Raw genomic sequence first — 137641 nt, forward strand, 5'->3', positions numbered from 1 at the left:
TGTTCCAATGGCACGTTGTGTTTGCTAATCCAAGTTTATCATTTTAAAAGGCTAATTGATCATTAGAAAACCCTTTTGCAATTATGTTAGCACAGCTGAAAACTGTTGTGCTGATTAAAGAAGCAATAAAACTGGCCTTCTTGAGACTAGTTGAGTATCTGGAGCATCAGCAATTGTGGGTTCGATTACAGGATCAAAATGTCCAGAAACAAATAACTTTCTTCTGAAACTCGTCTATTCTTGTTCTTCGAAATGAAGGCCATTCCATGTGAGAAATTGCCAAGAAACTGAATATCTTGTACAACGCTGTGTACTACTCCCTTCACAGAACAGCGCAAACTGGCTCTAACCAGAATAGAAAGAGGAGGAGGCCCGGTGCACAACAGAGCAAGAGGACAAATACATTACTGTGTCTAGTTTGAGAAGCAGATGCCTCACAGGTCCTCAACTGGCAGCTTCATTAAAAGTACCCGCAAAACACCAGTCTCAACGTCAACAGTGAAGAGGCGACTCGGGATGCTGACCTAGGCAGAGTTGCAAAGAAAAAGTCCAGTGTCTGTGTTCTTTTGCCCATCTTAATCCTTAATTTTTATTGGCCAGTCTGAGATATGGCTTTTTCTTTGCAACTCTGCAAAGGTCTCTTTCATGACGACATCAAAAAGTAATATCTGGTCAACCATATTACAACCTGATAAAGACATAGTTTTCTGGTTGTTACAAAGATGTTAACAAAACATAAAAGACATCACAATATAATAAAAGACGTCATTAAGACATAACTGCGAGCAATAGTTAAGTATTGACAGGGGGAGGAAAAATACTTCCAATGTTATGTCATAAAAAGGAGAACATACAAACTTGAGCAGGAAAGAGTTCTCCCTCAGTGCTCCGATGCAGCCGGCAAAGCCAAGGATGAACATAACTCCTCCCACCACCAGGAAGAGCCAGACGGGGTCAAAGCCTCCCAGGTCTGTGATGGACGAGATGTTGGAGAGCACACCCTGGAGTTGAGAGAGCGAGACAGAGACAGAGACAGAGACAGAGACAGAGACAGAGACAGAGACAGAGACAGAGACAGAGACAGAGAGATCACTAGATATAATAGACTCATGAATAGTCAATTAGTTATTTTTTTTTACTCATAGTCAATCATGTCAACTGTTTTATAGAGTTTGAAACATGGAGGTTGGAGACCTTATTGAACATGGAGACCTTATTGGACATACAAAAAACAATTCCACTCCAGGACTCTCATGACAAAGATACAAGCATACAGTATATTGTACAAGGGCTCACACATGCACGCACACATCCACACCGGATATGTACACGCACACACATATATGCATGCACACACACACCGCCTTCATGACAGCTTGGAAATATGAGCCAAACAAGGAGCAAACATACTGAAACTGTGAATATGTCCAATCCATTCAGGAACCATTGTGAAGTCATGCTTCCCACTGGAAAAGTCCAGTGTTTTCACCTTTTACAGAAAGGATCGCATGCAGGGCAGATGGGTGTGGAACACTATTTAACATGGGTCAGTCTCATCATAGACTTATAAACCTGTGATCTATTACCATGGCATATGACACTTCTTTATTGGTAGAACAGAAATAATACATAACATAGGATCTCTTCTGTAACACTTTACTTAAAGCCTGCAAGCTTAATGCTTTATAACTTGTTATAAGCATGTATGTGAACATTTATAATGTCTTATAAACAGGCTTATAAAGTCTTTATGTATGAACATTTCAACTGACTCCAAATTGGCTGGTATTTAGTCTGGAACTGCATCATAATGCACTATACCTGTAGACACTTGCAAAGTGTAACAAATTATTTGAGCAGTCAGCTAGCAGATCATTAGTTATCTAGAGGATACAGGACACCCAGGGATCTCAGCTGGACTCACCTTCTCGCTCCATGCCCAAAGCCCTATGCCAAGGAACGCCACTCCAAGTAACTGTGAAAAGAGAGACAGAGAGAGAGAGACAGAGAGAGAGAGAGAGAGAGAGAGAGAGAGAGAGAGAGAGAGAGAGAGAGAGAGAGACAGAGACAGAGACAGAGACAGAGACAGAGACAGAGACAGAGACAGAGACAGAGACAGAGACAGAGAGAGAGAGAGAGCAGTATTTTAGATATGAGTTATTAATATAAATCTAAAGACATCCTCTCTGGCTTATCGACTGAGGTGACCAGTTGTGGTTAAGGAAAATGATTCAACCATTAATCAATCATCAAGACATGAGAAATGTACGCAGATATGCTGTACTGAATGTTGTTGAGGTTAACATCTACCAATTATTGCTCATATGTAGGAGGATTCCTCAAATGTTCCGGCCAGGAATTTAGAACTGCCATAACTCTATGGAGGGGACTAATGTGCAACGCAAAATTGTGTAACCCTGAAATAATGTGAGCAAAAATACTACAGCACAATAACCTCCTGCATTTCCCTCAACGCATACTACCAATACTGCTAAAAGCTATTGATGAGGGAAAAACTGTGTAGGCATTTTATTAACTGGGTTATCATCTTGTGCTAAAGCACATGGACTGAACCACTGTTTATGTTATGGTATGGCTTTCTAGGGCCTCCTACACTAGGATCAATCTTTAAACAATTTGAAAGCATAATAAAGGAAGCACAAGTTTTCTGCAGAGATCCAGTTTGCTCTTTCAGTGCTTTGATTTAAGAACAGGTCATCTGTGTGCCATGTAGCTGAAATAATAACATTGTAAGTATGACATGGCCTTACACTAAAACACAGCTAGCTGGTACAAGAGCTAATACTGTTGAACTAATTCAACAGATCTTAACAAACAGAGCCCAATGGCCCTGTATCTCTTCCCTGCCCTCAAGATGGTAAAATTATAAAATAAATGGCTCTGCAATAAATTGATATAAGAAACTTTTTTGATATGACGATGACCACAAGAGTCGGTAAAACAGCACAAACAGATCTTAGACCAGGATAGATTAGGCCTTGACTAGTTCTGGACTAAAGAGCACTCTAAGGGCCAGTTTCCTTGATACAGATTAAGCAAAGTGAAGAGAGATTAAGCTCAAATTGAGATTGTCCATTGAAAATTATTATTAGTCCAAGAGGCTTATATTCAGGAAACTGGCCCAGAATCTCCAAATAGAAAGCGCTTTTTAGTCCAGGACTAGGCTTAATTTTGTCCGGGGAACCTGCCTATAGGTTTTATATCTATGGATCTACATCCTTACAACAGAAGTCATATATACGTTAATTAATATAGTACACATCCATCCGTAACAATTAGATTTGCCTCACTGTGTATTAGAGTGCTGTAGTGTACATTTACCCGGATGTTCACTCCATCTGTCAGGTTATGCTGTACAAGATGTGATGATCTATCGTACATGAAAATAAATAATTAGCCCAACATTTTTTTTTTTTTATAAGACAAGGATTCCATCAGTAGTCTACTGAATGTAGAATCTAACCTATCAATCAGCACGGGAACATCTTACAATGGTAACAAATGGTAGGCTATGGGAAGCACTGTGTCAACAGATATCACAGACTATACCAGGGTATACTGTACGACTCAAACAATCAATCCGATTGATAATGGTTCACTTCAGAAGACATAGTCGAAACACGTTACATGCACCATATCTGCATTTGTTTTCTGGTCTTTTTGGAGTGTATTGATGGTGAAAATTATATAACGTGTTACAACTTCAATACATTTTATGGTACAAGGATACCCTCTCTATTTTGGATATAGATGTAATTCATGCCCCGTTATCCTTTAGTGCCACTCGACCTATTGTCACTTCAGTGAGGGCAATTGGCAATCATGAATTTTGGGTTCCACTTTACATTGTCCCTTAGGATAGACTATAATAGAATATATACACTATTGTACATTTCATAAGAAACTGAAATGTGTATACTGTATATCTCAACCTGCCCCCATATACTGTATATACAAACACACACACGTTGAGAGGTGCAGTGTCAGCCACAGAGCAGCTCTCCTGGATGGAAAGCAGTTTAAGTGTAAATGCCTTGCTCAGATGCACAAATGCAGTTGATGGTACCTGCCAGTTCAGTTCCCACTTTTATTTTACGCCTGGCCCGAGGCTTGAACCAGCAACCTTCCAGCTACTGGTCCAACTAGGCAACCTGCCGCAATGGTAGGCAGGCACAATGCAATTACCGTAGAGATAAATATTAATATGATAATACAGTATTGTGACAGTAGACTACTTAGGCTACAACTTGAGTAAGTACATGTTTACATTTTAACATTACATTTGTAAACTCAGCTAAATCCTTGAAATTCTGCATGTCGCAAACATGTACGTTGAACAAGCAAACCTACCTAGACTGCAGTTACACTGTAGCTTACCTACACTCACCTGCCAGTTGATTAGGTACACCCATCTAGTACCGGGTCGGACCCCTTTGCCTCCAGATCAGCCTGAATTCTTCGGGGAATGGATTCTACAAGTCGGAAACGTTCCACAGGGGGTACACCACCGGCGGTACACCACTGCCATTAGCCTGTTCCGTTGACACTAGGCAGGATGGGTCCATGGACTCATGCTGTTTACGCCAAATCCTGACTCTGCCATCAGCATGACGCAACAGGAACCATGATTCATAGAACCAGGCAATGTTTTTCCACTCCTCAATTGTCCAGTGCTGGTGATTGCATGCCCGCTGGAGCTGCTTCTTCTTGTTTTTAGCTGATAGGAGTGGAACCCGGTGTGGTAATTTGCTGCAATAGCCCATCCGTGACAAGCATCGACGAGTTGTGCGTTCCGAGATGCTGTTCTGCACACCACTGTTGTACTGCGCCGTTATTTGTCTGTTTGTGGCACCCCTGTTAGCTTGCACGATTCTTGCAATTCTCCTTCGACCTCTCTCATCAACAAGCTGTTTTCACCCACAGGACTGCAGCTAACTGGATGTTTACTGTTTGTCGCACCATTCTCTGTAAACCCTAGACACTGTCTTGCTCGAAACGCCCAGGAGGGCGGCCGTTTCTGAGATACTGGATCCGGCACGCCTGGCATTGAAATACCGTTATTTGTCTATTTGTGGCACCCCTGTTAGCTTGCACGATTCTTGCAATTCTCCTTCGACCTCTCTCATCAACAAGCTGTTTTCACCCACAGGACTGCAGCTGACTGGATGTTTTCTGTTTGTCGCACCATTCTCTGTAAACCCTAGACACTGTCTTGAGCGAAAAGCCCAGGAGGGCGGCCGTTTCTGAGATACTGGATCCGGCACGCCTGGCAATGACATACCACACTCAAAGCTGCTTGTTTTGCCCATTCTATCATTCAATCCAACAGTAACTGAATGCCTTGATGCCTGTCTGCCTGCCTTATATAGCAAGCCACAGCCACTTGACTCACTGTCTGTAGGAGCAATCAATTGTCATGAACGGGTGTACCTAATAAACTGGTCAGTGAGTGTATATCTACTATAGGCCATAATTACATATAGGCCCCTATGCAGTATGGCTATAGGGTTCAGTGGAGAATGCCATTCATTTTCACAGATTTGGAGGCAAGGCCTCAGTTCATGCATTCTACAGCCTACTGGCAATTGATTTGATGTAAGGCCAGAAGGAAACATTGTATTAGATAAAAGTTATTTTTCTCAATAGCCTGCATGTTGACATAATTGTCATGCACAATGATGCCAAGATGTTACAAAATAGAAACAATAGATAATATTATCGGATGTAAACTGCTATAGCTTGCATTTAATTTAAGGAGTGCCATGAGCAGTAGGCCTACAGATTTAATGACAGAAAAATAAATGACAGTATGACGTAATCACAGATGGATACTTATAATGACAACGAGCAGGAAGGGGAAAGCTGCTTATCTAGGTCCGGACCGCGCTTTTATCAAAATAAACCATAATTCTACTATTTCAGTTCAACATTGCCGCACTTACCACCGATTCGGCTATTATTGGAGTCGCGTACGTTGGTCTCCTGATAAAGCACCTATTCAATATGTTAATAATGGTCGACCAATAACCTAATGTGCACTGCATTCAGATTTCAATTCGTTCAATGATCTTATTTATTGCATCCCTTGATGTAAGACATAAAAAAAACATTAATGACACAAATTCCTTGCCCATTTTCCCCCATATGTGAAACGCAGGCCAAGGTTGAAAACCATTTCAATATGATGTAGGCTAGTCTATAAAACCATGATAGACACCGAAAACGTCATATAGCAGACTTACTTACCCAAAATATTATATTGAATCCAAATATGAAGTATTTGATACAGCAACTGACTTCATGAGCCTTGAAATGCTTTCCGGACATCATTTGGCTCGTATTTACAAATGTCGCCCACCAGAATAGGGCTAAATCACATCCAATCTGGTTTGGGTTCGGCAGATCGTTTCGGAAAAACCCGCAGTTAACGGTTCAACCAGTAGAAATGTTCCAAAAATTGTTCAGCGTGTAATAACGTTCAACATCTTGCTTCCTCTTTGACATGCGTAGGGTCACAAACTATCTGCTTTAAAACAAATATCGAATGTCGTATCCTATTTTTATTTTATTTTTCACCCTACAGTATATGAGCCAGACCAATTAAAACCTTTCGTCTATCTGGTCCATGATCTTGACATGGCTTTATTTGATGGACGTGTCTGCCTACCAATGAGAGCTTTTCCTGTCATGACTAGAAAGGAATTCCTGCAATACTATATATGCCACGTTCAAAACAACCGGGAACTCGGAACATGGAACTCGGAAATCTACGACTTCCGACTTCAGTGCGTTCATAACAACTGGGAAAAATGGATTTGAACGGTGATCCAACTCGGAATTCCTTTTTCTAGAGATCCGACTTTCCGACCTGAAGTTCACTGACGTCATGATTTGACCTCCTATTTTTCCGAGTTCCCAGTTGTTTTTAACGAGGCAATAGACCTATACCGAAGATGTTTATAACTAACCCGAGCTAGCGAGATCCTATTGGAGCGTTCTAGTATTTGCATATTTCCGTGGGAGGGTATGTCTACTCAATTCGCCCTTGCACTCCCGTCTAAACAACGCATTTATTTAATTTTTTGGCAAAGGGTAAAGTCTACAAAACTTAGTCCACTCTGTTCTTAACAGATTCAAATTTTGGGAACAGAAAACTGTGTTGAGATCAAATGTTTAATCGATGAGAACATTTGCAGAATGTTGGCCAAAATCCATCTCGTTCTATCTTCTCCCACTGCCGGCCACTGGGCTTCCTCTCACCACCATATTTGATAGTGAGTGGCAACGCCAAGCGGATGCTTCACATTTATACATCTGGTGAAATATCTGCCTCATTGTTCTCTCTGTGCCTATACCCTGGTTTTAATGTCTATGCCTATAACAAAGCGCAGCAGTGCTTTTGTTGTGACTTTTAAGCAGCCCGGCCGAGTTGCATATTCAAGAAAAGCGGAACACTCCTTGTGATGATAAATTGACAAAATTAGTTTAATTGTTTAGGAAATATGTAATCGGGACAATTGTCAAATTGTTGTTTGGGGACGTGTGTGTTTATGTGTGTGTTCGTGAATGGGGGGAACTGCAATTTGACATGTTATTGATAAGTACCGTCAGCAGCTATTGATAAGTACCGTCAGCAGCCATATCACCTGGCATTCTTCGGCTGTCTAGGGTTTCACCAGGTTGGGCTTTGGAAGACGTTTCTACTGTGATGAGGATACTGTTCTCAAAGGGTGCCATCCTTGCTAAAACTGTAAACTGATGCCCAGACTGAGGACAAGTATCCCAGGGCAGGGCTGTGCATAGACATTTCAGGGTGCAGGTGCTGCAATAATATCTCGAAATTCATAACATAACCGCCTCTGTAGAGAATTGTTATTTTAGAATATGCCTATATATTTCTGCAACAACATACTCACTCATCACAAATGGTAAGCAAGCTAGTTGCCTCCTAAAGACATGATTGAGATCGGTAAAAGAGGGTGGGCTATCAACTGATCATTGATGTTGATGAATGATGTAAATCTGCTAGTTAGCTAGCTCAATCATTTTTTTTACTGATTGTGATTTATCTTCAATTCTCCTAAATAATGACTTCATAGTATAATATTCTCTCATGATATATGTCTGGCTGGCTAGTGGCCTGTGTGGATATTTTATTATGTTGTGGTTAGCTAGAATCAACTACCTCTATTGCTGATGACACATGTGCAACTCCCGACTGAGGAAAGGATGGAGTTAGGTCAGAGGGTCGTTGATGCAGCGCGCCTTTCCTCTCTTGCTCACTGCTGCACGTATCAGCCAACCAGACCGAATATTGATGATGATGTAAATTAAATGTTATAAAGTGTTAATCATGTTCAGGGACGGCCTGTTCAATAGGGCGATATGGGCGACGCACTGCCAAACGGGAAAAGGAAGGGATTTTTTTTCTAATCAATTATATCACGGCAACAGTAGTTATCAGTGTTGTAATCTGATCTGACTGCCACTAAATGTCAAATCAGGCTAAAGTCGTGCTTCAAATGGCCCCGCCCGTTTTTGGGGCGATTTCAGTCAGGTTGAAAATCGCCCAGAAGTCTCTCATAGCCTGTCATGTAAAATCTATTTTTTTCAAATTTCAAAGCTTTCAATACATTCTCTATGGGTGTCTGTGGGCTTGCACTTACGCGCTTTCGTCATACCTGACGTAACCATGAACGTAACTAAGAAAATAGCGGCTAGCAGCGTCTCTGTTGCGACCTGCAGTGTGGCGTTATCTTATGTTTTTAATTTGTACACTTAGTGGCGTTATTTTATGTTTTTAATTTGTACACTTAGTTTACAAACATTCTGCCAACCATGGATTTCCAGTGGTGGGTTTTGGACTGATCTTGTTGATCGTGTACATACCCGCTACGAACGGACTAAATAATGAAAACGTTGCTGGCAGCGGAATCCAATACAGCTGGGAGACTTGGCTGGATGACAGAGTCCCGGACAGAGAAGTGGAGCCGGCCGGCTTCACCCTGGTCAGAGCGGACCGCGATCTGACAGTCACAGGGAAAATCGATCCTGGTAAGAGAGCGACTCTGTACCCCCGAGCCCCGACATTGAACTGCTTTCTGTGTCACTGCGACCTTACTATCTGCCCCGTGAGTTCCCCCAATTGTTTGTTACCGTTGTGTACTGTTGATAATCACAAGTTTACTGGAGAACTGAGACCAAGTAGAGACTTTGGACAGGGTGGATATGGTATAATAAAGGCAGTTTATTCAGAGGTAAAGATATCTGGAATCGCGTGCACGGACTCGTTCGTCAAACTCTTAGGGAGCTATCTGAAGAGAGCCCCGAAAACATTGTGTGCAGACATTTTATACAATAAATGATGTAGGTTGAATCTAGTAGTTCTGATCTTCTGATTGGTCCTGATGAGTTGGGCGAGGTCCCCTCCACTGTTGCATTGGCTCTGAGTCGGGTTCTCTGTCTTCAAATGTTCAGCCTAAAGAGAGGGGATTTTTGTGTGTGTGTGTGTGTGTGTTTAACAGTGATGAGTGTGTGTGTGTGTGTGTGTTATCAGTGATGATGTGTGTGTGTGTGTGTGTGTGTGTGTGTCCTCAGAGCAAGAACTCGTGAGTTGGAAGAACTGAGAGACCTATGGCGTGGGTGTTGTCCTTGGCCACCTGCTGACAAGGCTGACAAGATAGGACTCTTTTGTCCATTGTTATAGGATAGGAACAGCATTGATTGAAAACAAACGCCCAACACAAAATGGGTCATGCACAAGATTTTAGTCAGACCAAGCTATAACATTATATATTTACTACGACAGTACATTCAACCAAAAGCTAATATAACAAAGGCATCAGAGATTATTTATAATCTGTCACAGAAACTGGAATCCATCTCCCCAGATCAGTCAATAAATGCTTCTGGTATTGACTTATATGCTGCCCCTGTCTTCATGTTGTTGCTGGACATATCTTTTTTAAAATGTGTGTAGGTCACCTAAATCATCAGAAAAATTGCCCCTCCTGAGAATTTTTTCAGGAGCCGCCACTGATCACGTTACACTGCTGTGGCAGTACCGTTCATATTTAAAATAGGTAGCTTGCTACACACACACACACTCACGCATCGCAAGACATGCATGTTTGGATACCGGGCGCGCGCAATCTCCGTGGACACCGGGAAACAGGCGCAACCGATCGTGCGCGAGATCCAGGGCAGACCAAAAGGCGCAACCAATGAACGGGGTGGGTGGTGGCGAACTTGACGACGTGACGACGACCATACAACGACCCAAAGGGGCACTTGGTGAGTGGGAGGGCAAAGAGTGAGGTGCTCAGGCACAGTTAGGCCTCTATCTGTGCACGTGCCTGTCCCAGGGCACTTATGGTGCAAGAGCTGAAGGGCTTTATCCCAAATGTCCAAACTAAAGTCCTACTCCGGACCCTCATACTGTCATGGCCATCTAACTAAATTGGCACCCCAGTCTATAGTCACACAGCTCAGTAACACTCACAGTGCAATTATTACTGTGTAATTATTCCTGTAAGGAAAATGTAGCATTGCAATTACTCATTGTTATTATGAAGGTTTAGGGTTACTGCTGTAAGTACAGTGTAAAAATGACTAATAACAATACTTGTTAGACTGTACTCACAAGAATAATTAGCCCATGCAGTAATCAGATTAAATAGTGTCACCAAATCAGATAGGAACTTTACCCACAGCAAATGACATGGCAAAATAAACAGCTGTTGGTCTCATTTTGTCACTTACTGGCTTCATTGCTTCAATTTTCTTGCCCACTGAACCAGCCTGTCGATTATTCAAAAACGAACATCCTATTACTGAATAGACATACTGTCATGCCCTGACATAGAGTTCGCTAGTTGGTTTGGTCAGGGTGTGAATATCTATTTATGTGAAGATCTATGTTGTGTATTTCTATGTTGGCCGGGTGTGGTTCCCAATCAGAGGCAGCTGTCGATCGTTGTCTCTGATTGGGGATCATACTTAGGTAGCCATTTTGCCTACCTATGTTGTGGGATCTTGACTCTTGTTTGGCTTGTTTGTGTGTAGCCATTGTGAGCTTCACGTTACGTTGCTTTTGTGGTTTTGTCGTGTGTTAACTTCGTTAATAAACATGTATACATTCCACGCTGCACCTTGGTCCAATCCTGTATTCAACGAACGTGACAGAAGATCCCAACACCAATGGACCAAGCAGCGTGCCCAGGAAAAGCAAAAAGCCTGGACATGGGAGGAGATACTGGAAGGAAAAGGATCATGGACGTGGGAAGAGATCCAGGATGGTATGGATCGCCTTCCTTGGGAGCAAACAGTGGCAGTGAGGGAGAATCGACGGCGACTCCAAAATGTGAAACGACGAAGGAGACCCGAGAGGCAACCCCAAGAAAAAACATTTGGGGGGCACACAGGGTGGTCGACGAAGCAGCATGAGGCCGTGAAAGGGCTGACTGTGGAGGAGGAGGCCACTATTGTAGAGGTCCTCCAAGACCTGCGGATCAGCAGTTTGAGAGAGGAGACCACCATATTACGGGGGCTGTTAGAGAAGAGGGAGCAGGGGCTCTCACTTCAGAAGGAGGCGCTGCAGGAGGCCCAAAGGGAGAAGGAATTAGTGGATGCACGGAGAGAGGAGCTGGCCAGGCAACAGAAGAAGCGTGTGTTCATTGAGGAACCAAGTTATGCGGAGATACGCACTGTGTCACCAGTGCGCCTTCACAGCCCAGTGCGTCTTGTGCCAGCGCCCCGCACGTGCCGTGCGAAAGTGGGCATCCAGCCAGGACGGGTTGTGCCAGCTTTACACTCCAGACCTCCAGTGGGCCTCCACGGTCTAGTATATCCTGCTCCGGTTCTACGCACTGGGTTACCAGTGCGCCTCCCCAGACCGGTACGCCGCGTACCTGCTCCCCGCACCAAACCAGTGGTGCGTGTATCCAGTCCGGTACGACCCGTACCTGCTCCCCGCACCAAACCAATGGTGCGTGTCGCCAGCCCGGTACGCCCCGTACCTGCTCCCCGCACCAAACCAGTGGTGCATGTATCCAGTCCAGTACAGCCCGTACCTGCTCCCCGCACCAAACCAGTGGTGCGTGTCGCCAGCCCGGTACACCCCATACCTGCTCCCCGCACCAAACCAGTGGTGCGTGTATCCAGTCCGGTACGGCCCGTGCCTGCTCCTCGCACCAGACCAGTGGTGCGTGTTCCCAGTCCGGCACAGCCCGTGCCTGCTCCTCGCACCAAACCAGTAGTGCGCGTCTCAAGTCCGGCACGGCCCGTGCCTGCTCCTCGCACCAGACCAGTGGTGCGTGTTCCCAGCCCGGTGCGGCCCATGCCTGTTCCTCGCACCAGACCAGTGGTGCGTGTCCCCAGCCCGGTACGGCTGGTGCCAGAGCAGTCCGCTCCACCGGTGCCTAGTCCAGCTCTGGTCAGCTGCTCCAGTCCAGAGCCAGAGTAGTCCGCTCCACCGGGGTCCAGTTCAGCTCCGGTCAGCGGCTCCACTCCAGAACCAGACGTCAGCCCCTCTCCAGGGTCGGGGCCTCCCACACCAGGGTCCAGACAGGGCTTGGTGCATCACGGGAGGATTGCCGGTCCAGGCCCAGACGTCAGCCCCTCTCCAGGGTCGGGGCCTCCCACACCAGGGTCCAGACAGGGCTTGGTGCATCGTGGTAGGACTGAGAGGGGAAGCATTGCGCTGAGGTCCAGACCGGACCAGGGATTCAACGGGGAGGCAGTAAGGGAGAGGACGTCACGCCCGGAGCCGGAGCCGCCACCGAAGCTGAATGCCCACCCGGACCCTCCCTTAATGAGTCAGGTTGGTGCGGCCGGAGTACGCACCTTTGGGGGGTACTGACATAGAGTTCGCTAGTTGATTTGGTCAGGGTGTGAATATCTATGTATGTGAAGATCTATGTTGTGTATTTCTATGTTGGCCGGGTGTGGTTCCCAATCAGAGGCAGCTGTCGATCGTTGTCTCTGATTGGGGATCATACTTAGGTAGCCATTTTGCCTACCTATGTTGTGGGATCTTGACTCTTGTTTGGCTTGTTTGTGTGTAGCCATTGTGAGCTTCACATTACGTTGCTTTTGTGGTTTTGTCGTGTGTTAACTTCGTTAATAAACATGTATGCATTCCACGCTGCACCTTGGTCCAATCCTGTATTCAACGAACGTGACACATACAGTATTCTACTAAATTATTTTTTCTAATTTCTTATGTTCCATCAGACAAGATCTGAAAGACTAAATGTAACACTCTTGTTTTTATGTTTGTTGTTATTGTCATTGCATTTGATGTGTATTATGAAAATACAGTTAGTTGTTTGCAATGGGACTCACATGATTATATATAAAAATGAAAAGGCAAAATTGTTTAAACACATATATAGCTAACAGGTGTAACAATCGAAGTGAAAATAGCAGTATGATTCAAGCACAGGAGGCAACAAATGTACAAATGCACTAAGGACATTTTTCACAGTTGTGAATGGATCCATTATCATCCCTCTCATATGGTCCAATAGCCAGTTGTGTATCATTAGAGCCCTCTATTAAGGTCTGAAACAGTCTCTCAATATGAGGCTTCTTGTATTTTGTTAGTAAAACTTTGCATAATACTAATAATAATAATTCATAATAACAACAATAGGCTCATATTTGTTTTGGCCTAATACATACTTCCCTTCAAGTATACATTTCTTTACTGAAAGGTGTGGCATTTGTAGCATAGCTTAAAAAAATACTGTATAATAACCTTATATGCAACATATTGAGTAAATAGATTCATAGGCTATTTGCTCGGACAAATACAAAACAATGAATAAAATAACAAAAAATCATTCAGGAAAATTATCGTTATAATACCATTATTACATGTAAAGCATATGCCATTTGTAATTGCATCCCTAAACGATGTGTAATTGTAATAATAATAATAATAATAATAATAAGCCATTTAGCAGACGCTTTTATCCAAAGCGACTTACAGTCATGTGTGCATACATTTTTACGTATGTATTGTAATGTCTATTCCGTTAATACACACAGACAGACTAACAATACGATTTTACTTCTGAAGTGAGAAGACATCAAAAGACAACATGTCAACAGGAACTTGAGGAGGCAGTTTGCTGACAATTTTACCACGTGCTTTTTAGTAGCCTACTAAATACCTCAAGGTTCTCTGTTAAGTTCGGTCAAGGGGGGGGGCACTTCATTTGGCCGGTCATAAAAAAAAACGGTGACATCCATTTCCTCCGCGTTTGGCCTGTGCTTTTTCATCCAGGAGCATTGCTTGCAGGCTGCCAAAGGTTGTGATCAGTTGTAACTTGTAAGTAGAGACGATGCATATATTTTTCTCAACTTTCATATCCATTTGCGTTCTGCAAACATAAGTATGTGGATATACATTTCAGACGCGTTTTGGAAGACCATTTGGAGAACTAGGGAGGAGCGGGTGGTTTAGGCCAATGCGACAGGGTGAAGTCTCCAATAATGAGCATGAGAATCTGAAAAAGGAAATGGAAGAGATGCATAATGGTACGCGTAATGATGCCACGTATAATGGACATTTGCCATTGGTTAGCCAACTCACCGCGGTTGCTTCCATCTTCAAACAGACATCCCTTCCAGGCCAGATCAATGACTCTCGTCAAAAGAATGCCAAAGCGTTCTGGAAGAGCTTTTTGCTACGAAGAAGATCTGAGTTATTGTCTATAATACCTATAAGACACAATGAGATCAACCAGCAGATGTGTCGCGCGTTACCAACGTCACAGGTAAGAATACAACCAAATACCCCAACAGGTATTATAATTTATTTGTACTGGGATGAGTCAATTATCATTTGTTTCTTTTTTAGAGGGTTCATCATGACGACTGCGAGACCCTGGTGCTGGAAGACAACATTTGCTTTGGGAAATGTAGTTGTCCAGAGCGCAATACCAACAGCGAAGACGGAGACCACGCTTCTTGCGTTCACTGCTCACCAGTCAAATTGACCAAGTCTGTGCAGTTGAAATGCAAGAACAACACTCAGGTAACTAAAGTGGTGACGGTGTTGGAGGACTGTCAGTGCAAATTGAAGAAAGGACTGTGCTCCCACAGCCGCCAAGGACCCTCTCTTTTTGATCCAATCTTAATTTGAAACATACCATGAAGGAAATTCAGTATGGATGTGTAACCTGGTCTCAGAGCATTTCATATTATTCTGTACAAAAATCAGAGACACTCCATTTATAGGTTACGTTTTGCATGGTAGCTCAATTGGTAGAGCATGGCGCTTGTAACGCCAGGGTAGTGGGTTCGATCCCGGGACCACCCATACGTAAAAATGTATGTGCACATGACTGTTAGTCGCTTTGGATAAAAGTGTCTGCTAAATGGCATATTATTATTATTTATTATTATTATTAATTTGTGGATGTCCATCATCCATTTCGTATGATATGCTACGAATATGCTAAAAATACACTGTTACGAATTTGCTAAAATGTATGATATGTTACAAATTCCAATTTGTTGTTGCTAACGTTAGCTAGCTTGGTTAGGGGTTAGGGTTAAGTAAAAGGGTTAAGGTTAGGGGAAGGGTTAGCTAACATGCTAAGTAGTTGCAAAGTAGCTAAAAAGTAGTTGCAAAGTTTCTTATTAGCTAAAATGCTAAAGTTGTCCATGATGAGATTCGAACACGCAACATTTTGGTTGCTAGACGTTCACGTTATACACCCACCCATCCATCCATCCAGCCACCCTGACCAACCACCCTTCTTTTGTTTTTGCCTTAAGTAACTTTGTCTTACATAATCATACCAAACCTAACATATCATACTCATTTGAGTGTCCCTGATTTACATTTACTATGTTAAATCCAGCGGTGAAAAAAGTAGTCAATTGTCATAGTTGAGTAAAAGTAAATATACCTTCATAGAAAATGACTCAAGTAAAAGTGAAAATCACCCAGTAAAATACTACTTGAGTAAAAGTCTAAAAGTATTTGGTTTTAAATATACTTAAGTATCAAAAGTAAATGTAATTGCTAAAATATAGTTAAGTATCAGAAGTCAAAGTCAAATTCAAATTCAAAATTTCAAATGTACATTCAAAATGTAACGAGTACTTTTGGGTGTCAGGGAAAATGTATGTAATAAAAATTTCATAATTTTCTTTAGGAATGTAGTGAAGTAAAAGTTGTCAAAAATATATATAGTAAAGTACAGATACCCCCCAAAAATACTTAAGTAGTACTTTCAAGTATTTTTACGCCACTGGTTACATCTAGTCTATGAGACCAGGCTGGGGTGTGAGGAGTCTGACGCTGAAGTGTAGCCTATCAACTCTATTCTGTACCAATTGTACAGCAGTGGAATGTTGCATGTACTGTACATAAAGTACAAACAATGATAAGAAAGTAACTTAACTATTATACAGTAGAGAAGGAATAACTTGAGAAACATGCCCGATAGGCATACAAATTTGGCACTATATCTCTGATCTACAAACAAGATGAGGTGGGCATGGATAGTCTGCTCTCATTTCTAACACATGGACATTTTGAATTCTATGAAATGTTATTCTTTAGTGGTTATTGTTTGTGTTGAAGTTGCCAATTCCACAAAGCAGCGCTGCTCTTCTGTCATTGTTTAAATAGTTCAAGTTCAGCATTCTAAATCAGGTAAACGTTTGCAAATCAATCTCACATGAAGTTTGGAATGTAGCTACATGTAAAAATAAAACATAAAAATAAAGAATAACTTCACAAATTGATCCCATACAGACAGCTTTCAGACAAATTCACAACCCACTGTGTATGAAGGTTTTCCAATGACATGGAGGTGACAGAGTTCTGTTGCTGACACCTCAGTCAAAAGATACAAGGTAATGAACCTTCCTTCATCTGTGCTTCAGTGGTCGGTTAGTTTTTGTTGTAACACACTCCCCCCTGGTGGCATAAACACTGATCAACAGGTAGTCTTAGTTGAGATCAGACAGCCCATTGTCCTTGGCCCAATATACAGCTGCTAATTGCTTAACATATCAACTTCACTGTACAATGAAAATAGGCTACAATTCCAGCCAACATGTTTTAAAGCGAGCCATAGTTGTATGATGGTGATCAAACATAAACTCATATTTTGGCAGGATTTTGACAGACTCGCTATTATGTTCCATTATGTGTTCGATGTTCTAATATGTGTTTGATGTCCAAATCTAACCAACTGAATCAATTCCTCAAAACGAATAATGCCAGGACAGTGCATTTTTTTGTAGTATTTTATATTTTATTGCATAAAATAAAAATAATGTTATAAATGCTTCAATCACATTCAAAATATTTGTCTACAAAACAGGATAAAATATTAAAATAAATATTACTGTGCAAGTTGTATGTATTGTCATTGCAGGTAGAGAGACGGATCAAGAATACTATTTTTATAGATTAAACTTCACCTGAACTGAGTTACAATTATGTAGGCTTTAGGTTGGCTAGCTCAAGGCCGTTTGAATAGAAAATGCATCATTCTTTGCGCCCTAACCTTGAGGCCATCACTGACATGCATGTGATTGGATAAGTAAAAGTAAAGTTTAAACCCCACTGCTTTTACCAATTCAACCCTCTCACATCTGTGATTACTTTGAAAAGGGAAATAAGATTGCATTGTTTAAGTTAAAGCATTCAAACAGGTCCTACGTTTTTTCACACTACTGAGCCAAGCCGAACTCAGTTGACCCAGTTACACATCTACTAGTTGCTGGAACCTTGCTTAATAGGACAATGTGAAGTCAGCAAAAAAATTGTTTGGGTCTGCACAATAGTGTGAAAGGGGTATTGGTTAGCCTATGTAAAGATCTGTAGTAGGCTGTCATAGGAATCAAGACACATATTTTGACAAGTAAAAAAGCTTTGCGCTTTGTCAAATCACTCATACTTGGAAAGTAACAGTTACATGACAGAATGGTGATTCTTGATTCTACACAGTCATATTCTAAAAACAGTTACCATGCTGCATGTCTGCAGGTTTTTAAAGAAAACCAAGTAGGGAGTATCAAGGTTTGTAGACACTAGCACAATTATTTTTTTTGCCATTGTCATAACAGTGCGCTGCATGTTACGGTATTCCATTCCCATACAATACCTTAAAAGTCATTGAGACATCTACTCACTACAATGGTTGACAATACAAAATAATAATACTTCAGGAGTTTTTTTTTTGTCATGCATCCTTTTAAACAACATGTCTTGAATTTGGTTGTGCTCTACATTTAGGAAAATATATACTTTTTGGCTAAACAAAATACTTCAGATACTGTACTAACAAAACATACCACTGGATAGAGTTGTTTCCTGCACTTGTTTGTAAAATGTTGCTCCTATACTTTGACACCACACAACACAACAAATTGTATACAAAATAAATTGACTGTAAAGAAATAATAGTATAGCTTAGTATTAAACAGAACAGTTCTAAACGGAATCCACGAAAAGGTAATTGATATGAGATTAAATGGCTTGTGGTAAAACTCTATTATTGACGTCTCAATAGTGTTTTGCTATGCCTCCTCCAACCAACAACCTTCCCTTTCAAATGGTAGTGTACAAAAGTTGAGCACTTTTATTCAATTACTACATTTCAATTCACTTACACTACCGGTCAAAAGTTTTAGAACACCTACTCATTCAAGGGTTTTTCTTTATTTTTACTATTTTCTACATTGTAGAACAATAGTGAAGACATCAAAACTATGAAATAACACATATGGAATCATGTAGTAACCAAAAAAGTGTTAAACAAATCAAAATATATTTTATATTTGGGATTCTTCAAATAGCCACCCTTTGCCTTGATGACAGCTTTGCACACTCTTGGCATTCTCTCAACCAGCTTGATGAGGTAGTCACCTGGAATGCATTTCAATTAACAGGTGTGCCTTCTTAAAAAGTAAATTTGTGGAATTTATTTTCTTAATGCGTTTGAGCCAATCAGTTGTGTTATGACAAGTTAGGGGGGTATACAGAAGACAGCCCTATTTGGTAAAAGACCAAGTCCATATTATGGCAGGAACAGCTCAAATAAGCAAAGAGAAACAACAGTCCATCATTACTTTAAGACATGAAGGTCAGTCAACACAGAATATTTCAAGAACTTTTAAAACGTTTGTTCAAGTGCAGTCGCAAAAACCATCAAGCACTATGATGAAACTGGCTCTCATGAGGACCGCCACAGGAATGGAAGACCCAGAGTTACCTCTGCTGCCGAGGATAAGTTCATTGGAGTTACCAGCCTCAGAAATTGCAGAGTTCAAGTAACAGACACATCTCAATATCAACTGTTCAGAGGAGACTGTGTGAATCAGGCCTTCATGGTCGAATTGCTGCAAAGAAACCACTACTAAAGGACACCAATAAGAAGAAGAGACTTGCTTACTTGGGCCAAGAAACACCAGCAATGGACATTAGACCGGTGGAAATTTGTCCTTTGGTCTGGAGTCCAAATTGGAGATTTTTGTTTGCAACCGCCGTGTCTTTGTGAGACGCGGTGTAGGTGAACGGATGATCTCCGCATGTGTATTTCCCGACGTAAAGCATGGAGGAGGAGGTGTTATGGTGTGAGGGTGCTTTGCTGGTGACACTGCCTGTGACTTATTTAGAATTCAAGGCACACTTAACCAGCATGGCTACCACAGCATTCTGCAGCGATACGCCATCCCATCTGGTTTGGGCTTAGTGGGACTATCATTTGTTTTTCAACAGGACAATAACCCAACACACCTTCAGGCTGTGTAATGGCTATTTTATCAAGAAGGAGAGTGATGGAGTGCTGCATTTGGGATGAGTCGGACGGCAGAGTGAAGGAAAAGCAGCCAACAAGTGCTCAGCATATGTGGGAACGCCTTCAAGGCGGTTGGAAAAGCATTCCAGGTGAAGCTGGTTGAGAGAATGCCAAGAGTGTGCAAAGCTGTCAAAGGCAAAGGGTGGCTAACTGATAGGCCAGATCATGGCATACTGAAAAAGCAAACCAGGTTCACTCAAGGCTTGCCACTATACACACACACAGTGCCTCTTAATTGGATAGGCTTTGAATGCCTTAATATTGCTGTCAAGGCGTCATAAAGACATTTACATTTACGTCATTTAGCAGACGCTCTTATCCAGAGCGACTTACAAATTGGTGCATTCACCTTATAGCCAGTGGGATAACCACTTTACAATGAATTTTTTATTTTATTTTTTTGGGGGTTGGGGTAAGGGAGGGGTAGAAGGATTACTTTATCCTATCCCAGGTATTCCTTAAAGAGGTGGGGTTACATGAACAGCAAACAATAACTATGGTAACAGACCTATCCCTTTTATGCCTATGCGAGTATATATTGTTGCAATTCACTATCATGAACAGTTAAGACAGCATTTTACATTTCAGTTCTGTTACTCTCATTTTCATGACAACTGACAATCTGAGACTTGACTTACATTTCCCTTCTAATACTCCACATTCAGTAAAGACTAGGGTTGGGGGGGTTGAGTGTTTAAAATAAGACTCAGCTAAACACCTTACTTCAAAAAGGTACCCGTGTGTTCCAGAGGCTTCAACAGGGAGAACATTTGTTTGCTTTCACTTTTCCTTTACATTTTAAAATATATATATAATACAAATGCTTTTAAATATAGTTGTAGATAATGCAATAACTGAGATAATACTGTATATACAGGAAGTCTGTTAACCCTTTACATTCGTACCCGTATACGGGTGGAAAATGGCAGATTTGTATACTGCTAAGAGCCTAAATTCGAACGCAGTGGCTGTACAGTAACATGCTATACATGACGTCAGAGTTCAGGATCTCCGCTTCACAACTCTGTATGGGCTTTGACTGACAGCCGTTCTGAACTTGAGCACCACGCGTGACAAGGAGTTGCCTCCATCCCTCCTGCTAATTGGGCAACTTTTGCAAATGTTTTGTTGTCTGAGTGAGGGAAATGCTGTAAATTATGAGGACTCAATGTATTTTGAAAGATGAGACATTGAGGATAATAATAAATACCACTCTGATGTCATACAAGCAAGCCAAACACCTGTGAGTCCAAATGTGCACTTCACATTTCCATATCAACTCACGTAATATACAGTGTCAACGTGTATATTACATGTTTGATGTACAGATGAAAATGGTGTTATACCCTGGGTTGTCCTGAACAGAATGAGCCTATGTTTGTTGTATTGTGATGAAAATTTGCAGCGGACCACGCATCTGAATGCACTCATGACTCCATTCTATGCGCACCAAAAATTATTATCTGCTTCTCTGAATTGCCTTGTAAAGGCCTAACACTGTAAGATCATATTTTATAATTTAGCTAGTCATGTTGACAATAGAACAATCTTTCAAATGATGACCCAGATTGCGATTTATAATGGACTGTTTTTGGATTGCGTAAACAACAGTAATTGTGTAAAGACGGGGATGCAGGGCTGTGTTCCAAACAAAAAAACTACAATTGTGCTTGCTCTAGTTCCTCAACGGCGCAGCTAGGAGAAGAAAAAAAAGCTGCTTATAGTTGAAGATTTTTCTTTGAGTCATAAAAGTGTATTGAAATTACTTAGGAACTGTGCACACTTTGGAGACGTGTGTGGCCACTTGGAAACACAATATATATCTCTCACTTGCCATTTTCTTGTCTTATGTTGCACCTACCCCACATTTTCCAAGAATATTCTTATCAGATTCCTGAATGTATCCAGAGTATTTTTTGTTTTCGTTATCAACAAATGCGGTGAAAAGTACATTGAAAGTCAAATGCACATCAAATCAACAATGTAATGTTTGGATTCAGTCTTGTGTCAGGAGAACTGTTGTGGCCTCAGCTTTAGTCTGAAAATTTTCCAATAATCTCCTAACTGTTCCCTTTTAATTACTACCATGGTTATGCCTATGCTTTCCATATTTCTTCTGTAAGAAACATTTCAATTTAGCCCTATCCACATAGGTCAATTCCCATGAGTGTAAGGGGTTAATTAATACACATCTATAACAGTATAAACAATCAGTCAGCCACGCTGTAAATTTAAATACGGCACAACATACACCATTGGCAAGGTCCTCCCCCATTTGTGCTAAGTTGCCTGAAAATACAAGGACAGTGAGCATTTTGAATAGTAGATCCAGAGCTGAAAAATATCATTTCAAAACATATATTTCTGTGAGAAACACCGCAATATACCTATAAATATTACTGGTTCACTCGAAATTGAAATATTCCCAATCACCTCAACAAAGCCTGAGAATTACATTCAGGGTTGATTAATGAACACAACTTGGCAAGTTTCTTAGCATAGAGGTTAGCATAGAGGTTACGTCACTTATGTCACTGTAATAGACGATTGTGCTTTGACACTAAGTTGCATAAACATTATTGCATATGTAACAAGGGAGAGAGTGAGTGAGGGGATTACATTTTGAGGCGATAACGGACAAATTATGTCGCCTTTATGTCACCCATGTCAGAGAAGTACTTTAGAGGTACTTCCTTTTATTACATTCTACATGCATTGTTCCAAATGTCTGACATTAGGGCATATTTTGTGTTCGTGTTTGGGAACACCTCATAGTGAGGGGATTTTCCAAGCACAGTGGGCCCTGAGGAGGTTATGACACCTTATGTCACCTTGACAGAGTCAGATTTCTTGGTTTCACAGAGTAGGGTGACATAGGGCACTCGATGAAGGCCCATTTCTCATTGGGCCAGAACATGATGACCGGGCCTCGTTCAGGGGCCTCTGTTGCCACGTCGAAGTAGGCGAAGCACACACAGCCCAGGTAGGAGGCCAGGCAGATAAGGATGTGCCTGTGGTAACAAGAGAGTCATGGGGTCAGGACCTCAAACATTTAGGGCCAGTTTCTCTAAAAACTAGCTGAGAAACTGGCCCTAATGGTGTATCTCAACAGACTTGAGTGGCTTCCTTTCCTCGTCTCCTTTCTTTCATCTGCACTGATGTGAAAGATCTGGCCCAGTGGGCAAAAAATGGTTGAAAGGATGTTCATAATGACATAATTTAAACCATTTTCTGGTTATAACAACATCATTTCAACTAGTTTTGCCTGCTGGGTGTCAGGAAGAAGGACATTTCTTAATACAGAAAGTGTGAAGACAATGTACAGTGGGGAGAACAAGTATTTGATACACTGCTGATTTTGCAGGTTTTCCTACTTACAAAGCATGTAGAGGTCTGTAATCTTTATCATAGGTACACTTCAACTGTGAGAGACAGAATCTAAAACAAAAATTGTATGATTTTTAAGTAATTAATTTGCATTTTATTGCATGACATAAGTATTTGATCACCTACCAACCAGTAAGAATTCCGGCTCTCACAGACCTGTTAGTTTTTTTTTTAAGAAGCCCTCCTGTTCTCCACTCATTACCTGTATTAACTGCACCTGTTTGAACTTGTTACCTGTATAAAAGACACCTGTCCACACACTCAATCAAACAGACTCCAACCTCTCCACAATGGCCAAGACCAGAGAGCTGTGTAAGGACATCAGGGATAAAATTGTAGACCTGCACAAGGATGGGATGGGCTACAGGACAATATGCAAGCAGGTTGGTGAGAAGGCAACAACTGTTGGCGCAATTATTAGAAAATGGAAGAAGTTCAAGATGATCAATCAGTCAATCACCTCTGTCTGGGGCTCCATGCAAGATCTCACCTCGTGGGGCATCAATGATCATGAGGAAGGTGAGGGATCAGCCCAGAACTACATGGCAGGACCTGGTCAATGACCTGAAGAGAGCTGGGACCACAGTCTCAAAGAAAACTATTAGTAATGGATAAAAATCCTGCAGCGCACGCAAGGTCCCCCTGCTCAAGCCAGCGCATGTCCAGGCCCGTCTGAAGTTTGCCAATGACCATCTGGATGATCCAGAGGAGGAATGGGAGAAGGTCATGTGGTCTGATGAGACAAAAATAGAGCTTTTTGGTCTAAACTCCACTCGCCGTGTTTGGAGGAAGAAGAAGGATGAGTACAACCCCAAGAACACCATCCCAACCGTGAAGCATGGAGGTGGAAACATCATTCTTTGGGGATGCTTTTCTGCAAAGGGGACAGGACGACTGCACCGTATTGAGGGGAGGATGGATGGGGCCATGTATCGCGAGATCTTGGCCAACAACCTCCTTCCCTCAGTAAGAGCATTGAAGATGGGTCGTGGCTGTGTCTTCCAGCATGACAACGACCTGAAACACACAGCAAGGGCAACTAAGGAGTGGCTCCGTAAGAAGCATCTCAAGGTCCTGGAGTGGCCTAGCCAGTCTCCAGACCTGAACCCAATAGAACATCTTTGGAGGGAGCTGAAAGTCTGTATTGCCCAGCGACAGCCCTGAAACCTGAAGGATCTGGAGAAGGTCTGTATGGAGGAGTGGGCCAAAATCCCTGCTGCAGTGTGTGCAAACCTGGTCAAGACCTACAGGAAACGTATGATCTCTGTAATTGCAAACAAAGGTTTCTGTACCAAATATTAAGTTCTGCTTTTCTGATGTATCAAATACTTATGTCATGCAATAAAATGCAAATTAATTACTTAAAAATCATACAATGTGATTTTCTGGCCTCTACATGCTTTGTAAGTAGGAAAACCTGCAAAATCGGCAGTGTATCAAATACTTGTTCTCCCCACTGTATGTATTAATTCCCTCTTAAAAACAACAGGTGCAATTTCATCCAATTGGCTTGAGTCATCTGGTGACACAGATCAGTATCAGTCCCTGATTAGAAGGAGAGAATTCAAAACAGAGGCGTTGCAGGTTTCATCCCCCTAGGCTTAGAATGGAATATCCCTACATTAGAGAGTGATTAATAAAATATTTCAAGCCTCTTAAAAATACCACAAGGGAAAGTAATTCTGAAAGCCAGTGTCATAAGAATATTTGTGATCATCATGCGTTCACCATGTGTGATGGAACATATCAAGGTGACCCCATTTAAAAGGATGACATTAAATGGTAGCTACCCATCTTTCCCACTCATTTGAGATTGAGGCATATAAAGTAGCTGGATCAACACATCAGACAGCGTGGTGCATGGACTCATCTCACCATTAGACCACTTTTGAGGTCTGGAAACATTAAAATGTTTCATTTCTTTTATTTATCCTAGTTGAATTCACTGACTGTAAGTCACTCTGGATAACAGTGTCTGCTAAATGACCAAAATGTAAATGCAAATTCTCTCAATGACTTCTCATGCAGTTTCAAGCTCACCAAGCACAGTGTAGGTAGGGAAAGTTGACAGAGGACCACATCTCACAGAAGATCTTGTCACTGATCCAGCAGAGGAGAGCCAGAGCCCACCAGATCCCCGAGATCAGCCCCAGCTTGAGTACACGTGGGTTCTCACACCTGCAAACACAACACAATAACATATTGGCAATGCATAAGTCCCCACACAAAGACATATACAATCACACACACACACCTTGCATTCCCCAGTGACTTCACGGCTTGCTGTTGTTAATGTAAGTTCTATATTGACAAGAACTACAGCAAACACAAAACCACAAGCAAATGCCAGTACAACTTCCAGTAAATGCCCATACATGTTACTTTTCATTGCATTTCAAATAAGAGCTTAAAACGATAGGAAGCCATGCATGTAAAAAAGCAATGGGCAATGAAATATCACATTTAGCAAACGCTCTTATCCAGAGTGACTTACAGGAGCAATTAGGGTTAAGTGCCTTGCTCAAGGCCACAGAGATTTTTCACCTAGTCTGTTCGGGGATTCGAACCAGCAGCTTTTCGGTTACTGGCCTACTGCTCTTAACTACTAGGCTACCTGCCGCCATAGTCAACTAAAATCCCCATACAGATTTTGAATCTGGTATAAAAATAATAACAAGCAGGTTGTCACGATCGTTTACGGATGAGACGGACCAAGGCGCAGCGTGATAAGCGTACATATTTATTCACGTACTGAACACGACAAAACAACAAACAAACGATACGTGAAGTCTAAAGGTTACACAACACAAACCTATACAGAACAAGATCCCACACAGACTGGTGCCAAACGGCTGCCTAAGTATGGTCCCCAATCAGAGACAACGAGCTACAGCTGCCTCTGATTGGGAACCACCCTGGCCAACATAGATCTACACGATCTAGAAACTCAACATAGAAAACTAAACATAGAAACTACACACCCTGGCTCAACATTTAAGAGTCCCCAGAGCCAGGGCGTGACACAGGTAGACTCCCCTCAGGTAAATGCTTCCAGTTCAGTCAGTCAGACACGTGTGCACTGACAGTAGTTTATATTTGTAAATAGCATGAGCAGTATTTAACTGAGCCTCAGTCCGGTGTCACATTGACGGGCGACTCGCCCTGACAGGGGAAATTAAGTGTGGCGATGGGCTGTGTTGTGACAAGCGGTCTGTACTGGGACAATATACCATTAATCATCGACACCGACCATACCGATCACTTATCGCAGGCATTTTGCTGATATTGTTCATTACAATAAGCAGCCTACACTAGAGAAATGTGAAGTTTTAAATGAAATAAGGTTGCTAATATGGGTGATTGTTAATGGGACAATTGATGGCTACAACCAAACTATTAGTAGTAGTAGTTTAAAGGATAATTTTAAAAAACTGTGGTGCACATTGTTATACATTTTTTGTTCTACTTATTGTTATCGCATCAATTCAGGCAATGTATCGCGATATGGATTTCGTTTTTTTATATCGCAGAGCTCTAGTCTGTACAACTGGCTAATTAAGCACCGAGAAGGAGAAACGCATGCACGAGAGAACAAGCAGTAAAGAGGAAGTGCAAAAATAAAGAGACGGGGGAAAAAGACAGTGTCAGGAAATAGAATGTCAGAAGAACTGTGGTAGAACTATTAACTCATATTAGCGCATTTCCATGCAACTTTGAGCTTGAAGGAGACACACACATGTTAAAAAACCACAGGGACTATGGGTAGTGAAATGACAATGGCGTCGTTCCACGAAATGAGTGTAACTTGTTGAAAAAAACACTTGATTTTAACATTGTCATGAAAAGCACATGTTCAACGTCATAAAAAAAACTTGATGTCCCGTCTCAACATGTTAAAATTGGCCTATAGTAAGTGGCTATTTAGTGCCAAATAAAGTTACAGCATTGACTGTAACAGGGTTGACGATTTCAGCTTACATCAGCCATAAATCCCCCTTGTGACAGGGGGAATGGAAGCTTATTGCGTGCAACAGGGAGGGCCAATTGAATGCAAGCTTCATTATTATTATTTTTTATCAGAGCCTGTCTATCTATGGGTAACAGGGTTGATGTGTTATGCTCGACCCACTACGTTTTCCACCACAAAACAGAAAATTGCAAAAAAACTGTAGAACCAGCTCACCTGATTTGACACTATGATTTGACTATTAGATGTTCAATGTTTGTTTAGATGTACAGTTGAAGTCGGAAGTTAACATACACCTTAGCCAAATACATTTAATCTCAGTTTTTCACAATTCCTGACATTTGATCTGAGTAAAAATTCCCTGTCATAGGTCAGTTAGGATCACCACTTTATTTTAAGAATGTGAAATGCCAGAATAATAGTAGAGAGAATTATTTATTTAAGCTTTTATTTCTTTCATCACATTCCCAGTGGGTCAAAAGTTTACATACACTCAAATAGTATTTGGTAGAATTGCCTTTAAATTGTTTAACTTAGGTCAAACGTTTTGTGTAGCCTTCCACAAGCTTCCCACAATAAGTTGGGTGAATTTTGGCCCATTCCTCCTGACAGAGCTGGTGTAACTGAGTCAGGTTTGTAGGCCTCCTTGCTTGCACATGCTTTTTCAGTTGCTTGCACATGCTTTGTCCCCATGTGCAGTTGCAAACCGTAGTCTGGGTTTTTTATGGCGGTTTTGGAGCTTCTTCCTTGCTGAGCGGCCTTTCAGGTTATGTCGATATAGGACTCGTTTTACTGTGGATATAGATACTTTTGTACCTGTTTCCTCCAGCATCTTCACAAGGTCCTTTGCTGTTGTTCTGGGATTGATTTGCACTTTTCGCACCAAAGTACATTCATCTCTAGGAGACAGAACGCGTCTCCTTCCTGAGCGGTATGACGGCTGTGTGGTCCCATGGTGTTTATACTTGCGTACTATTGTTTGTACAGATGAACGTGGTACCTTCAGGCATTTGGAAATTGCTCCCAATGATGAACCAGACTTGTGGAGGTCTACAATTGTTTTTCTGAGGTCTTGGCTGATTTCTTTTGATTTTCCCATGATGTCAAGCAAAGAGGCACTGAGTTTGAAGGTAGGCCTTGAAATACATCCACAGGTGCACCTCCAATTGACTCAAATTATGTCAATTAGCCTTTCAGAAGCTTCTAAAGTCTTGACATCATTTTCTGGAATTTTCCAAGCTGTTTAAAGGCACAGTCAACTTAGTGTATGTAAACTTCTGACCCACTGGAATTGTGATACAGTGAATTATAAGTGAAGTTATCTGTCTTTAAACAATTGTTGGAAAAATTACTTGTGTCATGCACAAAGTAGATGTCCTAACCGACTTGCCAAAACTATAGTTTGTTAACCAGAAATTTGTGGAGTGGTTGAAAAACGAGTTTTAATGACTCCAACCTAAGCGTATGTACACTTCCTACTTCAACTGTATTTATTTTTTGTAATAGTTTCACCATATTAAAATGAGAGTTCAGTTCATAGAACAGGGTTGATCTTAAAATGAGGGACAGGTTTTTTTTTAACAAAAGAATGTATCACTAAATCACATGAAATAAATAATAATCTTCATAAATGACTGTCAAAGCAACAAAATAACTACGGCATTCCAATGATGGTGAAAACATGGAGAAATGTTGGTGGTAAGTGGGTTAAAATCTTCTTAGAAGTCACAGCGAGTGCACAAGGGACATGTCAAAATGCTGAATTTTTGCACTTTAGCAAGTCTTTGTCCCCCATGATGAAATCGGGGAGGGGACTGTGGATCGTTCTCCATCCTTCCATCTGTCCTTACGTTAGTCACACGCGATATATCAGACAGCACTGGCCCGATATTGACGAAAATTGGGTGAATGATGCGTCTTGCCATAGAGCTCCGGCATTTACAAAATTACACTGATTGGCTCAAGGCATTAGCTATAGTAATTAACTGAAATGTGTGAGTCACACCAGACAGGAAGAGGCGAAGCGAGAGGGATAACTGGGACCAAAATCTGTTTTCTCCAACAGGTGGCATTTTTTTGGGGCATTTGACATCAGGTACAGGGAGTGGATTAGCTGAAGAGACTGGTACCCAGGCTAACTGCCTTCCATTTTTTAAGAAAAGTATTTTAATTGTTAGACCGGCCACTTGAGTATCTGGTCAATACTCAAAAATCTGACTTATAGAATTTTTCATGTGGTCTATATTAAAGGGCACTTCATTTAATTTAACAGGCTTTTTAAATGAAATATTGGTGCACAATCTCTACTTAAAAAATCAAAGGGACTCATTTCGTGGAACGACCCACCTGCTAGCTACACGGGTACCAATCTAAGCCAATTAATTCACAGACAAAAGACTAATCTCCAATGCGATGTGAACTCTAATGTACAGGTAACTGCCAAAATAAAGGAAATACCAACATAGTGTCTTAATAGGGAGTTGGAACAGCTTCAATGTGCCTTGGAATAGATTCTACAAGTCTCTGGAACTCTATTGGAGGGATGCGATACCATCCTTCCACAAGGAATTCCATTATTTGGTGTTATGTTGATGTTGGTGGAAAACGCTGGCCTCAGGCGCCACTCCAGAATCTCCCATAAGTGTTCAATTTGGTTGAGATCTGGTGACTGAGACGGCCATGGCATATTGTGAAACATCAGCAAGTTGAGCGGTCTTCGTCACTGAAGCTCCTGCCAAACATGCCCCTACAATCACTCCTCTTTCAAAGTCACTGAGATCTCTTCTTCTAGTGATTGTAGCCAAAATAATGGGCAACTGGGTCTGCCCAGCATTTTATACATCACTCTAAGCATGATGGGATTGTAATTCCACACCTGTGTGCAAGCACCTGCTTTCAATACAGTGCATTCGGAAAGTATTCAGACCCCTTGACTTTTTCCACATTTTGTTACAGCCTTATTCTAAAATAGATATTTTTTTTTTTAGATATTCTCATCAATCTACACAAAATAACCCATAATGACAAAGCAAAAACAGGTTTTTCAAAATCTTTGAAAAAAATTAATAATAATAATAATGAAATATTAGATTTACTTAAGTATTCAGACCATTTATTCAGTACTTTGTTGAAGCACCTTTGGCAGCCATTACAGCCTCGATTCTCCTTGGGTATGACGCTACAAGCTTGGCTTACCTGTATTTGGGAAGTTTCTCCCATTCTTCTCTGCAGATCCTCTCAAGCTCTGTCAGGTTGGATGGGGAGCTTCGCTGCACAGCTATTTTCAGGTCTCTCCAGAGATGTTCGATCGGGTTCAAGTCTGGGCTCGGCTGTGCCACTCAAGGACATTCAGAGACTTGTCCCAAAGCCACTCCTGCGTTGTCTTGGCTGTGTGCCTAGGGTCGTTGTCCTGTTGGAAGGTGAACCTTCACCCCAGTCTGAGGTCCTGAGCACTCTGGAGCAGGTTTTCATCAAGGATCTCTCTGTACTCCGTTCATCTTTACCTCGATCCTGATTAGTCTCCCAGTACCTGCCACTGAAAAACATCCCCACAGCATGATGCTGCCACCACAATGCTTCACCGTAGGGAGGGTGCCAGATTTCCTCCAGACGTGACGCTTGGCATTCAGGCCAAAGAGTTCAATATTGGTTTCATCAGACCATAGAATCTTGTTTCTTATGGTCTGAGTCCTTTAGGTACATTTTGGTGAACTGTCATGTGCCTTTTACTGAGGAGTGGCTTCCGTCTGGCCACTCTACCATAATGGCCTGATTGGTGGAGTGCTGCAGAGATGTTTGTCCTTCTGGAAGGTTCTCTAATCTCCACAGAGGAACAGCGGAGCTCTGTCAGAGTGACAATCGGGTTCTTGGTCACCTCCTGACCAAGGCCCTTCTTCCACGATTGCTCAGTTTGGCTCTAGGAAGAGTCTTGGTGGTTCCACATTTCTTCCATTTAAGAATGATGGAGGCCACTGTGTTCTTGGAGACCTTCAATGCTGCAGAAATGTTTTGGTACACTTCCCATATTTGTGCCTCGACACAATCCTGTCTCAGAGTTCTACGGACAATTCCTTCAACCTCATGGCTTGGTTTTTGCTCTGACATGCACTGTCAACTGTGGGACCTTATATAGATAGGTGTGTGCCTTTCCAAATCATGTCCAATCAATTGAATTTACCACAGGTGGACTCCAATGAAGTTCTAGAAACATCTCAAGGATGATCAATGGAAACAGGATGCACCTGAGCTCAATTTCGAGTCTCATAGCAAAAAGTCTGAATACTAATGTAAATAAGGTATTTCTGGTTTTTATGTTTAATACATTTTCTAAAAACCTGTTTTGGCTTTGTCATTATGGGGTATTGTGTGTAAATTGATGAGGGAAAAATATAATTTAATCCATTTTAGAATAAGACTGTAAAAAGTGACAAAAATGTGGAAAAGGGGAAGGGGTTTGAATACATTCCGAATGCAGTGTTTACTTTGTATCCCTCATGTACTGTCTGTCTGATGAAGCTACTCTCACCCCAAGGGATAAAAGGGAAGACATACCCAAAGATAATAGAAGCAAAGTAAGATGCAGCACATAGATTAAATGGTTCCCTTTTCAAGTGCTTCCCTGAAGTTACAACCAGGAATAGTCAGAGATCCTATATGTTCCTTTAGTTCAGGATGCGGCCATTCTAAACTGGGCTCTATGAGAGAACATAAACCAGGCATTTAAAATGTAAAATTTACCCACTTAGCGAGATAATGAAAAAGCCCCATAATTGGTTTGAAATGTATTGTGTACATAACAGATGAGTCCTTCATTCTGAACAATAGGAAGGACTTCAAATTGTAAATAACAAATGCACTTAGCATTTGACATGAGCGCTAACTGTTTTAGTTCAATGAGAGTGGGTAATATGCTAAACTATTGACTCAGTTGCAAAACTAGAGGGAAATGTCAATGGAGTTGCAAAATCAATTGTGATGTACTAGAAGGCAGCAGGCCATGTTTCAATGGGTCTACTGCAGGAACTCTCACCCACTTATCAGAACTACGAAAACAAAACAACAATATCAATGACTGGCCGTGTGAGCTATATCAAGAATTAGAAACAGGTAGAAAAATGGATGAATCAAGGCTAAATGCTTTAAGAAGTGAGTCAGTCTTATAGGAAAAAAATGAAAAAACAGCATGCACCCTGCTTCCACACACTTGCATATAGACAAACCAGCACACGACAGGAATGGCCCTTTGTGCTGTTATTTGGAAGAATGTTAGTTCCTTCAACATTGACAGCAACAAACTATTGAATGGCACAAAATATCTCAATTCAAATAGGTGACACATAACCATAGTAAAATATGTGGACTCTCCAAAATGTGACTCACTTGCTTTCTGTGTCTAAATGGTTTTCTTTGTGTTAACTGCTACTACACTCATGCCTGCCTCTCTGACCTTGGAGGAAAAAAAAACTTTTCTAAATGCACTTTTAACTCTTTCAGTCTTGCCCTTTACTGGTTGAAAATTACTACACTAAGTATAACATTATAGTGTTGTCACGACACCAGTATTATGAAACAGGAAGCAGACTAAACTCCATGGTCCTTTAACAACCTGCTTTAGGTCACATATTGTGTGCTTAGCTAGGAAATAAAATGTGCCTCTGGGTGACAAAATAAGGCTGTTTATTTCCAACATTAAGACTTCATTAAGTCCACTTCATGTGTTGTTTACTTGCCATGAAACTTGTGACATTACTATAACATTACACTCGTCACTTTTGTAAATCATATTCATTGAGATAAGGTTTTGATATAGAATCCTCAAAGTGAGGTGAATCGCTATTTTCAATGCGAGTGAGAGGACACACACACACACACACAGGTCCACCGTCGCATGTGCACACACACCCAAACACACCTTGTGGCTGCCTCATTAGATACAACTGTCAAAACATTCAGATGCATTTCTCATTCACTCAGCAACAGGCCACAAAGTCTTTCATAAAAATAATTATCCTTACATTTGAGGGTGTATTCTTTCATTCAGGTTCATTACATTCCAATTCAGGAGATGAATTGACATTCAAATCGAGAAGATATTTTTCTCCAATTCATTCATTACATTTCAACGCTCTTCCTGAAATGGGCTTGACCCCAACCCTGGTTTCTACATAGGCCTACAGTAGCCCCTCAGAGAGAACTAACGACCCAATGTCAATGTGCCATCTGTTATTTAATGGATTCATAATGATCTCAATGATTTAATCTGTGGTGGCTTCTCAAGCATAATTTAGCTGGACAGCAAACTCAACTAGCTGTAGGCCCCATACAATAGGACAGAGTTGTGGACTCAAGTCACATGACTTGGACTCGAGACCGATTCGAGTCACAAATTTGATGACTTGAGACTCGACTTGATAGAAAATAAAATAACTGGAGACTTGACTTGGTGGACTTGCTGCCTCAAGACTCGGGGCTCGACTTTGATTTGAGACTGATGATTTGAAATTATCTGGCCATGTTTTGTAACATTTTGTCACTCATTTTGTGGCAGAGTATCCGTGGATTACTCTCCACGCAGTCAGAGACAGTAGCCACAGAATCGCACGTGCAACAGATTGGCTAGTGAAACACACACTCAGCCTCTGATTGGACCAGTAAACTGTCAATCAACACAGGTTGGGTGAGCTAGCAAACAGATTGCTGATTTGCTGTACAGCTATAGGATTGTGTGCAGCACAAACGTCAAATTGTAGGGAGAGAGGATTGCCATAAATAAATATGCAGCTCTAAAAATTGGTGATTAAGAAGATTAACTGTTTAGCCTACTTTGCAAGCTCACAAGCAATGGGACATCAAGCAACAATTACTAGCATATGCCTATCAGTCTTTTGATATGTCAAAATTGCTTGAAATGGTTAATTTACAGTTGAAGTCTGAAGTTTACATACACTTAGGTTGGAGTCATTAAAACTTGATTTTCAACCACTCCACAAATGTCTTGTTAACAAACTATAGTTTTGGCAAGTCGGTTAGGACATCTACTTTGTGCATGACACAAACAATAGTACGCAAGTATAAACACCATGGGACCATGCAGCCGTCATACCGCTCAGGAATGAGACGCGTTCTGTCTCCTACAGATGAACGTACTTTGATGCGAAAAGTGCAAATCAATCCCAGAACAACAGCAAAGGACCTTGTGAAGATGCTGGAGGAAACAGGTACAAAAGTATCTATATCCACAGTAAAACGAGTCCTATATCGACATAAACTGAAAGGCCGCTCAGCAAGGAAGAAGCCACTGCTCCAAAACCGCCATAAAAAAGCCAGACTACGGTTTGCAACTGCACATGGGGACAAAGATCTTACTTTTTGGCGAAATGTCCTCTGGTCTGATGAAACAAAAATATAACTGTTTGGCCATAATGACCATCGTTATGTTTGGAGGAAAAAGGGGTACGCTTGCAAGCCGAAGAACACCATCCCAACCGTGAAGCACGGGGGTGGCAGCATCATGCTGTGGGGGTGCTTTGCTGCAGGAGGGACTGGTGCACTTCAGAAAATAGATTGCATCATGAGGAAGGAAAATTATGTGGATATATTGAAGCAACATCTCAAGACATCATTCAGGAAGTTAAAGCTTGGTCGCAAATGGGTCTTCCAGATGGACAATGACCCCAAACATACTTCCAAAGATGTGGCAAAATGGCTTAAGGACAACAAAGTAAAGGTATTGGAGTGGCCATCACAAAGCCCTGACCTCAATCCTATAGAAAATGTGTGGGCAGAACTGAAAAAGCATGTGCGAGCAAGGAGGCCTACAAACCTGACTCAGTTACACCAGCTCTGTCAGGGGGAATGGGCCAAACTTCACCCAACTTATTGTCGGAAGCTTGTGGAAGGCTACCCGAAACGTTTGACCCAAGTTAAACAATTTAAAGGCAATGCTACCAAATACTAATTGAGTGTATGTAAACTTCTGACCCACTGGGAATGTGATGAAAGAAATAAAAGCTGAAATAAATAATTCTCTCTACTATTATTCAGACATTTCACATTCTTAAAATAAAGTGGTGATCCTAACTGACCTAAGACAGGGAATTTTTACTAGGATTAAATGTCAGGAATTGTGAAAAACAGAGTTTAAATGTATTTGGCTAAGGTGTATGTAAACTTCCGACTTCAACTGTACTTATGAAGCTTGCATTTGGACTTTGTTGTTAAAATTAATAATAACTGTGGTGAAGACACACCACACTCCCGCCAGTGGAGAGCGCTTTGTTCTCTTGTTGAAATGTTTGATGTTGCTTTCACGCGTTTAAATGCCTATGTGGTAAATCTACATTTGATCTAACCCTACAAGAATTGCTAGCGTTTCATCACTCCATCCCTGTACCGTTTATTGCAACAGTTAGACATTTGTTTTATGTTTGATAGATACATTTTAATTTACCATTTCTTACCCTTTGAGTGGGTGCGATGTTTATTGTGCACATGAACGTTCGCAAGACTCATGTAGAAGTTCTGTTTATTTAATTAAATGTATGGTTTCCTTAATAATTTCCGGGTTGTTGTTGTTGTTCCGTATGTGTCATATGTCTCTGTAATTCTGGTTGTGCGTAATAGGAGAGCGTGCACCTATGAATAGGCTTATTGACTTGCGTGCTACGATTTGGAGTCAGTACGTTGAATAGAGAAAATTATTGTTCCATGTATGAATGGTGAGGAAATATCGATTTGGTTTCTCAACTGCCCTCTACCTGTGTCTGTTCAGATAGCACAGGTTAAGCCTGATACATAGGCTATTTCTTTTGGGCTATTGCCCATCTATATTTGGTAAATCTACTTCTATATTTTGTATGATATGGCACTTTCACCATTGGATCACCAAGACCTGTGAATAAATGTGTGACTAGTTTCAGGAAACTAGGCGTATGTCGCAAGTCACGACTTCACAGGAGAGGCATTTGGACGTTTATTTTATTTTTGATCAAAATGTGTTTTTTGGCAGAAATGCCTTCTGAAACATTTGAACTTTCATGTGCCTTAATAACAAAGTTGTACGTCATCTGTAAATACGAATAAAATGGTTAAATTACGAGCCTAGTTTGTTTAGCCACAGAAAAAGACAGGAACCTTCCCGCTAGCCATGATTGGCTGAGATAATGAATGGGCTGGATATGCCGAGAGATGAGTTTCGGATTGGTCTGCTGTGTAGCATCTTCTGTCTATAAAATGAGCTGCTCGTTATGTGTAATCCTTTCTACTGCAGTTTTTTTAGAAAGATATAACGTTAGCCATGGAGAACTGCAAATGTGCCCTCAATAACATTGCTGCCCTGAATTTATCAGGCGCTATCGACAAAGGTCAGTGGGAAAAAGTTGTGATGGACTACTTTCAAGAGGATGATTCTTATGGCATTGCACACGGTCAGTGTGATCCAGAGTGACTTGACAACGGGCCAAGCAAGCTGTACAAACAATGAAAGGGGTTGCAGTTTGCCATGAAGCATTCATCCATGTATACGGGTAAGAGTCTAGCTACAGATTTAGATATTATAAGTTTCTAACTTTGTCTGAAAGTTGTTTTCATTGCAAGTTAAAGCTTGCTGTTAGCTAGCTAGCTAACGTTAGATGGCTGGCTCTCTAGCTAACATTACGTGTATGATCTGTGTAGTAATATTATCTCAGAAATCCATTTGCATTGTTAGTTATAGCCTAATGTTAGCTAGCTAACCAGCTAACATTGAACCTATTTGGTTAACTTTAGCTAGCTATGACAATTGGTTTGTATTGCTAGTACTCTATGGATTGGGATTATGGTTAATTCTGTAGCTATCTAGCTAGCTACATGTCTAAACAAAAGACCCCAAGTTAAAGCGTACTGTTAGCTAGCTAGCTGATGTTAGGTGGCTGGCTCGCTAGCTAACATAACGTGTATGATCTTTGTAGTAATATTATCTCAGAAAGCCATTTGCAATGCCAGTTATAGCCTAATGTTAGCTAGCTAACATTGAACCTATTTGGTTAACTTTAGTTAGCTATGACAATCGGTTTGTATTGCTAGTACTCTATGGATTGGGATTATGGTTCATTGTTTAGTGCATGTCTAAACAAAAGACTCCAATTGGCCAGATGATTACATGACCCATCAAGTTAGCCAGGTGTGTCTGACTGTGATTACGGCCATCTATTGTTTAATAATGCTAAAATATTTGTATCTGGAATTTATCTTTCAGCATCAGTAGAACACGCCTGACTCTCCTCCACCAGTCATACAAGGAGAATGGTCTAATGCCTCCCATCAAAAAGAGAGCTGGCCCAAGCAAGCACAGGTTACACCTGAAGCATGACTTGCAGCGAGTTGTGAACTTCAACAACAACGCAGAGGATAATGCAATAGTATTACCAGGACGCCACCCAGGACACAAACACTTTGGTGGAAAGTTGCTCCCATCTCATGTGACAAAAGCAGTGGTGTGAATTGATGACAACACTTGGTATGTAAAGCATAAACAACATGTTTTGATTATTTAATTTACCTCCAACATGATTGGCACTACTTTTATTGATCTCTCATTATTTGTGTATTTTCCAGAGGCACGTGTAGTCGGGCTGTCTTCCTTCAGGAATCTGTGGAGAAAATTGCTGCCCCACATCTCAAGCACTTAGATTGCTGGTGTTGTGAAGGACAGCACTGTGACAGTGGTCAACATCCCACAGCTAGTTGGACCGGAGGATGGTACGGTGCTGGTGGAAAGCTATGGCTGGCAGCAACACCTGACTCCATACTTCAGGCCGCTGCCACAGATCAAGCAGTACCAGCACTTCAGGTGAATATCATTTTCATTGCATTGTTTAAGGTTATTCTTCTTATCTAAACTTGGGAGGTGAATTGATGTTATGCAAGGTTGTAATGTCTTCTCAATGTGTTTTGTTATTTCCTGTTTTACAGCTTCGATGCTCTGGAGCCTGGCGTTGTTGTCGCTGACTTAGTCGGGACCAGATTTCAGCTGCTGCGCAACGCTGACATCCTCCCTCCCATAGATGGTCTGCCTGTAGAAGGACCACCTGGACTGGACACAGCTTGACAAACTTTTATTTTTGAGAAGATCAGGGAGTTTTGCGACGAAGAGTCTATGGACATCACATGCCCTGCACCAAAGTCAAGGGCAGGACAGAAACAGGTTCTCCGAATATAGATTCACTTGTTCACGCGTGGTTTGGACGGACCAGTTCATCACTGGGGGCGAATTCCCAGTCATCAGCACTACCTGCAGTGCCTCTATTCACATGACTCTCTCCTAACACACACGCCATACGTTGCCGCTACTATTTTGTTTTTTTTATCCTGCTGCTCAGCCACTTTACCCCTGATTTGTATGCATATAACTACCTCATCTATCACCAGTATCACTGATATCGTTATTGTTCTTGTACATACTGTATATTATTTTGTTCTTTCTCTACTGGCTTTGACACTTGTTATTTTTTTCTTTATATTGACACTATCTATTTTTGATATTGCTACTATGCAAGTAACCATTTCGCTGTACCATTTACACCTTCTGTAGAGACCCATCCACTTAGCAAGATGTGGCTGGGGGTTATAGCATTTCTTTCACATGACCCATGAATTTAGACAAGTGTGTCTGGGTAAGCTTCATCTAATATTTATAAAATATTTTTATCTGGACACTTTCTGTTTACCTGGAATATTTCCTTATTGTAGGCTACCACTTTTAGTCTTAATCTTTACTACACTACTCACTGTTTAGCACATGACCTCACATGTGAATCCTTAAAGAGATGGGTGGGGCTGGCTTAAGAGGGTGTGAACAATGCTGAATGGGTGTAGACAAAGAAGAGCTCTCCAGTGTACCAAAACATTCAAGTGCCATTTTCTCAAAAGTGGGGTTACAAGTTTATCAACTTTCAAAGCAGAATTACTTTCATGCAGTGTATGATATACCATTTTGTCGCTCTGTGTCTCTGATTTTATCCAATGTAAAAAACACAATTTCAAATTTTGCTACATAAGACCGAATCAAGGCAGTCGGTCACATATACACTCTGAGCACGTCAACCTGTCTTGCCTTCTGCTGATTTCATGCCCTTACGACTGCTACAAGGTCCCTACTTTACAATTACATAATCAAATTAGTTTGTTGTAGACAAACTAATGAAAAGGACTGTCTGGTAGCCTCAATAAATAGACAAAGATTTGTAGTTGAACAAGTCATTGCATGTATAGATTTTCTCTTTACTTCACTTGAGACACGAATTTAAAAAACTTAACTAGACTCGAATTGACTTGCTCTTAGAATGCCCGACTTGGACCTTTATTTAACTAGGCAAGTCAGTTAAAAACTCATTATTATTTACAATGACGGCCTACCAAGAAGCAAAAAGCCTCCTGCGGGGACGGGGGCAGGCACTCAACTCGAGACTCAACCTGTTCTACTTGGGACTCGACTTGAGACTTGGACCTCGTGACTTAAGACTTGCTTGTGACTAATAATAGTGACTTGGTCCCACCTCTGCCAGAGGATGTACCAGCTAGTCTATTGCATGTGATATTTGTTGGTGTTTGTTCTCAATAACCCGCCTGTTGAAGTAAACAGTGAATCATTCTCACCTTCTGAGCTCAGTAATGAGCAGAACAGTGCAGGGGATACCCAGAGTCATCAGAGACACCGAGTTGACGACGGGCTTAACGAAGGCCAAACCAGTGGTGATCCCGGACAAGATGCCAATGACCACTTTGAACCTTGACCTGGAAGGCAAAGATACCTATATCACCACAGAGCAAAACAAACTGGCAAAGCTGCATCCACTTTATTTAGAATGTGATGAGCACTGGGAAGAATGCAACATGGGAGTATAGTGCACAAACAAACAGACAAACAGTATAAAATAACCAAAAACAGCTGTATATTGACGATTCAAAGAGATGCAATTTACCTGAGGATTTGAAAAATCCTTTATTTTGATGTCCGAAAGTTTAGCCTGGATACCAGTCCAAAAACAGCAACACAGGAAACGCATCACATCAATCCAAATGCACTGGATCAAAATGCAGTGTACAATGGCAGGTCAAAAAAGTTCAGTAACGTGCAAGCACAGGCTGGAGTTCAGACACGTGATTGGTTTGGTTACAAAGAAGGACATACAGTGCCTTCAGAAAGTATTCACACTCCTTGACTTTTTCCACATTTTGTTGTGTTACAGCCTGAATTTAAAATTGATTAAATTCAGATTGTCACTGGCCTACACACAACACCCCATAATGTCAAAGTGGAAATATGTTTTTAGAAATGTTTACAAATTAATTAAAACTGAAAAGCTGAAATGTCTTGAGTCAAGTATTCAACCTCAGTGAATTTCAAACACAGATTCAACTGTTTTCCAACGCCAATGGGAATTTAGCCAGGGCACTGAGGTTAACACCCCTACTCATACGATAAGTGCCATGGGATCTTAAGTGACCACAGAGAGAGAGTCAGGACACACGTTTTAACGGCCCATCCGAAAGATGGCGCCCTACACAGGGAAATGTCCCCAATCACTGCCCTAGTGCATTGGGATATTTTCTCATTTGCAGTAGAGCCCCGTTACTCCACAATACTAACCTAATTGACAGAAAATGTATTTCTGAAAACATGTTTTAACTGTCATTATGGGGAACTGTGTGTAGATGGGTAAGAAATCACTTTTGAATTGAGGCTGTAACACAACTAGGGCTGTGGCGGTCATGAAATTTCATCACCCTGGTGATTGTCAAGCAAATAACTGCCGGTCTCACGGTAATTGACCGCTAATTAACATAAACACACTTAGCATATCCTGCTTTCCACGCATAGCCTACAAGCCACTGATTCAGATGTTGTCTATTTCAGAAGAACAGAATAGCATACTCTGAGTTGTCCTTATGTTAGGCCCTGATCTGGCTATGCCATACGGGGCTACACTAGTTAATTTAGCAGTCAAGACTTGCTTAGAATTCCGTGGCATTATTTTATAGTATTTGTATTTATTTATTAAGGATCCCCAATCCTGGGGTCCAGCAAAATTAAGGCAGTTACATAAAATTTTAAATATTACATGACATTACATTTCATATCACTTTTCACAACACATTAAGTGTGTTCCCTCAGGCCACTACTCTACTATCACATATCTACAATTCAAAATTTGTGTTTGTAGAGTGCGTGTCTTATCATGTGTGTGTGTGTCTCTATAAAGTCCCGGCTGTTCCATAAGATGTATTTTTATCTTTAAAAAAAATAAAAAATGTAGCACTGTGCGCCTCCCATAGTCTGTTCTTGACTTGGGGATTGTGAAGAGACCTTTGGTGGCATGTCTTGTGGGGTATGCATGGGTGTCTGAGCTGTGTGCTAGTAGTTTAAAAACAGACACCTCGGGGCATTCAGCATGGCAACACTTAGTAGTGATGAAGTCAATCTCTACTCCACTTTGAGCCATGAGAGATTTACATGGCTCTCTGTGTACCTTTAAGGGCCAGCCGTGCTGCTGAGCTAATTGTAATTTGTGGTACCTGACCACACGACTGAACAGTAGTCCAGTTGCGACAAAACTAGGGCCTGTAGGACCTGCCTTGTTGATAGTGTTGTTAAAAAGGCAGAGCAGCGCCTTAATATGGACAGACTTCTCCCCATCTTTGCTATTGCTGTATCAACATGTTTTGACCATGACAATTTACTATCCAGGGTTACTCCAAGCAGTTTAGTCACCTCAGCTTGCTCAATTTCCACATTATTTATTACAAGATTTAGTTGATGTTTAGGGTTTAATGAATGATTTGTCCCAAATACAATGCTTTAAGTTTTTGAAATATTTAGGACTAACTTAATCCTTGCCACCAATTCTGAAACTAACTGCAGCTTCCCTCCAGGCCTGAAGGCACACACACTTTACTGTAGGCTTAGATTGAAGATATGATAAATAGGAGTGGCAATATCGTCCGCTATTATCCTCAGTAATTTTCCATCCAAGTTGTCAGACCCTGGTGGCTTGTCATTGTTAATAGACAACAATAATTTGTTCACCTCTTCCACACTCACTTTACGGAATTCAATATTACAATGCTTGTCTTTCATAATTTGATCAGTTATACTTGGATGTGTAGTGTCAGCGTTTGTTGCTGGCATGTGATGCTTAAGGTTCCTAATCCTGCCAATGAAAAAAGTATTAAAATAATTGGCAATATCAGCGGGTTTGTGATGAATGAGCAATCTGATTCAATGAATAATGGAGCTAAGTTAGCCTTTTTGCCCAAAATGTCCTTTAAAGGTGCTCCAAAGCTTTTTTACTATCATTCTTTATATCTTTTATCTTTGTTTCATAGTACAGCTTCTTCTTCTTTTTATTCAGTTTAGTCACATGATTTCTCAATTTGCAGTAAGTTTGCCAATCGGTTGTGCAGCCAGTTATTTGCCATTCCTTTTGCCTCATCCCTCTCAACCATACAATGGTTCAGTTCCTCATCAATACACAGGGATTTAAAGGTTTTCCAGTCATTTTCATAAATGTGTCAAGTACAGCGTCTGGTTGCTCCTCATTACACACCATACACTAACAAATATTATTTTCATCAACAGCATATGAATCACTACAAAAGTTATTGTATGACCTCTTATACACTATATTAGGTTCTTGGAACTTTGGTTTTCCTAGATTTGGCTACTATATTGTGATCACTACATCTGATGGATTTGGATACTGCTTTAAAGGAAATTTCTGCAGCATTAGTAAAGATGTGATCAATACATTTTGATGATTTCATTCCTGCGCTGTTTGTAACTACCGTGGTAGGTTGACTGATAACCTGAACCAGGTTGCAGGCACTGGTTGCAGTTTGAAGCTTTTTCTTTAGTGGGCAGCTTACTTCATGGCCATATTACTTCAACAGTATTTAACATGAGATCCTCTAAGCTTCACAGGAATGTGGTTCTGAATATAAACAGCAACACCTCCACCACTGGCATTTCTGTATTTTCTGTAGATGTTATAACCATGTATTGCTCCCACTGTATCAAAGATATTATCTAAGTGAGTTTCAGAGATTGTCAGAATATGAATGTCATCTGTTACTAACAAATTATTGATTTCACGAACCTTGTTTCTTATGTTACATATGTTAACGTGGGCTATTTTTATCACTTTTCTGGGATGCTTGATTGTTTTCATTGCTTTACTGGGAAGCTTACCAGGAGTAGACATGCTCATGTTATTTATGTTAGTGCAGGGTGAGCTGCACAGTGGACTTGCTACTAGGGCACACCGCCTCAGTGCTAATAGTATAACTCTTGTTCACAGGCACATGATTACTGCATACAATAGCTGTAGGATCAGCAGAGGCATTCAGTGCAGTTAGAGGGGCATACAGTGCATTTGGAAATTATTCAGACCCCTTGACTTTTTCCACATTTTGTGACATTACAGCCTTATTCTAAAATTGATTATTTTGGGTTTTTTCCCCCGCAATCTACACACAATACCCCATAATGACAGAGCCAAAACAGGTTTTTAGAAAATTTAGAAAATGTATTAAAAAAATAAAAAACTGAAATACCTTACATAAGTATTCAGACAACTTCCTATGAGACTCGAAATTGAGCTCAGGTGCATCCTGTTTCCATTGATCATCCTTGAGATGTTTCTACAACTTGATTTGAGTCCACCTGTGTTAAATTCAATTGATTGGACATGATTTGGAAAGGCACACATCTGTCTATATAAGGTCCCACAATTGACAGTGCATGTCAGAGAAAAAACCAAGCCAAGAATTGTCCGTAGAGCTCCGAGACAGGATTGTGTCGAGGCACAGATCTGGGGAAGGGTACCAAAAAATGTCTGCAGCATTGAAGGTCCCCAAGAACACAGTGGCCTCCATCATTCTTAAAATGGAAGAATTTGGAACCACCAAGACTCTTCCTAGAGCTGGCCACCCGGTCAAATTGAGCAATCGGGGTAGAAGGTTCTTGGTCAGGGAGATGACCAAGAACCCAATGGTCACTCTGACAGAGCTCTAGAGTTCCTCTGTGGAGATGGGAGAACCTTCCAGAAGGACAACCATCTCTGCAGTACTACACCAATCAGGCCTCAGTAAAAGGCACATGACAGCCCGCTTGGAGTTTGCCAAAAGGCACCTAAAGGACTCTCAGACCATGAGAAACAAGATTCTCTGGTCTGATGAAACCAAGATTTAACTCTTTGGCCTGAATACCAAGCGTCACGTCTGGAGGAAACCTGGCACCATCCTTACGGTGAAGCATGGTGGTGGCAGCATCATGCTGTGGGGTTGTTTTTCAGCGGCAGGGACTGGGATACTAGCCAGGATCGAGGGAAAGATTAACGGAGCAAAGTACAGAGAGATCCTTGATGGAATCCAGCTCCAGAGTGCGCAGGACCTCAGACTGTGGTTCAAGGTTCACCTTCCAACAGGACAACATCCCTTCTCTGAACGTCCTTGAATGGCCCAGCTAGAGCCCAGACTTGAACCCAATCGAACATCTCTGGAGAGACCTGAAAATATCTGTGCAGAGAAGAATGGGAGAAACTACCCAAATACAGGTGTGCCAAGCTTGCAGCGTCATACCCAAGAAGACTCGAGGCTGTAATCACTGCCAAAGGTGCTTCAACAAAGTACTGAGTAAAGGGTCTGAATACTTATGTAAAACCAGTTTTTGCTTTGTCATTATGGGTTATTGTGTGTAGATTGATGAGGGGAAAAAACGATTTAATCAATTTTAGAATAAGGCTGTAGCGTGACAAAATGTGGAAAAAGTCAAGGGGTCTGAATACTTTCCGTTGTCTATCAACGCCCATGGGATAATGTACATTTGCTGAAGCATTATGACAACTCAGCGACACAATGGTAGGGATTAACTGAGGTGGGCTTGGGTCATTGATAAGTAATTGTCTCAGCGCAGCCTTATAATGCTGTGAAAGGATCCAGGAACCCAAATGATTTGGGTGGATCCCAGACCTCCCACAAAAGGCAGAGCCCCGTCAGATCCAGAGAGAGGGAAAGGAGCTGAACTCGACGATGAAGCCGCTGTTGGAGTCAGCATAGTTGGAGTCAGCACAGCTGTCGCAGACAAAGGCAGTCCCAGCGATGAAGGCGCAGGCAGATCAGGCACCAGGGTGGCGAAGCTATTCTTCATGTCAATCGGCTCCGGACCTCTCACAGACACTCTAGTCCGTTTAGCAGCATGCCGCTGCCTTTGGTTTCCACGACTTGTGACAAGTGACCAGCGCTAATTGAAACAATCTTCTTGCTGTTCTCTGTCTACTCCAATACAAGATGGAGGAGGAGAAGCAGATGGAGATTACTTCCTTGGCAGGCAAGTTCCCGGTAGCTGAGGCCATTCGGATAGGGACAGATGACAAGACGGGGATAGATCCATCAAACCTGCGCGGCGTCCAGCCACAGGAGTTGAGAAGGAGAAAGTTCCAATTTGCGTTTTCCCCATAAGTTTGCGCAGATTTCAAATTTGCTTGCTAAGGATAGCCACCTCATTCCTGTAATACTCCGCAAGCAAACAATTGACGCATTGGAACGCCGGATTGTCCATATTGTCCTAGACAAGAGCATAATAAACACAGCTTCTACAGCGCTGTAAACTTATAAAATGGAAAGGATATTTTCTCCAAACAATTTGAGGAGTGCGCACATGCGGCTATTCTGTGTTGAGCGGTTAAACAAAGAAACAGGTACTCTTATATGCTTAATTTAGAGTTATTTATGTAACTTTAGTTATGATACAAAACGGGCTATATGTTTTGAATTTTAATACATTCTAAGGCTGCATGATGCGACTAATGATGATTTGAAAAAAGTCACATGAAAAGGCATGAGCTCTGCTTTATCTTTTTTGCAATAATGCTTATTATAACTTGTGTTAAGAAATTGTGCAGCAAAACCGTTGACACTATTCTCACCATTACATTACTGACACCTGAAGGAGAGGCTCCAGAACCCTATTTACTTTATTTATTTCCTATGCCTGATTACATGATAATCCATAACACCAAGGTAAAAACATTGAGTTAATGGTGAAGCATGTCCATAGGCCATGCCCATGACGTGGGTCATGTAAATGTTGCTCCCATGGCAATGTGGACAGTATCAACGAAGCAATTGCCTTGTGTGTGGTGATGAAGCGTGTACGATGTGAAGGTCTGAAACTCAATGACAACGGAGGTCATTTACAATTGTGTAAGAAAGTCTTTACTTTTCCCTCTTTCCCCTCATGTTAATGACTGTTGCCTTATGCAGCCAGTGGCTGTTGTGCCCTTGGGCTGAATATAATAATTATAATTACCTTCTCCCTGCTGCGTGCTTAGAAGCACCTCTCACTCACATGGCTCTCCGTCATGTGATCGGGTCTTTCTTACAGGCTACAAGTGAAGACAGACACATCGGGTACGCAACTGCATGCATTCTTATCCAATTCCGAGGCGCATATTGAAGATATTGGAACAACTGTCCACATTTACTTTGTCAGCCAACAAGATGAGTAGGCCTAACAAACAGCAAAAGCACTAGCCTATGTCAATCTACTATTCTATTCTGTGTGAACATAGTCTGGGAGAGTTGTGGGATTCGCGCGATAGATCCCAAATTAATACATATATGTGTGAAATTTGTTTTGATTTAGAATGGACCATTATCATGCACCTGTCTCGAAACAGGGGCGGGGAAAAAAATACGTAATCTATACACTTAAATAGCAAATGTAGTCATGGCTCTATGTAGTACTGTGCGCCTCCCATAGTCCGTTCTGGACTTGAGGACTGTGAAGAGAGCCAATCATCAGTCATTTGTGTAAGTGCTGTGCTTGTTGAATGTCCTTTTCTATAAGCATGCTGAAAGTTTGTTGTCAATTTGTTTACAGTAAAATAGCATTGTATCTGGTCAAACAATTTTTTCCAATAGTTTACTAAGGGTTGGTAACAGGCTAATTGGTCGGCTGTTTGAGCCAGTAATGGGGGCTTTACTATTCTAGTAGCGGAATTACCTTTGCTTTCCTCCAAGCCTGGGGGCACACACATTCTAGTAGGTTTAAATTGAAAATATGGCAAATAGGACTGGCAATATCGTCCGCAATTATCCTCAGCAATTTTCCATCCAAGTTGTCAGACCCCGGTGAATTGTTATTGTTAATGGACAACAATAATTTGTTCACCTCTTCCACACTCACTTTACGGAATTCAAAATTACAATGCTTGTCTTTCATAATTTGGTCAGATATACTTGGATGTGTAGTGTCAGCAATTGTTGCTGGCATGTCATGCCTAAGTTTGCTAATCTTGCTAATGAAAAAAAGTATTAAAGACGTTGGCAATATCAGTTGGTTTTGTGATGAATGAGCCATCTGATTCAATGAATGACATTTTTCCCAAAATTTAATTTAAGGTGCTCCAAAGCTTTTGACTATAATTCTTTATGTCATTTATCACATGATTTCTCAATTTGCAATACGTTTGCCAAATCGGTTATGCAACCAGACTTATTTGCCATTCCTTTTGCCTCATCCCTCTCAACCATACATTTCCAGCATACAGTGTTCAGCAGCGCACTCTGATGACGTACTGTAGTTGGACAGAATACAGTACTGTACCATATTTATGGAGCGCCAAAAACCTTTTGACCACTAGTGGGTGCATGGTATTGTGTCCACATCACTAAGGAATTAACATGGTCCACACACACCCACACAGTCGTGAAGAGGGCATCAGGAGGCTGAAAAAATTTGGCATGGGCCCTCAGATCCTCAAAAAGTTGCACCATTGAGAGCATCTTGACTGGCTGCATCACCGCTTGGTCCGGCAACTGTAAGGCACCCAACCGCAAGGCGCTACAGAATACAGCTTCGAAGTGAATTGCCATGAAGAAAAGAAAAAACAACAGAACAGTCTTAACAGCCAATTATTGCAGGATATCCAAGGACCTCTATACCAGGAGGTGTCCGAGGAAGGCCCAAAAAACTGTCACCCTCCAACCGCCTAAGCCATAGACTGTTTTATCTGCTACCGCACAGTAAGCAGTACCAGTGCACCAAGTCTGGAACCAACAGGACCCTGAACAGATTCTGCCCCCAAGCCATGAGACTGCTAAACAAGACCGCTAAATAGCTCATCAAATGGCTACCCGGACTACCTGCATTGACCCTTTTTTGGACTTACTCTTGCACTGACTCTATGCACAAACACTGGACTCTACCCACACACTCACACCCTACATACGCCCACACACACACATAACATGCGCATACTGACGCCACGCATACACTTTCACACTCACCACATAGCCTACAGCTATTGTGTATTACATATGCCATTGCCTAGTCTCTTTACCCCTACCTATATGTACAGTGCATTCGGAAAGTATTCAGACTGCTTAACTTTTTCCACATTTTGTTACGTTACAACCTTATTCTAAAATGGATTAAATAAAAAAAGTATTAATCTACACACAATACCACATAATGACAGAGTGAAAACTGGTTTGTAGAAATGTTTGCAAATTGTAATTAATAAAACAGAAATACCTTATTTACATAAGTATTCAGACCCTTTGCTATGAGACTCGAAATTGAGCTCAGGTGCATCCTGTTTCCATTGATCATCCTTGAGATGTTTCTACAACTTGAATGGAGTCCACCTATGGTAAATTCAATTGATTGGACATGATTTGGAAAGGCACACACCTGTCTATATAAGGTCCCATAGTTGACAGTGCATGTCAGAGCAAAAGCCAAGCCATGAGGTCGAAGGAATTGTCCGTAGAGCTCAAAGACAGGATTGTGTCAAGGCACAGATCTGGGTAGGGTACCAAAAAAATTCTGTAGCATTGAAGGTCCCCAAGAACACAGTGGCCTCCATCATTCTTAAATGGAAGAAGTTTGGAATCACCAAGACTCTTCCTAGAGCTGGCCGCCCGGCCAAACTGAGCAATCGGGGGAGAAGGGCCTTGATCAGGGAGGTGACCAAGAACCCGATGGTAACTCTGACAGAGCTCCAAAGCTCCTCTGTGGAGATGGGAGAACCTTCCAGAAGGACAACCATCTCTGCAGCACTACACCAAATCAGGCCTTTATGGTAGAGTGGCCAGATGGAAGCCACTCCTCAGTAAAAGGCACATGACAACCCGCTTGGAGTTTGCCAAAAGGCACCTAAAGGACTCTCAGACCAAGATTTAACTATTTGGCCTGAATGGCAAGCGTCATGTCTGGAGGAAACCTGGTCCCATCCCTACAGTGAAGCACGGTGGCAGCATCATACTGTGAGGATGTTTTTCAGCGGCAGGGACTGGGAGACTAGTCAGGATCAAAGAAAATATTAATAGTAAAGGGTCTGAATACTTATGTAAATGTGATTTCAGTTTAGTATTTTTATAACATTTGCAAAGATTTCTAAAACCTTTTCTTCATCGTTATGGGGTATTGTGTGTAGATTGATGAGGGGAAAAAAGTCCAGTTTAATCAATTTTAGAATAAGGTTGTAACGTAACAAAAAGTGGAAAAGGTCAAGGGGTCTGAATACTTTCCGAATACAGTACCAGTCAAAAGTTTGGACACACCTACTCATTCAAGGGTTTTCTTTATTTTTACTATTTTCTACATTGCAGAATAATAGTGAAGACATCAAAACTATGAAATAATACATATGGAATAATGTAGTATCCAAAAAAGTGTTAAATCAAAATCTATTTTAGATTTTAAAATTCTTCAAAGTAGCCACCCTTTGCCTTGATGACAGCTTTGCATACTCTTTGCATTCACTCAACCAGCTTCATGAGGTAGTCACCTGGAATGCATTACAATTAACAGGTGTGCCTTGTTAAAAGTTAATTTGTGGAATTTCTTTTCTTAATGCATTTGAGCCAATCAGTTGTGTTGTGACAAGGTAGGGGTGGTATACAGAAGATAGCCCTATTTGGTAAAAGACCAAGACCATATTATGGCAAAAACAGCTCAAATAAGCAAAGAGAAACGACAGTCCATCATTACTTTAAGACATGAAGGTTACCTCTGCTGCAGTGGATAAGTTCCTTAGAGTTAACTGCACCTCAGATTGCAGCCCAAATAAATGCTTCACAGAGTTCAAGTAACAGACATCTCAATATCAACTGTTCAGAGGAGACCGCGTGAATCAGGCCTTCATGGTTGAATTGCTGCAAATAAACCACTACCAAAGGACATTAAGAAGAAGAAGAAACATGAGCAATGGACATTAGACCGGTGGACATCTGTCCTTTGGTCTGATGAGTCCAAATTTGAGATTTTTGGTTACAACTGCAGAGTAGGTGAACGGATGATCTCCGCATATGTGGTTCCCACCGTGAAGCATGGAGGAGGAGGTGTGATGGTGTGGGGGTGCTTCGCTGGTGACACTGTCTGTGATTTATTTAGAATTCAAGGCACATTTAACCAGCATGGCTACCACAGCATTCTGCGGGACAATGACCCAACACACCTTCAGGCTGTGTAAGGGCTATTTGACCAAGAAGGAGAGTGATGGAGTGCTGCATCAGATGACCTGGCCTCCACAACCACCCGACCTCAACCCAATTGAGATGGTTTGGGATGAGTTGGACCACAGAGCAAAGGAAAAGCAGCCAACAAGTGCTCAACATATGTGGGAACTCCTTCAACACTGTTGGAAAAGCATTCCAGGTGAAGCTGGTTGAGAGAATGCCAAGAGTGTGCAAAGCCGTCATCAAGGCAAGGGGTGGCTACTTTGAACAATCGCAAATATAAAATATTTTGATTTGTTTAACACTTTTTGGGTTACTACATGTGTTATTTCATAGTTTTGATGTCTTCGCTATTATTCTACAACGTAGAAAATAGTTTTAAAAAACAACAACACTTGAATGAGTAGGTGTGTCCAAACTTTTGACTGGTACTGTAGCTACCTCAATTACCATCGTACCCCTGCACATCGACTCGGTACTGGTACTCCCTGTATATACCCATGTTATTTTTACTCATATTCGTTATTCACTGTGTATTCATTCCTTGTGTCACTATTTATTTATTTTAATTTTGTATCTTTAACTCTGGAAAAGGACCCATAAGTAAGCATATCACTGTTTACGAAGCATGTGACAAATAACATTTTAATTTTATAACATGTAGTTTAATGGAACTGAAACCAACCAGGCCCCCAAAAGGGAGGTCTGCAGACCCTTCATATCTGCAAACATCGACGCTTAAGGGCCAAGGGGAAGGGAGTGAATTGAGGATTGAGACCAGGCAAACTGTTGACTCACCTGTCCTTCCTGAACATCTTGGGCAGGTATCTCTTGGGGAACCACATGCCGATGGCACACATGAGCACCCACAGGATGGACAACTCATCCAGCATCTGACCCAGGAAACTGAGGGTGGCATGAAAGTATGTGGAGCCAATACCTGAGGCAAGGGAGAGACACCACAAAGTTACATGCTATACAAAACAAGGGCATACAAAATCAACACTGTGCCTTTTAATAGGCACAACAGCTGCTCATATGTGGAGCTGTTGAGAACAGGTGTTACTGGTATACTACAGGTGGTCCTCTGTAGCTCAGCTGGTAGAGCACGGCGCTTGTAACGCCAAGGTAGTGGGTTCGATCCCCGGGACCACCCATACACACACAAAAAAAATAATGTATGCACGCATGACTAAGTCGCTTTGGATAAAAGCGTCTGCTAAATGTCATATTATTATGAATGAAATTGCTGTAACTCCGGTCAAAAGCAGTGACTAGGGAATAGGGTGCCATTTCAGACGCACAGGATTTACAGACGCCCAGAGCTCCTCAACTCCCTCAGACTAATTTTATTAACTTTTATCTTACTTTGTGATCAGTTTCCAAAAATGTTCCCTAATCAAATTATGGTCTTGGTTCTTTCAAAACAAGGAAACATCGCCCTCTTGCAGAAATCAAACTTATCTGATTAGTGGCAGGATGTTTTGAAACACAATTTCACCCGGAGGTCAATTGAAAACAGTGGGAGAGTTCACCTGAAACCCAGTTCTTTCCCTACAGCCGTTAAGCTATCCACAGCAATTCAGTCTGACCACAAGAAATACTACTGTCTCTCAATGGAACATAAGAAAGAGAACACTGTTAATAACAATATGTTGAGCCAAAGCACAGACAAGTCAAGCACAAAGACTTAGATTTTAATGTTAAGCCACTGTTCATGTAGCCTGGTCCCAGATCTGTTTGTGCTGTATAGCCAATTTACAGTATATGCCATAACAATGACAAAAGGAGTTGGCTATACAGCACAAACAGATCTGGGACCAGGCTAAGTGGATCTCAGCTAAGGCTTGTTATAATTTCCATAGGAGCATAAGAATATTGACAAAAATGACAACAGGCCATTCAGTTCAACTGGTCTCTATATTTACAGGGTGAAGGTAGACACCTTGTCTGATCTAGATTTACATGATTAATTGAGCATGGCTTGAGATGGTGTGACAGACTGCTTGGTGCTGAAGGTCAATAAAATAAGTCAGGAATTTCTCCTAGGCCTTATCATAATAATAATAATCATAATAATAATAATAATAATAATAATAATAATAATAATAATAAGCCATTTAGCAGACGCTTTTATCCAAAGCGACTTACAGTCATGTGTGCATACATTTTTACGTATGGGTGGTCCCGGGGATTGAACCCACTACCCTGGCGTTACAAGCACCATGCTCTACCAATTGAGCTACAGAGGACCACATCATAACTCATTATGTGACGGAGTTTTACACTTACATATTTTAAGTGTAGTGTTTTGAAGTTTTAGTGTGAACAGACTGGTCGGTAGCCCATGGCCTCTTGTTATCAGGGTCCAACAGACACTCTATTGTATTTATCAGTGCTTGTCCAAGAGGCACCACCCGAACCTGGCAACCCTTTAAGGAATTTCCCAGCAATCAGGACTTCTCCTTATAAATGCCCAACATGGCAACCTGTCAATCCACTCTGGGATCATCGGTAGCCATATAGCCCCTTGACATCGACCCCTAGCCCTTCCCCCACCTAAACTATAACCTCCCCAGATCTGAAGGAACCAGGTGTGAACAATGTGGCAAATCTCCCTTTTGCCTATGGGAAGGTAAGGTAGTGCCATCTCAGATTTACCCTGTGCACTGCCTGAGGATGCCTGCGTCATAAACGTGCCCTTAGGCTACATTGGAATACATTAATCATTGAAGATTATTTATGGTGTGCTGTCCAAGCTCTTTCACCAAGGTGGAGCCATTGCCACACTGCTTGACCTATCCAGTCCCTTCAGAACCACATAGAGTGAACACAGAGGAAGTGTTTCCCATTTCTGGTCCTGGGGAACCAAAAGTGTGCACATTTTTGTTTTTGCCCTTCGGGTCAAAAGGACCAGAATTGGGAAAAAAATCCTCTCAGTGTTCACTGCATGCAGACACACTGGATAGGGCCTATCTAGACAGAGGAAGGAGCCAGGACACCAGGCACACAGCTCTAAATTAGATTCCAGCTCTGTGTTCCAACTCAGGTCAGAGGTGAACTCAGCTCCAGAGACTGTGTAAGGAGAGGCAGGGGTTATGCGAATTGTGGCCACTGTGCAGCTACTGTCCACTAGGCGTGTAATGCAGTATGCTATTAACTCTCTTAAACCTATTTTAATGTCTTTATAGTCATCCATTTTAGACTGCAGACTTATAGATCAGGATACATAGTTTAATATGTTGTTTGGGATTGTGGGTGATGCTGTAGATTTAGGTAACCCCACAGCCTGGACAAGAATCTGCAGTGTAGGCTTCGCAGAGACATAGCGAAATAGAAATGGCAGCTGTACATATAACTCATCCAGACCCCTTTGACTTCTCAAACATGGCAGAATGGCCCAGATGGATCAGAAGATTTGAGAGGTTTTGTCTGGCATCAGGACTGAATGCAAAACCAGAGGAATATCAGTTGAACTCTCTTATACAGTGCCTTGAGAAACTATTCACACCCCTTCACTTTTTCCACATTTTGTTGTGTTACAGCCTGAATATAAAATTGATTAAATTGAGATTTAGTTTCACTGGCCTACACACAATTCCCCATAATGTCAAAGTGGAATTATGTTTTTAGAAATGTTTACAAATTCATAAAAAATGAGAAGCTGAAATGTCTTGAGTCAATAAGTATTCAACCCCTTTGTTATGGCAAGCCTAAATAAGTTCAGGAGTAAAAATGTGCTTAATAAGTTGCATGGACTTATGGACTGTGTGCAATAATTGTGTTTGACATGATTTTTGAATGACTACCTCATCTCTGTACCCCACACATTCAATTATCTATAAGGTCTCTCAGTTGAGCAGTGAATTTCAAACACAGATTCAACAAAGGCCAGGGAGGTTTTCCAATGCCTCCCTGGCCAATATATATATATACAGTGAGGGAAACAAGTATTTGATCCCCTGCTGATTTTGTACGTTTGCCCACTGACAAAGAAATGATCAGTCTATAATATTAATGGTAGGTTTATTTGAACAGTGAGAGACAGAATAACAACAAAAAAATCCAGAAAAATGCATGTCAAAAATGTTATAAATTGATTTGCATTTTAAAGAGGGAAATAAGTATTTGACCCCCTCTCAATCAGAAAGATTTCTGGCTCCCAGGATTTCTGGCACCTGTCCACAGAAGCAATCAATCAATCAGATTCCAAACTCTCCACCATGGTCAAGACCAAAGAGCTCTCCAAGGATGTCAGGGACAAGATTGTAGACCTACACAAGGCTGGAATGGGCTACAAGATCATCGCCAAGCAGCTTGGTGAGAAGGTGACAACAGTTGGTGCGATTATTCGCAAATGGAAGAAACAAAAGAACTGTCAATCTCCCTCGGCCTGGAGCTCCATGCAATATTTCACCTCGTGGAGTTGCAATGATCATGAGAACGGTGAGGAATCAACCCAGAAATACACGGGAGGATCTTGTCAATGATCTCAAGGCAGCTGGGACCATAGTCACCAAGAAAACAATTGGTAACACACTACGCCGTGAAGGACTGAAATCCTGCAGCGCCCGCAAGGTCCCCCTGCTCAAGAAAGCACATATACATGCCCGTCTGAAGTTTGCCAATGAACATCTGAATGATTCAGAGGAGAACTGGGTGAAAGTGTTGTGGTCAGATGAGACCAAAATGGAGCTCTTTAGCATCATCAACTCAACTCGCCGTGTTCGGAGAAGGAGGAATGCTGCCTATGACCCCAAGAACACCATCCCCATCGTCAAACATGGAGGTGGAAACATTATGCTTTGGGGGTGTTTTTCTGCTAAGGGGACAGGACAACTTCACCGCATCAATGGGACGATGGACGGGGCCATATACCGTCAAATCTTGGGTGAGAACCTCCTTCCCTCAGCCAGGGCATTGAAAATGGGTCGTGGATGGGTATTCCAGCATGACAATTACCCAAAACACATGGCCAAGGCAACAAAGGAGTGGCTCAAGAAGAAGCTCATTAAGGTCCTGGAGTGGCCTAGCCAGTCTCCAACCCTTAATCCCATAGAAAATCTGTGGAGGAAGCTGAAGGTTCGAGTTGCCAAACGTCAGCCTCGAAACCTTAATGACTTGGAGAAGATCTGCAAAGAGGAGTGGGACAAAATCCCTCCTGAGATGTGTGCAAACCTGGTGGCCAACTACAAGAAACGTCTGACCTCTGATTGCCAACAAGGGTTTTGCTACCAAGTACTAAGTCATGTTTTGCAGAGGGGTCAAATACTTATTTCCCTCATTAAAATACAAATCAATTTATAACATTTTTGACATGCGTTTTTCTGGATTTTGTTGTTGTTATTCTGTCTCTCACTGTTCAAATAAACCTACCATTAAAATTATAGACTGATCATTTCTTTGTCAGTGGGCAAACGTACAAAATCAGCAGGGGATCAAATACTTTTTTCCCCTCACTGTATATATACACACTACCGTTCAAAAGTTTGGGTTCACTTAGAAATGTCCTTGTTTTCGAAAGAAAAGCAATATTTTTGTCCATTAAAATGACATCAAATTGATCAGAAATAGTGTTTAGACATTGTTAATGTTGTAAATGGCTATTGTAGCTGGAAACGGCTGATTTTTAATGGAATATCTACATAAGCGTACAGAGGCCCATTATCAGCAACCATCAGTCCTGTGTTCCAATGGCACGTTGTGTTTGCTAATCCAAGTTTATCATTTTAAAAGGCTAAATGATCATTAGAAAACCCTTTGCAATTATGTTAGCACAGCTGGAAACTATTTTGCTGATTAAAGAAGCAATAAAACTGGCCTTCTTGAGACTAGTTGAGTATCTGGAGCGTCAGCAATTGTGGGTTCGATTACAGGCTCAAAATGGCCAGAAATAAATAACTTTCTTCTGAAACTCATCACTCTATTCTTGTTCTGAGAAATGAAGGCTATTTCATGCAAGAAATTGCCAAGAAACTGAAGATCTCGTACAACGCAGTGTACTACTCCCTTCACAGAACAGCGCAAACTGGCTCTAACCAGAATAGAAAAGAGGAGTGGGAGGCCCCAGTGCACAACAGAGCAAGAGGACAAATACATTACAGTGTCTAGTTTGAGCAGATGCCTCACAGGTCCTCAACTGGCAGCTTCATTAAATAGTACCCGCAAAACACCAGTCTCAACGTCAACAGTGAAGAGGCGACTCCGGGATGCTGACCTTCTAGGCAGAGTTGCAAAGAAAAAGCTATATCTCAGACTGCCCATCTTAATCCTTTTTATTGGCCAGTCTGAGATATGGCTTTTTCTTTGCAACTCTGCCTAGAAGGTCAGCATCCCGGAAATCCTGGTTCAGTGCTTTCAAACAGACACTGGGAGACAAATTCACCTTTCAGCAGGACAATAACCTAAAACACAAGGCCAATATACACTGGAGTTGCTTACAAGACGACATTGAATGTTCCTGAGTGGCCTAGTTACAGTTGACATTTATATCGGCTTGTAAATCTATGGCAAAACTTGAAAATGGCTGTCTAGCAATGATCAACAAACAAATTGACAGAGCTTAAAGAATTTAAAAAAGCAAATATTGTACAATCCAGGTGTGCAAAGCTCTTAGAGACTTACCCAGAAAGACTCACTGCTATAATCACTACCAAAGGTGATTCTAACATGTATTGACTTACGGGTGTAAATACTTATGTAAATTAGATATTTCTGTATTTCATTTTCAATAAATGTGCCTTTTCATTATGGGGATTGTGTGTAGATGGGTGACAAAAAAAAAAATATTTAATCAATTTTGAATTCAGGCTGTAACACAAAATGTGGAATAAGTCAAAGGGTATGAATACTTTCTGAATTACTGTATATTCTATGGGGGATGCCGCCGATTATATTCTGGGAGCATTGCTATTGACTGATGCAGATAAAAAGTATGATGCTGTAAAAGGAGCATTTGAGAAGCACTGTGTAGGAAAACAATATTATTTTTGAGAGCGCTCAATTCAACATGAGATGTCAAGATAAAGGAGAGAGAGCAGAGGCATTCATCACAGTTGTACACATCTGGCTGAGCATTGTAACTTTGGAATGCACAAGGAAGAACTGATAAGAGAGAATTGTTGGAATAAAAGACAGGAGGCTGTCAGACTCAGAACAGCTTCAGTTAGACTCAGACGTGACACTTGCAAAAGCTATTCAAAGAGTCAGACAAAGTGAAACTGTAAAGAAACAGCAAACATTACTGCACAGTAATGCAGTAGTAGGAGAAACCACAACAAATATGGACACCACCAAAGCACAATTTAATAATAGGAACAAATTCCAACAAAGTCCACAGAAACCATACAAAAGGCAAAACAAAATGAAATCCAACTGAAAAGGAGTGCAAAAGATGTGGAGGACGAGAGCATGGATGGAAGGACTGTGAGTGCAGAAAGTGGAGGCTGAGTGCAGAAAGTGTCGCAAAACGGGACATTATGCAGCAGTCTGTCGTTCTGTCAAGTTGTACACAAAGTCACAGCCCAGCACCGAATCACAAGACTTTGCTTTCCTAGGTTTATTGTCCTCACAAGGTACACAGCTGTGGATGGAGAAAATGTATCTGAATGGGGAAATCATCAGCTTCAAACTCAACACAGGAGCAGCTGTGACAGCCATACCAGAGAAATACTTCAAACAACAACAAGATGGCAGTCTGGTGAGACCAACCAAGATGCTATACGGGCCGGGGCTAAATCTGCTTGACGTGAAAGGCTGCTGTAAGAGCAAGCTGATAATAAAAAGGGTACAGCACAGAACAAGAGGTGTACATCGTAGCAGGACTGACACAACCACTCATAGGCATACCAGCCATAGAGGCCCTACAGTTACTGCACAGAATCCATCTTTCCAGGACTGGGGAAACTCCCAAGATTCATACAAGATAGAGCTTAAAGATGGAGCCACACCCTGTGCTCTTTCAGCACCACGACGTGTTCCGCTCAAGAGAAAAAGTTTATGAAGAACTGGGCAGGATGGAGAACATGGATGTCATAACAAAGTGACAGAGCCCACAGAATGGTGCTCCGGAATGGTGGTCGCCCCAAAAGCGAATGGAGACATAAGAGTGTGTTTTGACCTCACACCTCATGATATCATGAGCAGAAAACCCAATTAATCTCCATCGTTTATTGAAGTTGATGGGTCATTTATGACCAAACCTTTTGATATAGCCAATCATTTCAATTACTATTTCTCCAGTAAAGTGGACAAACTGAGAAGTGAAATGACAACATTGAACAGTGAACCATCATATCTGTATATTGAAGATCTAATAATGAAAGAGAAGGATTTCCGTTTTGAATTTGGCAAGTTTTTGTGGAAGAGGTGGAAAAACGGTTGTTATCCATCAATAATGATAAGCCACCAGGTACAGACAACCTAGAAGGGAAACTATTGAGAATGGTAGCAGACTGTATTGCCACCCATATTTGCCATGTCTTTTACCAAAGCCTAAAGGATTGTCTGTCCACAGGCGTGGAAGGAAGCTAAAGTAATTCCACTACCAAACAATAGTAAAACATCCTTTGCTGGCTCTAATAGCCGCCCAATCAGTTTGCTGCCTGTTCTTAGTAAACTGATGATGACTGATGATTGGCTAAATGAAATTGATAATAAGATTATAGTTGTATTGTTAGATTTCAGTGCAGCCTTTGATGTTATTGATCAAAATGTGTTATTAAAAAACTAACTTGTTATGGATTTACATCACCTGCCATCACATGGTTGGAGAGTTACTCTTCAATGGAAGCTACTCTAACATGAGATATGTACAGTGTGGTATCCCTCAGGGCAGTTGTCTTGGGATATTACTCTTCTCTATTTTTACAAAGTAATGCCAAATGTCTTACAAAAGCAGCTAAAATGACTATGTATGCTGATGATTGCACACTCTACACTTAAGCACCTACAGCCGGAGTATCCAGAAGATAGCCATATTTGGTAAAATACCAAGTCCATATTATGGCAAGAACAGCTCAAATAAGCAAAGAGAAACGAAAGTCATTACTTTAAGACATGAAGGTCAGTCAATACGGGAAGTTTCTTCAAGTGCAGTAGCAAAAACCATCAAGCGCTATGATGAAACTGGTTCTCATGAGGACCGCCACAGAAATGGAAGACCCAGAGTCTTGGTCAGGGAGGTTTTCAAGAACCCGATGGTCACTCTGACAGAGGGAAAGATGAACAGAGAGATCCTTGATGAAAACCTGCTCCAGAGCGCTCAGGACCTCAGACTGGGGCGAAGGTTCACCTTCCAACAGGAGAACAACCCTAAGCACACAGACAAGACAACGCAAGAGTGGCTTCAGGACAAGTCTCTGAAGGTCCTTGAGTGGCCCAGCCAGAGCACGGACTTGAACCCGATCGAAAATAGCTGTGCAGTGATCCAACCTGACAGAGCTTAAGAGGATCTGCAGAGAAGAATGGGAGAAACTCCCCAAATACAGGTGTGCCAAGCTTGTAGCGTCATACCCAAGAAGACTAATCACTGCCAAAGGTGCTTCAACAAAGTACTGAGTAAAAGGTCTGAATACTTATGTAAATGTGATATTTCTGTGCTCATAATATTTAGAGCACCTTTTTTCAGACGTAAACCTATAAGTATGAGTGCTCTTAAAATAAGATTAGGTTCAGGCCACACACAAATCAAAGCAGAGGCGAGTAACTGAAGGAATCATCATGCTTTGTCAAAACAACTCACCAATCACAACCAGTAGAATCCAAATGAGATATATTCCACTGTTGAAATGTGTTGCGTACTGGCGGAACAAGCACATTAATATTGGCGGTAAAACAAAAAACAAGATGTTGCTGATCTGAAATGAAGAAAAAAAAATGAAGGGAATGAAAATGTGAGCAGAATTGTAGGCCAAGCAAGTGATATGTTTGTTACAAATACAATACACACATCCATTAATTTCACTCTGTATTTCAACAGATTTTTGGGATCTTTAGGAACACATAGCCATAGTATGGATATGAATACAAGGAGGTAGGCCTAGGCCTATTGAACAATATGAAAATGTTTAATCTAAATCCCAATATGTTTTCTTGATAGGCAACAAAAAGAACTCTGCACTGATAGTAGCTGACAGCTGTTGAACCAGATATGAGGTGCCAATGCGCCTGTGTGTTCTTTACCCCTTTCTATGTCCTAAAAATCAAACTGTTCAACAGTGAGGATGTGTCGACTACCAATCTGGGGTAGTAACATTCAAACGAAATCCCAATAGACTAAATAAAGGGAAGCAGTGCCATGCAGAAAAGCAAGGGCATTCCATTACCAAATATTGAAACAAAGGCACTAAGCAATGGCTGTCACAAAACATATTACAATATTGTCTTAAAGATAAATGACTAACCGTGTTATAAAACTCTGCAATACTAGGGTAAATAAGGTAATTGCCTTCACACCAGTCCACCTCGGAGCTACCAGCTTGCAGTTGGTCCCAAAACATAGGATTAGTCATGTCTCGACTAGTTCTAGTAATGGACAGGACTCCGCAGTCACTATTGAGATAAAGCAGTCGACGATCTAATCAGCTGTGGACCGCTAGATGATCAATTACTAGAATTTGAGACACGTAGTTGTATACAAAGTGCATCCAAATTCAATCGCATTTTATATCACCGATATATCCCAATGCAAGATTGTCGTGCAACCCTGCTCTCAACAAAGTGGCAGAGTCTGTCTTCCTTTTCTTCTTCTTCTTCGATGAGGTTTAACGGCAGTTGGCATCCAATATGTTGCATTACCGCCACCTACTAGACTGGAGTACAACTCCCTTTTATTTTGCTTGAAAAATAAAATAAAGAAATACCCTACCATCTAACACCACACTCACAAATTCAAAAACAATTTAATCAACAAAAAACAATAAAGAAATGAACACCACCCTACTCCCCTATTATTATTTTTGTATTCCTACCTCATGCCCTCAACCTGAAAGGATGGGACATCACCACTTAACACACCCTGTAACTCTTCTGATGTCAAGTCTCGCACACCCAAATACCTCTCTGCAGCTGCCACCACAACCTCAATTTTCTTTGACTTACGTTCCATCCCTGCAGTACAATTAATAACCATTGCTATAAATGCTACAAATCCAATCTTACTGAAACATATATCACTTGTTGGCCTATCCCTCTGTACTGGTACATATCTACTACTCTCACCACTCCTCCCCCTTGACCCATCTTCCTCTACTTTCTTCACTGCCTCAGCATATGACAACTTCTTCACTACTCTTACCCTGGAAACCTCAACCTGCCTCTCTCGCACGTGACATTTCTGATCCCCAGCCCCATGGGCACCCCTACAATTAGCACATACCACTACTTTCCCCAATGCTGCACATTCCTTTGTCTCATGCCCTTCTGCACACTTCTCACACCTTGGAACCTCCCTCCTACACACTGCTGCCACATGCCCATAAGTTTGACACCTGTAACATCGTAATGTATTCGGCACATAAGCTCGTACAGGATAACTTATATATCCTAACTTCACATTGTCGGGCAACCTACCACCTCCAATACTTCACCCTCATTCACTTCCATTTCTCCTCCTGTCTTCAACTCACTCCGCTTACATTTTCTACCATTCTACCTTTAACAAACCTTCTCCCTTTTTCCCGCAATTTTATCTTAGACCTCCTCTGCCTCTCTTTTTCCCTCCATTCCTCCTCCGTAATCCAAGTATACGTCTCCTTACGATAATACTGTACTTCACCTAACATACATCTTGTTCTTGCTTTCTAAAGGGACGGCATTTACTAGGCTCTCCAACCAAACATTTGTCTAACGTTACTTCCACCATACTCCTGGTTTGCACCAGGGGACTCTGGCATCCCTACAACGTTTCTCGAGATGTTTTCCCTTTTTGCAGTCCCAAAAACGTATTTCCATTGTTTATTTTCTCGACCACCCAATTAATCACTCAGGACAAACATCAACACAGGCACCTGGGTAAAGTCAGTGCCAGAGTGCTGTAATTCTGCTTCTTCTTCTTCTTCTTCTTTGGGATTTGGTTGGCGGATCGCATCCAACTTCTAGGTGCATACACCGCCACCTACTGTACTGGAGTGTGATGCCATTCACGGCCTACATACATCACATTCTTGGCCACAATAATGCAAAATTGGGGAAAAGGAAAATTACTCGACCACCTATTAGCCCTCTCAAAAAAAAAAAAAACACCCATTCCACTATTTAACCCTACCTAGTCCTACTCCAGACCAATGGTCTGAGAGGACATATCACTACCACTCAACACCCCCTGCAGCTGTTCTGTAGTAAATCCTCGCAATCCCAAGTACTTCTCTGCCGCTGACACTACAACCTCTATTTTCTGTGACTTTTGATTAATTTCTGCAGTACAATTAACAACCATGGCTGTATGTACCAGTGTTGCTTCCGTCCCTCTCCTCGCCCCTACCTGGGCTTGAACCAGAGACCCTCTGCACACATCGACAACAGTCACCCTCGAAGCACCATTACCCGTCGCTCCACAAAAGCCACGGCCCTTGCAGAGCAAGGGAAACAACTACTTCAAGGTCTCAGAGCGAGTGACGTCACCGATTGAAACGCTACTAGCGCGCACCGCTAATTAGCTAGCCATTTCACACCGGTTACAAATACATTCTAAAAAGCCCACCTTACTGAAGCACATATTCTTCCCATCACTCTCTCTTGACCTCTGCCTACTCACAGGAATCCTCTCAGGATCCCTCACCCTGTACCCATCCTTCTCTACCACTCTATTCACTGCTTCGGTATACTACACTTTCTGTGCAACACTCAATCTGCCTTTCTTTCACCGGACACCTCCGATCTCCAGCCCCATGATCACCCCCACAACAAACACACACAACTTTCTACACCGATACTTACCACACATTCCTTCGTCTCATGCCCTCCTGCACACTTATCACATATCACATCTAGGCATCTGCTGCAATATGCCCATAACCTTGACACCAAAAACACTGTAATATTTTCAGAACATGAACTCTCACTGGATAACTGACACTTCCTACCTTGACCTTATCTGGTAACGACTGCATCAAAACTCAGCATGACAGATAATGTCTTCTCTATTTCCCCAACGGATCTACGTTTCATCAAGCGGCGGGCATCACAGACACCAGGAATCTTCCATTTCAACTGCTCCTCCTCAATACTTAATGCCACCCCTGTTATCACTCCTTTCAACAGCACCCTGCTCTGGAGAGCAAAGCACGTCAAAATTCTTCTCCCTAATCTCGTAATCCGGAGCGCCCTCTCCCTCTGGGATGAGGAAACACAATAAATCATCACGAGTCCACTCCGAGTTACCTTCACCAACTCAACAGTCCCCAACTTCTCCTCCACCCAACCTGACACCACATATAGATCAACCAAACAGCAAGGATCCATTCTCTCTACAAATCTCACTCCCACTGGACCAATATCATCCTTGGGACGAGGCCCGAACTCGGTGATCCTCACTGCAGGTAGTTTCATCTCTGAACTACTGGAGCACGTATCCCCATTTTTGCATTTGACGCCCACCTTCCTCACCTCACTACTTCCCTCTACACTCAACTTCTTCTCAGCAGTCATCACTGCACCTGCCACTACTTTTAATTCATCCTCACTCTCGTCCTGTCCCATTTCCTCCTCAAGCAATTCCAAAAGTTCTGTGCGATTCCATATTAACTCAATAAATATTCCATGTCTCTCCTTTTTTTCTTCTCCATCATCTTCTCGTTCACCAGATCTTTCAGAAGGCCTATGCAATCCCCCACTCCATGTTTATTCATAATATGTTCCACTTTCTTCCTTATTTCCTTTTCCGCCAACCTCCCCACCGTGGCTTTCGCCCAACTACTCTCTCTGGTCTGATCTCATTATTACTGAAACAGGATACAAGTGGAAAATATAAAGATCCAGTCCATTTACAAAATTGGAGGCCCCTTACACTTCAGTGTTGTGATGCAAAAATCCTAGCAAAATGTATAGCGCATATAATTAAAAAGGTATTGTCGGATATTATTCATTCATTCATTCTAATCAGACAGGTTTTTTACATGGAAGATACATTGGAGATAATATAAGGCAAGTATTGGAAACAATAGAACACTATGGAAAATATGGGAAACCAGGCCTGCTATTCATAGCAGACTTCGAAAAGGCATTTAATAAAGTTCGACTGGGGTTTATATATAAATGCCTGGAGCATTTCAATTTTGGAGAATCTCTTATAAAATGGGTCAAAATCATGTATAGTAACCCTAGGTGTAAAATAGTAAATAATGGCTATTTCTCAGAAAGTTTTAAACTGTCAAGAGGAGTGAAACAAGGTTGTCCACTATCGGCATATCTATTTATTGTGGCCATCGAGATGTTAGCTATTAAAATCAGATCCAATAATAATATCAGAGGACTAGAAATACAGGGCTTAAAAACAAAGGTGTCATTGTACGCAGATGATTCATGTTTTCTTTTAGATCCACAACTAGAATCCCTCCACAGCCTCATAGAGGATCTAGATACATTTTCTAACCTCTCTGGATTAAAACCAAATTATGACAAATGTACTATATTACGTATTGGATCACTAAAAAATACAATTTTTACATTACCATGTAGTTTACCAATAGAATGGTCTGATGGTGATGTAGAGCGGCAGGTAGCTTAGTGGGTAAGAGCGTTGTGCCAGTAACCGAAAGGTCGCTGGTTCTAATCCCCGAGCCGACTATGTGAAAAATCTGTCGATGTGCCCTTAAGCAAGGCACTTAACCCTAATTGCTCCTGTAAGTCGCTCTGGATAAGAGCGTCTGCTAAATGACTAAAATGTAAATGTAGATATACTCGGAATACATATCCCAAAGGAAATAAATGATCTCACTTCAATAAATTTTAATAGAAAGTTAGCAAAAATAGATAAGATCTTACTACCATGGAAAGGAAAATACCTGTCAATTTGTGGAAAAATAACCCTGATTAACTCTTTAGTATTATCCCAGTTTACCTATTTGCTTATGGTCTTGCCTACGCCTAGCAAACAGTTTTTTAAATTATATGAGAAAAAAATATTCAATTTTATTTGGAACGGCAAGCCAGACAAAATTAAAAGAGCATATTTATATAATGAATATGAATTCGGAGGACAGAAATTATTAAATATTAAAGCATTAGACCTATCACTAAAATCTTCAGTCATCCAAAAGTTATACTTAAATCCGAACTGGTTCTCAAGCAAATTAGTAAGATTGTCTCACCCACTGTTCAAGAAAGGCCTTTTTCCCTTTATTCAGATTACAACCTCTCACTTTCAGTTATTTGAAAAGGAAATAATCTCCCAAATGTCACTATTTCTAAAACAAGCCATAGAAAGTTGGTTGCAATTTCAATTTAATCCTCCAGAAACGACAGAACAAATAATGCAACAAATATTGTGGTCAAATTCAAATATACTAATTGACAAAAAACCTTTATTTTTTGACAGAATGTTTAAAAAAGGTATAATCTTCGTAAATGATATCATCGGTAGGACTGGTGGAGTTATGTCGCACATGCAGCTAACAAAAACATATGGAAATGTCTGCTCTACCCAAAATTACAACCAAATAATTGCAGCCTTACCGCAAAAGTGGAAGAGGAAAGTTGAAGGGGGAGAAAGTAAGGAACTTGTCTGTCGGCCTTGCATTAAAGAACATAATTGGTTAAGGAAAACTGTGATAAATAAAAAAGTATATCAGTTTCACTTAAGGACCAAAGGATTGACAGCCGTCCCATATAGATTGCAAAATAGTTGGGAAGAGATCTTTGACGTACCGATCCCATGGCATAGTGTTTATGAACTGACACGCAAAAACGACACCGGATTCAAAAATTAGAATCTTTCAATTTAAATTATTATATAAAATTCTTGCTACCAATAGAATGTTATTTATATGGGGGATACAATCTTCCCAGCTCTGCAGATTTTGCTGTGAAGAGATATAATCATTAGATCATTTGTTTTGGTTCTGTCCATTTGTAGCTTGTTTTTGGACACAGGTCCAGGAATGGCTAAAGGATTGCAATATTTACCTGGAACTAACGTTGCAGATAGCATTACTGGGTGATCTGAAAAGTCATAGTCAATCAATCAATAATATAATAATACTTTTAGCAAAAATGTTTATTTTTAATTCACAATCTGTAGAAGCAATGAGAATAGAAAGGTTCAGAACTTTTGTAAAACATCACAGTACGGTTGAAATATATATGGCAAATAGAAATCCTATATGGATGGTGTTAAGAGATAGATGGGAGGTATTGAATAGAGTTGAAGGATGGGACTAATAACAAATAACAACAAATAATAACAAAGATAGCTAATAATGTAAGCATACTGTGTCCATAATAAGTATATAGGTTGTATGTTGGGAGCTTTTGGGAAAGAGCACAGTTAGAAAGATATGGCATTTAGAAGCAAACCGGATGGACATCATGAAAATGATCGGAGAGGTTGAGAGTAGAAGAAGTTCAGGAGCAAAAAAATAAATAAAAATATATATATATATATATATATATATATATATATATATATATATATATATATAGATATAGAATTATTGTAAAAGTAACTCTGTCCATAAGGTGTAGATAGTAAGTATAGACCGGAAGTAGAGGCCTGGGCGTTGTTGTTCACTAATTTACTCCAAGTAGGGAAAGGATGGTGGGGTTGAAAAGTAATAAAGGGGAATATATATATAAAAAATAAAAATAAACATGGGGGATTGGAAGTGATGCAGACAATTACATTGATAGAAGATGCAATCTATCTGCAATATTAAGCTGATCCATCCCCCCCCCCAAAAAAAATAAAAAAAAGATGTAATTTTTTTTTTTTTAAATACTCTCTTCACCGCTGTAATTCTTATTCTTCTATGATATAATGGCGGTCCGCAAACCAATGTTAAAGGTGCATGCCGCAACCTACTGTGCTGGAGTGTGTGGTCAATCACGGTTTACAAAATTTCTAATTCCCCATACCTAACTCAGTACTTCTGAGAAAATAAAAAAGAGCCCTACTAACTTCTAATAGACCCTCCCCCATCCCCAAAATCCCTTCCAAACCCCCCCAACCCCAATGACCCTACACTTCGATCTTTCCCTCTCTTCAACATACTTGCAACAATATAACAACACATGCTCCACCGTTTCATGGACCATACAGTCCAGACACAAACCATTCACATGCTTGCCAACCAGATGTAATGACGAGTTCAATGTACAATGTCCTAAGCACCTTTCTTTGGAGGGCATATAAATGGGCTCAGAGTCCCATCTCTTCTGCCACACATCTATCAAAATGGCTCTGATCTTACATTTGGCCTCACCTCTACCCAGTGGAACATTAATATAAACGATATATTTTGGCTAACTGGTCCACAATTTCATTCGCTGTAATTCTTCTTCTACTTCTTCTTCTTCTTCTTCTTCTTCTTCTTCTTCTGTGGATTTTCTTTTTAAGATTTCCTTAGCATTTCACTTAATCTTGGCTCTTCCACCCCATTACTCCATAAATCCACCTTTCCGTCCCATGTTTCTGGCACTGAAGTGTGCTGTAATCTCTGGTTGGCCTACCCTTGAATACAGCAACAAATTGTAACACATGCGTGATGATGCACAAGTATACTTTTCCAGACAGACTAAAATTATGAAATCATGAATGTAGAATTACAGTATATTGAAAGGCATATAGCTGACAATAAAGAAAGATTAATACCTTGTTTGTACAGTCATTGGAGGGGAATATGGGGATATTAGAGACCAGGTTCAGTGACATTAAAAAAAATATTTAAACAGAATCAAATCACATTTTATTTGCCACATGCGCCGAATACAACAGGTGTAGACATTACAGTGAAATGCGTACTTACAAGCCCTTAACCAACAATGCAAATAGTCTGCGTAGCCATGATTATCTGTTCAGGAGTCTTATGGCTTGGGGGTAGAAGCTGTTAAGAAGCCTTTTGGACCTAGACTTGGCGCTCCGATACCGCTTGCAGTGTGGTAGCAGAGAGAACAGTCTATGACTAAGGTGGCTGGAGTCTTTGATCATTTTTAGGGCCTTCCTCTGACACCGCCCGGTATAAAGGTCCTGGATGGTAGGAAGCTTGGCCCCAGTGATGTACTGGGCCGTACGCACTACCCTCTGAAGTGACTTGCGGTCGGAGGCCGAGCAGTTGCCATGCCAGGCGGTGATGCAACCAGTCAGGATGCTCTCAATGGTGCAGCTGTAGAACTTTTTGAGGATCTGAGGAACCATGCCAAATCTTTTCAGTCTCCTGAGGGGGAATAAGCTTTGTCGTGCCCTCTTCATGACTATCTTGGTGTGTTTGGACCATGATAGTTTGTTGGTGATGTTGGTGAAGCTCTCAATCTGTTCCACTACAGCCCCGTCGATGAGAATGGGGGTGTGCTCAGTCCTCTTTTTTTCCCTGTAGTCCACAATCATCTCCTTTCTCTTGATCACGTTGGGGGAGAGGTTGTTATCCTGCTGGCACCACACGGCCAGGTCTCATCGTTGTCGGTGATCAGGCCTACCACTGTTGTGTCGTCTGCAAACTTAATGATGGTGTTGGAGTTGTGCCTGCCATGCAGTCATGGGTGAACAGGGAGTACAGGAGGGACCTGAGTACGCACCCCTGAGGGGCCCCCGTGTTGAGGATCAGCATGGCAGATGTGTTGTTGCCTACCCTTACCACCTGGGGGCGGCCCGTCAGGAAGTCCAGGATCCAGTTGCAGAGGGAGGTGGTTAGTCCCTTGGTCCTTAGCTTAGTGATGAGCTTTGAGGGCACTATGGTGTTGAACGCTGAGCTGTAGTTAATGAATAGCATTCTCACGTAGGTGTTCCTCTTGTCCAGGTTGGAAAGGGCAGTGTGGAGTGCAAAAGAGATTGCATCACCTGTGGATCTGTCGGGGCGGTATGCAAATTGGAGTGGGTCTAGGGTTTCTGGGATGATGGTGTTGATGTGAGCCATGACCAGCCTTTCAAAGCACTTCATGGCTACAGATGTGAGTGCTACGGGTCGGTAGTCATTGAGGCAGGTTATGTTAGTGTTCTTGGGCAAACATTTACACGTTTCATTTAGGAGTATTCAACTGAATGTTGCCATTACATTTATGCATGCAGTTTTAAATGCTGATGAATGATTCATATGAGAAAAACGCAACGTTGTAACTTCATCACGTGTTATCGCGATAGCTCATGACGCCTATGTGAGACAGCGAGGCGAACATCCGGTCTCTTTTTGGTGGCGGAGTGTTGTCGAGTCAGTTTTACAACATGAAGGTAAGAGAAGTAAATTCAACTAATATTTAAAATAACTAATCTCTCCCTGTTAATGTCCAGGCCGAATTGAAGTAGTCCATTCCAATATTATAAAACCGTATCTCGGTTTGTCTGATATTGCATTGTCTTTTAGGATGCATGTTGATTTTGTTGGTAACTAGCTAGCTAGCTAGCTAGCTATGGCTGACAACGTTAGTAAGTGAACCTGAAAATATGTCCGCCTCCTGAGAGAAATGTGCATGTCTTGCTTGGCGTCTTTCATAGAACCGCAACAAAGTATCCTCTGCTGTTTTTTAAGGGGGTGGGGGGATACGAACATTATCCCTGATGTGGGTTTGTTCACACATCCATATTTCGCCAATGAGTTACAAGTTTGTTAGTTACAACGTAGTCATTATCAAGGCCGCTTCCAGCCAGCTAGCTTCCAACATCGGTAAACTAGCTACTTAACTACTGGTTCCTGTGGTCTTAACTGCGTGTCATTGGATCGTTCCAAATAGTGTAGCTGCCGGATTCACGTGCATCCCGTGTTCTGTATAACTAATCTTGTTTCTAGGAAACTAACGAGTTAAACCAATTGCATCAACTAGTTAACATACTAGTAGTATCTGCCAATTGCTAGCATCCCGTGTATAGCTGCATCATGTTGCACTCAATTCAGCTGTCTCACCATACTGACTTGTTTTGGTTAGGCTACTGTATTAGTTAATTATTCAACTCATCTAAAGTTTGTTATGGATGGGTAGCTTAGGTGCAAGGTGATAGTCTAGCAAGCAATCTGCCTGATGTACATTGTTAAGTCATTCTCAACTAGGGTAGTTTGCTACATCTGGTCAATCTACAACACACTGATCTGTATATCTGTCTCTATCAGCTGAATATCTCGTTTCCTGCCACTGGCTGTCAGAAGCTGATTGAAGTTGATGATGAGCGCAAGCTGCGAACATTCTACGAGAAGCGTATGGCCACAGAAGTGGCTGCTGATCCCCTGGGAGATGAGTGGAAGGTAAGCTTCGGTCACTAAGAAAGCAGCTCAGTTTTCAGACATTAACATCATTTAGCAGACGGTCTTATCCAGAGCGACTTACAAATTGGTGCATTCACCTTATAGCCAGTGGGATAACCACTTTACAATGTTTTTTTTTTTTTTGGGGGGGTAGAAGGATTACTTTATCCTATCCCAGGTATTCCTTAAAGAGGTGGGGTTTCAAATGTCTCCGGAAGGTGGTGAGTGACTCCGCTGTCCTAGCGTCCTGAGGGAGCTATACTTAACCAGACCCTGCTGGTTAAGTTTTTTTTTTTTTTATAGTTCAATTAGTTTGTCCCAAACTCAAGTGATTGTGGTCTTCACTATTTACGCCAAGCTCATTGACTATAGCTTTGGGTAATTTTGGAATTGTCAATTTAATGCCAGTGTGTCTTGAAACAGAACGTTGATACTGCTCGTGTTCGTTTCAACATGATCTCACACACCTTAGTAAATGTCTGTTGTGATCAATAGGTCCTTGTACAGAGCAAGTTTTTTTTACTTAATCTTAGCTCATCTCTCCCAGGGCTACATGGTGCGCATCAGCGGAGGCAACGACAAGCAGGGCTTCCCCATGAAGCAGGGTGTGCTGACCCATGGCCGTGTGCGCTTGCTACTTGCTAAGGGCCATTCCTGTTACCGCCCCCGCAGGACAGGAGAGCGCAAACGCAAGTCTGTCCGTGGCTGCATCGTTGATGCCAACCTCAGTGTGCTGAACTTGGTTATCATCAAGAAAGGTATGGAGTTGTAATGATGGTAATGATTTTCTCTGGCACACCTTAGTAGACCCTTTCTGGCTGATCTGTAGCCTCAAAGGGGGGACAGTGTTGTGCTACAGAAACTGTAGAGCTGCTTTACCAGATGCAACCTGACCCTCTGACCATGGCTGGTTGAACTGCAATGCTCTCCCAATCCTTTCCCTGTTTAACATTGGGTTATTTTGAAAGGTGATACATTTTTTTATTAAACCTTTATTTTGACAGAAAGTCCTACTGAGACTAGGGTCTTTTTAATTTATTTATACAGATGAGTCCTGCATAAATACATCAAAGTCATACAGTATACAAGATTACAAAACATATTAAGGAAAACAAGACGTGCCTGGTTTCACAACTGTGTACCATTGAAACCAACTTGAACATCCTCAGTACTGTTCTGCTCCCGCTGCCAGCGCTTGGATGTGGTTAACCATTTTGGTGGTGATTCTGTATAGACTGTTTTGAGTCTAGTGTCTTGACACTTTTTCCTGCATCCCAGGCGAGAAGGACATCCCCGGCCTGACCGACAGCACCGTGCCCCGCCGCTTGGGACCCAAGAGGGCCAGCAAGATCCGCAAGCTCTTCAACCTGGCCAAGGAGGACGATGTCAGGCAGTACGTTGTGAGGAGACCCCTGACTAAAGAAGGTGAGGCCAACACTGCTTCTAAATGGTCCTGTTAATGAATGGATCGGTAAAGAGCTTAGCACATTGGCGCTTGTAAACTCTTGACAGCGTGATTTTATTTTGAAAACTAATATTTCTGCTTGCCAAATTGTTCGAGAGTTATTGTCTGGCACACCAGTAGACCCTTTCTGGCTGGTCTGTAGCCTTTAAGGGGGGACAGTGTTGTGCCACAGAAACTGCAGAGCTGCTTTACCAGATGCAACCCGACCCTCTGACCATGGCTGGTTGAACTGCAATGCTCTCCCAATAAGTTGCCATTCAATAAGTATATTGGCTAAAATCAGATTTGAGGCAAGTTATACATTTGTATGGGACATCTTTCTTTCATGTGAACATTGGCAGTCCAAATTAGTCGATACGCACAAAACAGTCAAACTATAAAACATTCGGAATACTGGCTAGAATGAATAACGGCTACAACTATCACTAAGCTGGACATACATTCCATAAACATTGAAACCCTTAACTATTTTCCCCATGTGCACAGACTTTGTAGTAAATGCCACTGGTAACACCTCTCCTCCCCTGCCTTTTCCAGGTAAGAAGCCCAGGACCAAGGCTCCCAGGATCCAGAGGCTGGTGACACCCCGTGTGCTGCAGCACAAGCGTCGCCGCATTGCCCTGAAGAAACAGCGCACCCAGAAAAACAAGGAGGAGGCTTCTGAGTACGCCAAGCTGCTGGCCAAGAGGATGAAGGTACGGAAAGGGAGACCACTAAGGCATTTGGCTGTAATATTAGTCATTATCTGTTATGTCTAATGAATTGCCCTGAATGTTGAATACCAATTATTTCATTCCTACGATTGCAAGCGAATTGATGGTGTTGCAAGTTCTCATAAAATGGTTAATCAAATATTACAAATAATTGAAATGTCCATAGGTACAAAATCCTGCATGAAGTGTACAATATTGCCATTGAGTAACTTGTAGTCCGTAGGAAGACTAACAAATCTCATCCTTGTTTGCAGGAGGCTAAGGAGAAGCGCCAGGAACAGATCGCCAAAAGACGCCGTCTCTCATCCCTTAGGGCCTCCACATCCAAGTCTGAGTCCAGCCAGAAGTGAAATGTGGAATTGAATAAAAAAATGTTTTGCTGTTTCTGGTGTTTGTATTCAGTGTTTCATGCATCAAAAACAATGTCCATGCCTGAAACAAACATCCTGGTTGTATTTCTATTGATCCTTGTCGCATACCTAAGAGGCTCCATGGCTCCCAAAACTATTACATAATTGGTGAACACTAAAATCTGTCAAAGGTGTGTAGAGAACAAGACAGATTTGTTTTAATGACTGCCACAGACCAAACGGCAATTGTAAATGTAACTGCTATTTAAGGCAGTCTTTGATCTGGAGGGGATTCTCATTAAACAGAGACCATCCTTTGGATGACAGGGTAATGAACAAAGACAACTGTTGACACTACCATGCTGATGTGCCTGAAGCAGGGACCAGACAAACTAGGAAAAACATTAACTTATAAAACTAAATAGCAGATTCTCTTTTCCGTTAAATAAAGTTGTCCACTTAATGCATCAATATTAGTCCTGCACTTCCACCGTCTGCTAAAACGGAGGCTCTGAAAACTGCGATGATTGTGGACTCATTTTATTTGTCACGTGCCGAATACAACCGGTGTAGACCTTACAATTAAATGCTTACTTACAAGCCCTTAACCAACAATGCAGTTAAGAAAAATAAGTAAACATTTAAAGCAGTAAAACAACAGCAACGCTATATACAGGGTGTACCGGTTAGTTGAGGTAATATGTAGGTGTAGTTAGTGACTATGCCTAGACTTGGCACTCCGGTACCGCTGGCCGTGCGGTAGCAGAGAGAACAGTCTATTACTAGGATGGCTGGAGTCTTTGACAATTTGTAGGGTCTTCCTCTGACACGGCCTTGTACAGTGGGGGGAAAAAAGTATTTAGTCAGCCACCAATTGTGCAAGTTCTCCCACTTAAAAAGATGAGAGGCCTGTAATTTTCATATGTACACGTCAACTATGACAGACAAAATGAGGAAAAAAATCCAGAAAATCACATTGTAGGATTTTTAATGAATTTATTTGCAAATTATGGTGGAAAATAAGTATTTGGTCAATAACAAAAAGTTTCTCAATACTTTGTTATATACCCTTTGTTAGCAATGACACAGGTCAAACGTTTTCTGTAAGTCTTCACAAGGTTTTCACACACTGTTGCTAGTATTTTGGCCCATTCCTCCATGCAGATCTCCTCTAGAGCAGTGATGTTTTGGGGCTGTCGCTGGGCAACACTTACTTTCAACTCCCTCCAAAGATTTTCTATGGGGTTGAGATCTGGAGACTGGCTAGGCCACTCCAGGACCTTGAAATGCTTCTTACGAAGCCACTCCTTCGTTGCCCGGGCGGTGTGTTTGGGATCATTGTCATGCTGAAAGACCCAGCCACGTTTCATCTTCAATGCCCTTGCTGATGGAAGGAGGTTTTCACTCAAAATCTCACGATACATGGCCCCATTCATTCTGTCCTTTACACGGATCAGTCATCCTGGTCCCTTTGCAGAAAAACAGCCCCAAAGCATGATGTTTCCACCCCCATGCTTCACAGTAGGTATGGTGTTCTTTGGATGCAACTCAGCATTCTTTGTCCTCCAAACACGACGAGTTGAGTTTTTACAAAAAAGTTTTATTTTGGTTTCATCTGACCATATGACATTCTCACAATCCACTTCTGGATCATCCAAATGCACTCTAGCAAACTTCAGACGGGCCTGGACATGTACTGGCTTAAGCAGGGGGAAATGTCTGGCACTGCAGGATTTGAGTCCCTGGCGGCGTAGTGTGTTACTGATGGTAGGCTTTGTTACTTTGGTCCCAGCTCTCTGCATGTCATTCACTAGGTCCCCCTGTGTGGTTCTGGGATTTTTGCTCACCGTTCTTGTGATCATTTTGACCCCACGGGTGAGATCTTGCGTGGAGCCCCAGATCGAGGGAGATTATCAGTGGTCTTGTATGTCGTCCATTTCCTAATAATTGCTCCCGCAGTTGATTTCTTCAAACCAAGCTGCTTACCTATTGCAGATTCAGTCTTCTCAGCCTGGTGCAGGTCTACGATTTTGTTTCTGGTGTCCTTTGACAGCTCTTTGGTCTTGGCCATAGTGGAGTTTGGAGTGTGACTGTTTGAGGTTGTGGACAGGTGTCTTTTATACTGATAACAAGTTCAAACAGGTGCCATTAATACAGGTAACGGGTGGAGGACAGAGGAGCCTCTTAAAGAAGAAGTTACAGGTCTGTGAGAGCCAGAAATCTTGCTTGTTTGTAGGTGACCAAATACTTATTTTCCACCATAATTTGCAAATAAATTCTTTAAATATCCTACAATGTGATTTTCTGGATTTTTTTTCTCAATTTGTCTGTCATAGTTGACGTGTACCTATGATGAAAATTACAGGCCTCTCTCATCTTTTTAAGTGGGAGAACTTGCACAATTGGTGGCTGACTAAATACTTTTTTCCCCCACTGTATAGAGGTCCTGGATGGCAGGAAGCTTGGCCCTAGTGATGTACTGGGCCGTACGCACTACCCTCTGTAGTGCCTTGCGGTCAGAGGCCGAGCAGTTACCATTCCTGGCAGTGATGCAACCGGTGTCAGGATGCTCTCGATGGTGCAGCTGTAGAACTTTGAGGATCTGAGAAGGAATAGGCTTTGTCGTGCCCTCTTCACGACTGTCTTGGTTTGTTTGGACCATGATAGTTTGTTGGTGATGTGGACACCAAGGAACTTGAAGCTCTCAACCTGCTCCACCACAGCCCCGTCGATTAAAATCTGTCGATGTGCAAGCAAGGCACTTAACCCTAATTGCTCCTGTAAGTCGCTCTGGATAAGAGCGTCTGCTAAATGACTAAAATGTAAAATGTCTAAAAATGTTGATCATGTTGCGGGAGAGGTTGTTATCCTGGCACCACACGGCCAGGCCTCTAACGACCTCCCTATAGGCTGTCTTCATTGTCGGTGATCAGGCCTACCACTGTTGTGTCATCGGCAAACTTAATAATGGTGTTGGAGTCGTGCCTGGCCATGCAGTCATGGGTGAACAGGGAGTACAGGAGGGGACTAAGCACGCGCCCCCGTGTTGAGGATCAGCATGGCAGATGTGTTGTTACCTACCTGTACCACCTGGGGGCGGCCCGTCAGGAAGTACAGGATCCAGTTGCAGAGGGAGGTGTTTAGTCCTAGGGTCCTTAGCTTAGTGATGAGCTTTGAGGGCACTATGGTGTTAAACGCTGAGCTGTAGTTAATGGATAGCATTCTCACGTAGGTGTTCCTTTTGTCCAGGTGAGAAAGGGCAGTGTGGAGTGCAACAGAGATTGCATCAGCTGTGGATATGTTGGGGCAGTATGCAAATTGGAGTGGGTCTAGGGTTTCTTTGGATAATGTTGTTGATGTGAGCAATGACCAGCCTTTCAAACCACTTCATGGCTACAGACGTGAGTGCTACGGGTCGGTAGTCATTTAGGCAGGTTATCTTAGTGTTCTTGGGCACAGGGACTATGGTGGTCTGCTTGAAACATGTTGGTATTACAGATTCAGTCAGGGACAGGTTGAAAATGTCAGTGAAGACACTTGCCAGTTGCTCGGAGTACACCGTCTGGCCCTGCGGCCTTGTGAATGTTGACCTGTTTAAAAGTCTTACTCACGTCGGCTACGGAGAGCGTGATCACACAGTCGTCCGGAACAGCTGATGCTCTCATGCATGCTTCAGTGTTGCTTGCCTCGAAGCGAGCATAGAAGTGATTTAGCTGGTCTGGTAGGCTCGTGTCACTGGGCAGCTCTCGGCTGTGCTTCCCTTTGTAGTCTGTAATAGTTTGCAAGCCCTGCCACATCCGACGAGCGTCGGAACCGGTGTAGTACGATTAAATCTTAGTCCTGTATTGACGCTTTCCCAGTTTGATGGTTTGTCGGAGGGCATAGCGGGATTTCTTATAAGCGTCCAGGTTAGAGTCCCCCTCCTTAAAAGCGGAAGCTCTACCCTTGAGCTCAGTGCGGATGTTGGCTGTAATCAATGGCTTCTGGTTGGGGTATGTACGTACAGTCACTGTGGGGATGGCGTCATTTATGCACTTATTGATGAAGCCAGTGAGTGATGTGGTGTACTCCTCAATGCCATTGGAAGAATCCCAGAACATATTCCAGTCTGTGCTAGCAAAACAGTCCTGTAGCTTAGCATCTGCGCCATCTGACCACTTCTTTATTGACCGAGTCACTGGTGCTTCTTGCTTTAGTTTTTGCTTGTAAGCAGGAATCAGGAGGATATAATTATGGTCAGATTTGCCAAATGGAGGGCGTGGGAGTGCTTTGTTATGCGTCTCTGTGTGTGGAGTAAAGGTGGTCTAGAGTATTTTTTCCTCTGGTTGCACATTTAACATGCTGGTAGAAATTAGGTCAAACAGATTTAAGTTTCTCTGCATCAAAGTCCCAGACCACTAGGAGCGCCACCTCTGGATGAGCGTTTTCCTGTTTGCTTATGGCCTTATACAGCTCATTGAGTGCGGTCTTAGTGCCAGCATCGGTTTGTGGTGGTAAATAGACAGCTATGAAAAATATAGATGAAAACTCTCTTGGTAAATAGTGTGGTCTACAGCTTATCATGAGATACTCTACCTTAGGCAAGCAAAACCTTGAGACTTCCTTAATATTAGATTTCTTACACCAGCTGTTTACAAATATACACAGACCGCCACACCTTGTCTTACTGGAGGCCGTTGTTATATCTTGCCAATGCAGCATAAACCCCGCCAGCTGTATGTTATCCAAGTCGTCGTTCAGCCACGACTCGGTGAAACACAAGATATTACAGTTTTTAATGTCCCGTTGGTAAGATATTTGTGATCGTAGCTCGTCAATTTTGTTATCCAATGATTGTATGTTGGCTAATAGGACTGATGGAAGAGGCAGATTACCCACTCACTGTTGGATCCTTACAAGGCACCCCGACCTACGTCCCCGATATCTCTGTCTCTTTCTCCTGCGAATGACGGGGATTTGGGCCTTGTTGGGTGTCTGAAGTAAATCCTTCGTGTCCGACTCGTTGAAGAAAAAATATTCGTCCAGTACGAGGTGAGTAATCGCTGTCCTGATATCCAGAAGCTCTTTGCGGTCATAAGAGACGGTGGCAGAAACATTATGTACAAAATAAGTTACAAATAACACGAAAAACCCCACAAAATAGCACAATTGGTTAGAAGCCCGTAAAACGGCAGCCATCTCCTCCGGCGCCATTACATTGACTGATGCACATCTAAAATGGCAGCCATCTCCTCCGGCTCCATTAGATTGACTCTGATGCACATCTTCACAGGAGAGACTAAGGCTGCGTTAAGACAGGCAGCCCCATTCTGATCTTTTTCTCAGTTGGTCTTTTGACCAATCCGAGCTTGGGCTGCCTGTGTAAAAGCAGCCATAAGGTGACCCAGATATACTGACTCACAAGGGAGAAACTACATGGCTGTTTTATCTCAATCTCGTGGACAGACGCACGTAACATAACTGGTGTTGTAGCATCTGTCAACAGACTGGGATGCGTCTATTAACGTGGAGTTTTGTTCCAGTGCGCAGATTTTTCGGCATTGATCGTTTGGCCTGGCTTGGTTAACAGGCTAGACATTTGGCTTAACCTGGGTACCAGTCTGTTTCTGCCATCATTCCACTCCAAAAACAGTTTTGCATGACAGTAGTGTGTGTGTGTTTGCACTGTCGGATCCAGTGCTTGTCACATCGTTCATACACCTCGGGTGATAAGTGCATACTCAGAGAGAGCTGTGGCTGTTCAGCTGAACTCCAGGCCTGCAGTAGCTACAGATTGTTACATCAGATAATGTGATTTAACCAAAGCTTTTTGGTATCCATTACTGGGAGTTACAGGTTAGGTACTGTTTGGTGTAGCACAGCAAATTTTCGACCAACATTAACTTGGCAATACTATCTTCATTCCCGATTCGGCCAAAAAGTTTCTTCTAAAATGTGTCCAGTTGCAGGTGGTGCATTTGAATTTAGAAAATGCTCCATTAGTTAAGAAAATAAGTAATCCAACAATGTGTTCGCTGCCATTTTGTCTATTTCAAATCTTCTCTCATTGATTGAGACGGGTGGGTCCACCCCAAAGTGCTGCATGTCATGATGAATGTCTTTATCAATGAGAGAAGATTTGAAATAGACGAGATGGCTGCGTACACCAGGTTTGAATATTTTACAAATGTCCCATCCCGAGAATAAATCACTTTTCTCCCGGGTAACCTGGTATGTCATTCAAAAGCATTATAACGCATATAAATATGTCTGGATTTGATTAGAGCTTTGATCAGCATGAAAATGCTAACCTGATGCTACCTGAGCCTGATGAGCCATATATGAAATACATTTTATGAGCGCTACATTAATGACATGTAATGAGCCAAAGCCCCAAAAAAGCCTAAATGATTTTGCAGTTATCAAATACATACAGTGCATTCGGGAAAGTATTCAGACCCCTTGACTTTTTCCACATTTTGTTCCGTTACAACCTTATTCTAAAATAGATTAAATAAAAAATATCCTCAATCTACACACAATACACCATAATGACAAAGCAAAAACAGGTTTTTAGAAAGTTTTGCAAATGTATTAAAAATAAAAACAGAAATACCTTATTTACATAAGTATTCAGACCCTTTGCTATGATACTCGAAATTGAGCTCAGGTGCATCCTGTTTCCATTGATCATCCTTGAGATGCATCTACAATTTGATTGGAGTCCACCTGTGGTAAATTCAATTGATTGGACATGATTTGGAAAGGCACACACCTGTCTATATAATGTCCCACAGTTGACAGTGCATGTCAGAGCAAAAAACAAGCCATGAGGTCGAATAGAGCTCCGAGACAGGATTGTGTCTAGGCACAGATCTGGGCAAGTGTACCAAACAATTTCTGCAGCATTGAAGGTCCCCAAGAACACAGTGGCCTCTATCATTCTTAAATGGAATAAGTTTGGAACCACCAAGTCTCTTCCTAGAGCTGGCCGCCTGGCCAAACTGAGCAATCGGGGGAGAAGGGCCTTGGTTAGGGAGGTGACCAAGAACCCGATTGGAGCTCTGTCAGAGCTCCAGTTCCTCTGTGAAGATGTGAGAACCTTCCAGAAGGACAACCATCTCTGCAGCTCTCCACCAATCAGGCCTTTATGGTAGAGTGTCCAGACGGAAGCCACTCCTCAGTAAAAGGCACATGACAGCCCACTTGGAGTTTGCCAGAAGGCACCTAAAGACTCTCAGACCATGAGAAACAAGTTTCTCAGGTCTGATGAAACCAAGATTGAACTCTTTGGCCTGAATGCCAATCGTCACGTCTGGAGGAAACCTGGCACCATGAAGCATGATGGTGGCAGCAGCATGCTGTGGGGATATTTTTCAGTGGCAGGGACTGGGAGACTAGTCAGGATCAAAGGAAAGGTGAACAGAGCAAAGTACAGCGAGATCCTTGATGAAAACCTGCTCCAGACCGCTCAAGACCTCAGACTGGTGCGAAGGTTCACCTTCCAACAGGACAACGACCCTAAGCACACAGCCAAGACAATGCAGGAGTGTCTCTGAAGGTCCTTGAGTGGCCCAGCCAGAGCCCGGACTTGAACCCGATCAAATATAGCTGTGCAGTGATGCTCCCCATCCAACCTGACAGAGCTTGAGAGGATCTGCAGAGAAGAAGGGGAGAAACTCCCCAAATACAGGTGTGCCAAGCTTGTAGTGTCATACCCAAGAAGACTCAAGGCTGTAATCACTGCCAAAGGTGCTTCAACAAATTACTGAGTAAAGGGTCTGAATACTTATGTAAATGTGATATTTTCGTTTTTTATTTTTAATACAATTTCTAAAAACCTGTTTTGCTTTGTCATTATGGGGTATTGTGTGTAGATTGATGAGGGGGGGGACAATTTAATCAATTTTAGAATAAGGCTGTAAAGTAACAAAATGTAGAAGTCGTCAACGGATCTGAATACTTTCCAAATGCACTGCACATTATGCATGACAGAAAAAAAGAAAAGCCCATAGATGTTGCAAGCTGTATGCTCCCTTAGGTAAATACACTGAACAAAAATATGAACTCAGCATGTAAAGTGTTGGTCCCATGTTTTATGAGCAGAAATAAAAAATCCTTGAAATGTTCCATATGCACAAAAAACGTATTTCTCTCAAATTTTATGCACACATTTCTTTACATCCCTGTTAGTGAGCATTTCTCCTTTGCCAAAATAATCCATCCATCAGACAGGTGTGGTATATCAAGAAACAGATTAAACAGTGTCATGACTATCCTGTGAGGATCCAAATAGGTCAGATCAGCTTTGCAATGAATAACTTCCACCAGACCCCCTCTCACCCGCAGAGGGGGGGAGGAGGGAACTGGTGGGGGGTTGACACCTCACGTCCCTGTTGTAAATCAAAGGAGAGAAGATCCAGGGTCTCCCTCTCCAAATTCACAAAGGAATGTGCTTTGTCTCCAGATACTTTTTACCGCTGAAACTTTAACACATTCAAAAGCAAATACTGGAACAATATTCCTAACAGAGAACGTGGGGAATGGTCAGAGGCGATCTATAGAAAACGTATGTCATATTGTTGGTTATTTTGTGATGTCATTAAAAATGTTATAAAGGAAATACTGTAACTTGAAAAGTATACACACTGTGAAGTGTGAAGTGTCCATCCGATTCGTTGTGCGTGAAATATGAAAAATGATGAAAGGGTTTTTGTGAAGAGAGGGACATGATTTTAGGAGCTTGACATAACTTTGTACAAGTGACAAGTCACGCCCGAGTGAGGTCACGGAGCATGTCAGCCTGACGGAACTGCCCCTTTCGACCAGAGTGCATAAAGGATCGGTAAAGAAATTAACATTCAGACCAGAAAGATGTTAAGCTGCAGCTGCACGTCTAAAGTGGTTTGAACTCTGAATTGCAAAACGAGGTGGAGAAGAAAACCCCCTCCCGGATAATCACTTGTATGGCTGATTAGCTGTCCTAAATACAGTATATTGGAAAGTGAAGTTAAGTGGGACCATTCTACCCTCCTGTAGGTTTTCGCTCCAACCCCAGTTGTAACAAACCTGATTCAGCTTATCAACAGCTAATTATTAGAATCAGGTGCACTATATTAAGGTTAGAGCAAAAAACCTACAGGACGGTAGCTCCCCAGGAATAGGGTTGGAGAGCCCTGTACTACTCTATTCAAGCCATCCTACTAAGCTACTCTCATCACCCCACTGGGAAACCATCGACACGGCTGGCTAGCCTATCTTCAAAGAACCAATCTTCCAGAACGAGTGGAAGGAAAATCCATTCTGTAGTTCTGTTTAGGACTACATGACAAGTCACCAGAGACCTACAGAGGACCACAACAGTAGAAGACTTGTTGTAACGGTTGGACAGTCAGAGCCTTACGAGCGAGCCACGAGAAGGCCCAACCAACTCCCTTTCCAAGGCGTCCCGATTCTGAGAGAGAGAGAGCTACAGGGCGGCACCTCACGTAAATACATTCATAATTTCTTACTCCAAGCGGGCGGCGGTTCGTGTGCAAAGTATTGGAGAAATATAAGTGAGAGTCGTTTCTAAATGTACCAACGTTAAGTGTCTCTGTCCCTGTCTCTACCTCTCCTATGTATTAAGTGTGCATGTTATCTTGTGTTACCATTTAGTTAGCTAGTAAATAAATAATTCAACCAGTTTGTGTAGAACTGAATCATAAGTAAGGCTGGGCTTTTTTCATATGCAAGGAGGTTACGGTGTTCAGAATTATGATATGATAAGAGGTTATGATGAATAAGTTGACTTTTTATCGATGTGATAGGTATAGACCAGGGCTGCCCAACCCTCTTCCTGGAGATCTACTGTCCAGTAGGTTTTCAGTCCAACCCTAATTTAGCATATCTGATTCAGCTAGTTAAGGTCTTGTTGAGCAGCTAATAAGTAGAATCAGGTGTGTTAAATTAGGGTTGGACTGAAAACCCACAGTATGGTAGATCTCCAGGAAGAGGGTTGGGCAGCCCTGGTATAGACCTTCTAGAGTTTAATTAGGGAGATGGAAACTCTTTAAACAACCACTCTCATGGTTCCCCAAATCCTAATAAGTTAATTGTTACATGATGAATTTGATCGGGTAACAATTAAAAATAATTAGTTAATTAGAGAAATAACAGTCATCCGATTGTTAAAAGTCATGTCATGACATATTGGTGCCCCTGTGCGAGGAATCTAAGACAAAATTAGGCCTTACTGTTGAATTCAGCCTACAGGAATTTTGTAACTAATTATAGACCAAAAAACATTAGGAGGGATTGTCATTGAGTGGTGTGTGTGATTCCTTTTGACCAAGATACTGGAGAGATTGACTCCGGTGTTGTATACCTGACAAAGGGTCAGAGTGTGTAGGGTGAATTACTACATTTCTAAGATATAAGGGCCAGCCGATTAAGGAAATTTGAGAATATATATTTGTTTGGCCGAAGCGAAGTATTATCTCTGTTTCTCACGCTTCAACAGCGTGAGTAGCTGTGGCCAGTATTAATTTCTAGAGATAGAACATAAGGGCAAGCAGATTAAGGAAATTTGAGAAGATATATTCGTTGGGCTGAAGCGAAGTATTATCGCTCTCTCTCGCGCTTCAGTAGCGTGAATAGACGCGGCAAGTATTTCTTTATGTTACCGCGTGTTCCGGTAACATTGCTAGCAAGAAACGTCGATTGGGTTGAACGTGAGATGTTGTTAGTAAACCCCGTTCCCGAATTGAAGGGAACCCTTTTTGTGCTTGAAGTAAACATTTGGATGCAAGAACGGCTAGCTTTGCATTAGAGGCTAAGCTAACAAAGACAGAGAAGCCATTTTCCTTTGTTTACATTGAAGTCCCGCTTTTGCAGGAATCCCGTGGGATTTCAGCTTTCAGGGGTAAGTGACCCCTTGTGGTGAAGAATCGCCAACAACTTTTTTTGTGCTGGAAGTGAACATTCTTGTACAAGAACAGCTAGCTTTGCCTTAGAAGCTAAGATAACAAACAGAGAAGCCTTTCTCCTTTGTTACAGCGAAATTCCAAGCTTTGGGCGACGGAAGTCCCACCTTTGCTGGAATCCCATGGGATTTCAGATTTCAGGGGTAAGTGACCCCTTGTGGTGAAGAATCCAGTAATGTTTTGAAGAAAAATGTGAGGGCAAACGTCTTCTCACATCTGTAACAACTGGTTACACTGTATGATATCCAACCAATCTCAACTGATTGGATATCGTTGTTTCATTCGATTTAACAAGGAAGTTAACTTGTCAAACAAATCTTTTTACCAGGTTGATCATTTGGATAAGGACCAAATTAATTTGTTCCAACCAATGAGACATTTTATACTTGTCAAGCTTAACCTAGATACAGCGACGCTTTCAGGTTAATGAAAGTTTAATTCCCAGATAGCCTATACGAGTCAAAACCCAAACTTTACAAAACTAAATAAAAATAAAAATAAATGAGCAAGCTATCAGAGGGGGTGCCCCCCATTCCCCCGCTAATAAGTGAACCCTCACCCACTGAAAGATTGATCGCTGACCTCAGCAGCGATATAAACCCAAACTATGCCGAAGGGCTAAGAATGTTAGATCACAAAGCCATAAGCGAAAAAACTGCAGGAATTGCGACAGACGCCCTCCAAAATAGACCATCAGGCACAGGCCTTGTAAAGGTTCTCTCTAGTTTAGCCCTGAACTATGCTCACCAGCAGAGATTGACATGGGTCCAATACCGCAGTGCCCAGCAGAAGCACGAGCAAGAAACTGTTGAGATGAAGGGACAGGTGGCGAGAACCAGGAAACTAATGACAAAAGCCGGCAAAGACAAGAGACTGCGTTTGAGGAGGAACTGCGTTTGAGAACGGAATAATTAAAAGACCTGGCAAACACTTATAACGACGAACGAGCACAAACTCTTGAACAAATTCTACAGGAACAACTCGATTTAGCCAAAAATAAATACTACGAAGTCCACGCAAAACTAGAGAAATCTGACGAGCTAGCTAAAAACAAGGGCGAGCAACTTGATATCCTGCAAGCAGTTTTGAATGACACCACTCAAAGCAATAATGTTCTATTCCAAAAGCTGCAGACCAAAGACGATCAGTTAATGAACACAATTACCAAGTTGGATGACAAAAAAGACAAGGCTGAACGGAGCAAGTGTGACACTCACGTGTCTAAAATAAGTACTCTAAGCGCCCAAGTGGACTCTGCTATGCAGCAGAATACCACCCTTAGGTACCACCTGGAGGAACTCCAGAACAGTCATGCGCTACAGTGTGACTACCCAACCAAGCAACCAAGCTCGTAACCAGAGCTCAGTACACAAAGGAGGGAAGACGACAGAAGGTTTCAGACTTTACCTCTCTCAGGGGTCCCTCAGACTTTTCCTCTTGGCCATACGGCACAGAGTAATATGGCACCTCCTTGCCAACAAAGCCAAAGCTTGGCTTCTCCTCTTGGCCTTTTGGCCCATAATTCACCACAGGATGAAGCAAACCCTCCCCGCACACTTGGCGTGGAACGCCTTGACAAAATTATAAAAAACTTCTGCACCTTTGACCCCGTTCCAGGGAAGCCAAACGACACTGAGATGTTCTTAGCAGACAGAGGACGCCTTACATGGCTACCCGAACGCTACGGATACTGACAGGCTTTACCTGTTGAAGCGAACATCGAATAGACACGACAAGTTTCATCTGTCTACAACAGCAACACGTGCTTGACAACTACGCTAAACTTGCCAAGGCTTTGAAAATATAATTCAGTGGTTCTGCAACTCGCAAACACCACAGCTTGCTGGCTAACACAGTCAAACAAGCTCGGAATGAACACCCACAAGCATACTATCATAGGATTCGTTCAGCTTACTTTGGCCTACTCACTGAAACAGGGATGGAAGAGCTATTACAATTCAAACCAATTTTTCTGTCAAACATGTATCCCAACTTCATTAACTACGTTGGTTTGCCAATCTCAGAACTCCGAGAGCTTGCGGGCACAGCTTTTGAAGCATCAAAAGTGAGCATGGCTAAAAGCCCTGACAACTCGGTTTTCAATATTGACCAGGAACAAACACTCCAGTTAGAGGGTGTGGCGTCAGAGATAGGAGCGGTGAGAGTTGACGCACAAGAAGGGTGGCTACCACGAAACCACAACACCAATAACCACTGTGGTAAAGATAACTAAACAGGTACCGCAACGATCGACCTGGCCACTACGTTCCTGCACCCAACCCACACAAAGGGTCAGGGTAGACCGATACTCTCTAGAAGTTCTGCTAAAAGCAGTACAGAAGCAAAAAAAGATAAGTCACCATGACTAGGCGTGGAATTGCCGGAGAACGGGTCCGCCAAAATGAACACCATTTGCGAGGATGTAAACGATCAAATGACCCCCGCTCTCACTCAAAAAACCCTATCCAGGGCCTGCTCAATCAAGAAACAAGCCCACAGGTTTTGACTATAGACTCTGATACCAATGTTGCGACGCACAAGGTAAGCAACATCGAAATAGCAGATTCCACTCAAATTTCGATAGAGGACCCACTTGGTCACGAAGTACGGCAGTCTGTCTTGACAATTGACACAGATAACACACCACACCGTTCTTCCAACCCCCTCCACTTTGTCGGTGATATGATGAGAAAACACAACTCAAACAGGCCATACCTCAAAACAGTCTTAGAGGACTGCTTGACCTGTGATGCGCTGATCGATTCGGGTTCGACAATTTCCCTCATATCTCAGACTTTGCTGGACGAACTCAAAAGGGCAGTGGACCCAGCAAAACGTTGGTTAAAAATGGAACGATGCGACACTAAACTTAGAGGTTTCACTCAGGCTACCTCACCTCTCATCAGGCGTCTCCTACTAAAACTGAACTTACAAAGTGTGTCACTTATCCACCCTGTGTACGTGACTAGAATTGACACAGAGCAGATGCTGATTGGGGTAGATTTAATAGACCATTTGGTATCACTAATGGATTGGGAAGCAACCAAGTAATGTCACAAATAACTATGCCACCTCCACTGACACTACCGCCTTCATCGCAGGCAACCTGCAATAACTTACGCAACGACAAAGGAACGGCGACATCAACAGACAAACCTGTGGTGAACTTGGTCACGAGTCCGCCATTAGTGGCAGATGACAGAATGACAAGTTCAACTCGGAAGTTGACCGAACATGAGGATTTCCTGTGTGGCTTGGGTGAATCACCAGCCGACACATACCGCCCTCCACTGATAGGCGGTGTATGCCTAAACGGCACAATGGTTGAGGATGCCATACTGGCAACCCGGTCTGAAACATCAGCAATCAATTTGGAAATCAACATCATTTCAAAAGCGGCTAACTTGACAACCCCTTCTTCCAAAAACGTTCCGATTCCCACTGAGAATGACTCCCCAGACGACACTCACTGCTTTAGGGGTGTGTGCGCTATCACTCCGCATTGGCTCCAAGGAGGTATATCACTACCTAATGGTTGTCGCGAAACTCCCACATACAGTCTATGTGGGAGCGGACATTTTGGTGAGATTGGGTGTTAAACTTGATACCATACACCAAGTGCTGTGGTCTTTGGCGCAGCCAGCTCAACACACCTCTTCTTTCGACCCTGTGCAGCTGGTGTCCGGGCAGACTATTCTATATAAGCTTGCAAAGTGGTAACTGAGTCCGCCATGTTGATACCGGCAAGAACCACAGGGGTCTTTGTAAGACTGAACCTGGCTCCCGGCTACCGAATGGAAGGCACTGCCGCGTTCTTCCAACCCTCTCCGCGACTATTCGACTTGGGGCTAACTATCAACGGTAACCCGCTGTTGGACCTAAACGCTAGATATACTTACCTCTTGGTGCAGATTCTGACTCAAGCGGATGTTTCCATTTCTCGGCACACTCAGCTAGGAACACTGATTGATTACTCCTTCCATGATTTCGAGCTTGTTGTTCCCGTAATTCACCCACTTCCTTCCTCCGTAGACCCATGTGGTGAGGGAGGGACGATTTTTACTTGTCCATCAAAGGCAATTGCAATAACTCCCGTATTGCCAGTTGACGACACATCCACGTTCAGACTGGACGTCGACTCAGACCACGACCTGTTGAAGATAACGCATCTTCTTCTGCATTTGAAGTACACACTGATGAGGTAACAGCAAATTTTCCCTCACCACTGACAAACTGTCACCAACTGATGAAGACCTGTACGACATCACTGAACCATATCCTGGTTTCCATTCACAGGTACTGCAGCTAATGACGGAGGCAGACACACTTGTCAATGACACTGAACGGGACTTGTTCTCTCACCACTGACAAACCGTCACCAACTGATGAAGACCTGTACGACATCACTGAACCATATCCTGGTTTCCATTCACAGGTACTGCAGCTAATGACGGAGGCAGACACACTTGTCAATGACACTGAACGGGACTTGTTCTCTCACCACTGACAAACCGTCACCAACTGATGAAGACCTGTACGACATCGCTGAACCATATCCTGGTTTCCATTCACAGGTACTGCAGCTAATGACGGAGGCAGACGCACTTGTCAATGACACTGAACGGGACTTGTTTAACACAGGGATATCTGGTCGACAGACTCGCTGGATTGCGGGGTTACGGGTGTTCATGTGGTGCGTATTCTTACGCCACCCGGAGAAGCTCCATGTTTGTGAGACAATAAAAAATTCCACTTGCAACGTACTCGGCGGTACGGGAGATTATCGACTCCCTATTAGCTAAACAGATAATCAGGGAATGTAACAGTACATACAGCGCTCCCGTGTGGCCTGTTTTGAAACCAATGGGTAAATGGCATCATACTATTGACTATAGGCAACTCAACAAGCTGGTTCAGTTGTCTCGTTGGCCAATGACACAGCTCGACCAAGAGTTGCCAAAGGTGACAAATGCAAAGTACTTCTCCACCGTAGATGTGGCAAATGGTTTCTGGACCATGAAAGATGACCATTGTGACCAACACAAGTTTGCTTTCTCTTTCTCGAACAAGCTCTTCACATTCACTTGCTGCCCGTTCGGGTATGCAAACTCCCCTGCAGAATTCAACATCTTCTTGCACAAGGCAATGCCGGATGCAGACACCAGGGGGACGATAATCTATGTTGACGATGTTCTCATGAGGAGTGAGACTTGGTCACACCACCTCAACGAGATGGACCACGTTCTTACCCAACTAAGGGCAGCAGGGGTTAAATTGGCTATCATGAAAGGACAATGGTGCAGGACCAAGGTAAACTACGTTGGACTTCCGGTGGGTGCTGAGGGTATCCTCCCACAATCTATCAGAATCCAAGCAGTCCCTAACATCAAAACACCTACAAACCTTCATGAGGTGCGCAGCTTCTTGGAAGTATGTAATTACTCCCGTCAGTTCATCGAACATTATGCCGATTTATCAAAGCCTTTGACCCATCTTCTTCAGAAAGATACCCCGTTCATTTTGGATACCACTCACAACGAAGCTGTGACTTCCTTGAAAAACCTGCTTTGTGAGGCACCCTGCCTGGTATACCTCAACAAAGACAAGACGTTATTTTTGGAAGTAGGCTTCTCAGAGCACTGCCTTAGTGCTGGGTTGTACCAAAAATACAACCGTGGTTGCTTACACGAGCAAAACACTCAACCCTGCTGAACACAAATACTCAGACTGCAAACAAGTGCTGCTGTCGACAGTCTGGGCGGTCAAGCACTTCACCAGTTATGTAAGCGGACAAAAAGTGATCATAGAAACATGTCACCAGCCGGTGACTTTCCTGATGAGCCAACGATTCCGGGAGGGAGCTGTACACAACAGCAGGATAGTGGCTTGGCTAATGAAACTGCAGAGCCATGATGTGGTAGTAAACTACGCAAATGCGGAAAAACCTGCCTTTGGATGAGGCTTTGGCGGTATGTCAACGCTGTGGTGAGGATGACACCGACTTCAAACCGCCCCCTTGTGACATACAGTGGGGAGAACAAGTATTTGATACACTGCCAATTTTGCAGGTTTTCCTACTTACAAAGCATGTAGAGGTCTGTAATCTTTATCATAGGTACTGTGAGAGACGGAATCTAAAACAAAAATCCAGAAAATCACATTGCATGATTTTTAAGTAATTAATTTGCATTTTATTGCATGACATATGTATTTGATACATCAGAAAAGCAGAACTTAATATTTGGTACAGAAACCTTAGTTTGCAATTACAGAGTTTCCTGTAGGTCTTGACCAGGTTTGCACACACTGCAGCCGGAATTTTGGCCCACTCCTCCATACAGACCTTCCAGGACCTTGAGATGCTTCTTACGGAGCCACTCCTTAGTTGCTCTGGCTGTGTGTTTCGGTTCGTTGTCATGCTGGAAGACCCAGCCACGACCCCATCTTCAATGCTCTTACTGAGGGAAGGAGGTTGTTGGCCAAGATGTTGCGATACATGGCCCCATCCATCCTCCCCTCAATACGGTGCAGTCGTCCTGTCCCCTTTGCAGAAAAGCATCCCCAAAGAATGATGTTTCCACCTCCATGCTTCACGGTTGGGATGGTGTTCTTGGGGTTGTACTCATCCTTCTTCTTCCTCCAAACACGGCGAGTGGAGTTTAGACCAAAAAGCTATATTTTTGTCTCATCAGACCACATGACCTTCTCCCATTCCTCCTCTGGATCATCCAGATGGTCATTGGCAAACTTCAGACGGGCCTGGACATGCGCTGGCTTGAGCAGGGGGACCTTGCGTGCGCTGCAGGATTTTAATCCATGACGGCGTAGTGTGTTACTAATGGTTTTCTTTAAAACTGTGGTCCCAGCTCTCTTCAGGTCATTGACCAGGTCCTGCCGTGTAGTTCTGGGCTGATCCCTCACCTTCCTCATGATCATTGATGCCCCACGAGGTGAGATCTTGCATGGAGCCCCAGACAGAGGTGATTGACCGTCATCTTGAACTTCTTCCATTTTCTAATAATTGCGCCAACAGTTGTTGCCTTCTCACCAAGCTGCTTGGCTATTGTCCTGTAGCCCATCCCAGCCCTGTGCAGGTCTACAATTTTATCCCTGATGTCCTTACACAGCTCTCTGGTCTTGGCCATTGTGGAGAGGTTGGAGTCCGTTTGATTGAGTATGTGGACAGGTGTCTTTTATACAGGTAACGAGTTCAAACAGGTGCAGTTAATACAGGTAATGAGTGGAGAACAGGAGGGCTTCTTAAAGAAAAACTAACAGGTTTGTGAGAGCCGGAATTCTTAACTGTTTGGTAGGTGATCAAATACTTACTTAAATTACTTAAAAATCATACAATGTGATTTTCTGGATTTTTGTTTTAGATTCCGTCTCTCACAGTTGAAGTGTACCTATGATAAAAATTACAGACCTCTACATGCTTTGTAAGTAGGAAAACCTGCAAAATCGGCAGTGTATCAAATACTTGTTCTCCACACTGTAGTTCCGAAGTTGCCTTCGAACCATCACTACTTCGAAGAGAACTTACACAGTTTTAGAACACCAACTCATTCAAGGGTTTTTCTTAATTTTTTACTATTTTCTACATTGTAGAATGATAGTGAAGACATCAAAACTATGAAATAACCCATATTGAATCATGTAGTAACCAACAAGTGTAAAAAGAATTAAAACATATTTTATATTTGAGATTCTTCAAATAGCCACCCTTTGCACACACTTGGCATTCTGTCAACCAGCTTAACCTGGAATGGTTTTCCAACAGTCTTGAAGGAGTTCCCACATATGCTGAGCACTTGTTGGCTGCATTTCCTTCACTCTGAGGTCCGAGTCATCCCAAAGCATCTCAATTGGGTTGAGGTCGGGGGATTGTGGAGGCCAGGTCATCTGGTGCAGCACTCCATCACTCTCCTTTTTGGTAAAATACTCCTTACACAGCCTGGAGGTGTGTTGGGTCATTGTCCTGTTGAAAAATAAATGATAGTCCCACTAAGCCCAAACCAGATGGGATGGCGTATCGCTGCAGAATGTTGTGGTAGCCATGCTGGTTAAGTGTGCCTTGAATTCTAAATAAATCACAGAGAGTGTCACCAGCAAAACACCCCCAAACACGACATACAGGTGTATTGGAAGAAAGTCAAGGAACACTCCAAATCACCTGGTCGTGACAAACTTGGCAACGACCATGCCGACAGCATGGCAAAATCTCGTGCATTCACGGCACTCCTTGGGTGTTCGATGCTCGGGACACACTGATCACTAGTGCCCCCATGGTGTCTGTGGTAACGTGTAGCCATGTAGCACCGCAGGAAACCTCTTCTCACGAACATAATGTATTGCTAACTCATTCATTCCAGAATGGTGACCTGGTAGCAATGCAACACCAAGAGTCCTTCGCCACTTTGATGGCTTTCTCGTCTGATCCTGTCAATCACCCAGTGACCGAGCTGGCTTTGGCAGGCTCACACGACTTGCGTTCGCTGTATGCCACTAAACAGCACCTCACACTTGTAGATGACCTACTGGTGCATGTTTTGGAAACCGGCGCCACATAAAGGTGGGTGGTTCCCAAAACACAGAGGGGGATAATGATAGCTCATGTCCACGACGAGCCATGCAGAGGCCATAGGGGGTCATTGCGACAGTTGGCCCACTGGCCTCACATGGAACAAGACGTGGTACAATACGTGAGGGGGTGTCTAGTTTACTGCCAGTTTCAACCCTCCAAGCCACTTCACAGAGCACAATTGTAGCGCAAGAGTGTGTCTTATCCTTGGAGCGCGATCCAGATCGACTGGGCCGGCTCAGTTGCCAGGTCAGCAAGAGGCAACAAGTATCTCCTCACAGTGACTTGCACATTCACAAAGTGGGTGGAGTGCCTGCCAGCAACCAATGACACAGGAAAAACCACGGCCATTCTCTTGCTGAACCACGTTTTCAGTCGATTCGGCCTGCCAGGAGAAATCGTGGACAGCGACCGAGGAACGCATTTTTCGGCTTCTGTAATGACTGAACTGTGGCAGCTTCTGGGAGTCAAAGCCAAACTCCATATCGCGTACCACCCTAGGAGCTCCGGCAGTGTAGAAAGGGGCGATCAGACACTCATCAGAATCCTGAGGAAATATGTGGCAGCCAAACACAAAGATTGGAACCTCAAACTCCCACTGGTACTGATGGTGATCAGAGCCACATGCAACAGGTCTACGGAAATAACACCATTTGAGATGATGACGGGCCGGCAAATGACGCTTCCACTGCATCTCTTGTACCAACCGGGAGATGTCGTCGCAGCCACCGCATACACGGCTCATCAATACGTGACGGACTTGCGAACCTACCTCCAGACTACCTTGCATACGCTCAAGGAAAGTTGGAAAGAAGTGTAGAAGGTGACAAGACCCATTACGACAAAAAGGCCTCACACCAGGAGTTTGACGGTCGGGGATAAGGTGTGGTACTACATGTACACCAAACTCGTGGGTGTCGCGAAAACGTTCCTGCCCCACTGGTTAGGGCCACATGTGTTATAGCTGTCACTTATCAAATCAGAATCAGCAAAGTTCAACAAAACACCACGTTCAAGTGGGTCCACATATTTTATTCTCTTCCCAGCTACAAGATATACAGTCGAAGTCGGATGTTTACATACACTTAGGTTGGAGTCATTAAAACTCGTTTTTCAACCACGCCACACATTTCTTGTTAACAAACTATAGTTTTGGCAAGTTGGTTAGGACATCTACTTTGTGCATGACACAAATAATTTTTGCAACAATTGTTTACAGACAGATTATTTCACGTATAATTCACTGTATCACAATTCCAGTGGGTCAGAAGTTTACATATACTAAGTTGACTGTGACTTTAAACAGCTTGGAAAATTCCAGAAAATGATGGCATGGCTTTAGCTTCTGATAGGCTAATTGACATAATTTGAGTCAATTGGAGGTATACCTGTGGATGTATTTCAAGGCCTACCTTCAAACTCAGTGCATCTTTGCTTGACATCATGGGAAAATCAAAAGAAATCAGCCAAGACCTCAGAACAAAAATTGTAGACCTCCACAAGTCTGGTTCATCCTTGGGAGCAATTTCCAAACGCCTGAAAGTACCACGTTCATCTGTACAAACAATAGTACGCAAGTATAAACACCATGGGACCACGCAGCCGTCATACCGCTCAGGAAGGAGACGCGTTCTGTCTCCTAGAGATGAACGTACTTTCGTGCGAAAAGAGCAAATCAATCCCAGAACATCAGCAAAGGACCTTGTGAAGATGCTGGAGGAAACAGGTACAAAAGTATCTATATCCACAGTAAACGAGTCCTATATCGACATAACCTGAAAGGCCGCTCAGCAAGAAAGAAGCCACTGCTCCAAAACCGCCATAAAAAAAGCCAGACTACGGTTTGCAACTGCACATGGGGACAAAGATCGTACTTTTTGGAGAAATGTCCTCTGGTCTGATGAAACAAAAATATAACTGTTTGGCCATAATGACCATTGTTATGTTTGGAGGAAAAAGGGGGACGCTTGCAAGCCGAAGAACACCATCCCAACCGTGAATCACGTGGGGTGGCAGCATCATGCTGTGGGGGTGCTTTGCTGCAGGAGGGACTGGTGCACTTCACAAAATAGATGGCATCATGAGGAAGGAAAATTATGTGGATATATTCAAGCAACATCTCAAGACATCAGTCAGGAAGTTAAAGCTTGGTTGCAAATGGGTCTTCCACATGGACAATGACCCCAAGCATACTTCCAAAGTTGTGGCAAAATGGCTTAAGGACAACAAAGTCAAGGTATTGGAGTGGCCATCACAAAGCCCTGACCTCAATCCTATATAACATTTGTGGGCAGAACTGAGAAAGTGTGTGCGAGCAAGGAGGCCTACAAATCTGACTCAGTTACACCAGCTCTGTCAGGAGGAATGGCCCAAAATTCATCCAATTTATTGTGGGAAGCTTGTGGAAGTCTACCCGAAACATTTGACCCAAGCTAAACAATTTAAAGGCAATGCTACCAAATACTAATTAAGTGTATGTACACTTCTGACCCACTGGGAATGTGATGAAAGAAATAAAAGCTGAAATAAATGATTCTCTCTACTATTATTCTGACATTTCACATTCTTAAAATAAAGTGGTGATCCTAACTTACAGGGAATTTTTACTAGGATTATACAGTGAGGGAAAAAGGTATTTGATCCCCTGCTGATTTTGTTCGTTTTCCCACTGACAAAGAAATGATCAATATATAATTTTAATGGTAGGTTTATTTGAACAGTGAGAGACAGAATAACAACAAAAAAATCCAGAAAAACGCATGTCAAAAATGTTATAAATTGATTTGCATTTTAATGAGGGAAATAAGTATTTGACCCCTCTCAATCAGAAAGATTTCTGGCTCGCAGGTGTCTTTTATACAGGTAACGAGCTGAGATTAGGAGCACACTCTTAAAGGGAGTGCTCCTAATCTCAGTTTGTTACCTGTATAAAAGACACCTGTCCACAGAAGCAATCAATCAATCAGATTCCAAACTCTCCACCATGGCCAAGACCAAAGAGCAATCCAAGGATATCAGGGACAAGATTGTAGACCTACACAAGGCTGGAATGGGCTACAAGACCATCGCCAAGCAGCTTGGTGAGAAGGTGACAACAGTTGGTGAGATTATTCGCAAGTGGAAGAAACACAAAATAACTGTCAATCTCCCTCGGTCTGGGGCTCCATGCAAGATATCACCTCGTGGAGTTGCAATGATCATGAGAACGGTGAGGAATCAGCCCAGAACTACACGGGAGGATCTTGTCAATGATCTCAAGGCAGCTGGGACCATAGTCACCAAGAAAACAATTGGTAACACACTACGCCGTGAAGGACTAAAATCCAGCAGCGCCACCAAGTACTAAGTCATGTTTTGCAGAGGGGTCAAATACTTATTTCCCTCATTAAAATGCAAATCAATTTATAACATTTTTGACGTGCGTTTTTCTGGATTTTTTTGTCGTTATTCTGTCTCTCACTGTCCAAATAATCCTACCATTAAAATTATAGACTGATCGTTTCTTTGTCAGTGGGCAAACATACAAAATCAGCAGGGGATCAAATACTTTTTTCCCTCACTGTATGTCAGGAATTGTGAAAAACTGAGTTTAAATGTATTTGGCTAAGGTGTATGTAAACTTCCGACTTCAACTGTACGTTTCATTGTAATTGTTGATATTGTCCTGCGTTGTGCTGTTTGAAATAGGAAAATCAGCTAAATTTGTTGTGTCAAAAACGTTTTTCTTTCACAAAAAAACAACTGAAATAAACAAATAATATCTCTAATTATGCGTTTTTGTAGGATGGAGTTCCTTTGGTTGATCCTGACACTCTGCGCCCTGGTCAAAACCAAACCAGCAGATGTACTCACGAGTGGACTCCCTACGGGAATCGTTCTCCGTGATGATCCAGGACTCCTTATAACAAACTGCAGAGTATACACGCAGAGGGTGTACGTCCGCCTAGATGCAGAGAACGTGTACCGCCAACACATTCCACCTGCGGCACATTTGAGTTGGGCCGGGGCTGATTTGACCACCCAGGCAGTTAAGCACGTCCAGCTTGAGACTGCCCACATGTTGGCCCAACTCCAAAAGTTCACAGTCACCCAGTCAGAACTAGCAGAGCCAGGCGAGAAAAACGATTCATCTGGGCGCTACTCTCAATAGGTGCAACCGTAGGGTCACTATTTGCTCTAGGTACCACTGCCGTCAACGCAGCCAGTCTAGCCAGATTACTGAAGAGATGCCACTTATCCAACAACAGATGCAATCACAGGCACTCAGGTTGCAGCATGTGGGAAGGTCTCTCCAGGACACTATTCTGGTGAATAAACACACACGCTTCTCTCTTGAACAAAACACTCCTGTCGGTAGGAAAGTTAGTAGAGGTCATGAACCATGACTATGCCCATGTCCAATTGGTTCGATTGTTGTTGGAAGATTTTCTCCGTGAAGTTAGCTCTTCTATGGACCACTTGGCTATGAATAGAATCCCCTCATATCTAGTGTCCCTCTCAATGGTGCACAACATATTGACCTCAGCTACCACAACCACGATAAAGCCATTACAGTCACACCTGGCCTATAGTCTGGGGTCTGCAATTCCAATACATGTTGATGTTAATCGTAACTAAGTGGGATTTTTACTGACGCTGCCGGTTGTTGAACTGGAGAATATCTATAGGTTGAAAACGGTTCTAAAGCGTAGGATTTTGGTGCGACAACACCCATGTGAAAATCACCACATCCCCAGTCATAGCTTATCAGGAACACAATCCAGATTTCTATCTCACCCCTAACCTGTTAATGTGTACTCTAACCAAAGACGTCCACTACCTTTGTACTAGCAAACCCTTCGTCAAGGATAACACTGAGCGTCTTTGTGGACTTAAGCCTATCACCAGCGAAGAACGCTGTAGAGCCAAACTAACAGCAAGAGATGGGATCACCACCACACAAGTGGAGGTGGTAGGGAATCAACTTGCAGAATCCTTCCAATATTGAACTCACCAGAGGGGGACTGTCATGACTGTCCTGTGACGATCCAAATGGATCAGCTTTGCAATGAATAATTTCCACCAGACCCCCTCTCACCCGCAGAGGGGGAGGAGGGAACTGGTGTGGGGTTGACACTTCACGCCCCTGTTGTAAATCAAAGGAGAGAAGATCCAGGGTCTACCTCTCCAAATTCACAAAGGAATGTGCTTTGTCTCCAGATACTTTTTACAGCTGAAACTTTAACACGTTCAAAAGCGAATACTGGAACAATATTCCTAACAGAGAATGGGGGGAATGGTCAGAGGCGATCTATAGAAAACGAATGTCATATTGTTGGTTATTTTGTGATGTCATTAAAAATGTTATAAAGGAAATACTTTAACTTTATAAGTATACAAACTATATGTGTGAAGTGTCCATCTGATGCGTTGTGCATGAAACATGAAAAATTATGAAAGTGTTTTTGTTAAGAGAGGGACATGATTTTAGGAGCTTGACATAACTTTGTACAAGTGACAAGTCACGCCCCGAGTGAGGTCAGAGAGCGTGTGAGCCTGACGGAACCGCCCCTTTCGACCAGAGTGCATAAAGGATCGGTAAAGAAATTAACATTCAGACCAGAAAGACGTAAAGCTGCAGCTGCACGTCTAAAGTGGTTTGAACTCTGAATTGCAAAACGAGGTGGAGAAGAAAACTCCCTCCCGGATAATCACTGGTATGGCTGATTAGCTGTCTTAAATACAGTATATTGGAAAGTGAAGTTAAGTGGGACCATTCTACTACTCTATTCAAGCCATCCTACATCATCCCACTGAGGAACCATCAACACAGATGGCTAGCCTATCTTCAAAGAAGCAATCTTCCAGAACGAGTGGAAGGAAAATCCATTCTGTAGTTCTGTTTAGGACTTCATAACAAGTCACCGGACAACTACAGAGGACCACAACAGTAGAAGACTTGTTGTAACGGTTGGACAATCAGAGCCTTACGAGCGAGCTGCGAGAATGCCCAACCAACTCCCTTTCCAGGGCGGCCCGGTTCCGAGAGAGAGAGCTACACGGCGGCACCTCATGTAAATACATTCATGATTTCTTACTCCAAGCAGGCGGCGGTTCGTGTGCAAAGTATAGGAGAAATATAAGTGAGAGTAGTTTCTAAATGTACCAACGTTGTGTCTCTGTCCTTGTCTCTCTAACTCTCCCTCTTTTGTAACAAGCAGTCATGTTGTTGTCAGTCCACTAGGGACCTGTTGTTAATGTATTGAGTGTGTATGTTATCCTGCGTTACCATTTAGTTAGCTAGTAAATAAATAATTAAACCAATTTGTGTAGTACTGAATCATAAGTAAGGCTGGGTTTTTTGCAGGTGCAAGGAGGTTACAACGTTCAGAATGATGATATGATAAGTGGTTATGATTAATAAGTTGACTGTATATCGATGTGATAGGTATAAACCTTCTAGAGTTTAATTCGGGAGATGGTAACTCTTTAAACAAGAGTTACCTCTCAAGGTGCCCCAAATCCTAATGAGTTAATTATTAACACGTGATTTCTATTGGCGACTGTATTTAACATTCAGCAAAAAAGAGCTTGCATCCCTCTTCGAATATATTAAATTGGTATAAGAAATGCAAAAAAAATGTCCAGCAAGCTATTCTAGTCTAGCTTTTCCTGCATGGGACTCTAAGAGCTAAGGAGCGTTTTTTAAGGAGAGGCCAGCGGAGCACAGGTGCTTGCATATTGCACAAGAGAGTTAGAAGCTTATTATGCATAACCCATCATTAATTAGATAAATATAAGGCTAATACTGCATTGAATTTATTAACTGAAAGAGGTAGGCTAGGACATCTATATATTGGGCTATAATGTATATCAATCTAGAACAGGATTATCTATTTTGGATGCAATTTGAATGGAGTTGATGGAGAGAGAGAAAGGAAAATGAGGCTGTAACTTAACAAAATGTGGAAAAAGTCAAGTGGTTTTGTTCAGTGGTCAGTAGTGCAGTGGTTGTTTGTTCAGTTGAGGTTCAGTTGTCAGTAGCGGGGTGGCTGTAGGTTCAGTTATTAGTAGTTGCAGGTTCAGTTGTCAGTAGTGCAGTCGTTGCAGGTTCAGTTGTCAGTAGTGGTTCAGTTGTTGGGGTCATTGTTGTTGTTATTGCTGAAAAAAATGCTAAATCCATTCTGTGAATTCCGTCAGAGAAAAGAGGACAACACACTTCTGAAGCACCAAATCAACTGACCACCAGCCACGTTTCCATCCACAGTTTTTATGCGAGTAAAGTCATATCGTATAAAAAAATAATCAGAACAGGTGCGATAGAAACATTCCAACAGATCATTTGTCCAGTCGACATGGTGGGATGTTTTTGTCTCTGTAAAATTATACTGAACAAAAATATAGAACGCAACATGTAAAGTGCTGGTCCCATGTTTCATGAGTTGAAATAAAAGATACCAGAAATGTTACATACGCACAAAACCTTATTTCTCTAAAACGTTGTGTACAAATTTGTTTACATCCCTGTTAGTGAGCATTTCTCCTTTGCCAAGATAATCCATCGACCTGACATATCAAGAAGCTGATTAAACAGCATGATCATTACACGTGTACCTTCTGCTGGGGACAATAAAAGTCACAACACAATGCCACAGATGTCTCAAATTTTGAGGGAGTGTGCAATTGGCATGCTGACTGCAGGAGCTGTTGCCAGAGAATTGAATGTTAATTTCTCTACCAACGTCATTTTAGAGAATTTGGCAGTACGTCCAACCGGCCTCACAACCGCAGACCATGTGTAACCACGCCATCCCAGGGCCTCCACATCCGGCTTCTTCACCTGCAGAATCGTCTAAGACCAGTCACCCGGACAGCTGATGAAACTGAGGAGTATTTCTGTCTGTAAAAAAGCCCTTTTGTGGGGAAAAACTTGTTGCAATGATCATGAGAACGGTGATGAATCAGCCCAGAACAGGCAGGATGGATATGGGAGGATCTTGTCAATGATCTCAAGATAGCTGGGACCATAGTCACCAAGAAAACAATTGGTAACACACTACGCCGTGAAGGACTGAAATCCTGCAGTGCCCGCAAGGTCCCTCTGCTCAAGAAAGCACATATACAGGCCCGTCTGAAGTTAGCCAATGAACATCTGAATGATTCAGAGGAGAACTGGGTGAAAGTGTTGTGGTCAGATGAGACCAAAATCGAGCTCTTTGGCATCAACTCAACTCGCCGTGTTTGGAGGAGGAGGAATGCTGCTTATGACCCCAAGAACACCATCCCCACCATCAAACATGGAGGTGGAAGCATTATGCTTTGGGGGTGTTTCTCTGCTAAGGGGACAGGACAACTTCACTGCATCGAAGGGACGATGGACGGGGCCATGTACCGTCAAATCTTGGGTGAGAACCTCTTTCCCTCAGCCAGGGCATTGAAAATGGGTCGTTGATGGGTATGCCAGCATGACAATGACCCAAAACACACGGCCAAGGCAACAAAGGAGTGGCTCAAGAAGAAGCACATTAAGGTCCTGGAGTGGCCTTGCCAGTCTCCAGACCTTAATCCCATAGAACATCTGTGGAGGGAGCTGAAGGTTCGAGTTGCCAAACATCAGCCTCGAAACCTTAATGACTTGGAGAAGATCTACAAAGAGGAGTGGGACAAAATCCCTCCTGAGATGTGTGCAAACCTGGTGGCCAACTACAAGAAACATCTGACCTCTGTGATTGCTAACAAGGGTTTTGCCACCAAGTACTAAGTCATGTTTTGCAGAGGGGTCAAATACTTATTTCCCTCATTAAAATGCAAATCAATTCATAAAATATTTGACATGCGTTTTTCTGAATTTTTTTGGTGTTATTCTGACTGATCATGTCTTTGTCAGTGGGCAAACGTACAAAATCAGCAGGGGATCAAATACTTTTTTCCCTCACTGTATGTTCTGGAAATTTTGCTGTTACTTACAAAAGTCATGCTAATCACATTAGCGCACGTTAGCTCAACTGTCCCATATACGGGACACCGATCCCGTAGAGGTTAACGCAGTTGTTTTTGGCAAAACTAATCGGTAGAGTTGAAAATGAGATGGAAACACATTGAACTTTCGATTTTTTATTCGGTACACAAAAACTTAGGCGAAAAAGTACATTGTGTGCACTACATACATCATCACCCACTAATTTTTGGTGGAAGTCCATTTGTCCAAATGCGCATATTTTCTTTATGCGGATTCTAGGATATTTGCATGAAAATCTGTCGTCAATTGGATGGAAACCTAGCTACTGTAGCAGAAGGGAGGTTGGTGGCACAGCTCTCATCTGTCCATATGCCCAAGTCTCCAAACCAAGACGTGATGCAGTTAACCCCCTGGAGTCGATGTCCACACCCCGCGGAAATCGAATTAGCATTAACAAATCCCCGTCAAAATCTGCATCTGCGGTGGAAGGTGGCCAAGCTAATCATTCTTCTCACGAAACGTCTGTAGTGTCTGAACGGGTTTGGCCTATAAACTAGTCTCATCGATCCACTCTGGAAAAATTTGACTCACAAACATTATGGTTCTCAGTTTTGCGCTTATGACCCCCACAAGTGTCACGGTATTCGTCTGACGTCGGTACTGTTGATCTGCCAACTTCTGTCTGTAGAGTCCGAAAAGTTTGGGCTACACACTAATATGACCCCTCTATGGAAAGGTGAGACTCTCACGAACACATCGGTTATTTTGCTCTAGGACGCCGACAAGCCTCGTCTGAAGGAAGCCCTGTACCAGTAAAGAAAAAAAAAAGATGTGTGTTATATATATATAAGTAGTTTAGTGCCCCATAAAAAGGGGTTAAATATGGGTAGAAAATATAAATTTCCTGATCTTTCTCATCTCTCAGATATGACATCCACTTTAAAACAAACGTACTTTTGATACATTTTTGACTCCGTTTTTCCATCTATGAATCTGTTGTTCAATGCGTTTCTATGGGCTAATACACTACATGACCAAGAGTATGTGGACACCTGCTCGTCGAACATCTCATTCCAAAATCATGGGCATTAATATAGAGTTGGTCCCCCCCTTTGCTGCTATAACAGCCTCCTCTCTTCTGGGAAGGCTTTCCACTAGATGTTGGAACATTGTTGTGGGGACTTGTGAGGTTGGGCACTGATGTTGGGCGATTAGGCCTGGCTCGCAGTTGGCGTTCCAATTCATCCCAAAGGTGTTCAATGGGGTTGAGGTCAGGGCTCTGTCAGGCCAGTCAAGTTTTTAAATTTTATTTTATTTTTATTTCACCTTTATTTAACCAGGTAAGCCAGTTGAGAACAAGTTCTCATTTACAACTGCGACCTGGCCAAGATAAAGCATAGCAGTGCGATAAAAACAACAACACAGAGTTACATATGGGGTAAAACAAAACAAAGTCAAAAATACAACAGAAAAATATACAGTGTGTGCAAATGTAGCAAGTTATGGAGGTAAGGCAATAAATAGGCTATAGTGCAAAAATAATTACAATTAGTATTAACACTGGAATGATAGATGTGCAAGAGATGATGTGCAAATAGAGATACTGGGGTACAAATGAGCAAAATAAATAACAATATAGGGATGAGGTAGTTGGGCGGGCTAATTTCAGATGGGCTGTGTACAGGTGCAGTGATCGGTAAGGTGCTCTGACAACTGATGCTTAAAGTTAGTGAGGGAGATAAGTGTCTCCAGCTTCAGAGATTTTTGCAGTTTGTTCCAGTCATTGGCAGCAGAGAACTGGAAGGAATGGCGGCCAAAGGAGGTGTTGGCTTTGGGGATGACCAGTGAGATATATCTGCTGGAGCGCATACTACGGGTGGGTGTTGCTATGGTGACCAATGAGCTAAGATAAGGCGGGGATTTGCATAGCAGTGATTTATAGATGGCCTGGAGCCAGTGGGTTTGGCGACGAATATGTAGTGAGGACCAGCCAACAAGAGCGTACAGGTCACAGTGGTGGGTAGTATATGGGGCTTTGGAGACAAAACGGATGGCACTGTGATAGACTACATCCAATTTGCTGAGTAGAATGTTGGAGGCTATTTTGTAAATGACATCGCCGAAGTCAAGGATCGGTAGGATAGTCCGTTTACGAGGGCATGTTTGGCAGCATGAGTGAAGGAGGCTTTGTTGCGAAATAGGAAACCGATTCTAGATTTAACTTTGGATTGGAGATTCTTAATGTGAGTCTGGAAGGAGAGTTTACAGTCTAACCAGACACCTAGGTATTTGTAGTTGTCCACATACTCTAGGTCAGACCCGTCGAGAGTAGTGATTCTAGTCGGGTGGGCGGGTGCAAGCAGCGTTCGGTTGAAGAGCATGCATTTAGTTTTACTAGTGTTTAAGAGCAGTTGGAGGCTACTGAAGGAGTGTTGTATGGCATTGAAGCTCGTTTGGAGGTTTGTTAACACAGTGTCCAATGAAGGGCCAGATGTATACAAAATGGTGTCATCTGCGTAGAGGTGGATCTGAGAGTCACCAGCAGCAAGAGCGGCATCATTGATATACACAGAGAAAAGAGTCGGCCCAAGAATTGAACCCTGTGGCACCCCCATTGAGACTGCCATAGGTCCAGACAACAGGCCCTCCGATTTGACACATTGAACTCTATCTGAGAAGTAATTGGTGAACCAGGCGAGGCAGTCATTTGAGAAACCAAGGCTATTTAGTCTGCCAATAAGAATGCGGTGGTTGACAGAGTTGAAAGCCTTGGCCAGGTCAATGAATACGGCTGCACAGTACTGTCTATTATCGATCGCGGTTATAATATCGTTTAGGACCTTGAGCGTGGCTGAAGTGCACCCATGACCAGCTCGGAAACCGGATTGCACAGCGGAGAAGGTACGGTGGGATTCGAAATGGTCGCTGATCTGTTTGTTAACTTGGCTTTCAAAAACGTTTGAAAGGCAGGGCAGGATGGATATGGGTCTGTAACAGTTTGGATCTAGAGTGTCACCCCCCTTTGAAGAGGGGGGATGACCGCGGCAGCTTTCCAATCTCTGGGGATCTCAGACGTTACGAAAGAGAGGTTGAACAGGCTAGTAATAGGGGGTTGCGACAATTTCGGCAGCTAGTTTTAGAAAGAAAGGGTCCAGATTGTCTAGCCCAGAAGATTTGTAGGGGTCCAGATTTTGCAGCTCTTTCAGAACATCAGCTGTCTGGATTTGTGTGAAGGAGAAGCGGGGGGGGCATGGGCAGAGTTGCAGCGGAGGGTGCAGAGCTGGTGGCCGGGGTAATGGTAGCCAGGTGGAAAGCATGGCCAGCCGTAGCAAAATGCTTGTTGAAATTCTCGATTATTGTAGATTTATCGGTGGTGATAGTGTTTCCTAGCCTCAGTGCAGTGGGCAGCTGGGAGGACGTGCTCTTATTCTCCATGGACTTTACAGTGTCCCAAAACCTTTTGGAGTTAGTGCTACAGGATGCAAATTTCTGTTTGAAAAAGTTAGCCTTTGCTTTCCTAACTGCTGCTGTATATTGGTTCCTAACTTCCCTGAAAAGTTGCATATCGCGGGGGCTATTTGATGCTAATGCAGTAAGCCACAGGATGTTTTTGTGTGTGTCAAGGGCAGTCAAGTCTGAGGAGAACCAGGGGCTATATCTGTTCTTAGTTCTGTATTTTTTGAATGGGGCATGTTTATTTAAGATTGAGAGGAAATTACTTTTAAAGAACAACCAGGCATCCTCTACTGACGGAATGAGATCTATATCCATCCAGGATACCTGGGCCAGGTCAATTAGGAAGGCCTGCTCGCTGAAGTGTTTTTGGGAGCGTTTGACAGTGATGAGGGGTGGTCGTTTGACCGCGGACCCGTTACGGACGCAGGCAATAAGGCAGTGATCGCTGAGATCCTGGTTGAAGACAGCGGAGGTGTATTTAGAGAGTAGGTTAGTCAGGATGATATCTATGAGGGTACCCATGTTTACGGATTTAGGGTTGTACCTGGTAGGTTCGTTGATAATTTGTGTGAGATTGAGGGCATCTAGTTTAGATTGTAGGATGGCCGGGGTGTTAAGCATATCCCAATTTAGGTCACCAAGCAGTACGAACTCTGAGGATAGATGGGGGGCAATCAATTCACATATGGTGTCCAGGGCACAGCTGGGGGCTGAGGGTGGTCTGTAGCAAGCGGCAACAGTGAGAGATTTATTTCTGGAAAGGTGGATTTTTAGAAGTAGAAGCTCAAACTGTTTGGGCACAGACCTGGGTAGTATGATAGAGCTCTGCAGGCTAACTCCACCCCCTTTGGCAGTTCTATCTAGACGGAAAATGTTATAGTTGGGGATGGACATTTCAGAATTTTCGGTGGCCTTCCTAAGCCAGGATTCAGACACTGCTAGAACATCAGGGTTGGCGGAGTGTGCTAACGCAGTGAATAACTCAAACTTAGGAAGGAGGCTTCTGATATTTACGTGCAGAAAACCAAGGCTTTTACGGTTACAGAAGTCAACAAATGATAGCTCCAGGGGAGTAGGAGTGATACTGGGGGCTGCAGGGCCTGGGTTAGCCTCTACATCACCAGAAGAACAGAGGAGGACTAGAATAAGGATACGACTAAAGGCTTTAAGAACTGGTCTTATAGTGCGTTGGGTACATAGAATAAAGGGGGCAGTTCTCCGGGCGTTGTAGAAAAGATTCAGGGCATTATGTACAGAAAAGGATATGAGTACAGTTGAGGTAAACCTAAGCGTTGGGTAACAATGAAAGAGATAGCATCACTGGAGGCACTGATTGAGCCGGTCTCGGCGTGTATGGGGGGTGGAACAAAGGAACTATTTGAGGCAGTTTGAGAGGGACTTGGGGTTCTACAGTGAAATTGTATAATAAGAACTAACTGGAACAGCAATAGGCAAGGCATATTGACATGGGAGAGAGGCATAAAGCAATCACAGGTGTTATTAGAGAGAGCTAAGACAACAACTGGTAATGGAGATAAAGTTTGGGCTGAGGCTAAACAGAATAAACAGGACAGGGTACCGTGTAAAGGAACAGTCCAGCAGGCATCAGCTGTGCAGCTGAGTGATCATAAGGTCCAGTAACAGCAATATGTGAGTCCGAGAGCAGTTCAAATTGGTGCTTCAGCACAGCTAGCAGGGAGCACAGTTGTAGTTTGCGTGTGCTAGCGGGCCGGGGCTAGCAGATGGATCTTCGTGGTCGCCGCAACGGGAAGCCTGTTGAAACCACATCAGACGATTTCGTCGGCAAACCAGTCGTGTTGGATCGGCGGGGCTCAGTGTCAACACTAGGAGGTCCCGTCCGGTTGACAGAGAGGTAGATAGCCGGGAGATGGGCCTGAGGCTAGCTCAAGGCTAACTGGTGCTTGCTATGGGGCAATGGTAATTAGCCAACAACAGGTTGCAGCTAGCTAGCTGGTTGCGATGATCCGGCGCTAGGGTCCAGTGATTCCGGCAGAAAGTCCGATAAGCTCTGGGTCGATAGCACGCTGTGCAGACTGGCCGACGAATTGTCCAGGCTAGAGTTAGAGCTGGCTGGTGGATAGTGTAGGCCACGGACAATGGTGAAGACGCTAACGGTGACTAATAGCAAGTGGCCATTCAGTTGCAGCTAAACTAGTTTCAGCTTAAGGTTCTTGATGAAAGTTATAAAGAAATAATAGAATCCTTTCCACGTTGGGTGAGGCGGGTTGCAGGAAAGTATATTTAGTTAAAGAATGAAAAGTAAAATTGAGAAATATATACAAAAGACAAAAAAAACTAGAAACGGGATATTTACACTAGGACAAAGAATAAAACCACGACCACGCTGCTACGCCATCTTGGATCAAAAAAAAGTTCTTCCACACAGATCTCGACAAACCATTTCTGTATGGACCTCACTTTGTGCACGGGGGCATTGTCATGCTGAAACAGGAAAGGTCCTTCCCCAAACTGTTGCCACAATGTTGGAAGCACAGAATCGTTTAGAATGTCATTGCATGCTGTAGTGTTAAGATTTCCCTTCACTGGAACTAAGGGGCCTAACCCGAACCATGAAAAACAGCCCCGTTCTCCTGGCATCCGTCAAACCCAGATTCGTCCGTCAGACGGTGAAGAGTGATTCATCATTCCAGAGAATGTGTTTCCACTGCTCCAAAGTCCAATGGGGGCAAGCTTTACACCACTCCAGCCAACGCTTGGCATTGCGTACAGTGATCTTAGGCTTGTGTGCTGCTGCTCGGCCTTAGAAACCCATTTCATGAAGCTCCCGATGAACAGTTCTTGTGCTGACGTTGCTTCCAGAGGCAGTTTGGAACTCGGTAGTGAGTGTTGCAACCGAGGACAGACTATTTTTACTCGCTACGCGTTTCAGCAGTCTGCAATCCCATTCTGTGAGCTTGTGTGGCCTACGACTTCTCGGCTGAGCCCCGTTACTGCTCCTAGACGTTTCCACTTCACAACATCAGCATGTAGTTGACTGAGGCAGCTGTAGCAGGGCAGAATTTTGACTTGTTGGAAAGGTGGCATCCTATGACGGTGCCATGTTGAAAGTCACTGAGCTCTTCAGTAAGGCCATTCTACTGCCAATGTGTCTATGGAGATTGCATGGCTGTGTGCTTGATTTTACGCCTGTCAGAGAAGGGGTGTGGCCGAAATAGCCGAATTCACTAATTTTAAGGGGTGTCCACATACTGCTACACTATATATACACACACACGGCCAAATTCAATGTTATCAAATCACTGTTTTTGATACCTAAAGGGGTCCTAAAATTCAAAATCACATAGCTAAATGATCCTTGGTATGACCATCTTAAAACAATTCCATATGGTAGTTTAGTGGAACCCGCTATCATGACTGCACCGAATCAACTGATTAAGTCTTCCCTTCAGTGAGATATCCCAACTGGGGTCTCAGCATTCACTCGCTTTGTATCACAGTCAGCCAGTCTTTCTCCATCTTTGGCACTAACTAATCTGGACAAGGAAGCTCCACTTCAAGAACCTGTCAGATACCAGTTTCACATTTATCTCCCATGATCATCATATGGTTGACCGGTGTGAACTCAAATACATGTTTACCTTCACAGTACCCCATCCCGACACACTAGTCTGGGAGCACAGAGTAAGCCTCAGAACATTACCCAGGTAGCAGTTTAAGGGTTTATACAGTATGCCTTACTTGAAGGGCCACTATGGCATTAAGGCAGGGGTGTGAAACGCAGTTGTAAGGCGTGAGTCTGCTGGTTTTTGTCATTTCCTTTCAATTAGTATCCAATAAAGACCTATATAACCAGGTGAGGAAAGTGCCTAACTGATCCCCAGATTTTTATACTTTCGCTTACTCCATTGTCAAGCAAAACAGGTTTGGCAATGACACAGAGTACAAGGATATGTTGTCAGTCTTGACAGGTTCACTTTTTGTACATTGGGGCACTCACGTTGGGTCATGGTCTTTGCCGTCGCCCTAGAACGGGGTATTTCTTTGTTTATTTAGTTGCATTGCAGTACGTCATCTTGATATCACAATAGCATTTAGGAACACCAAACCATGAATGACAAGGCCAAAGGAAATAACTTGCATTGTCATTTATTGTGGTTTAACATATTCTTTCCACAGCATGAAACATACAATTCCAGCGCCATCCACACATTGATTTGCAGTACAGCAGTGACAGAAACCCCAAACAAAATGGATTGTGACCTTACCGGAGTCTATTGACCCAAGTCTAGAAAATGTGAACAGATGCCCACAGGTCAAATGCATTAACATGATGCTGTGTGTTAGACCAATATTATATTAATAAAAAAACAGACACCACTACATTTCAGAAGGATACTTATATCTGAGACGACTGATTCCCAACACAAACCACATCAATATTGTTCATAGGGTGTGACAGTACACTTATGGTCAAAAACACCGGTTTTCTTGGCAGGCCTCTTCCTCCTTCGACCATTGGTCTGGGCTCTTGGCGTAATGGGGGGCGTCCGAGGGTACCAGGGCCCCACCAGCCAATTGAGGGGCATGTTGTGGACCAGGTAGTCCAGGATGGCATCCAGAGAACCGCTCACTATGCCCTGAGGTCTGATGCCCGGGTGGGGGTCAGCGGAACTAAAGTTGTGTAAGATCTGTGAGGCAGAAAGCAGCACACACACAGCCTGCTGCTGGAGGTGGCGGGGGAGACTTTGGAGGCTGCAGGCCAGGCTCAGACAGCTGCTCTGCAGCTGGTGACTCACACTGGGGAGAGACTTCCAGGCTGTGGATAACCACCCGCTGGAGAAACAGAGGTTATGTACTGCTTTATGTGGTACTGAGCTGAACCATGCAAGCGAACGTGTCAAGTGAATATAGCCAACGCTTGGTCTGGGAAACTGTCAACAGCATGGTTGAGTGCAATTCTGTTTTGTTTAACATTGCAGTACCGGAATTGACATGTTTTCAGTAAGGATTTTTCAATTAGCCACTTGAATAGATAATGAATATGATCCAATTTCTAGGGAAGGAACATTTGAGAACCCCCTAGAGCAAGCTTGTAAAAGTAATCACAGCTTTTAAGACTCATGTCCACCAACACAGTACATTAGTAAATAGATTTTATAATACCTCGGTCTCCTTGTCTTCCTTCTCTTGAACATTACTAGTCCATTCCACCAAGGCGCCAAGATTTTCCTGCACACATCAATTCCATCAGAAGCATAATGGTCAGTTTACAATCAAAGTACAGTGTTTCAATTTCAAGAATACGATAATTGGAGGACAACTATACTGAAGAAAAATTAACGCAGCATGCAACAAATTGCAAAGATTTACTGTTAGTTCATATAAAAAGAAATCAGTCAATTTATATAAATTAATTATGCCCTAATCCATGGATTTCAAATGACTACAGATATGCATCTGTTGGTCACAGATATCTTAAAAAGGTAAAGGGGGTGGATCAGAAAACCATAAGTATCTCGAGACCACCATTTGCCTTATGCAGCGCAACACGTCTCCGTCACAAAGTTGATCAGGTGGTTTGTGACCTGTGAAATGTTGTCCCACTCCTCTTCAATGGCTGTGCGAAGTTGCTGGATATTGGAGGGAACTGGAACACGCCGTCATACACGTTGATCCAGAGCATCCCAAACATGCTCAATGGGTGACATGTCTGGTGAGTATGCAGGCCATGGAAGAACTGACATTTTCAGCTTCCAGGAATTGTGTACAGACCCTTGCGACATGGGGCCGTGCATTATCATGCTGAAACATGAGGTGATGGTGGCGGATGAATGGCACAACAATGGGCCTCAGGATCTCGTCTGTGCATTCAAATTGCCATCGATAAAATGTAATTGTGTTCGTTTTCTGTAGCTTATGCCTGCTCATACCATAACCCCACCATGGGGCGCACTGTTCACAACATTGACATCAGCAAATTGAATCAAGCCAGGACCCCAAACTGACCTGAAACTAATAGGCTACCAAAACCCATCAGTGGGTGGGTCCCTCTCCCAAATGGACTTCTAGAAAAACTGGTTTAAGCATCTACCAGGCTTACCAAGTTCATGGTGTACTGAAGCAAGTTGAGGGATTTCTGACCACAGACTTTGACAGAGCGCACCTTCTCCTCTGCCTGGTGGTATGCTCGTCTACACAGCTTGACAGTGAGGGAAACCAGTCGGACAGGAGAGCTGAGCCTGGCGGCGGCAACATCAAAGCCCTTCACAGTCTTTACCTCGTCTTCTAAAGACAGACCGACAAGTCAGTGTGATGAGGGATGGAAGGTTACAGAAGAACACATCAGCTTTCAGTTGCCCTTTATGTCTGTCAGTATAAGTTACCAGAGGCCTTGGAAAACCATAGTTTAAGGTGCAAAACATTGTGGATTACACTTTGATATGCATGTGTAAATAGCCCCTCACTTTTACATCATGTTGCAGAGCGTTTGGAGTAAAGTGTGTCCGTTGCGAAATATTTTGTGTTTTGCTATGGTGTGCCACTAATGAACACACCCAAGCATTAGCCCCACTCACCCATCTCTTCATAGGTCGGAGGAAGGGCTTGGTCCACCAGGGTTTCTGACAGGCTCAGTGCAGATTCCAGTCCCACGCTAACCAGCTGGACCGCATGCTCCAGGGACACCACGTTGACTCTGCCACCACTTGCGCCTTTTGTCATCGCAACCATTCCAGTCATGGTGTAATACATGCAGTTCTTTGCGCCGCGGACAGCAACAGCTACAGCATCTTTGGCCTCCATCATTATATTCTTCACATCTGAAACAATCTGGGTGATAATGAGAATTGAGCACAAAGACAGTTCTTACAGTAATGTTAAATATATTTAACACAAAAAGACAGCAAATAAAAGGATTGGGACATAGAGATTGAGTTCACCTGCTGTGAAGGCTGTTGAAGCACTGGCAACGTACTCTCAAGCTTATCTAGGCCTTTACATGCAAGATCATTCACAATGGAAACTGTGGGAGCACAGCAGAGGGGTTGGATTTGGTGTGAGACAGAATTGTCACAATTCAAGCCCTGGTTTGGACCAAAGTGATTCTGTAAGTGTGGAAACAGTGGAAAGAAGGTGACAGAGCATCAATGTACTTACTTTGGGGCTCCAGCTTAATGATGATGGGGGGTGGCACTGTTACAGGCTACAGAGGTTAAGGTCATCACACTAATCTCCACCACCTTACACAACGATCTGATGTAGGGGTGGTTGCTCTTGGTGTCACAATACAAGACAGATACGAGTGCACACGCTGAGCTAACCATGGGGAGGTTAGCCAAACGAAAGATCACATTCTGTCAAGAAACATAGCAAACTGTGACCACAAGTCATGACTAATAAAAATACCTATGACCAATCAAAGGCCTACAACCAATGCAAAACACTTTCACTGGGTATGGCTACTTTAGGTCATCAGTGCTCTCCACGAACACTAAGCAAGCAGTTAATATAGCTAGAACATGGTTGAGTAGTAGGAATACAAAACATAGGGAACGTGCTGTGTAGGCTTAGTGGCTGTCTGGCAAGAATTTCAATTGAACCAACCGGACTCGAGTTATGATTCCCAGGCATCATACTTCGCCCTATTAATTAAAGATAGATTAGGTTATTTAACTGTTAATTGATATTTTACAAATCCATTTAATTTCAGAGTTGCATGAGAAAGGAGATGGTTCAAAGTATAAACGCTTTTCATGTGCCCCCTGAGCAAAATTACTAATTACTAATAACTTGCTTTAGAAATTGTTGCTTTGTCCATTCACCTGCCAAACATTTACCTGCCTGTTCTTTGTAAAACCACATTCTTTCTTGCGATGTCCCTTGCACCATGGCGTAATGACGATAGGGCATAGGAGAATTGGACAGCAACAATAATATGTCAGGCTAATAGCAAACAAAACGCACACAGGCTGGATCTCTATGGTACAAAGTGGTGTCCTTTCCTTTACCTTATCGGTCCTATGAATTAAATGCGACAGCTGAAACCCAATTCCTGATATATATTCATTAGGCTATTGCTTTCACCTGTTGTTTCCCCCTAATTAGTGACTATGAATCAGCGTAGACGAGGAAAGGAAGAAGATGGATGAGATGCGCGCGCATGCACACACGCACACACACACACACACACAGACGCGATGTCAATCACACTTTGAAGGATTACTGTGTGTGTGTTACTATGTGTGTGTTTGTTTTTTGCTTGCCACTTAAATTATATCATACGTAGGCTTAGACTAATCATTTTAAGTTCATATTTTATGAATGTCTCATTTCACCTGTCTCCATGTGAAAAATTACAAGGTAGCCTAGTCCTATCGCCAACGGGGATATGCAGGAGCTGTACATGGTGCTGATCACGGGAAAGACGTCCGCATTCTTCGTGTCCATAGCCTGTCTGTCCTCTATTTCTTACTCAGAGGATCGAAGGCTTTCAGATAGACAATAAAAGCCTGTATAAAAAGTAATAGCTAGTGTAATGTAAGAAACCTTGAAAACGTTTAAACTTTTGGGAGTTGTATTTATTTATGTGAGACCACGTCATAAGTCGCGCTATAAACTGCCATCCGTTTATTACATCATCAGCGCTTCCTGGTCTTAAACACACAAATTGCCTAAAACTAAAATTACGCTATAGGCTAGAGAAGAAATGTGGGCTAACTTATTATTTGCAGGCTATTTGCTTAGGAAATAGTATCTAATTCCATACTTTAGAACTTCCTAGGTGATATAAATGCCCACCTGACCTACCCCCTCCAATGTTGTTGAGGACACTGGGACTCGTTCAGATGGTGTAAACATGATGACCCAGTGCTTATGCCAGATCTGAACCTGCGGGTAAGTATTTTTTCAAGTAGCCTTGTGCCGAGAAAGTGAACGAGATAGGCTATGCATGGTAGGCTAACTATCAAAGAAGATCACTTTGGCAAATTACAATTCTGTGTTGTGGGACAAATTATTTTTCTACTATGGTCATGCCGGTAAATGTACATTTACATCAATACAAATTAATTTTCTAAATGTATCTTTGCATCATCTCTTAGGAGTGACATCACTTCCTAACACAGCCTAACCACGGCTACATCAGATAATGGTTTATGCAATCGCAGTCTATAATTAGAATTTTGTAGTTCATGTTATTGTTCATGTTCTTTGGTTATTAGGTTTACCCATTCAATTGTTATTTTCATATTTATTCATGTTCTTGTCAAGTTGCAAAGATTAAACAACTATTTTTTGTGAGCACAGAGTACGGTGACAAGTTCCACTCTAAAAGAACTGTGGCTCCTCGGGTGTCCAAAAAAGTACAAGCTATTGGAGGGTCACATGTCCAATACCACCACCTTCAGGTTCGTTTCAGTCAATTAATTAGGTCTACACAGTAGAAGGCCTTCTACGGTAACACAATATAGGATACAGACATGCAGTTGACATGCAGTTAATATATGATAGCTTAATAGATAGGCTTGGGATAATGCTACCGAAACAAAATAAACAATAACGTGTTTTCTTAACAAACTATGGCACCTATAAAGTGTTCATATTGTAGAGTCCCTTGCCATATGGAGCCATGCCAAACCCACTTATATGGAAGGCACTATACACAATTGGCACAAGGAGTGTACAAGCCTTATAAGTTAGGGTCCCTGGAATGAGCCCCACTGCCCCAATCCCCTTGAAGTGTTACTTACATTGGTGTTAGAAGTGGTTTGTGTGCTTTCTTGCAGGAGGGGTATGGTGTGGCATCCATGCTGTATGTAGGCATAAGCACACCAGAATTTCTGCCAAGGTTTTTAATCTTATTGGTGCTTTGGTGGTATGCTCACTCTGTGTAGTGTAAAGGGTTCTTGACTTTTTCCTGCTATCCATTGAATGTGCTGTGTTCTCACTGTGTTCTCATATACAGTAATCCCACTGTGTTCTCATGGGCAGCGCACAATTGGCCTAGCGTTGTCCAGGGTAGGGGAGGGAATGGCCGGCAGGGATGTAGCTCAGTTGATAGAGCATGGTGTTTGCAACGCCAGGGTTGTGGGTTCATTTCCCACGGGGGACCAGTATGAAAAAATATATATATATATGTATTCACTAACTGTAAGTCGCTCTGTATAAGAGCGTCTGCTAAATGACTAAAATGTAATGTAAATGTAATTGACTGTGTTCATCATGTATTTTGATTTACCTCTCCGAGAGACTAATCTATGGAGAACACAGAACAGTGTGAATGGCCTTGGCTGCAATCATCCAGAGTCTGAGTGACTGTTTTATGTAATCTTTTTAAAAATTAAACCTTGTGTTAGTTTCTGCCTCATGTTAGTTTCATTGAGATAGAAATCTCTTCTGCATGACAGATCTGGTACAAGATAGCAGCATGGTCGGCAATATTCCAAATAAATTGAACACATTAGAACACATTACATTACATAACATGAACAGTAAATATGTAAAGAAAATTCTTAGAATTATTCTTAGCTGGTACAGTATGTAAATTGTCTGACAATTTAACTGATCACAAGTGGCTGGATTCCATAGTAATTTGATTTCTGCATCTACAAAATGTGTGACAATGGATTCCATAGTCATTTGATATCAGCATTAATGTGTTGGATTTTTAAAAACCTAAGCTGTGTCTTCCATTCTGTGAATGGAGGGTATTAGAATGTACACTACATGGCAAAAAGTATGTGGACACCCCTTCAAATTAGTGGATTTGGCTATTTCAGCCACACCCGTTGCTGACAGGTATATAAAATCGAGCACACAGCCATGCAATCTCCATAGACAAACATTGGCAGTAGAATGGCCCATACTGAAGAGCTCAGTGACCTTCAACGTGGCACCGTCATAGGATGCCACCTTTCCAACAAGTCAGTTCATCAAATGTCTGCCCTGCTAGAGCTGCCCCAGTCAACTGTAAGTGCTGTTATTGTGAAGTGTAAAGATCTAAGAGAAACAACGGCTCAGCCGCGAAGTGGTAGGCCACACAAGCTCACAGAATGGGACCTCGGAGTGCTGGAAGCGCGTCTGTCTTAGGTTGCAAAACTTACTACCGAGTTCCAAACTGCCTCTGGAAGCAACGTCAGCACAATAACTGTTCGTCGGGAGCTTCATTTGTATTTGTATTTATTAAGGATCCCCATTAGCTGCAGCCATTATTTGAGGTTTAGGGTTTAGTGAATGATTTGTCCCAAATACAATGCTTTTAGTTTAGAAATATTTAGGACTAACTTATTCCTTACCACCCATTCTGAAACTAACTGCAGCTCTTTGTTAAGTGTTGCAGTGATTTCACTCACTGTAGTAACTCTCTATCCACAATATACAGTGAGGGAAAAAAGTATTTATTAAAAGTATTATTTGATCCCCTGCTGATTTTGTACGTTTGCCCACTGACAACATTGTATTTGAACAGTGAGAGACAGAATAACAACAAAAAGTCATTAAGGTTTCGAGGCTGACGTTTGGCAACTCGAACCTTCAGCTCCCTCCACAGATTTTCTATGGGATTAAGGTCTGGAGACTGGCTAGGCCACTCCAGGACCTTAATGTGCTTCTTCTTGAGCCACTCCTTTGTTGCCTTGGCCGTGTGTTTTGGGTCATTGTCATGCTGGAATACCCATCCACGACCCATTTTCAATGCCCTGGTTGAGAGAAGGAGGTTCTCACCCAAGATTTGACGTTACATGGCCCCATCCATCGTCCCTTTGATGCGGTGAAGTTGTCCTGTCCCCTTAGCAGAAAAACACCCCCAAAGCATAATGTTTCCACCTCCATGTTTGACGGTGGGGATGGTGTTCTTGGGGTAATAGGCAGCATTCCTCCTCCTCCAAACACGGCGAGTTGAGTTGATGCCAAAGAGCTCGATTTTGGTCTCATCTGACCACAACACTTTCACCCAGTTCTCCTCTGAATCATGTGTTCATGTGTTCAATCAATGTTCATTGGCAAACTTCAGACGGCCCTGTATATGTGCTTTCTTGAGCAGGGGGACCTTGCGGGTGCTGCAGGATTTCAGTCCTTCACGGCGTAGTGTGTTACCAATTGTTTTCTTGGTGACTATGGTCCCAGCTGCCTTGACATCATTGACAAGATCCTCCCGTGTAGTTCTGGGCTGATTCCTCACTGTTCTCATGATCATTGCAACTCCACGAGGTGAGATCTTGCATGGAGCCCCAGGCCGAGGGAGATTGACAGGTCTTTTGTGTTTCTTCGATTTGCGAATAATCGCACCAACTGTTGTCACCTTCTCACCAAGCTGCTTGGCGATGGTCTTGTAGCCCATTCCAGTCTTGTGTAGGTCTACAATATTGTCCCTGACATCCTTGGAGAGCTCTTTGGTCTTGGCTATGGTGGAGTGTTTGGAATCTGATTGATTGATTGCTTCTGTGGACAGGTGTCTTTTATACAGGTAACAAGCTGAGATTAGGAGCGCTCCCTTTAAGAGTGTGCTCCTAATCTCAGCTCGTTACCTGTATAAAAGACACCTGGGAGCCAGAAATCTTTCTGATTGAGAGGGGGTCAAATACTTATTTCTCTCATTAAAATGCAAATCAATTGATAACATTCTTGACATGTGTTTTTCTGGATTTTGTTGTTGTTATTCTGTCTCTCACTGTTCAAATAAACCTACCATTAAAATTATAGACTGATCATTTCTTTGTCAGTGGGCAAACGTACAAAATCAGCAGGGGATCAAATACTTTTTTCCCTCACTGTAGCAAGGGGTGTAAATCCATAACACAGTTTAATTTAAGGTGCTCCAAAGCATTTTACTATCATTCTTTATGTCATTTATCTTTGTTTCATAGAGTAGTTTCTTATATTTATTCAGTTTAGTCACTTGATTACTCAATATGCAGTACGTTTGCCAATCGGGTTGTGCAGCCAGACTTATTTGCCATTCCTTTTGCCACATCCCTCTCAACCATAAAATGTTTTCAATTCCTCATCAATCCACAGGGATTTGACCGTTTTTACAGTCATTTTCTTAATTGTGCATGATTATTAGTAACTGGAATGAGCAATTTCATAAATGTGTCAAATGCAGCATCTGGTTGCTCCTCATTCCACACCACAGACCAACACATATTATTTACATCAACAACATGCCCAGCCTTTGGAACTTTGGTTTTCCTAGATACAGTATGGCTACTATATTGTGATCACTACATCCGATGGATTTGGATACTGCTTTAAAGCACATTTCTGCAGCATTAGTAAAGATGTGATCAATGCATGTTGATGATTTCATTCCTGTGCTGTTTGTAACTACCCTAGTAGGTTGACTGATAACCTGAACCAGGTTGCGGGCCCTAGTTACAGTTTTAAGCTTTTTCTTGAGTGGCCAGCTTGATGAAAGCCAGTCAATATTTAAATCACCCAGAAAATATACCTCTCTGTTGATATCACATGCATTATCAAGCATTTCACACATGTTATCCAGATACTGACTGTTAGCATTTGGTGATCTATAGCAGCTTCCCACCCGAATGGGATTTAGGTGAGGCAGATGAACCTGTGGCCATATTACTTCAACAGTATTTAACATTAAATCCTCTCTAAGCTTTACAGGAATGTGGTTCTGAATATAAACCGCAACTCCTCCACCTTTGGAATTCTGTATTATCTGTAGATGTTATAACCATGTATTGCTACCACTGTATCATCAAAGGTATTATCTATGTGAGTTTCAGAGATTGTCAGAATATGATTGTAATCTGTTACTAGCAAATTATTGATTTCATGAACCTTGTTTCTTAAGCTTCATATGTTAACTTGGGCTATTTTTAGCACTTTCCTGGGATGCTTGATTGTTTTCATTGCTTTACTGGGAAGCTTAGCAGAAGTAGACATGCTCATGTTATTTATGTTAGTGCAGGGTGAGCTGCACACAGTGGACATCCTACTAGGGCACACCACTTCAGTGCTAACAGTATAACTCTGGTTCATAGGCACATGATTACTGCATGCAAAAGATCAGCAGAGGCATTCAGGGCAGTTAGAGGGACATAAATTAGGTTACTTACATTGTGTCTTCCAACGCCCCTGGGATAATGTAAATTTTCTGAAGCATTATGACAACTCAGCGACACAATGGTAGGGATTAACTGAGCTGGGCTTGGGTCATTGATAAGTCATTGTCTCAATGCTGGGCTGGGCTTGGGTCATTGATAAGTAATTGTCTCAATGCAGCCTTATAATGCTGTGAAAGGATCCAGGAACCCAAATGAAATGGGTTTCCATGGCCGAGCAGCCACACACAAGCCTAAGATCACTATGCGGAATGCCAAGTGTTGGCTGGAGTGATGAATCACGCTTCACCATCTGGCAGTTCAACGGACAAATCTGGGTTTGGCGGACGCCAGGAAAACGCTACCTGCCCTAATGCGTAGTGCCAACTGTAATGTTTGGTGGATGAGGAATAATGGTCTGGGGCTGTTTTTCATGGTTCGGTCTAAGCCCCTTAGTTCCAGTTTAGGGAAATCTTAACGCTACAGCATACAATGACATTCTAGGCTAATGCTGCAGAGATCCAAATCCATTGGATGTAGTGATCACAATATAGTAGCCATATCTAGGAAAACCAAAGTTCCAAAGGCTGGGCGTAATATTGTGTATAAGAGGTCATTCAATAAGTTTTGTAGTGATTCCTACGTTGTTGATGTAAAGAATATATGTTGGTCTGTGGAATGTAATGAGGAGCAAACAGACACTGCACTTGACACATTTATGAAATTGCTTATTCCAGTTACTTATTAAGAAAATGACTGTAAAAACTGTTAAATCCCAGTGGATTGATGAGGAATTTAAAATGTGTGTGGTTGAGAGGGATGAGGCAAAAGGAATGGCAAATAAGTCTGGCTGCACAACCGATTGGCAAACGTATTGCAAATTGAGAAATCATGTGACTAAACTGAATAAAAAGAAGAAGAAACAACACTATGAAACAAGGATAAATGACATAAAGAATGATAGTAAAAAGCTTTGGAGCATCTTAAATGACATTTTGGGAAGAAAGGCAAACTCAGTTCCATCATTCATTGAATCATCAGATGGCTCATTCATCACAAAACCAACTGATATTACCAACTACTTTAATAATTTTTTTATTGGCAAGATTAGCAAACTTAGGCATGACATGCCAGCAACAATTGCTGACACAACACATCCAAGCATATCTGACCAAATTATGAAAGACAAGCATTGTAATTATGAATTATGTCTATTGATTGTTGTCTAGTAACAATGACAAGCCACCAGGGTCTGACAACTTTGATGGAAAAGCAAAAGTCATTCCGCTACCTAAGAATAGTAAAGCCCCCTTTACTGGCTCAAATAGCCAACCAATTAGCCTGTTACCAACCCTTAGTAAACTATTGGAAAAAATGGTGATTGACCAGATACAATGCTATTTTACTGTAAACAAATTGACAACAAACTTTCAACAAGCACAGCACTTACACAAATGACTGATGATTGGCTGAGAGACAATGATGATACAAATATTGTGGGGGCTGTTTTGTTAGACTTCAGTGTGGCTTTTGACATTATCCATCATAGTCTGCTGCTGGAAAAACAAATGTGTTATGGCTTTACACCCCCTGCTATAATGTGGATAAAGAGTTACTTGTCTAACAGAACACAGAGGGTGTTCTTTAATGGAAGCCTCTCAAACATAATCCAGGTACAATCAGGAATTCCCCAGGGCACTGAGTAAAGCCAGTGTGTCTATGTATGCGGATGACTCAACACTATACATGTCAGCTACTACAGCAACTGAAATAACTGCAACACTTAACAAAGAGTTGCAGTTAGTTTCGGAATGGGTGGCAAGGAATAAGTTAGTCCTGAATATTTCCAAAACTAAAAGCATTGTATTTTGGTCAAATCATTCACTAAACCTGAACTACATCTCGTAATGAATAATGTGGAAATTGAACAAGTTGAGGTGACTAAACTGCTTTGAGTAACCCTGGATTGTAGACTGTCATGGTCAAAGGATATTGATACAACAGTAGCTAAGATAGGGAGAAGTATGTCCATAATTAAGCGCTGCTCTGCCTTCTTAACAACACTATCAACAAGGCAGGTCCCACATGCCCTAGTTTTGTTGCACCTAGACTACTGTTCAGTAGTGTAGTCTGGTGCCACAAAGAGGGACTTTGGAAAATTGCATTTGGCTCAGAACAGGGCAGCACGGCTGGCCCTTAAAAGTACATGGAGAGCTAACATTAATGACATCCATGTCAGTCTCTCCTGGCTCAGAGTGGAAGAGAGATTGACTTCATCACTGCTTGTTTTTGTAAGAGGTGTTGACGAGCTGAACACCCATGCATACCCCACAAGACATGCCACCATAGGTCTCTTCACAGTCCCCAAGTCCAGAACAGACTATGGGAGACGCACAGTACTACATAGAGCCATAACTACATGGAACTCTATTCCACATCAGGTAACTGAATCAGGCCGTAGAATCAGATAAAAAAGGTAAAAATACACCTTATGGAACAACGGGGACTGTGAAGAGACACACACAAGGGTATAGACACATGCGATATTGTGATATTGTTGATTGGTGGTATTAAACATTTTGTATTGTAGATAGGTAGTGGTGTAATAATGCCATATGATGTACTGTTTTATATTTGGTTTTATATGCAATGTAAATGCTTTAATATGTTTGGACCCCAGAAAGAGTAGCTGCTGCCTTGGCAGCAGCTAATGGGGATCCCTAATAAATACAAATACAAATAGGCGATTGTGTGCTTCCAACATTGTGGCAACAGTTTCAACCCCATCGAACACCTTTGGGATGAATTGGAACGCTGACTGCGAGCCAGACCTAATCGCCCAACATCAGTGCCCGACCTCACTAATGCTCTTGTGGCTGAATGGAAGCAAGTCCCCGCAGCAATGTTCCAACATCTAGTGGAAAGCGAGCAGGTGTCCACATACTTGTCGGCAGGAGACAAGGGCGTGACACATCCATCCACTGCCAAAGCCACCGGTGCCAAGCCCAGCCACATTGCCAAGACCAGACCGGTCAGATCGGCCATCTTACGCAGAGGCAAAATAACCCATTAGGTACCAGGCCAAAAGATCACAGATATGAGTTCAGGGCTATTTCTTGCATCAGAAATATAATGCCTAATATACTGCCTATTGTTTGTATTCAGAGGTAATTTGAAGATCTGCAAATTGAAGACAATACATTAACAATCTGACTGAGACATTTTATATGAGGAACTCTAAAGCCTTGACTAGAGCCTTATTACCAACACTAGTTCCTGATAAAAGGGGATGTAGCTCAGTTGGTAGAGCATGGCGTTTGCAACGCCAGGGTTGTGGGTTCGATAAAATAATGTATGCGCTAACTGTAAGTCGCTCTGGATAAGAGCGTCTGCTAAATGACTAAAATGTAAAATGTAATAAAAACAATACTTATTTCAAAGTGGAAGAATAAAAGAAATGTGTTCTGAAAAAAATGCATTGTGGTTGAAATGCTACATCATTACCATACAAATAAGATAATTTATAAAATCAGTGGAAATATGAAATTCCTGTATAAAAGCATAAAAAACGTTCTCAAGCCATACAGTAAATAATGAAAAGGTACAAAAGGTTGGCCTACAGTAGGCTACAATATGTGTTTTCAACAGTAATCCTGTCATACATTTCTGGATTAATGATCTTCCTTTGTAGAATAATATCCATTATAGCTCCACCAGTTTCATTATTTTTATGCGTGGGCAAAATGGAACCATACATGCACGGGTTGGACGCACACACTTCAACAGTCCTTCAACAGGCCAATGTCTGTTATATGAATATGGGTGTATGTGGGCAACCTTGCAACAATAGCTATGTTTTCATTAACTTGACCAGTGATTTTTTTGTAGACATTTTAAAAGTTTGCATAGAAAATATATGTGACAATTGCCTTCTAGGGTGCATTTCTGAGGAGGTTGGTGGGAGGAGCTTTAAGAGGATGGACTCATTGTAATGGTTGGAATGGAATAAATGTAATGGAGACAAACATGTGGTTTCCATATGTTTGTTGTGTTTGATACCGTTCCATATGTTCCATTCCAGCCATTACAATGTGCCCGTCCCTCCTATAGCTCCTCCCACCAGCCTCCTCTGAAATGCACCCTAGAAGGCAATTGTTGCATCTATTTTCTATGCAAACCGCTGTTAAACCACCAAGCAAGGAGTTATTGTTTGAAGGTCAATGAGAGAGTGTTGAATTTGGTCAACAAAAAAAGTATGGCTTATTTGCTATGTGAGGTTTATTTGATCGAATAGAAGTTTGGTAATGCTTAAGTTGTTACGAGTGTACTGATATAAGTAGGACACCTGACATCCCGGCAACTAAAAAATAAAAATGTATATCGGAGTTGTCTCGAGATGGCTATGCATATTCATGGCATGAAGCTAGTAGCATGGCTTCTAGGGCTGTTGCGGTGGCAGTATTACCGCCACACCGGCAGTCATGACTGCAGTAAAATTCTATCTGACCGTTGAGTCACGTTAATCTCCTCTTATGCACTCTGGACATGTGTTAGTAGTACCCAACAGCCAGCCTTTGAACCACAAGCTTCTCTGCTGCCTCAGTTGGGCAGAGGCACTGAGAGAGAGAAGATGGGTCTCAAACAATGGCAAGGTGGACTTATGTCAATCAGTAAAGCCATTTGAAAACCCTGTCTCCTAGTTTGCGAGTTGTCAAAACACCCACAGAAGAAGAAAAGAGGAATCCAGAGCCAGGGTTTTCAGTTGGCTTTATGGTTTCACACAATTACGCATGCTTAGCCATTTGGCTAACTTCCAGCTTTTAACTTCCAGCTTCCGGCTAACTAACACACTTTTCAATACCAGGCCTTAGAGACATTAGTGTGACGAGTCGATCAGGTAGTTGCTACCGAGGGACCCATTTCTACTCCCGGCAGCCCCCTTTCTACAGGAGATGCCGGATATATGGCCAACAACACGGTTAGCTTTTCTATGAAGGACAAGGAGTCCAATGATCATGACCAGAGACATGTTTGCAAGGTCGGTGCTATTGGGAGCTTTAGCCTGCAAGGGAACTCACTTGAGTCCTATGATGTAATGTTTTACATGGAGGCAAAGTGTCACACTGCAATGGACTGTATGCCAGAGCAAATGCAAGGCCACTGTCACTTCTTACCATGACATGCCTTTAGAAAAGGAACTTCCGCACTATAACTGTGCACATGTACAATCCCCACATTCCAGATGAGGCTGTAGCAGCATTTGTGAGACGGTATTGTGATGTGACCTTGTTTGCAGCCTACAACAAGGACTCGTATACAGGATGACCAATGTACCATCCCCTCACTTTGTGCTCTCACAGTTTAGGGGCAGCGCTCTGTCTCTCCTTCTCGCCTTTCCGGAGTCATAATTACAACTACAACTATTGATAAATTATCCAACCCAAATTTAGAATGAAAGTCCCTAGTGCTTCACGTTGAGTCTATCACTCGAATTTAAGACCCTCAACTTAGTACACACCGACACTGGCAGAATGTACATTTACAGAGAGGGGGACTTATACACTACCGTTCAAAAGTTTGGGGTCACTTAGAAATGTCATTGTCCATTAAAATAACATCAAATTGATCAGAAATACAGTGTAGACATTGTTAATGTTGTAAATGGCTATTGTAGCTGGAAACGGCTGATTTTTAATGGAATATCTACACAGGCGTACAGAGGCCCATTATCAGCAACCATCAGTCCTGTGTTCCAATGGCACGTTGTGTTTGCTAATCCAAGTTTATAATTTTAAAAGGCTAATTGATCATTAGAAAACCCTTTTGCAATTATGTTTTTATTTTAATAAATTTTTTTGGGGGGTAGATCAGCTTTAATATTGCAGATAGATTGTAACTTCCATCAATGTAATTGTCTGCATCACTTCCAATCCCCCATATGTTTTTTTTTCTCGCAAATAATATATATATATATATATATACACACATACATATAAATACATATATATACATTTATATATATTCATATCCTTTAAAAAACATATATTTCCCTTTATTACTTTCCAACCCCACCACCCCTTCCCTAATTGGAGTAAACTAGTGAACAACAATGCTTAGGCCTCTACTTCCAGCTTATTTATACTATATACATTTTATGGACACAGTCAATTTTACAATAATTATATTTTGTTTGTTTTTACTCATGAACTTCCTCCAACCTCAACCTCTCCGATCATTTTCATGATGTCCATTCGGTATGCCATATCTTTCTAACTGTGCTCTTTCACAAAGGCTCTCAACCTATAACCTATATACTTATTATGGACATAGTATGCTTTACATTAGTTATCTTGTTGTTATTAGTTGTTGTTAGTTGTTATTAGTCCCATCCTTCAACTCCATTAAACACCACCCATCTATCTCTTAACACCATCCATATTGGATTTCTATTTGCCATATATTTTTCAACTGTACTGTGATGTGATGTTTTACAAAAGTTCTGAACCCTTCTATTCTCATTGTTTCTACAGATTGTAAATTGAAAATAATTATTTTTGCTAAAAGTATTATTATATTATTGATCGATTGACTATGACTTTTCAGATCACCCAGTAATGCTATCTGCAGGATTAGCTCCAGGTAAATATTGCAATCCTTTAGCCACTCCTGGACCTGTGTCCAAAAACAAGTTACAAATGGACAGTACCAAAACAAATTATCTAATGATTCTGTCTCTTCGCAGCAAAATCTGCAGAGCTGGGAAGATTGTACCCCATATAAATAACATTCTATTTTGCAATTATGTTAGCACAGCTGAAAACTGTTGTGCTGATTAAAGAAGTGATAAAACTGGCCTTGAGACTAGTTGACTATCTGGAGCATCAGCAATTGTGGGTTCGATTACAGGATCAAAATGTCCAGAAACAAATTACTTTCTTCTGAAACTCGTCAGTCTATTCTTGTTCTGAGAAATGAAGGCTATTCCATGCGAGAAATTGCCAAGAAACTGAAGATCTTGTACAACGCTTGTGTACTACTCCCTGCACAGAACAGCGCAAACTGGCTCTAACCAGAATAGAAAGAGGAGCGCTGTTGCTTTCATTCGAATAGTGACTGTAGAGACCCTTCTACTTGCTGCTCTCTGTTCAACAACCCACTGTTCGAGTTTGTCCTCTAACTGTGGCCATCTCGCTTTGTTCCCTCGGAAACTCTGTTTAGTCTTCTTTACTTGGCGCAGGTCATCTTCTTGCTTCCTCCACTTCCGTACCATTGATTCATTAATGTTGAATTATCTCGCTGCTGCTCTATTCCCATATTCTACTGCGTGACCGACAGCCTTGAGCTTGAACTCTGCGTCGTAAGCGTGTCTCTTGAAAGGTGCCATTTTGGGGTCTTTATACACACACAAGTGGTGTGGGACTGTGAGTAAGCACAGTACCGGTGTTTACTGACTACGGTAGCCGTAATGCTGCAAGCGGTGCGGCTTTGTAGTTTACCAGTCGTACTGAAACATTTCATTATTATTAAATTGTTTTTATTGTTTTTTCATACTGAAACATTTTGACAGAGCGCCTTGAGCGCCGTGTACAACCAGTATGGATCAACCAATTAACCAATTGATCCATATATAGTGCTCCGGATTATAAGGCGCACTGTCGTTTTTTGAGAATATTAAAGGCTTTTAAGTGCGCCGTATAGTGCGGAAAATACGGTATGTAAATCATGCAAATATAACTTGTCTGTGTAAGCAGTATATAACAGAACTAACGGGACTGCCCTGGCTGAGGTCCCAACCGACGTGTACTATGGTACATTAAGTTTGCTGGAACCTCTCCAGCTTGCTAATAATAAATCATTATTCATTTAATTTTGACTTCAGGTGTCCCTGGTGTTGAATTTCCACGACAAGATGTATACGATGGTGCATCTGAATGACTGACTGACGTGAATCTCCTCTTGAAACAGACAGAAATCTGGGACCAATGACGTCTCACACTCTCAGAAAACCTACAGTGGGGAGAACAAGTATTTGATACACTGCCGATTTTGCAGGTTTTCCTACTTACAAAGCATGTAGAGGTCTGTAATTTTTATCATAGGTACACTTCAACTGTGAGAGATGGAATCTAAAACAAAAATCCAGAAAATCACATTGTATGATTTTTAAGTAATTAATTTGCATTTTATTGCATGACATAAATATTTGATACATCAGAAAAGCAGAACTTTAATATTTGGTACAGAAACCTTTGTTTGCAATTACAGAGATCATACGTTTCCTGTAGGTCTTGACCAGGTTTGCACACACTGCAGCAGGGATTTTGGCCCACTCCTCCATACAGACCTCCAGATCCTTCAGGTTTTGGGGCTGTCGCTGGGCAATACAGACTTTCAGCTCCCTCCAAAGATGTTCTATTGGGTTCAGGTCTGGAGACTGGCTAGGCCACTCCAGGACCTTGAGATGCTTCTTACGGAGCCACTCCTTAGTTGCCCTGGCTGTGTGTTTCGGGTCGTTGTCATGCTGGAAGACCCAGCCACGACCCATCTTCACTGCTCTTACTGAGGAAAGGAGGTTGTTGGCCAAGATCTCGTGATACATGGCCCCATCCATCCTCCCCTCAATACGGTGCATTCGTCCTGTCCCCTTTGCAGAAAAGCATCCCCAAAGAATGATGTTTCCACCTCCATGCTTCATGGTTGGGATGGTGTTCTTGGGGTTGTACTCATCCTTCTTCTTCCTCCAAACACGGCAAGTGGAGTTTAGACCAAAAAGCTCTATTTTTGTCTCATCAGACCACATGACCTTCTCCCATTCCTCCTCTGGATCATCCAGATGGTCATTGGCAAACTTCAGATGGGCCTGGACATGCGCTGGCTTGAGCAGGGGGACCTTGCGTGCGCTGCAGGATTTTAATCCATGACGGCGTAGTGTGTTACTAATGGTTTTCTTTGAGACTGTGGTCCCAGCTCTCTTCAGGTCATTGACCAGGTCCTGCCGTGTAGTTCTGGGCTGATCCCTCACCTTCCTCATGATCATTGATGCCCCACAAGGTGAGATCTTGCATGGAGCCCCAGACCGAGGGTGATTGACCGTCATCTTGAACTTCTTCCATTTTCTAATAATTGCGCCAACAGTTGTTGCCTTCTCACCAAGCTGCTTGCCTATTGTCCTGTAGCCCATCCCAGCCTTGTGCAGGTCTACAATTTTATCCCTGATGTCCTTACACATCTCTCTGGTCTTGGCCATTGTGGAGAGGTTGGAGTCTGTTTGATTGAGTGTGTGGACAGGTGTATTTTATACAGGTAACGAGTTCAAACAGGTGCAGTTAATTCAGGTAATGAGTGGAGAACAGGAGGGCTTCTTAAAGAAAAACTAACAGGTCTGTGAGAGACGGAATTCTTACTGGTTGGTAGGTGATCAAATACTTATGTCATGCAATAAAATGCAAATTAATTACTTAAAAATCATACAATGTGATTTTCTGGATTTTTGTTTTAGATTCCGTCTCTCACAGTTTAAGTGTACCTATGATAAAAATTACAGACCTCAACATGCTTTGTAAGTAGGAAAACCTGCAAAATCGGCAGTGTATCAATTACTTGTTCTCCCCACTGTAAATGATCTTTAAGCTTTCCGTTTATGATGCACCATGCTGCCTTGTTGACAACATGACCAACAATTCATGGGCCATCGAGCAGTGTCCTGCGGCACAGCATAATCAAATCCCCCCGACTGTGGAATGCTCCACCGGATGTGATGGCTTGTATCATGATGGTTTTAAAATCTTCATAAGAGGTCAGGTGTGCTATGGGGAATGTGATTATGTTTGAGCAAGCACTGACTGTAGGGTAGCATAGGGTGTGCACTGGCATTCAGACTTGACACTCATGATCAAATTTGAAGACAATTCTAAAGGCCTGCTGTTCAGACAGCAGTAGTGGCTTGTGCCCCTGACCCGTCAGCCATTGAATAACTTTAGGGACAGTGGGAACTGTTAGTCTGGATGGCTTCAGTTCTTGTCCATCTTCTTCCTCCCCTACTTGTTCACCGTGCACTGCTGCTTCCTTTTCCTCCATTCCTCCTGAAACACACAGTTACAGGTGTGTGTTTTTGATAGTGACAATGTCAACATCAATGTGAAAAACAGTGCTGTGTTCATAGTATGGTCTATGGCTTTTGAAGGCAAAGTAAGCCAAAAGTAACAAAGTAATTGGACTATGTTACTGAGTGAGTAATCCAATAGATTTTACCATTATAAACTGGTAATCAGCAACTGAACACATTATCAGTTATCATCCCAACCCTGTTGGTTTATGACCATTAATGTTGACAATTTCAACAACAAAAAAATACAAGGTTGAGGCTCACCTGCAGTTTCCACATCTTGAACAAAGTCCTGAATGTAGTTTATTATCTGACTCTCTGGCAGTCCTGGAGGTTCCTCTTCCGCTCATTTCAGGAGCTATGAGGCTGACTACGTAGTCAGCATCCGGCTGAAAAAGGATAAATAAAATTTAGAAATATATCTGACATACAACATAACTAGTAATAAAACAAATTCACAAACGGTGCAATCTTACCCAGGGACAAAGAGACTCTTGCAGAGATTTGACTGCTTCTGAAGGACATCCAGGAAGTTGTACAACTTATGTAGGAGGTATACACTGAAAATAAAAGGTTTCCAGGCTTTTGTAGTCCTGCCTGGTGTTCTGGAAGAAGGGTTTATTCTTATTTTTCCAGAGGCAGCCTGCCTCCAGAAGAGGTTCGGAAAGCAAAATTCACATTGATAAGTCTACATTTGAGTTTATTTGATCTCAAAATTGTAATGAGAAACAGTTTAGGGAAGTGGAAAAGAGGTATATGAGAGTTGTAAGTGTGCGTCACTATGTATCAGAGAGAGCATATCTTCTAATCTTATTTTGTGTCAGCATATGTGTAAAGTACCAAACTAAGAACTACCAACTTGGGATGCATAACAGTTTCAGAGTGAGAGAGCGAGAGCAAGAGCGAGAGCGAGGGATGATAATGAGAAAAATAATACATAATTTACAGATTATTGGATGAATTTATCAATCGTCAAAACAGTGGGAAGACCCCTATGATGGGTTGGGTATAGACAGCAAAATGACACATTTCCTGTATTCTGGGACCATTGATATGCACCTGGCCATCTCCTGGTTACTGGAGGAATGCAATTGTCTCTGGGTCTGTCCCTGCACCTCTGTCTGCTGATGCCCCTGACATTACATTTGACATTTAAGTCATTTAGCAGACGCTCTTATCCAGAGCGACTTACAGGAGCAAGTAGGGTTAAGTGCCTTGCTCAAGGGCACATCGACAGATTTTTCACCTAGTCGGCTCGGGATTAGAACCAGCGACCTTTCGGTTACTGCACAACGCTCTTAACCACTAAGCTACCTGCCGCCCTGACTATGCAATTGATGCACCTGAGCTTGCTGATGAGGTGGCACTGGACTCTGACCATGATTAATAGTCTGGGTCAGCACAGAGATTAGGCTGTGTGCAGCCGAAACCACCTCTGAATAGTCTCTCTGCTGAATACAAAGTCAACATTAGCTGGATATAGGGACAAGGGAAAAGCATTAACCGACTTGACCAAATTTGAATGTCTCAAGCTTAAATAGATAGCTAGTCCAGAACATTTTGCTAAGGGTAATTCAGATACAATCATACAGTGGGGGAAACATTTATTTAGTCAGCCAAAAATTGTGCAAGTTCTCCCACTTAAAAAGATGAGAGAGGCCTGTAATTTTCATCATAGGTACACATCAACTATGACAGACAAATTGAGAAAAGAAAATCCAGAAAATCACATTGTAGGATTTTTAATGAATTTATTTGCAAATTATGGTGGAAAATAAGTATTTGGTCACCTACAAACAAGCAAGATTTCTGGCTCTCACAGACCTGTAACTTCTTCTTTAAGAGGCTCCTCTGTCCTCCACTCGTTACCTGTATTAATGGCACCTGTTTGAACTTGTTATCAGTATAAAAGACACCTGTCCACAACCTCAAACAGTCACACTCCAAACTCCAATATGGCCAAGACCAAAGAGCTGTCAAAGGACACCAGAAACAACATTGTAGACCTGCACCAGGCTGGGAAGACTGAATCTGCAATAGGTAAGCAGCTTGGTTTGAAGAAATCAACTGTGGGAGCAATTATTAGGAAATGGAAGACATACAAGACCACTGATAATCTCCCTCGATCTGGGGCTCCACGCAAGATCTCACCCCGTGGGGTCAAAATGATCACAAGAACGGTGAGCAAAAATCCCAGAACCACACGGGGTGACCTAGTGAATGACCTGCAGAGAGTTGGGACCAAAGTAACAAAGCCTACCATCAGTAACACACTACGCCGCCAGGGACTCAAATCCTGCAGTGCCAGACGTGTCCCCCTGCTTAAGCCAGTACATGTCCAGGCCCGTCTGAAGTTTGCTAGAGTGCATTTGGACGATCCAGAAGAGGATTGGGAGAATGTCATATGGTCAGATGAAACCAAAATAGAACTTTTTGGTAAAACTCAACTCGTCGTGTTTGGAGGACAAAGAATGCTGAGTTGCATCCAAAGAACACCATACCTACTGTGAAGCATGGGGGGTGGAAACATCATGCTTTGGGGCTGTTTTTTCTGCAAAGGGACCAGGACGACTGATCCGTGTAAAGGAAAGAATGAATGGGGCCATGTATCGTGAGATTTTGAGTGAAAACCTCCTTCCATCAGCAAGGGCATTGAAGATGAAACGTGGCTGGGTCTTTCAGCATGACAATGATCCCAAACACACCGCCCGGGCAACGAAGGAGTGGCTTCGTGAAGAAGCATTTCAAGGTCCTGGAGTGGCCTAGCCAGTCTCCAGATCTCAACCCCATAGAAAATCTTTGGAGGGAGTTGAAAGTCTGTGTTGCCCAGCGACAGCCCCAAAACATCACTGCTCTAGAGGAGATCTGCATGGAGGAATGGGCCAAAATACCAGCAGCAGTGTGTGAAAACCTTGTGAAGACTTACAGAAAACGTTTGACCTGTGTCATTGCCAACAAAGGGTATATAACAAAGTATTGAGAAACTTTTGTTATTGACCAAATACTTATTTTCCACCATAATTTGCAAATAAATTCATTAAAAATCCTACAATGTGATTTTCTGGATTTTTTTTCTCAATTTGTCTGTCATAGTTGATGTGTACCTATGATGAAAATTACAATCTTTTTAAGTGGGAGAACTTGCACAATTTTTGGCTGACTAAATACTTTTTTTCCCCACTGTATATGTATGACTAGTTTGAACATAATCTTTCCGTAAACCAAGTAGCTGTCCATAAAGGGCGAAATGTGATTTCAATCTCATGATGTAAGAGTATTATCGTGTCATGGTGGATACATGTAATGTTACCTATCTAGTTAACTGGAGACATTCGTGATGGGACTAAAATCACAATGGCTTATTTCGACGTGACTTGGTTTAATAAAAACATACGGACAACCCTATGGCTGGCAGTGGCTAGCTACAGGCTGGCAGCGACTAGTTACAGGCATGTAGTGTCTTGCGATTCATTCCATTTGGCTAGCTAGTCAGACCCCTTAAGACAGCTGACTAAACTATGTAATTAACGTACTTCAAAATTATAAACTGAACAAATATATAAACGCAACATATAAAGTGTTGGTCCCATGTTTCATGAGCTGAAATAAAAGATCCCAGATATGTCCCATATGCACAAAAAGCTTATTTCTCTCAAATTTTGTGCACAAATTTGTTTACATCCCTGATAGTGTGTAAGGACAGACGATGGGAGACGAGAAGCAAGTACAGGGAGTGAACATTTATTGAAAAAACAGACAGGAACAAAACACTGACAGTGTTTGGACAACGGAAAACGAAACAACATTAACGCTGACACTGGGATCAAACAGAGGAACAGACAGCTATAGGGGAGGTAATTAAGCCGTGATGAAATTCAGGTGAGTCCAATGAAGCGCTGATGCGCGTAACGATGGTGACAGGTGTGCGTAATGATGGGTAGCCTGGTGCCCTCGAGCTCCAGGGAGGGGGAGCAGGAGTAGGCGTGACATAGTGAGCGTTTCTCCTTTGCCAAGATAATCCATCCAGCTGACAGGTGTGGCATATCAAGAAGCTGATTAAACACCATGCAGTATTGTCACACAACACAATGTCACAGATGTCTCAAGTTTTGAGGGAGCGTGCAATTGGCATGCTGACTGCAGGAATGTCCACCAGACTGTTGCCTCTGTCGTTTTAGAGATTTTTTTAGGGGGTAGATCAGCTTTAATATTGCAGATAGATTGTAACTTCCATCAATGTAATTATCTGCATCACTTCCAATCCCCCATATGTTTTCTTTATTTATTTTCTCGCATATATATATATATATATATATATATATATATATATATACATAAATACACACACACACATACAGTGAGGGAAAAAGTATTTGATCCCCTGCTGATTTTGTAAGTTTGCCCACTGAACAGTGAGAGACAGAATAACAACAAAAAAATCCAGTAAAACGCATGTCAAAAATGTTATACATTTATTTGCATTTTAATGAGGGAAATAAGTATTTGACACGCTCTCAATCAGAAAGATTTCTGGCTCCCAGGTGTCTTTTATACAGGTGACGAGCTGATATTAGGAGCACACTCTTAAAAGGAGTGCTCCTAATCTCAGTTTGTTACTTGTATAAAAGACACCTGTCCACAGAAGCAATCAATCAATCAGATTCCAAACTCTCCACCATGGCCAAGACCAAAGAGCTCTCCAGGTACAAGATTGTAGACCTAAACAAGGCTGGAATGGGCTACAAGACCATCGCCAAGCAGCTTGGTGAGAAGGTGACAACAGTTGGAACAATGGAAGAAACACAAAATAACTGTCAATCTCCCTCGGCCTGGGGCTCCATGCAAGATCTCACCTCGTGGAGTTGCAATGATCATGAGAACGGTGAGGAATCAGCCCAGAACTACACGGGAGGATCTTGTCAATGATGTCAAGGCAGCTGGGACAATAGTCACCAAGAAAACAATTGGTAACACACTACGCCGTGAACGACTGAAATCCTGCAGCGCCCGCAAGGTCCTCCTGCTCAAGAAAGCACATATACATGCCCGTCGGAAGTTTGCCAATGAACATCTGAATGATTCAGAGGAGAACAGGGTGAAAGTGTTGTGGTCAGATGAGACCAAAATTGAACTCTTTGGAACACCATCCCCACCGTCAAACATGGAGGTGGAAACATTATGCTTTGGGGGTGTTTTTCTACTAAGGGGACAGGACAACTTCGCTGCATTAATGGGACGATGGACGGGGCCATATACTGTCAAATCTTGGGTGAGAACCTCCTTCCCTCAGCCAGGGCATTGAAAATGGGTTGTGGATGGGTATTCCAGCATGACAATGACCCAAAACACACGGCCAAGGCAACAAAGGAGTGGCTCAAGAAGAAGCACATTAAGGTCCTGGAGTGGCCTAGCCAATCTCCAGACCTTAATCCCATAGAAAATCTGTGGAGGGAGCTGAAAGTTTGAGTTGCCAAATGTCAGCCTCGAAACCTTAATGACTTGGAGAAGATCTGCAAAGAGGAGTGGGACAAAATCCCTCCTGAGATGTGTGCAAACCTGGTGGCCAACTACAAGAAACGTCTGACCTCTGTGATTGCCAACAAGGGTTCTGCCACCAAGTACTAAGTAATGTTTTGCAGAGGGGTCAAATACTTATTTCCTCATTAAAATGCAAATACATTTATAACATTTTTGACATGCGTTTTTTTCTGGATTTTTTTGTTGTTATTCTGTCTCTCACTGTTCAAATAAACCTACCATTAAAATTATAGACTGATCATGTCTGTCAGTGGGCAAATGTACAAAATCAGCAGGGGATCAAATACTTTTTCCCTCACTGTACATACATATACGCATATACATACATATATACATACATATCCTTTAAATATATATATATATTTCCCTTTATTACTTTCCAACCCCACCATCCCTTCCCTAATTGGAGTAAACTAGTGAACAACAATGCTTAGGCCTCTACTTCATGCTTATACATACTATATACATTTTATGGACACAGACAATTTTACAATAATTATATTTTGTTTGTTTTTACTCCTGAACTTCCTCCGATCATTTTCATGATGTCCATCTGGTATGCTTCTATATGCCATATCTTTCTAACTGTACTCTTACACAAAAGCTCACAATATATAACCTATATACTTATTATGGACACAGCATGTCTTACACTAGTTATCTTGTTGTTATTAGTCCCATCCTTCAGCTCCATTCAACACCTCCCATCTATCTCTTAACACCATCCATATTGGATTTCTATTTGCCATATATTTTTCAACTGTACTGTGATGTTTTACAAAAGTTCTGAACCTTTCTATTCACATTGTTTCTACAGTTTGTGAATTGAAAATAAACATTTTTGCTAAAAGTATTATTATATTATTGATCGATTGACTATGACTTTTCAGATCACCCAGTAGTGCTATCTGCAGGGTCAGCTCCATGCAAATATTGCAATCCTTCAGCCTTTCCTGGACCTGTGTCCAGAAACAAGCTACACATGGACAGTACCCAAACAAATGATCTAATGATTCTGTCTCTTCACAGCCAAATCTGCAGAGCTGGGAAGATTGTATCCCCCATACAAATAACATTCTATTGGTAGGAAGAATTTTATAGAATTATTTTAATTGAACAATTCTAAGTTTTGAATCCGGCGTTGTTTTGCGTATCAGTTCATAAAGCTCCTGAGTGGCGCAGTGGTCTAAGGCACTGCATCGCAGTGCAAACTGTGCCACTAGAGATCCTGGTTCGAATCCAGGCTCTGTCGCAGCCGGCCGCGACCAGGAGACCCATGGGGCGGCGCACAATTGGCCCAGCGTCGTCCAGGGTAGAGGAGGGAATGGCCGGCAGGGATGTAGCTCAGTTAATAGAGCATGGCGTTTGCAACGCCAGGGTTGTGGGTTTGATTCCCACGGGGGGGCAAGTATATAAAAAAAGATATATGTATTCACTAACTGTAAGTCGCTCTGGATAAGAGCGTCTGCTAAATGACTAAAATGTAAATGTAATAAACACTATGCCATGGAATTGGTACGTTAAAAATCTCTTCCCAACTATTTTGCACTCTACATGGGACGGCTGTCAATCTTTTGGTCCTTAAATGAAACTGATAAAAACTGTTATTTATCACAATTTTCTTTAACCAATGTTCTTTAATGCAAGGCCGACAGACAAGTTCCTTACTTTTTCCTCCTTCCACTTTACTCTTCCATTTTTGTGGTAATGCTGCAATTATTTGGTTCTAATTTTGGGTAGAGCAGACATTTCCATATGTTTTTGTTAGCTGCATAACTCCACCAATTCTACCGATAATATCATTTACGAAGATTATACCTTTTTTTTTATGTTCTCAAAAAATAATGTTTTTTTATTATCAATTAGTATATTTGAGTTTAACCACAATATTTGTTGCAATATTTGTTCTGTCATTTCTGGAGGATTAAATCCAAATTGTAACCAACTTTCTATGGCTTGTTTTAGAAATAGTGATATTTGGGAGATTATTCCCTTTTCAAATACCTGAAAGTGAGGGGTTGTAATCTGAATAAAGGGAAAAAGTCCCTTCTTGAACATTGGGTGAGACAATCTTACTAGTTTGCTAGAGAACCAGTTCGGATTTAAGTATAATTTTTGTATGACTGAAGCTTTTAGTGATAGGTCTAATGCTTTAATATTTAATAATTTCTGTTCTCCGAATTCATATTCATTATATAAATAGGCCCGTTTAATTTTGCAAGATCTTATATAATTTTGCTAACTTTCTATTAAAATGTATTGGAGTGAGATATATTTCATTTGGGATATGTATTCTGAGTATATCCACATCACCATCAGACCATTTTATTGGTAAACTACAAGGTAATGTAAAAATTGTATTTTTTAGTGATCCAATACGTAATGTAGTACATTTATTATAATTTGGTTGTAATCCA

The 137641-nt window shown here is 42.3% G+C and overlaps 4 protein-coding genes and 1 pseudogene across 5 annotated transcripts; 2 read left to right on the forward strand and 3 right to left on the reverse strand.

Moving 5' to 3' along the window:
- Positions 1-854: 854 nt before the first annotated feature.
- LOC123481034 (tetraspanin-5-like) lies at positions 855-6688 on the reverse strand (the record flags this gene model as incomplete). Of its 2 annotated transcripts, none has more annotated exon segments than XM_045214116.1 (3): positions 855-1001; positions 1925-1975; positions 6268-6688. In XM_045214116.1, coding segments are annotated over 3 exon segments (282 nt in total), but the record flags the coding sequence as incomplete, so codon positions are not given.
- Positions 6689-14145: 7457 nt separating this feature from the next.
- On the forward strand, positions 14146-15284 carry LOC123484106 (cerberus-like). Its single transcript, XM_045214118.1, has 2 exons — positions 14146-14804; positions 14888-15284. The coding sequence occupies exons 1-2, from the start codon at positions 14496-14498 to the stop codon at positions 15170-15172; spliced, it is 594 nt and encodes a 197-aa protein (XP_045070053.1). The 5' UTR covers positions 14146-14495; the 3' UTR covers positions 15173-15284.
- Positions 15285-22638: 7354 nt separating this feature from the next.
- LOC121562226 (alkaline ceramidase 2) lies at positions 22639-61435 on the reverse strand. The gene is made up of 6 exons (XM_041874556.2): positions 61113-61435; positions 60452-60566; positions 51508-51649; positions 39841-39978; positions 25281-25418; positions 22639-22864 (listed from the first exon to the last, which is right to left on the reverse strand). Exons 1-6 carry the CDS (start codon positions 61218-61220, stop codon positions 22681-22683), a joined length of 825 nt encoding a protein of 274 aa, XP_041730490.2. The 5' UTR covers positions 61221-61435; the 3' UTR covers positions 22639-22680.
- An 8541-nt stretch (positions 61436-69976) lies between these two features.
- Positions 69977-73652, forward strand: rps6 (ribosomal protein S6). The gene is made up of 6 exons (XM_041874555.2): positions 69977-70084; positions 70959-71090; positions 71638-71848; positions 72369-72515; positions 73093-73250; positions 73523-73652. The coding sequence occupies exons 1-6, from the start codon at positions 70079-70081 to the stop codon at positions 73616-73618; spliced, it is 750 nt and encodes a 249-aa protein (XP_041730489.1). The 5' UTR covers positions 69977-70078; the 3' UTR covers positions 73619-73652.
- A 36299-nt stretch (positions 73653-109951) lies between these two features.
- On the reverse strand, positions 109952-113553 carry LOC123484105 (annotated as a pseudogene).
- Positions 113554-137641: the final 24088 nt, after the last annotated feature.

This window comes from Coregonus clupeaformis, unplaced genomic scaffold (assembly GCF_020615455.1).
Source record: "Coregonus clupeaformis isolate EN_2021a unplaced genomic scaffold, ASM2061545v1 scaf0198, whole genome shotgun sequence".
In the NCBI taxonomy this organism is placed as follows: Eukaryota; Metazoa; Chordata; class Actinopteri; order Salmoniformes; family Salmonidae; genus Coregonus; species Coregonus clupeaformis.

What these genes read in the sequence shown, in the direction of transcription:
- rps6 (XM_041874555.2), top strand. An exon ending in CCCTGGGAGATGAGTGGAAG is followed by an intron (nt 71,091 to 71,637) that starts GTAAGCTTCGGT and finishes CATCTCTCCCAG; the next exon opens with GGCTACATGGTGCGCATCAG. An exon ending in GAGACCCCTGACTAAAGAAG is followed by an intron (nt 72,516 to 73,092) that starts GTGAGGCCAACA and finishes TGCCTTTTCCAG; the next exon opens with GTAAGAAGCCCAGGACCAAG.
- LOC121562226 (XM_041874556.2), bottom strand. Translation starts at nt 61,220, where the DNA reads ATGACTAATCCTATGTTTTGGGACCAACTGCAAGCTGGTAGCTCCGAG. An exon ending in TTGCAGAGTTTTATAACACG is followed by an intron (nt 60,567 to 61,112) that starts GTTAGTCATTTA and finishes TCTTCATTTCAG; the next exon opens with ATCAGCAACATCTTGTTTTT. An exon ending in AAGATGTTCAGGAAGGACAG is followed by an intron (nt 39,979 to 51,507) that starts GTGAGTCAACAG and finishes TTTGCCTTCCAG; the next exon opens with GTCAAGGTTCAAAGTGGTCA.
- LOC123484106 (XM_045214118.1), top strand. Translation starts at nt 14,496, where the DNA reads ATGCGACAGGGTGAAGTCTCCAATAATGAGCATGAGAATCTGAAAAAG. An exon ending in GCGCGTTACCAACGTCACAG is followed by an intron (nt 14,805 to 14,887) that starts GTAAGAATACAA and finishes TTTCTTTTTTAG; the next exon opens with AGGGTTCATCATGACGACTG.